This window comes from Aethalodelphis obliquidens, unplaced genomic scaffold (assembly GCF_003676395.1).
Source record: "Aethalodelphis obliquidens isolate GAN/ISIS:26980383/991018 unplaced genomic scaffold, ASM367639v1 scaffold43, whole genome shotgun sequence".
NCBI lineage: Eukaryota > Metazoa > Chordata > Mammalia > Artiodactyla > Delphinidae > Aethalodelphis > Aethalodelphis obliquidens.
Window position 1 is genome coordinate 13,464,777 of NW_020837987.1, and position 137,482 is coordinate 13,602,258.

Below are 137,482 nucleotides of genomic sequence, written 5' to 3' on the forward strand. Positions count from 1 at the left end.
GGGCCTTCCACCCTGTCCCGTGGGGCCATGAGGCCCTAGTCAGGGTGCGGGGCAGTACCTGAGTGTGATGGCTGCGGGGCAGGCATCGGCAGGGAGACCTCAGCCAGAGGGAGAATGTAGACATCAGGCAGCGACTGTGAAGAGGAGGTCTCTTCGGCGGGGGGAGTGTACTCTCCGGAGCAATCCTCCCCTTCTGGGTTCTCAAACTCCTGGGGCCGGGAGGGGGGAGGGGGGGAGAACACAGGGCTGAGACATGCCATGATCCTTCTCATCAATGCTATCCCCATCTTTCTCATAACTGTCCCCCAATCCCAGTCCAATTCCCATCCCAAGGCTCTGGACCTTGCCATAACTTCAGGCCTGAAGGGCTCTCAGACTCGCTACGCCGCTCCCCCTCCTACCACCGGGATTGAGGGGGAAAGGACTTGCTGGCGTCTTCCTCCCGACCTTGAATCCCCTCATGCACCTCACCTTGAAGCCGACATCGCCCCGTTTGCAGCACAGACAGGTGAGGAGGAGGAAGATGAAGGCCAGCAGGCCAGAGCAGGAAATGAGGACCACGGCATAGGGAGGAGCCAGAGGGGCCCGGCCCAGGGCGAATCCATCTGTGGGCACAAGACTGGGCTGGGGTCCCGGCTTCAAGGCCCTGGTTCCCGGATTCCTTGCCCCTCCTCATCTAGCTAGTCTTCACTACAACTCCCATGATGCTCTGCAACCAGGGCCCCTTGGCAGAGGAGCCGGATGGCCCAGGGCATTGTGGGAGTTGTAGTTTGGGGCCTTCTCAAGTGGTTGGGTTGGGGGTGGGGTCCCTCCTCTCGCCCCAACCTGGGACTCCCCCCCATCACCTCACCCCCAGGCTTGGATGAATTTCAGTGAGGATTGAGGGAAGGAGGAGTAATAGTGGAGCCTGGAGCTCTCAGAATTTAAAATACGCTCCCACAACAGCCTTCTTACCCCCTGTTTGGGGAAGAGGATGAGCCCCCAATTGCAGGCTGGGAGAAGATTCTTGCCCCATGCCGGAACCTCCTAGTTACGGGGGTTGAGGCTTGTTTCTTTTAGGGACGCTTGGAGCACACACATGTCCTCTGTTCCCAACCCAAACCCCTGAGAAGGCAGCTCCGCAAGCCTTGGGTCTCCCCCAAAGCTAGAGACAGCCTCCAATGCTGTGTCCCCCTTAGAAACAGTATTCCTCCCCTCTGTCCCCAATTCTCCCAGAGGCCCTGTCCTTCCCCGGCTCCCTGCACACACCTGCACACATGCGTGTGCACACACACATGTTGCCCGAACGGACCCCCTCCCCACCCAGCCCCCAGCCTTCCTCCCACAGGCCCTGCTAACACAGGCACCGTCCCCGCGACTCCCCAGGCCCTGGCTCGCTGCGGGAAGACGCCACACAGGTGATGGAGCCAGAGCCCCGCAGACAGACCTCCAGGGCAGGCCGGGGTGGGGGTGGGGGCCGCTGGACAGCCGGATGGCCGGACAGACTTACCTGGGTGGGCCGGGGACGCCAGGCAGCCGGAGGTGGAGACGGCCGCGAGGAGGATGAGGGCGCCGGGGGCAGGCATCTTGTCGAGGATGGAAGGGAGGTGGAGGTGGTGGCGGCTGGGGAGGAGGGGGGGGCGGGCCCTCAGCCCCCAGCCATGGGGACCCGCGCGACCCTGGCCTCCCCCCAGCCCAGGAGAGGGGCAGGAGACTCAGGACAGGGGGAGGGAGGGGCTGCTTACTGGCTCAGGTACCCCCCTCCCCCTCTTTGAAGGGACAGACAGATGAAGGGATGGAGAGGCGGACAGAGGAGAGGAGCTGGGGAGCCGGGGTTGCTGGGGGGGAGAGGGTAGGATGGGGGGGAGAATGAGGGCCCCGCCCCCGAGGGCAGCCGGGATTGGGGGAGCAGAGAGCCTGTCAGAGGAAGGGTGGGAGGAGGGAGGATGGAGGGAGGATGGAGCGTCGTCATGGCAACTGGCTCCCCAGTAGCATTGGCTGCCAGGAGGGAGGGGAGGGGGAGGGACAGACAGGGACCAGCAGACCCTTGTGTGGGGGGGACACAGGGCCCACAGTGCCTGGCCTGGACACTGCTGTGACATGCTACCAGCAGGGACACGTGTGCTCCGCGCCACGATGCAGATGTCAGGCAGGCACACACAGCCCACACACGGCTGACACACGTCGCAGAGACCCTCATAGACAAGCACATCACATACAAAGGTGGACAGCTATCGGCAGACGGGGACACGTACACGTCACACACAAAGACGCAGGGATGATAGGCTGCACTAAGAACGCACAGGCAGGCCGGCCCCCTGCACAGATGCACCCGGCCACGCAGGAACGTCAAATGCATCACAAAGACCCACACATGCCACAGACAAAGTAAAGCCCCAAATCCACAGACACACACGCCACAGACAAAGATCCACACAGACACCACGGTGACGTGTCAAGGTACAAAGTCACGAACACAGACATTCCACAGACAAATGGGCAACAAAGAAGACCCACAGACATACGCATCACATACACAGATAAACACACACACATGCACATCATACAAATACGCAGACATCACTTGCACGGAGACATACACGTGACACACACTAACACAGACACAAGTATACCATGCACGAATATACACAGACACACAGCAGATACATGGAGAGACCCGCACATCACATATGCCACTACACACACACAACACACACACATATATAGATACAGATACATCAAAGACACACACGTCTCACACAGACCCATTTCACTCACATGAATACACAGAGACACATGTCACACACCCAGATACACATGTACAAGCACAACTCACACATGGATATAGACGCACGGCACATTCAAAGACTATACAAAGCTACAAAAGTCACCTACAAAAATACACATAAATATATTACACTGATACATACATATTACATACACATATACACAGTGACACACATTTTACATACAAGAAACACGCAGACACACACAACACAAGCACACACATTGAACACACAGATACACACATTGCGTACCTCAACATACCTGGGCACACACATCACAGATGTACACAAATTTCACACAAGGTTACAAAGACACAGTACCCCACCGTGGTCACATATCACATACACACAGGCATACAGAACACATACAAAGATACACACAGACACACGCATCACAAATACCCACATTTCCTATGAGGTTACATAGCCATTACACAACATAGGCACTTGCCTCATACAAAAGATACATGATCATAGTTTATTTATTTATTTTATGAGCATTTACTGCGAGCCAGGCATTGTTCTCAGCGCTTTACACATATTACTTTTAAATCCTGACATCTGCCTCCGAGACAGGTTCTTTTATCATTCCCATCGTACAGATGAGGAAACAGGCACAGCGAGGAGCAGACATCTGCCCCAAGGCAGCCGGGAAGTGGCAGATTGGGGACTGGAACTCGGTCCGTCAGGGACACAGACAAAACAGACAAGGACGCACACATCACGTGCCAGGCCGCCGCCGTCTCGGGGTCACCCTCCCCCACCCCCGCCCCCGCACAGCACCCCGAGCTGCAGACACACCGGAAGCACGGACGCCCACCCTGCGCGCGGACGTCTCTGTAGTCAGTGAGCCCCTGCGATGCGTCCCTCCCGGCTGAGGCTGGGCGGGAGCTGCGCATCTCAGGCGCAGTCTCACTACACACAGCGGAGGCGACCCAGACACCCCATCCCCAGAAGGCCCACCCCCGCCCCCCGCCCCCAGTAGGGGTCGAGGACCCACCGGGTCCAAAACGCGCAGCCGGCGCGCTCAGAACAGGTGACCCGAGGGGAGGGGGAGGGAGAGAGGTTCAGTGAGGCTCATTGGAGAAACTGAGGCAGGTTCATCAAGCCAGGAGGGGTGCTAGGGAGGGGGTGCCGGGACCAGGGCTGCAGGGTGGACTGACCATATGCAGGTAAAGAGTACGGAAGTGGGGGCTGGGGGATAAGGAAAGATGCAATTATCTGCCAGGGTGGCTGAAGGGCACAGACCCTGGAGAAAGCAGAGGCTCATGGGAAATGTAGTCCCAGCCCTAAGACTTGTGGGAAATGGAGTTCTGGTTCATCCAGAAGGGAGACTCGGGTTAATCGTCACCTTCCCCCGCCCGCGCCCCACCCAGAGGAAGCAGCGGGTAGGTGAAGGTAGCAGGAGGCGGGTCACAGCTGCCTGAGTCTTTGGAAATGACGTGGGCAGAACTCTTGAGTCCTAGGGAACGGCACAGGTGGGGTTGAAGTCCTAACTCTGTCCCTGGTTTGCTGTTTGTTCATTTATTCACTCAACAGACGTTCATTAAACCCACTGTGCTCAGCCAGACCCTATGCCAGAATTTGGGGGTGCAGCACGGAAGAAGTCAACCCCTTCCCTGCGTTGACTTTGGGTGTGGGTAGGTGCATGTCACAGGGACTTGTGGAAAGTCCTCTAGAGTTTTTCAGACTAAGAACAGTAAGCCATTACCGAGGGCTGGCATCAAGCTTTTGGGTTGTGACCAAAGTTTTTTGAAAAATAAGATAGAATAATCTAGAACATCTGGAGGAAATATATATATATTCCTCCTGCCCCCCTCCCCCCGCCCCTCCATTGGTCACAGGAAAAGAAACAAGAGAGTACACGATAATAGCTGAAATACCATCTGAGAGAAAGTGACATGAAACTGAGGCCCGTGGGAATGAGCCAGAGAAAAGGAGAGGGAACAGTGTGTTTGGGCAGAGGGAACTGCAAGTGCAAAGAGGAAGGTAGGAGATGGCTATTGGGGAGGGGGAGGAATGAGCACAAATATTTAGTTTGTTCTCATCGCAGGCCAGGCACTGATGCACACCCGCCCTCGCCGGCCCCTTCCTAAGATGGAGGCAGACCCAAACACACCAGCCTCCTATTCACTTCTTGAGGCCCGAAGGGCTGTCCAGCCTCAGAGCCACTCCCAGTGCTATTCCCTCTGCCCTAGTACTCTTTTTTTTTTTTTTTTTTTTGCCCTAGTACTCTTTGCCTTGCTCTCCTCCTACCTCTTTCCTTCCCCTCACAGCTCTGGGCTTTACTGTCACCTTTCAAGGAAAGCCTCCCCTGACTCCTCCACCAACCTAAATTACATCCCTCCCATCCTCTTTCTTATTGCATTTAGCACTGTTAGAAGTTGCATGTCTGTGTTTCAGTTCCAGGGAAGTCCAAGAACTATACAATTTAAATGGGTGAATTGCATGGTATGTGAATTTTGTCTCAATAAAGCTGTTGAAAATTGCTTCAGAGGGCTTCCCTGGTGGCGCAGTGGTTGAGAATCTGCCTGCTAATTCAGGGGACACGGGTTCGAGCCCTGGTCTGGGAAGATCCCACGTGCCACGGAGCAACTAGGCCCGTGAGCCACAACTACTGAGCCTGCGCGTCTGGAGCCTGTGCTCCTCAGCAAAAGAGGCCGCGATAGTGAGAGGCCCGCGCACCGCGATGAAGAGTGGACCCCGCTTGCCACAACTAGAGAAAGCCCTCGCACAGAAACGAAGACCCAACACAGCAAACATTCTTGGGGGCCGTCTTGGAGGCTGCCTGCTGCAATCTGGGACCTATATCACATGGGGTGCAAATGACTGAATATTATCCAGCCCTGTTTGTCTGTGACACTCAGCTTTCAGACCTATGGCTGAAATGTTCCCAGTGGCCAGTGACACTCCTGACAACCCCCGGGGGACCTGCTCTTTTCCCGTGACCTTGATGCCCTTTCTACATCCATCTGGCTGTCCCCATGTCATCTGGCTTTGAGCTTGTGTGTCTTCACGTCTGCTATTAATTTAAATGAGGCAGAGTCTACCCTCTGAATGCAGAGAATGAGAAGTTGTGGGTTTTGGGGCTTCCCTGGTGGTGCAGTGGTTGGGAGTCCGCCTGCCGATGTAGGGGACGCGGGTTCGTGCCCCCGTCCGGGAAGATCCCACATGCTGCGGAGCGGCTGGGCCCGTGAGCCATGGCCGCTGAGCCTGCGCGTCCGGAGCCTGTGCTCCAAAACGGAAGAGGCCACAACAGTGAGAGGCCCGCGTACCGCCAAAAAAAAAAAAAAAAAAAAAAAAAGGTGTGGGTTTTATCGAACCTTTAGTATAAAGGGAAAAGAGTGCCTGCCTACAATGCTCCATTGGTTTGACAAAGGTACCTCAAGTATGCCTTTCAGGAATTCAGAGCTGGCAGTCAAAACATGATTAGCAGCAGATAGGAGAATTCAGGGGCATGATTACATTGCTGGGTGGGGCTGCAGGGCAAAAGGGCCCCGGTTTTGTTTTGTTCTGTTTAAATCTGGTGCTGGATAATTGGTGTGTGTACTTAGAATTAATTCATGAAACTGTTCACTTCTGAAATGTGTTCTGTTACATATGTACTTGGTAGTCCAAACTTTATAAAAAACTTTATTGCCAGGGAAGCAACTTATCAGATAAGATAACTCATTAGTGTCTCAAGTTTTTTAGAAACAGAAGTGCCTGGTGGTTATGTGAGGCAATTATACTCCAATAAAGATTTTTTTTTTTTTAAAAGAAGGGCCTGGTGGTTAAGAGCCTGGGCTGTCTGCTTTTGAATCCCTGCTGTGCCACCAAGGCTGTGTGGCTTTGGGTAAGTTACTTAACCTCTCTGACCCTTAATTTGTATATCTATAAAATGAAGGTAATGCCTTTCGGGCAAAATTGCCTGAGATAAAGAGAGGAAAGCATTTAGTAGAATTGCTGTCACAGAGCAGATGTTGAATACACATACCACTGTTTTGTTTGTCATAGTTGTGATAAACGGGTAAAGAGATGGAAAATGCAGAACCACTATGCCAATAAAAAATGGTCAAAGGACATGAACGGAAAAGTCACAAGGCAGAAATACAGTGGATTACAAGGCTGTGGGAAAGCATTTACCGTCAGTATTAATTGTCTTAATGGTACGTATTGCTTTCTGAAATGCCCTATCCACTTAGTTATTTACTTATTTACTGTTCATTCATCTCCCCTCCCTTCATCCACTAGAATGAGTCTGTTTTGTTCATTGCTGCCTCTCCAATGCCCAGAACTGTGCCAGCCTTGTAGCAAGTGGTCAATAAATATTTACTGACTCAATGAATGAATATAGAAATGAAAGCAAGACTGAACTTTCTCTGACCAATAGTCAAGTTCTAATAAAATTATAACATTCAATAGGGAAGATGTGGTGACGCAAACTCTGCCTTACTGTGCTTATTGTAAACAAGTGGAAATTATTTTAATCTTTCTAGAAACTGAGTTGGCACTCGTACCCAGTAATTCCGTTTCTGGGACTCTGCGGGAAGGAAATAATGTAAGATCTGCACAAGAGTTTGTGCACAAAGATTTTCTCTGTTGCATTATTTGTATCAGTAAAAAAAAATAGATACAAAAGATATTTATAATACATTTATATATTTATAATAATAAGCTTTAGAGGAAAGGCTCTGTAAGTCATGGAATAGCAATGTTATGGAATATTATGCAATCATTTTAAATGAAAGGGAAACATGTTTTTGTGATATATTAAGTAAAAATAAGCAGAAAGTGGAAGTGCTGTGTAATGTATTCTCAACAAGAAATGGAAGAAAACGTTTCAATTTTAAATTATTGGAAGTCCCCATAGCCAGTAATGGGGTCAGAATCACCAGTGGTTTTGCTTTTCCATCTTTTGCTTATCTGTAGTTTCCAAATTTTCTACACAAACATGGATGTGATGTTTTTGGTAACCACAAAGAAAGAAAATCATTTTCAGAGAGAAGTCTTTACTTCCTCTGACCAGTCAGGGATTCAGTTCTGGTGATGGTGGAAGGAATCCAAAATGCAGAAACAGTGCTGGGCACAAACATAATTATCCCAGAGAAAACTTGGCAATGAACCAAATGTCCAACAAGAGGGAATTGAGGAAGTAAGTCATAATCCACCCAGGGAAACCTAGGGAGGCATTAAAAGTTATGCTTATGAAGAGCCTGAAGCACCATGGCAAATATTTGTGTTGAAAACCGTGTGTAAAACAGCAAGATATAAAATGACACATGCAAAAAAGAAAAAAGAAAAAAATGACATATGTAGTATCATCCCCTCTGTGTATATTTGTATATACACTTATGTGTGTGTGTGTGTGTATATATATATATATACACACATACCCACACACACGTATACATACATAGTGTTTTTTATATACATACACACATACATAACATAGAGGCACAGAGGGGATTTTATATACACACATACAGAGGGGAATGAACATATATATATAATGTATATATATATATATAATGTAAACATAAATGTATATACATTTTTATATTATAATTTTATATTATATTATCATACAAATTTATATTATAAATTTATATTAAATGTTTGTAGATTTATATTAAAAATTATATTATAAATTTTATATTTATATAAAATATTCATATGTATATATGAAATTAGGAGACAAAAACATGATGTTAACAATATAATTTTACAAAGATAAAAGCTTTAAAAAAAATATGTCAGAAAATGACTCCTGGTTATTTTTTGGTGGAGGACCCCTGGGGGTTAATCTTGCCTGTTCAACTTTATAGAGAAAGTCCCTTGGCCACTCCACGTCTCTCCTCGGGGACCAACTCTTTTTTTTTTTTGAATAAATTTATTTATTTTTGGCTGCGTTGGGTCTTCGTTGCTGCCCCCGGGCTTTCTCTAGTTGCGGAGAGCGGGGGCTACTCTCCACTGTGGTGTGCGGGCTTCTCATTGCGGCGGTTTCTCATTGCGGCGGCTTCTCATTGCGGCGGCTTCTCATTGCGGCGGCTTCTCATTGCGGCGGCTTCTCTTGTCGCGGAGCATGGGCTCTAGGCGCACAAGCTTCAGTAGTTGTGGCGCACAGGCTTGGTTGCTCCGCGGCACGTGGGATCTTCCCGGACCAGGGCTTGGACCCGTGTCCTCTGCATTGGCAGGCGGATTCTTAACCCCTGCGCCACCAGGGAAGTCCCTCCAGGGGGACCTATTCTTGTCTGTAGGATCAACCGTCCCCTCACGGTTTTTTTTCCCCTAGGTATTTCCCACATATTTAAATCTTCATAAATATACATTTTTGTAGGGTTTTTTCCACCTAAACATTGTATGGCGTCCTGGATGAATTGTCCTGCAACTTGCTTTTATCACTTAATAATCCTCAGAGAACTTAATCTATCACCAGCACCATCTTGCGATTTTAACCTGCTGCATTGCATTTCATAGAAGGGCGAGTATCAGTTTATTTGATTATTCCCTTATTGGCAGCACCTAGGTGGTTTCAAATGCTTTTGCTGTGACCAACAACAGCGCAGTTAACATACTTGCACATCCTGCCGTGGGTTAATGTTCAAGTACGTCTCTAGGGAGATTCCAAGAAATGAAAATGCAGGTTGGAGGGGCATGAAACATGAAAAGGTTCAGGGGCCATACCAGCGGCCCTCCAGGAACACTGCCCTTTCCTCTTCCTCCTTTTTTGTAATTGTCCGATTTTCCATTTTAAGCCTGTGTTTTCATGAAAACAAAAATAAGGTGTGATTTGGAAGAATGCAATTTGCACTCCATTTTCTGGGAACCAGTCGAGGCTATCCCTAGACTGATGGACAAAGTTCCTCTATCCCCCTCTGGTGACTTCCCAGTGTGTTGAGTGTGATCTGGTCCTGTCTCAGGTCTGAGGAGGGGGAATCAGGTCCCAGACACATTGCCCCAACTCCACCCACAGAGAGGCTCAGAGCAGAGTCTCAGGAAACTGAGATGCGGCTGGGGCTGTGTCTCTCCTTAGGTTCCAGGACTGGAGTCCCTCAACCACATTGCAGAGGGGCAGTAGGTGAGGGGGCAGGACCCTTGATTCCAGAGTCTGGGAATATCATAATTAAGCTTGGTCTCCCCAACCCATCGCTGGTTCCCTGCTTCTCACTCAATCTTGAAAAAGACCAGCTGTATTAGTTTCCTATTCCTGCTGTAACAAATCGTCTCACACTAAGTGACTTAAAACAACACACATCTATTCTCTTAAGAGTTCTGGAGGCCAGAACCTGAGGAGAGGGTCATGGGAACCCCCGATTTATAGCTGGCTGGTTGGAAGTACAGGGGACTTGTGATTGGTGTCTGAAGTCAGGCCAGTCTTCTGGGACTGAGCCCTTAACCTGTGGGGTCTGTGCTGACTCTGGGTAGCTGGTGTCAGAATTTAATTGAATTGTTGAACACCCAGTTGGTGTCTGTAGAATTGGTTGGTGTGGGGGTGGGGGTAGGAATATATATTTGGTTCAGAAGTATGAGTAGAGAACGTTTTCCTTTACCCCTTTTTTACTCACATTAATATAAAATATTTCAAACTCAGAAAAATCAAAAGGATTATACACTGAACATTCCATACCCACCCTTTATATTCATTGTAGAATTTTCACTCCATTTGCTTTATGGCTTATGTTTCCACCCACCTTTTTTTTTTTTTAATTTATTTTTGGCTGCATTGGGTTCTTTGTTGCTGTGCGCGGGCTTTCTCTAGTTGCAGAGAGCGGGGGCTACTCTTTGCTGCAGTGCATGGGCTTCTCATTGTGGTGGCTTCTCTTGTTGTGGAGCATGGGCTCTATGCACGTGGGCTTCAGTAGTTGTGGCTCACGGGCTCAGGAGTTGTAGCTCTTGGGCTCTAGAGCTCAGGCTCAGTAGTTGTGGAGCATGGGCTTTGTTGCTCTGTAGCATGTGGGACCTTCCCAGACCAGGGCTCGAAACTGTGTCGACTGCATTGGCAGGCGGATTCTTAACCACTACAACACCAGGAAAGTCCCTCCATCCACTTTTTAAAAAATTAATTAGTTTGTTTATTTATTTATTTATTTATTTTTGGCTGTGTTGGGTTGTTCATTGCTGTGCGCGGGCTTTCTCTAGCTGTGGCGAGCGGGGGCTACTCTTGGTTGTGGTACACCGGCTTCTCATTGTCGTGGCTTCTCTTGTTGCGGAACACGGGCTCTAGGCATGCAGGCTTCAGTAGTTGTGGCACGCAGGCTCACTAGTTGTGGCTTGCGGGCTCTAGAGCTCAGGCTCAGTAGCTGTGGTGCACGGGCTTAGTTGCTCCGTGGCATGTGGGATCTTCCCAGGCCAGGGCTCAAGCCCATGTCCCCTGCATGGGCAGGTGGATTCTTTTTTTTTTTTTGCGGTATGTGGGCCTCTCACTGTTGTGGCCTCTCGCGTTGCAGAGCACAGGCTCCGGATGCGCAGGTTCAGTGGCCATGGCTCACGGGCCTAGCCACTCCGCGGCATGTGGGATCTTCCTGGACCGGGGCACGAACCCATGTCCCCTGCATCAGCAGGCGGATTCTTAACCACCGCGCCACCAGGGAAGCCCCCTCCATCCACTTTTTAAACTGAGATATAATTGACATATAACATTGTGTAAGTTAGGGTGTACAATATGATGATTTGATACATTTCTGTGTTGCAATATGATTACCACTGTATCGCTAACTAACATCTCTATCATGTCACTTGATTATCATTTCTTTTTTGTGGTGGGAACAATTAAAATCCAGTTCCTTAGCAGCTTTGAAGCTGATAATCCGGTATCTTGTCTGTAATCACCCTGCTCTACGTTAGAGCTCCAGGACTTATTTATCTACTAGTTGCAATCATTTGTTTCAAGTCAGATTTATTGAGGTATAATTTACGTAATAATCATACAATTCCATACAATAAAACACACCCTCTTAAATTACATGGTTAAACATTTAAAGTATACAGTTGAATGAGTTTGTTTCCATTTATTTACTTACAGCTTAATTGATGTATAATTAACATACAATAAACTGCCCATATTTGAACGTGCACAATTTGGTAAGTTTTGACATGTGTGTACCCCTGCGAAGCCATCACCACAGGCAAGATAGTGAACACATCATCACCCCAAAAGTTTCCTGTGCCCCTTTGTAATTCCTCCTTCCTACCCGACTCCCCCATCCCCAGGCACCCATTGACCCGCTTCCTGTCACTCTAGATTGGTCTGCGTTTTCTAGACTTCTATATAAATGGAATCATACAGAATGTTCTATTTTTTGTCTGTCTTTTTTCACTCAGCAGAGTTATTTTGAGGTCTGTCCACGTTTTTGTGTGCTTCGGAGGTTCATTCCTTTTTATTGTTGAGCAGCGTTCCACGGTCTGGCTCTGCTACGCTTTGCTCGTTCATTTGCCTGTTGATGAACATTTGGATTGCTTCTCGTATTCGCTTATAATAAATAAAGCTGCTATGACCATTTACGTCTGGGTCTTCCTAGGGACGTGTGCTTTTATTTCTCTTGGGTAAAGACCTAAGAGTGTAATTGCTGGGTCATATGATAAATGTAACTTAATAAGAGTAGGGAGGAAAAAAATTTCCTCCATCCTAGGTTCTTTTGGCTGGTCCAATCATTACATTCAATGAACACAAATCAACAGGAGAAAAACCAATTTAATTCTGTGTGTACGGGAGCCTCACATAGACGTGACGGGCTCAAAGGCAGTCAGGCAATCAAGGCTTATGTGCCATCCTGAGCTAAGGAGAAGCGGGTAGGGGCCTGAGGCTTCAAAGGGAAAGAAGGTAATTCATGGGAGGATGGGAGATGTTTGGTTAACATGTTTGGAAAGACAATGGGATACAGAAAGGAATTTGAACAAACAGGCCCTGGCCGGCTCCCCCCAGCTTCCACACTTACTCTTACCCTTTGTAGTTATCTCTGGGGATAGCTTTCTTCCTGGACCAGGCTCCCTATCTGAATTCTTTTAGACAGTTAAGGAAGAGGTAAAAAGCATTTCTTGGGTCTGTTGGGCCTCGATTTTCTTCAGCTTAAAATAATCTACATACCAAAGTGGCACATTCTGGGGCAGCCTGCCCTGAAACTTCTTTGGAAATTTCACATACAAAAAGCTGAACCGGTAGAACATTCCATTATTTCATTGAATGAATCTTTTAGTCTTGAAAATAGGTCAGTTCGGTTAAACAGTTGTATCTCGTTTTTAGGAGGTGGTGGTACAGCTGGGCTCCCAAAGTCAGGCCTCTACTGCATGAGAAATTGGGTATTTAATAAGGCGTTTCTATGGAAACAAAAGAAAAACCATGGTTAATGATTGGAGAAGATTATAATCCCTGTTTCTGAGTTCTGAAGTCAGACAATTGAGAAGATTTCTACTTGTTGGGCTCAAAGCATCTTCAGATGGAGTGGGGACAGGCCGTGGCAATCTGACAGGTTTTCTGGTTTGTAGCTTGAATGTCTCTGGTGATCTTTCTGTGTGGTCACATTGCTACAGGCCTGAAGAGTGTCCATATGTGAGCTGTTGTGGTTTTTATATTAAGTTGTCCAACTTTAGTTGGCATGGCTTTGGGAAAAGGACAGTTTTAGTCTTCAGTGATTCCAAGTCAGAAGGGTAGGAAGAAAATTGGAAATGTTAGTGTGGAGAGTAGTCAAATATTGGAGGAAACTAGATGAGTTCAGGCTCTAGTTCAGTGTACAGGTAGAAAACAAAATATCAAAGACAATTAACAGAACTAGAATCTAATATCCACACTTGTGTATTATAGTGTCTACTGAAATATAATTTTTCTCTCTACAATCACTCTCATTTCTATCAAAGATAACCATAGTGAGGGCTTCCCTGGTGGTCCAATGGCTAAGACTCCATGCTCCCAATGCAGGGGACCCAGGTTCAATCCCTGGTCAGGGAATTAGATCCGACCTGCTGCAACTAAGAGTTTGCATGCCACAACTAAATGATCCCTCACGCAGCGACTAAAGATCCCGTATGCCGCAACTAAGACCCAGTGCAGCCAAATAAATAAATAAATAAACAAATAAATAAATAAATATTTACAAAAAAAGATAACCATAGTGAGACAAATTAAGTCTAGTTTAAAAAAACTTGGATCATTTACATAAGTGCAGCAAGAACAGCGATTGACCATGTAGAATCTTTTAATCTGCTTTGCTTGAACTTTTTATAAGGAATCTCATATTGGACTTTTTTTATTTTATTATTTTATTTAATTAATTAATTAATTTTTTTTTGCAGTACGCGGGACTCTCATTGTTGGGGCCTCTCCTGTTGCAGAGCACAGGCTCCGGATGCGCAGGCTCAGCGGCCATGGCTCACGGGCCCAGCCGCTCCGCGGCATGTGGGATCTTCCCGGACCGGGGCACGAACCCGTGTCCCCTGCATCGGCAGGCGGACTCTCAACCACTGCGCCACCAGGGAAGCCCTCATATTGGACTTTTAAAAGCCTCTCAAGGCTAGGAAGTCAAGCCAAAGACTTACCATCAGACTTTGCCTGCCAAACTTATAGATTTGGGTCAATTCCTCTCTTCTCAGGGTCCCCAGAATAGCCTGAGGTTCCTGCCCTTGCCAGGAAGTGACCTTCCTTACTCAAGGCAATACCAACTAGAGGTAGAAAATGCCACACTTCTGCAACACATATATATAGACACACATGACCATGCAGACAGATGCAGAGACCTCATAGCTTCTATTTTAAACTTTCAATCATGAGATGGATATTTGTGGAGAAGATATTTAAGGTTTTGTTACCAAACCAGGTTTGTTTGCCTGACACAGAGCAAGACAAAATGTTGAGATGCTGAGGTTTCCATCAGAGAAAGAATTTATTCATGAGGCAGCCAAGCGAGGAGACAGGAGAACAGGTCTCAGACCCACCTCCCCAAAGGTGAGGGGCTTGAGATATTTATGGAATAAAGGAGCAGGGTGGTCTTGGGAGTGGGGAAGTTTACTGGAGATAGAGAAAAGTGAGATAACTGGTGTTCCGTGCAGGCATATCTGAGTCACATGCTTCTTCATGGGATGTATGTTAAAAAATGGAAGTGCTTAGCGTGATCTGAGGGTGGAGTTTTTGGCTTGCTGATGTCAAAAAGTCATTCATCAGACACCTGCATAGGCCCAGTTTTAGGGTCAATGGTCCCAACCAGCTGGCTCCAGGTTGAACTAGACACAGCTGACTCCAAGTTCCTGGAAAACAGCTCCAACAAACATCTTATTGTTTAAGCTATGTGAAGCTTAGAGGGTATGTAATTTATAACAAAATAATTAAGGCAAGCTTGCTCAGTGAAGGTGGGCTACAAGCAAAGGGGTTTTCAGCAAGCTGTAAGAAAATCTCAGGAATGTCTGCTAACACCTAACTGTGTTAGCACACATGTTCAGGATGGATTATTTAACTCTATGGGGCATGGGTTTAGTTTGTTTTTTTGTTTGCTTGTTTTTGTTTTGAATTCTAGATAAAAATTCCTGGAGAAGTCTAGGTAAAACATTTACATCTCAAAGGCACAGAGGAAGAATGCAAGCACTTCCTAGAAGGGCTCTTGTTCCCTTAAGCCCAGAATTTTTACAATATTTATAAGCCTATTGAGATAAGTGGGGAGACTTGGGGAGTGATAAAATGGGTAAGTGCTCTTTGAGTTGTGTTTGGAGCCTCACCTCTGATACCGTAAAGACTAGATTTGTAAAACATGGACAGTTTTTTAAAATCCCTTGAAGAATTCTGTTGCTGCCAAAATGACATCAAAGAACTGATAAACCCATTCACCTATGTTGGAATGTTTTTCTTTCTCTCTGGAAACATTTAGCTTAGGGGAAATGGCCAAAAAGATTCTATCAGTTTCTGAATGTCAGCTTCCAATTTGGCCAAATTTCTGATCATAGAGTTATGAAATCCTCGTCAGGTTTCATCTGGGACAAACAGTAAATATTTGTGGCAGTATTTTTAAAATTTTATTTATTTAATTTATTTATTTTTGTCTGCACTGGGTCTTTGTTGCTGTGCGCGGGCTTTCTGTAGTTGCGGTGAGTGGGGGCTGCTCTTCGCTGCGGTGCGCGGGCTTCTCATTGCAGTGGCTTCTCTTGTTGCAGAGCTTGGGCTGTAGGCGCAGGCTCAGGAGTTGTGGGGCATGGGGCTAGGTGCTCCACGGCATGTGGGATCTTTCCGGACCGGGGCTCAAACCCGTGTCCCCTGCATTGGCAGGCGGATTCTTAACCACTGTGGCACCCAGGAAGCCCCTTTGTGGCAGTATTGAAACTGTGCAACTCAGGTGGGACTTGAACCCACGGTCCGCGACTCGAATCCAGCCAAAACCCAGATTGGGACTTGAACCCATGGTTTTCTTAATTGAAGTCACACACCTGGTCTCAAGACTTAAAAGGAAGCTCAGGTTCTTGATGTCTCCTTGTGGAAAGAATTCAGTGAGAGACAAAGTGATAGGTAAGAAGTGGATTTATTTAAAGAGATACACATTTCATAGACAGAATGTGGTCCATCTCTAAAGGCGAGAGGCCCCGAAATATGGGGTGGTTAGTTCTTACATGCTGGGTGATTTCACAGGCTAATGAGTGGCAGGATTATTTCAGCTATTTCAGGGAAGGGGTGGGTGGCCACCCATTTTTTGGCCTTTTATGATTGACCTCTGAACTGTCTTGGTGCTGGTGGGTGTGTCATTTAGCATATGCTAATGTATTACAATGAGCATAGAATGAGGCTCAAGGTCTACTGGAAGTTGAATCTTCCTCCATCTTGGACCTAGTTGGTTCTAACCAGTTTACGGCATGTCCTATGGCTACGTCATTCATTTAAAGGTTGTGCCCTGCCCCCTTCCCTCCTGTTTCACTATTAAACAACCCATGGACTCAAGAGGCATCCTCGAAGAGCATGTACAAGATGATACCTTCACAAGTTCTAGAGTCAATCCCAAAGATAGCCAAGAGGAAGAACTGACAATGTGTATGTTCCAGGCAGGCAGAAAGCCAAGCTAATTTCCTAGGACACAAAACAAGACAACCAAGAAGGCAGTAAATATCCCTGGGAGAGAAAAGAACAGTAACCAATGGGTCCGGATTTGGAAAGAAAGTGGCAATATGAAATTCTATTTTCCTCTCTTGACTGGGCACTACAAGTAGAGATTCAGGACGATCTTGGGTGGCCTCAGCCTGCAGTGGTTGGAAGCAGGAGTTTAGTTCCCTGGCCAGAGACTGAAGTCAGGCCCCGGCAGTGAGAGTGCTGAATCCTAGCTACTAGACCACGAGGGCCAACAGCCAGTGACAAGGCTCTGGCCCACCAGCTTTGTAGAAACGAATTTCCACAAAGAGATGGAAATTAGTGAAACAAGTAAAGTGTTTATTAGGAGGAAAAAGAGTACAGTATGTGTGAATAGGCACACACCAGCGGGCTCAGAGAGAGAGTCGAGCCCTCGTGGTAGTTTGAATCATTTATATGGGGCATTTCTTCTGGGTTTCCTTTGGGCAATCATCTTGCTTTGTCTGGCTCTGAGTCTGTATTTGGTGTATCTCAGGGTCCTCCCATGTGTGTGTGTACATCCCAGCCAAGATGGATTCTAGCAAAGAGGCCTATGGGTAGGTTGACATCACTTACTATGGGGTGGTGCCCTCTCCCTTTTTGACCTCCGAGGAGCCTTTCTATGCATGTGTAGTTGGGAAGGTCTCCTTGATCTTGAGAATGAGAAATATGTGGTCTCCTTATCTCTTCTCTGGGCAGGGCTCAGCTTGTCTCTCCTGTTATTATCTTCATCTTGGATTATCTGTCCACAGGGTACAGACTCCAGCTGCTCAGCCGGGGGCCCATCTATCTCCTGCCTCAAGGAGAACTAACTCTGGGAATTCCCTGGTGGTCCAGTGGTTAAAGACTCAGGCTTTCACTGCCATGGACCAGGTTTCTATCCCTGGTCGGGAAACTAAGATCCCACAAGCCATGTGGTGCAGCTAATAATAATAATAATAATAATAATAAAAAGCAAGTAAGGAGAGCTAACTCTCGTAAGAATTCTAAACCTTAGTTGTCTTCTGCTAGTTTTCCCAGAATCCCATCTGCAGGCTCCAGTAAGCTACCAGAAGTTGGCAAGGTTTTGTTAGGAGAACCACTGACAGAAACTGCCTGCCCTGGACAGCCATGATAATAATCACTTGCATGGGTTATCTTAAAACAGGAGGTCCTGGTAAGGAACGTGGAACTAACAAGCTACCACCAAGTGGAAGAATTCAGGAAAGGTCAGAACGAGAGAGGAGACGCCCGTCCCTATGTCCTACCAGCCTCCCAGAATCCTTTTCGCCGGAATCCATCTTGGCTGAGCGCAATGCACGCGCCACCAGGAAGGACCCTGAGTCGGAATGATTGGCCAGAGACAACCGGGAAACTAACCCCATTGCTGAAACTGTGCACCTCAGATTGAGACTTGAACCCACGTGGCTGGGACTCGAACCCGGCCAAAACCCTGACTGGGACTCAGAACCACAAGGCCAGGACTCGAACCCGGCCAAAACTCAGATTGGGACTCGAACCCACGTGGCCGGGACCTGGCCCAAACCCACGGTCTTCCAACTGAGATCACACACCTGGTTTCAGGACTTAACGAAGCTCAGGTTCTCAACCTCTCATCGCAGAAAGAATTCAGTGAGAGACAAAGTGATAGGCAAGAAGTGGATTTATTTAGAGAGAAACACACTCTACAGACAGAGCCTGGGCCATCTCAGAAGGTGAGCAAGGCACCAGGGTATGGGGGTTGTCCGTTTTTATAGGCTAATTAGCGGGCGGAGTATTCCAGCTATTTCAGGAAGGGGTGGGGATATCCAGTACTTGGGCCACCGCCCACTTTTTGATCCTTCTGGTTGGACTTGGAACTGTCATGGCACCTGAGGTGTGTCATTTAGCTTGCTGATGTGTTACAGTGAGCATATACTGAGGCTCAAGGTCTAGTGGAAGTCGACTTGTCTGCCAGGTTGGACCCATTTGGTTCTAATCACTTTATGTCATGTCCTCCGGCTATGTCATTCTTTCAAATGTTGTGCCCTGCCCCCTTCCCTCCTGTTTCATAACCTTAAAACCTGAGACTGTGATCCACGTGGCGGAGCCGTTCTCCTGGGTTCCCTTACTATGCTGCTGTCTGGCCAGGCACCCCTTTCCAATAAAGTCTCTTGCTTTGTCAGCAAAGAGACTTTGTGTGTCCTTGGACAATTCATTTCTGAGTGTTAGACAAGAGCCCACTCTCAGGCCCTGGAAGGGGGTCCCCCTTCCTGCAACAGTTTTCCATTAATTTTAATTTTAGTCTCCCCTTGGCTGTTTAAGGGAATAGCAGAGTAGTTCACCAGAAAATACCTCAGAGTCCCATCAACTCTGGGAGGCGCCCATACGGGGACCGTCTTTTGAGGGTAGATACGGGAGCATCTGTAAGGCAACGAGCTTGACAGACTTTTGTTTAGTGTCTCGTTGTCTCTTTAGAGTGGACAGACAATTCAGACAGAGGATTAGTAGAAATGAAACCGAGCTGAGCTCTGAGGGGCCCTCCTGGGTACAAAAGTCCCTCTGTGTCCCCCAGTCCTTGTTTGTAAAAAGAAAAAAAAAAAAAAAAGCGGGCTTTAGACTCCTAGGCCTTCCCTTTGTTCCAATGAGCAGACCAGCAGTTACTGATTAGGGAAGTGACGGAATGCAGAAACGAAGGAAAAACAGTCAAGAAACAATAGTTCAGTGATAAAACAGAGCCCTAGTTCCTCCTCAAGGGATATACATAACAATCTGATACGTATCTTTGGGTCCTGCAGGAAGTAAGGTCCCCACCCAGGTAGAGGATGGTAAGTATTGAGACCCCAGACTGGTTGGAACCAGAAGGTTGATGACAGTAATGCAATGAGTCTTCTGCCCCACTAACAGAGCAATGAAGGTTGAGATGACAAAAACCCCTTATGCACTGGGACCCCTTATGATAAATCCCCCAAGAGCCGGCATAACCAAACAAAGAGCGTGCTGCTTGTGACTTTGTGTCTCAGAACCCCAGTATATTCGACCAGCCACCAAGATGCTTGCCATACATGCACTTTCCGGGTGGTGGACACCAGAGAGAATATTCTCACTGGTCACAAAGCTAAGTACTCAAGACGTAGAACGAGACAAAAGGAAAACCTCATCGGATTTTCTTTTTTTTTAATTAATTATTTATTTATTTGGTTGTGCCGGGTCTTCAATGCGGCAGGTGGGCTCCTTAGTTGCAGCACATGGGCTCCATAGTTGCGGTATGCGGTCTCCTTAGTTGTGGCATGTGAACTCTTAGTCGCGGCATGGATGTGGGATCTAGTTCCCTGACCAGGGATCGAACCTGGGCCCCCTGCACTGGGAGTGTGGAGTCTTAACACTGCACCACCAGGGAAGTCCCTGATTTTCTTCTATGTACATAAACAGGTTTAGCTAAACCTTGGGTTTAATACCTGAGAGGGATGTGCCACTGGGCTGGGGATTGTGTGGCATTTTAAGGTCGGATCTTAACAAAGGGCACCGCGAAACAGAGGAAAGCTTCAAGTGAGCTTTATTAGGGAGCGCTCCCGGGCGAGGTTCACTGGTCCGAGAGAAAGGGGCCAGAGAAGTCGTGCCCCGGGTGAGGGTTGGGCAAGATTTTATAGGGGAAGAAGGGAAAGGGGTGTGGTGAATCTGGGAGGGCGCAGGGTATTCCTTATTTGGTGGTCTTTTCGGGTATCCTGGGGGACCGTTAGTCCCGCCCCTAGAAAGGCGCAAGGCTGGGCTGGTTTCAAAGTCCCCAGGTCAGTTCCTGGAACTGGGTGGTCCGGAATGTCTCCAGGGCAGTTTCTGGAACTGGGTGGTCTGGAATGTCGCCAGGGCAGTTTCTGGAACTGGGTGGTCCAGAGAATTTCATTCTGATGCACCCTGTGAATCTGATTGTGTTCCCCTGCCTCAGGCCAGTTGGCCTTACACATAGCTCACTGCACGGAAATTTTCTTGAGGTTGATGGGTGACCTAGTGTTAATCTAACCCATTCTGTGACCAACTTACCCTAACACAGGAGTCTTTGAGTTAGGTGACGAGTATTCTAGTAGCTTTTTTTGGCTGCGTTGGGTCTTTGTTGTTGCACGTGGGCTTTCTCTAGTTGCAGTGAGCGGAGGCTACTCTTCCTTGCAGTGCACAGGCTTCTCATTGCCGTGGCTTCTCTTGTTGGGGAGCACGGGCTCTAGGTGCATGGGCTTCAGTAGTTGTGGCTCACGGGCTCAGTAGTTGTGGCTCGTGGGTTCTAGAGCGCAGGCCCAGTAGCCGTGGTGCACGGGCTTAGTTGCTCCACGGCATGTGGGATATTCCCAGACCAGGGCTCGAACCCGTGTCCCCTGCACTGGCAGGCGGATTCTTAACCGCTGCGCCACCAGGGAAGCCCTCTAGTAGCTTTTAAGTGCTCAACCCATACCCACCAATTTCACAGCTTTAGCTTGCAAGATGTTCCTTAGCAACAGCCTTTATCTCATGTGTGCATTAACCCAGAACTAAGTTTGCCTAAAGAGACACTGGTCTGGTGAGAAATGTGACCTCACCAGTCTGTGAGGCTGGCTCAAACGGCGGGCTTATCGGGCTTATGCCCAGGTTTTCCTCCTTATGACAAATGACACAACAGACAGAGGCAAAGAAAAACAGTGACTGTGGTGCTCCAAGGACATGGTGCTTCAAGGACAACCCTGCCTAAAAATGTTACACCCACTACCGGACTCTTAATCGCCCTCCCCATCATGTTGTAAAGGCTACGAAATTCCTGAGCCCACTTGGGCGATGCCCACCTGGGCAACGGGACCTATCCCCAGTAAGGAAAGGCATCTGGCCTGTCCCACTCTCAACCTATAGAAGGAAGGTATATGTGCCTCGAGCAATCAGTAAACAAAATTTTCACCTCGGACCATTCTTTTGTTTTCTGGCTATAAAACCTGATCAATAGCACACGTTTGTGCTCGACTCTCCCAGGTTCCTAGAAAGTAGGCCCGCTGTTCTGGCAGCGACCCTTCCCTCTAATAAAGTCTATCTCCTTTACATTCGGCCTGGTGTCTGGAAATTCTTTTCCAACCCGCATTCGGACCATGACAGTGACCATTTCTGGGAGGAAAAGGATAAATAAAAACCAAGAGTAAGTGTAACAAATCTTCACCAGTCTCTATACCCAAGAAACTAGTTCCACAAATATTTTCTCCTGCTAATCGAAATTTAGAAATTAAAAAAAAGGAAAAAAAAAAAGATCCTCACTGGACCTTCAGGCAGAGATCTGGGAGACTGACATGGTAAGAATTCTTACCTTCTGCTGGATTTCTTTCATTCTTTCTTAATTCTTTCTTAATTCTTTCTTTCTTTCTTTCTTTCTTTCTTTCTTTCTTTCTTTCTCTTTCTTTCTTTCTTTCTTTCTTTCTTTCTCTTTCTTTCTCTTTCTTTCTTTCTTTCTTTCTTTCTTTCCTTCTTTCTTTCTTTTTTAATATTTATTTATTTAGGCTGCTCTGGGTCTCCAGGTTTTAGTTGTGGTGTGCGGAATCTTTTAGCTGTGCCATGCGGGCTTCTTAGTTGCGGCGCGCACGCAGGATCTAGTTACCCGACCAGGGATTGCGAGAGTGGAGTCTTACCCACTGGACCACCAGGGAAGTCCCTTTTTTATTTTATATATATATATATCCACTAGTTTGTTGTGTTTTTTAGATTTCACATATAAGAGATATCATAAAGTATTTGTCTTTCTCTGTCTGACTTACTTCACTTAGCGTAATGCCCTCCAAGTCTACCCATGTTGCTGCAAATGGCAAAATTGCATCGCTTTTATGGCTGAGTAGTATTCCATAAACCACATCTTCTTTATCCATTCACCTGTCGATGGACACTTCAGTTGCTTCCATGTCTTGGCTATGGTAAATAATACCCTTCTGCCAGCCTTCTGTGCAAGGTCCCAGGACCTCTCAGCTATAGGAGCCTCAGGGCAAGCAGGAGCCAGTCAGTGAGGTTTGTCCCTTCATGATCACCAATTATAGGGAAGGAAAAAAATCTCTTCTACCCTTCTGGGTTCTTTTGGCTGGTCCAATAATTTAATTGAATTAAGATAGATCAACAGGAGAAAAACAAATTTAATTTTGTGTGTACGGGAGTCTCGCATAGACAAGAGAGGCTCAAAGACGGGCAATTGAGGCTTAGATGCCATCCTGAGCTAAGGAGAAGCGGGTAGGAGCCTGGGGCTTCAAAGGGAAGGAAGATAATTCACAGAAAGATGGGAGATGTTTGGTTCACAAAAGTTTGCCATGCCACGGAAAGCCAGTGGGACACAGAGGAATTTGAACAAACAGACCCAAGCTAGTTCCCCCCAGCTGCCATACCTACCCATACTCTGGTCATAGTTCTTTTCCTGGACCAGGCTCCCTATCTGAATTCTTTTTTTTTTTTCTTTAATTTTCAAGTACTTGGGCCTCTCACTGTTGTGGCCTCTCCCGTTGCGGAGCACAGGCTCCGGACGCGCAGGCTCAGCGGCCATGGCTCACGGGCCCAGCCGCTCCGTGGCATGTGGGATCTTCCCGGACCGGGGCACGAACCCATGTCCCCCGCATCGGCAAGCGGACTCTCAACCACTGCGCCACCGGGGAAGTCCCCTATCTGAATTCTTTTAGGCAGTTAAGGGGGAGATGAAAAGGTCTTGTTGGGCCTTAATTATCTTCAGCCTAAAATAATCCATGTGACAAAAAGCAGCACATTGTGGGTCGGCCTACCCTGAACCCCATCCCTGACAAACTGTTTTCCGAACTGGCTGGAATATTTTGTACCGCCTCTAGCAGTATAGGAGAGCTTCAATTACTCCACATCCTGGCCAGCTCTTGGTCTTTTAAATCTTAGCCATTCTAGTGGTTATATAATAGTCTACCACCAGTTCCAATTCCAATGTGTGGGTTCCCCCGCACCCCACCAAGCAATTCTCAGACACTAACTGGGTGTTCTACAATTCAGCTCAGTTCTGACACTGTCTACCTGGTGATAGTGTCAGATGCCACAAGTTAAGGATTCAGTGCTACAAGATCACCCCCCATGCCCACTTCAGACACCAGTTGAAAGCCTAGACTGCCACCTGTGCTTCAACTAGCTGATCAGAGGTTCCAGTGACCCTTCCTTGGGTTCGATTAATTTGCTAGAGCAGCTCACAGAACTCAGAGAAACATTTTACTGACTAGATCACTAGTTTATTATAAAAAAATGTAACTAGGGCTTCCCTGGTGGCGCAGTGGTTGAGAGTCCGCCTGCCGATGCAGGGGACACGGGTTCGTGCCCCGGTCCGGGAAGATCCCACATGCCGCGGAGCGGCTGGGCCCGTGAGCCATGGCCGCTGAGCCTGCGCGTCCGGAGCCTGTGCTCCGCAACGGGAGAGGCCGCAACAGGGAGAGGCCCGCGTACCGCAAAAAAAAAAAAGAATGTAACTCAGGAAGAGCCACATGGAAGAGATGTATAAGGCAAGGTATGGGAAAAGGGCATGACGCTTCCAAACTCTCTGTGAGTACATCACTCTTCACAAACTTCCATGTATTCACCAACCCGGAAGTTCTCCAAAGCCCATCCTTTTGGGTTTTTATGGAGGCTTCTTTACATAGGGGTGATGGATTCAACCATTGGCCACTGGTCATTGAACTCAACCTCCAGCCGCTGTCTCCTCCCACAAGGTCAGGGCTTGGATGAAAGTTCCAACCTTTCAATCACATGATTGGTTGCCCTGGCAACCAGCCTCCATCCTTAAGTGCTTTCCAAAAGTCACCTTATTAACATAAACTCTGGTGTGGTAGAAAGAGGTTTATTATGAGTATTAAGACAACTTTATCATTCTTATCACTTAGGAGATTCCAAGGGTTTTAGGAGCTCAGTGCTGGGAACAGGGACAAAGTGCATATTTCTTATTATAAATCACAATATCAAGGTATATGATAATCTTTTGATGCATTTCAGAGTTGCAGAAAAGAGTACACTCACATCTAACCCTTCAACAAGTATATCATTAACTAGGGCTCAGTGTTCACAGTTGTATTTGTCAGAACAGGGTGAAATTTACATAATGTAAAATGCACAAAACTTAACTGGAGTTTCAAGAAAAATCTGACTTGTGTGACTCTTCCCTTTTGCTGTTCGCAATCTGAGGCACTGAAGAGCCTGGCATATTGTCCTGTTTGGGACGTCCCACCTCCCGGAGTTATCTCTCTCCTTGTAGATTTCTTTAGCTTGGACCCTCCCACTACCGCCACCAGTTTTGGGGGGAAACTGGAAGTTGTGTCTGGAGTAGGGCTTCTCACCCTTCCCCAGTTGTGACAACTAAAAATATCTCCAGACGTTGCCAAACGTTGCCAAGCACCGCCGGGCTCAACATTTGTGTTGTGAATTCTTCCTAGTTTGTTCTGAGAAGAGCTGTGGGTTCCTGGTGGTGAGGGCGGTGGACAGGATCCCTCCTGCAGGGACCACCAACCAACCAACAGGAGAGACAGACAGTTACACTAGGATTCTGGATCTTCTGACTTAGCCTGGGGAGTGGCTTTTAAAAAGTGTCCAGAGGATTTTGATGGGCAGCCAGGAGGAGAACTGGTGACCCCGAGCTACTATTGATTAAGCGTTGATTGTGGGCCAGGAAATGTGCAAAAACGTTTTTCTCCTCCAGCCCCGTTCACGCCTTAAGGTAACAGCACGGGCTGCCAGATTCGAATCCAAGCTGGACAAGTGATGTTAGCCCTCTGTGTCTCGGTTTCCTCATCTGTAAAATGGGCTTAATAATAGTGCCGGCCGGGGGACTTCCCTGGTGGTCCAGTGGGTAAGACTCTGCACTCCCAATGCAGGGGACCCAGGTTCGATCCCTGGTCAGGTAACTAGATCCCACATGCATGCCACAACTAAGGGTCCACATGCTGCAACGAAGATCCTGCATGCTGCAACTAAGACCCCGTACAGCCTAAACAAATAAGTAAATAAAGAAATATTGCCTTGGCCAAAACGTTTGTTCGGGTTTTTCTGTAACGTCTTATGGAAAAACCCAAACAAGTGTCTTGGCCAACCCAATAAATAAAAGTGCCGGCCACCTAAAGTCATCACAAGGATCAAACGAGGATCTGTGTAGATCTCCTGGCTCTACCCCAGGCACTAAGTGCTACATAAGGGTTTGACAGATACATTAAAACTATGATTGTGTATCTTGGTATCACAAAAGGGTGTCCTTGTGCCTTGGCAAGGCGTGTCGGTTTCCCTGAGCTGGGAGAGAACCTGCCACACCACAGGGGACCCAGCTCCCTCCATCTCTCCATTCTGCTTGAGAGGCACTGTCCCACCTCCGAAGCTTTGCCCTTGCTGTCCTCTTCGTCGTTTCTTCCCTTTTCTCTTCTAAGTGCTTGCTCAGATGTCACCATTTGGGTTTGAAATTGCAATTCAACTCAATTCCCAACCCACGGTCTCCTAGTCCCCCCCACCCCCGCTTTCGTTTCTTCCATAGCACTCTACTGACATGTTTATTGGACAGCTCTCCTTGCAGGGCAACCACATACCGTTATTAAGACTGTTCAGTAATATATTAATATTTTAAAAATTTCATTTGAGAAAGGGAGATGTGTCTTTTTCTAATTGACACAAATAGATACTAGATGCAGGGGACACAGGTTCGAGCCCTGGTCCGGGCAAATCCCACATGCCGCAGAGCAACTAAGCCCGTGTGCCACAACTACTGAGCCTGTGCTCTAGAGCCCGTGAGCCACAACTACTGAGCCCGCGCGCCACAACTATTGAAGCCGGCACGCCTCGAGCCCGTGCTCCGCAACAAGAGAAGCCATCGCAATGAGAAGCCCGCGCACTGCAACAAAGAGTAGCCCCGCTCGCCACAACTAGAGAAAGCTCCCACGCAGCAACGAAGACCCAACACAGCCAAAAATAAATAATAAATGTATTTTTAAAAATGGGTCTTCCTAAGCTAAAATCAAGGTTGTTTTTTTCTGGAGGTCCTAGAGGAGAATACGTTCCTTTGCCTTTTCCAAATTCCAGAGGCCGCCTGCATTGCTTGGCTTGTGGCCCCTTCCTCCATCTCCAATGCCAGAAGCATAGTGACTTCAGTCTTTCTCTAACTCTGACCCTCCTGCCTCCCTCTGTCACTTGTAAAGACCCTGGTGATTACACTGGGCCCACGCAAATTACCCAGGGCCGTCTCCCCATCTCAAGACCCTTAACTTGATCACACCTGCAAGTGCCTTTTGCTGTCTGAGGTCACATATTTTGGGTTTTGTTTTGTTTTGTTGTGTTTTGTTTTGGCCATGCTGGGTGGCTTGGGCTTGTGGGATCTTAGTTCCCTGACCAGGGATGGAACCCAGGCCCCCAGCAGTGAAACCGTCGAGTCCTAACCACGGGACCACCAGGGAATTCCCGACATATTCTGGGATTAGGAGGTAGGGTCACTGTTCCGTTTTTGTTCCCACTGTATCCCCAGTGCCTGGAACAGCACGTGGCACAGAATAGGCCCTCTGTAGGAACTGCTGAATGAATGAACGGGACAGAAAGAGCAGGAAGGGCAGGATGGATGTTTGGTGGAGCGGGTTGTGTGAGGACTGAGGGTCAAGGAGGAAGTGCTAACCTCAGAAGGGAGTAGGGGCAGTGCCTGTTGCCCAGGACAGGATGAGGGAAGGAGCAGGGATGAGCTGGACAAGCAGGGCAGGCAGGGCAGGAAGGAGGCGGAGAAATGAAGCAGCCATTGGGGCGTCTTGTTCTCCAGGACGTGAGCCTGCCTTCCATCCACCTACTCACCATCCTCTCCCTGGAGCTGGGCCCAGGCCTCCCTGGGGCCGTCTTAGGGAAGGGAGAGAATGTGGGGAGTAGGTCACGGGGATGCCCAACTGGCACAGCTGGTTTGGCCGGTCCTGGCATCTCAGCAGAAGAGAGCCCTGGGGACAGGGGAGGATGCTGCTAGGAGCTCCACCAAAAGTCGCGGGGGAGGGGCCGCTCCTTTGTTCTTCGATCCATCCCTGTAGACCCCAGACTCCCATACCTAACACCCCCACCCCGGGAGGCTCACTTGGCACTGTCCGTCCCAGCCTCAGGAACCAGGAACCTAACCTCTCCATCCCTAACCTCCTCCCCACTCAGACCCAGGATCCAGGCCCCAGGCCCCTCCTCCCTCAGACCCAGGATCCAGACCCCCGGCCCCTCCCCCCTCAGACCCAGGATCCAGACCCCCGGTCCCTCCCCCCTCAGACCCAGGATCCAGGCCCCCGGCCCCTCCCCCCTCAGACCCAGGATCCAGATCCCCGGCCCCTCCCCCCTCAGACCCAGGAGTCCAGACCCCAGCCCGAGCATCCCTCCCCAGTCTCTGTCCACCTCCAGGACCCCAGAGTCAGGATCCCCAACCGTCCACTCCCCGGAGGAGCCGAGGTGTGGCTCCGCCCCCGCCAGTCCGGGCTCCTGGAGCAGGGTGGGCGGGGCGCCTGCGTGCGTGCGTGGGGTGGAGCTGGGTCTACGGTATCTGCCCTGGGGCAGGCTCCTCCATGGGGATGGAGTAATCGGGGTGCGGAGCAGAGAAGGAGGTTTCTGCAACGCTGCACACCCCGAGATGGACCCACTGATTAGAGGGCTGGGGGGAGGGAGCCGTGCCGGCTTGAGGTGTCAGCTGCCCTCTTCCCACCCCACCCAGCATGATTCTTCGTTTCCTTCCCAGAGAGGCCCTTGGTAGCCCTGGGGACAAGGGCACCCTCCGCCATCCATGACCCACCCCTTTCCCAGGTCCAGATGTCTAGGTGTCCCAGTTTCCTCTCCGTCTGGGTCACAGGAATCCCAGCCCCCATCCCTTCCTCCTCCAGGACCCAGGAGTCCAGGCCCTCAGCCCCTGTACTGTCTTCCTTCCTCATCCCATTCAAAGTCCTTGTTCCCAGCTCCAGGATTTGGGAGCCCTACCTCCAGCCTCTGCCCTCTGGGGAACCCAGCCTATAAGCGCCCTCGCTGGCTTTTCAAGGAAAGGTCGGGCTCTGGAGGTGACAATGGCCCCGACTCTGTGGAAACATGACCTCGTGACCCAGTGACCTTGCTTTGCCCATGTCTGAGCTCCAGGAGCAAAACGACACATCTTGGGGCTTCCTGGAGCCCAAGTGGGGAGCCTGGGGGGGAGGCCAGGGAATTGGCATGGGGGGCCCAGGACTGGGGTGGTGGTGGCACACTTGAGAGCTCCCCATCTCTGCCCTCTGGCCCTCAGCCCCAGCGGGGGGAGACCAGTTTCTGCTACCCTTTCATATTCAGTCCCTGAGGCTGCGGCAGAAGGGGGCACTACGTGTTCAGTGACACATGCGGATGACGTGTTCATCTTCCTGGGGGCTCCCAGGAGCGGAGGGCATGTCCTGACCAGCCCAGCCCAGCCCTACCTGGCGTTGCTCCCTGCGCCCTTAAGCCCCCAGGGATGGGTGTGAGTTCCCACCCATGGACCCAGGAATGCGCCCTATCCCCGGATGTCCCCTCTTTGGACTAGAAGGAATACCTCCCATCTGTCTGCCCAGCCTCTATGCCTTTGCCCCACCAGGCTCTCCATCTGGATGCTTTCTTCACTCAGGTCACTCACCTGGTGTGTTCCCCTACTGGGGCAGCCTTGCCCCTGGCAAACCATCCTCTTCCTCCCCAAGAGACCCGTATCTACCGGCAGGTTACCAAGCAGACAATGTCTCCCAGGCCAGCAGAATCAATTCAACTATTATGCTAGCCACGTGTGTCATTTTAAACTTTCTAGTAACCTCATTTAAAAAAAAAAAGTGAGATTAATTTTAGAAATGTGTTTCATTCGATCCAATATATCCAAAATATCATCATTTCAACGTCATCAATACAGAGATTACCTGCGAGATATCTTACATGCTTCTTCTCAATTCCGATGCTCCGTTTCCCAGGGTTAAGTGAAATACAGTCTTTCCAAAGCATTCATGTTGTATTTAAGAGGAATTACATTGCTTCTGTTTTTAAAGTTAAATTTAAGTTGATTAAAATGAAATGAGGGCTTCCCTGGTGGCGCAGTGGTTGAGAGTCCGCCTGCCGATGCAGGGGACATGGGTTCATCTCCCGGTCCGGGAAGATCCCACACGCCGTGGAGCGGCTGGGCCTATCAGCCATGGCCGCTGAGCCTGGGCGTCTGGAGCCTGTGCTCCGCTGCGGGAGAGGCCACAACAGTGAGAGGCCCGCGTACCGCAAAAAAAAAAAAAAAAGAAAAAAAAGAAATGAAATTGGAAATGTTCATTTCCTCGGTTCCAGGTGTCACATTTCTAGTGCTCAATGGTACATGTGGCCAGTGGCTTCTGTGTTGGACAGCACAGCTCTATAAGCTGTTTCTACATACCTGTCTCATTTGTGGATGCAGTGCCAGGTCCTGATCTAGAGGAGGCTTCCCCAGATATTAGTCAGAGGGGTGGATGGATGGATGTTTGGAGGACAGACAGACAAATGGATGCTGAATGGAGGGAGAGATGGATGGAAGGAAGGACAGCTGGATGAATGGATAGATGGAGGGATGATGAATGGATAGAGGGTGGATGGTCAGATGGATGGATGGATGGACAGTTGGATGGATGGATGGGTGGATGAGTGGATTGATAGGTGGACAGCTGGATAGATAGATGGATAGATAGACAGAGGAATGGATGATTATACAATCCCTGCTCCTCCCAGAACCTACCCACCCCCGTGGCGGCTGGCACTGGGTTTCCCACTCTCTCCTTCCCAACCCTTCCAATTCTCTTCCCTGTCCCCAGATGCCTAGGTTCCCCCCGCCAGATCCGTTTCTGTGGGGTTAGTGGTCTCCATTACTGTCCCTCCCCTCCTGTCTCTGGGTAAGATGGTAAGATGCTCCTCTGGTACCTTCTGGTTCCTCTTGCCACCTCCTTAGGAGTCTGGGCCCCTCTCCATCTATAATCAGGCTTTTCATCTCCCCATGCCCACGCCCATGTTCCGAAGAGACTCAGCCAACTCCTCCATCACCGATGCAACCCGTCACTCATTCCCCATCACCTGTGACAATTCACGCATTCCGTCAGCAGTGTTTATGGAACATCTGCCACATTCCAGGAGCTCCGCCAGGCACTTCCCTTGGGATACAATGGGAGACAAACAGATAACAAGCCCTGTCTTCATGGGGTTGACAGTCTGATGAGGAGACAGTCAACAAGACCAAAGATTAAAACATTGAGAATGTCAGATGTTGATGTGCGCTCCTGGAAAAAACAAAACAGGAAAGGTGGGAGGAGAGGTTGGTGGGCAAGCTCGGAGGAGGTGAGACAGGGCAGACTTGGATAAAGGGAGACAGTGAAGCTCGCCGGTGTCTGGGGAACAGCATGTCAGACAGGGGAGCAGCAAGTGCAAAGGCCCTGGGGCGGGAGCATTGTGTATCTGGGCCCCCTTATTTTCTGGTCCCTTGCCCACTCTGGCACAGCCTCCAGGCCTGCCTTCTCCCTTAAACATCTTCCTTGAAATTCTCATTGGGTCTCCCTGGATCTCCTTGTTCCCCAGGGCTGCGCCCCCAAGTTCCCCCCGCCCAGTCTCCCTCAAGGATCTAGGCATTCTGTACCCCCTAGACTCTCCCTCTCCTCTGGAACTTGAGACTTCTGGCTGGCACACATGCTCTTCCCTTCTGGTTCTGTGGGGCCCCTGGAGACGGGGTTCAGGAGAGGTTCCCACAGGAGGGACAGGGCAAGGTTGTCACCGCCTCAGAGCTAGGAACAAAGGATCACTGAAGGCAGAACAAAGGTCAGGCAGTCCAGGACGGAAGGCCAGGCGGGATGTCTCGCTCAAACTCCCACAACCCCAACGTGGGAAACCCACTCAGCCCCAGACAGAGAGAGCTGGCACTCTTGATTTTCCCCCCTCCCTGTGAGGGGAGCCCTTTTCACAGATGGGAACATCAAGGCTAATACTGTAAGTGGCTGAGGCATGGGAACTCCCTGGCGGTCCAGCGGTTAGGACTCTGAGCTTTCACTGCCAAGGGCATGGGTTCCGTACCTGGTGGAGAACTAAGATCGCACAAGTCATGCAGTGTGGCCTACCCCCAACCCCGCCAAAAAAAGTGGATAAGGCAGAATTCGAACTCAGTTGTGGTGGTGTGAGGTAGGGGGAGGCTCCTCATATCACAACATCCTAGAGATGGGCCTTTGGGCAGATAAACTGAGGGGGCGTGAAGCCCCAGGACATTTGTCTTCTACCTGTTTTCGGAGTGAGGGTGGGCAATGCTCTGTGACCTTGGGCGAGTCACTCTACGTCTCTGAGCCCCCTTCTACATTGATTACATGAGTCTGACATGCCCCACCCCCCTCACCTACACAACATGGCAAACTGTTAATTGGTCAGTAAATAAGAGTTGGTTTTTTTTCTTTTTAAACAAACTTTTAATTTTAGAGTAGTTTTGTTTGTTTGTTTGTTTTTGTTTAAGCCCATTTATATGAAGATCAAAAGCTGGCAAAACTAATTTGTGGTTATAAAGGTATTAGCTTTGGGGAAATATTGATTAGAAGGGCATAACGGAGCGTCCTAAATAGAGGTGTTTTTTAAAATTTTATTTTATTTATTGTTTATAAGCAGGTTCTTATTAGTTATCTATTTTATACATATTAGTGTACACATGTCAATCCCAATCTCCCAATTCACACCACCACCACCACCCCCCGCCACTTCCCCTCCCTTTTGGTGTCCATACGTTTGTCCTCTACATCTGTGTCTCTACTAAATAGAGTTTTAAATGATGATATTTTTGTATTTATTTATCCAACTGAAATTTCTCTGGCACATAGTAGAAAGATGAGAAGTTTCTAGAAAGAGTCTGTCAAAACGTTGTTTATCTCTGTGGGTAGAAGGCGGGTCCCAGGTATGCTTATTTTCTTTCTGGACTTATCGGCTCAGATAATTTTTTTTTTTAAAACAAGGTACACACATTCTTTGTCCTATAAAAAGCAGTCATGGTTGAGAGTGGTTGAGAGTCTGCCTAACGATGCAGGGGACACGGGTTCGTGCCCCGGTCTGGGAAGATCCCACATGCCGCGGAGCGGCTGCGCCCGTGAGCCATGGCCGCTGAGCCTGCGCGTCCGGAGCCTGTGCTCCGCAACGGGAGAGGCCACAACAGTGAGAGGCCCGCGTACCGCAAAAAAAAAAAAAAGCAGTCATTTCTGGTGAGATTAGGTTTGGGGACCAGATGCCAAGTGTCTGAAGGGTCAGGAGACCAGCAGGTGGAGAGGAGATGGGTTTGGGTGGGGGACAGAGCAGAAGGGGACGTGGGCTTTGCGGAGCCTCCTGTGTGTCAGATTCTCCGCCAAGCATCTGAGAAACGTCTCATCCGGTCCTCACAACAGCCCGATGACGTGGGTACCATTTATGGGAGGAACTGAGGCCCGGGGGCTGATGGGACTAGTTTCAGGCCGCACAGCTGGGAGGCGCTGGAGCTGGGACTCAGACCAGGCACTGTGAGTTTCAAAGTCCCACACCAACCAGCCCTGGCCCTTATCTGTTGCATCTCTGTATCTCTTTGTGTCTCTCAATGTCTCTCACTATTTCTGACCCTCAGTGTTTCTCGCATTCCCTCAGCTTCTCCCTGTCTCTGTCGCTCTGCATGTTTCTCTGTCTCTTCCTCGTTCTCTCTGTGTCTCTTGCTGTCTCTGACCCTCTCTCAGTGGCCCCCTCTCTCCTGTTTGTGCCCCTGTGATCCTGGCTGCGTCTGTCCCTGTCTTTCAATCTGTTTTGACATGTGCCCCTTACAAGTGTCAGCCCGCCAGGGCAGTTTCTGTCGGTCTGGTTCCCAGCAGTGTTCCAACCCTTAGAACAGCGCCTGGCAGACAGGAGGCGCTCAATCAGTATTTCTTGAATGGATAAAGGCATGAATGAATGAATGAACTCTCTGAGATGAGACTAGCTCTTTGATCAGATGAGCAAACTGAGGCTCCAGATGGGCACAGACATGCCCACAGCCACCAGCACGGAATGTTCCGGTGTGGGATTGTCTCTGACCCCCTGGACTCTGTCCCCAGCCACTGGCAAGATGCCCAGGAGGTGCCCATCACCCCTCCTCTACACCCTCAGAGAAGGGTGGCTCCCTCCTGGCCTCTCCCCACTGTCGGAGGCGTGGGTAGCAGCTGGGAGAACCGGCTGGATGCTGCCCCTCCCCTTGGGCGTGGAGGTAGGCACCTGGCGGGCTCCCTGCGTGGTAGACGCCACCGCCACACACACCTGCTCCCTGTGCCATCTGCTCCCAGCGCGTCCTCCTCTCCCCACCCTCGCCCTCCTGCCATGGAAGAGCCTGCCGAGCCCGGGAACCAGGCTGCGTGGGACCCCTATGAGAAAAACATCTCGGAGATCAGGTGAGGCCCAGACCTGGGCACGTGCCGGCAGCGCCCCCGGAGGAGGTGGCCTGGGGGAAGAGCCAGGGGCCTCTGCAAAGGTGGCCCCCGGCCTCCTGGAGCCTCAGAAGCGTCTGGGCTGGGCTGGCTCGTCCACGCTGGAGTGCGGATCCTTCCTGCGAAGGGATTCGAGGACCCGGGCTGTGCTGAGTCACCAGTTGGGATTCTTGGGGTGTCTTGTCCGTCTCAGGGCCTTAGTGTCTCTGTCTGTCAAAGGGGTCCAGAAGCAGTTTGTCTGCCTGAGGTAGGACTGAATGAGAGAAGGGGCTTGGTGCATGGCGGTTGCCCGGGAAACAGGAGGGCATTTTGTACCCGCTTTCCTCCCAGACGCGACCAAAAGCCCTTCAGATGGGGGTGCTTGCCCTCAAGGGACTTCTGTTCTGTTTGGGGGGGGGAGGATGGGAGAGCAGAGGTGGACTGGGTTTGGGATACAGCTGAGTCTCAGAGTCAGAGTCTGTGGCCCTGGAGGACTTGGGGACCCAAAGGATGGGTCTCCAAGACAGAGCTTTCCCTACCTCAGAAGTGTGACTCCTTTGTTCCTAGGAATGAGTCAGACACTTTTATAGTACCCACTTTCCAGATGGGGAAACTGAGGCTGAGAGGGAAAGTGATGGGGCCATGATTACACAGCCAGAAGCAAATCTGAACCCTGTCCACCTGACCCCAAAGTCTGTGTTTTCCCCTCTCTTCCACAGCCTCAGTGATACCCCCTCCCCACGGCTCCATTTCTCAGAGGAGAAAGTGGAGGCTCAGAGAGGGCAGGCAGCCTGCCCAAGGTCACACAGTGAGCTGTTTAGATGATCCCAGCCCTCCATATCTTGCATTCTGCCAGGCAAGTCTCTCCTGGCCTCCCGAGCTCCTCCAGCCACCCCTGACTGTACTGTTCCAGGCTCGCCACTCCCCTCCCTCACCCTCATGCCCCAGACTCCAGAGACGAGCAGTTAAATTCTGAGTGTTGTGTGACATAGACAAGCCTCCTGGGTCTCTGGGCCTCTCAGGATGAGAGTGGCTACCAGGCTGGTCCCAGCTCTGTTTGAAGAAACTCCCAGCATTCTCTCTTCAGCATTCTTTTCTTTGGGCCTCTGGGTTCTGCCATTTCTCCCTCCTGAGATAAACTGGTTCCCTTCCTGGGTTCCCACATCTAGGAAGCCTTTTCTTCCCACCAGGCCCTGGGAGCCAACCTCTTCTTTGCTCCCGCACAGTCAGTTGGCCATAAAATCCCCAGCCCTTGCTCAGTGTGTGACCTTGATTCAGTCATTTGGCCTCTCCCAGCCTCAATTTCCTCATCTGAAAAATGGGAGTGAATAACCCTCACCTATAAGACACTTCTGGACCGAAATTCTGCAGCCCCCTGGGAGGTGGCTTAAAATCTTCTTTTCCATGAGCTTCTGGAATCCCCTGGACCCAGAAGGATGCCTCTCATGAGGGCCCTTAACATCCCTTTTGGACTCTCTGCTGCAGGCCCCTCAGACACATAACGTCCCCAGCATTGTGTGGGAACTCAGTGGCTCCCCAGAATTATTCCTCCTCCCAGGTTGCCATCTCAGGGATGGCCCCATCGGTCACCAGGTCAGAACCGCCCCCCCGTCAACTGTCTTTGTCCCTTCCTTCCTCTCCCTCCCACGGCCTGTCACTCCCCAACCCCACTCTCCTGACCCCTGACTCTCTCCATTCTCATGGTCTCTGCTCAGGCTTCATCTTTGCCCTTGGAGCCTCTCCCTGGCCTCCATGCCTCCAGTCTTTCCCAGAGCTGCCCCTCCCCTCCTCCCAGTCCAGAGGCCCTCCAGGCCTTGGCACCCTGGCTTCTCCAGGTCAATCCCCTCCCTCACCTGCATTCCATCTACCCCAGCACTTCAAATTCCCTGGTTATACCTCACTATTCCCTGCCCCAGTGCCTTTGCATACATGGTTTCCTCTGAAGGGATTCCCAGAGAAGTCTTTTCCAAATCTTTAAATCTATCCTTGGCCACCCCCCTGCTCAAGTCCCTTCCATGGCTCCCCAGCGCCCACAGTGATGGTTTCCAAAACCTTTTTAAGATACAGATTCCTTTGTCCAGGAGAAATCTTACATCCAAACAGAAATACATAATAGAGATCAAAACAGAGCTGCTCTGGTTTAAAATGGGGGAGTGGGGCTAGGGTCCTGCTGCTGGCCTTTCTCCCTCTGTGGGAGCGCCTCTCTGCCCCCCAAGCCCCCTCCCCACCTTCCTTGCTCCATGGGCCCCACCTGGCTGCTTCCACGTCCCCTCCAGCCCAGATCTCACACCTTGAAGCCTTTGCACCTGGAATGACCTCTCTCCTTCACCTGGCGAACTCCTTCTCACACAATTTAAGATTCTTGGCCACCACAGGTAGGTCCCTGATCACACTTCTGGCTTCAAACCTGTGCCGTGGTACCAAAAGGCGGAACCGTTCACAGACAGGGACAGAGTTGGGACCACCTCTGCAGTCCTCTGCTTGGGGACCCTGTGAAGGCTCTGAGAATGATGTCAAGGAATGAATGGAGGAGAGATTAGGCAAGCTTTGAGCTGGAACTTGCAGGATGAGTCAGGGCTGGAAGACAAGTGAGGAGGGGCAGGGCATGCAGGGGAGGAGACAATAGAGGAAAAGGACAGCGGCTGCTGGAAGTGACATGAATGAGTCCTAATGTCAAGGGCAAGAAGCGATTCCCAGGACACTAACTGCAGCCCGACTCCATTTTTAAGCTCCCCGCCTCCCCCAAAACAAGAAAAGCTAAGCAATATATCATTTTAAAAATACAAGCATAGGGATCTCCCTGGCGGTCCAGTGGTTAAGACTTCGCCTTCCAATGCAGGGGGTGCAGGTGAGCTAAGATCCCACACGCCTCAGGGCCAAAAAACCAAAAAAAAAGCAATGTTGTAACAAGTTCAATAAAGATTTTAAAAATGGTCCACATCAAAAAAAAAAAATCTTTTACAAAATTAATAAAAAAACAAACTGTCTTTTAAAAAAACAAGTGACCGACAGGGATTTAATTCGGATGGTGGGGAGGGGGAGAGGCCAGTGGGACAAGAAGGAGCTCAGAGGCACCTGGGAGACATATCACTTGGAACGTTCTAGTTCATTAGTTCATAATTCGTTACAAATTATGGTTTCGATATGTTAACTGTGTTCCATGGAGACTTGTATGTATCCAAAGGACTAAAAAGGGATCTTAAGGGCAAAACCAAAAATTTAAGAGGAAAAAGTTAGAAGCAGGAGGTAAGCAGGACCCAGGCAGTTATACTAAGTTTCAGGAGGCAGAGGTGACACAGAGACAAACCCAGAAGATGTTAATCCCTAGAGAATCTTTTTAATGCTCACCTTGCTTAGCGTCTTCCACCTATTACCTCATTTAATCCTCACAACAACTGTTCGAGATTAAGCCACGAGAATGATTAACTATTATCATTCTATTTATGACGAAAGCCACTGAGGCCCAGAGAGGTTGAGTGACTTGTCCAAAGTCACACAGCTGTCAAGTGAGCTGTAGTCAGGATGTGAACCAGGACAGCCTGACTCTATCACAGCCTGGAAAGGGTGGGCAGATGTGGAAGGAATTTGGGGATAAGCAAGATGAGGGGGTAGGAGGGTCAGGAGGGAACCCTGCCCAGACAGGAGGCTTAGTAGGTATCTTGTGCTCTGCTACATCTCCTGGAATACCCCGTGCACTGGGCTGCACCTTGACCAGCCCTTTCTGGAGAAGGTCAAGGCCAGGAGAAGCCGAGCCAGCATTTGGACCTGTGGTTGCTGCTCCTCCCCTACCTCTGATCTTGGAGAACCCCAAACAAGGTCTTTTCAAATCTCACCGTTTTTATGGCTGAAGTCACCAACACTGGTTTTACAGCCCTGGCTCCTCCTTCCCTGGGGAGGCCAAGCTACTTGGATGATTTTATGGCTATAGTCCTTCCAGTCACAGAGCTGCTTTTCCCAAGGGGAAGGGTGCCGCTAATAAAAAGGCAATAAACAAATAATTCCACCTGCGTGGAATCTGGGCAGGCAGAGAGGAAGTGGGGTTCTGGACCTCCACTAATAAATCAGGCGCCCTGGTGAGGATTAGAAAAAGATGCTCACAGCCCCACCTTCCCTTCTCCCCACCATTGGTCTCCCTGCAAGGGACCCAGGCTTGGAGAGTGAAGGGAAGGATGTGTTTCAGTTCCCTTGCTCTCTAGAGGCCGGGGAGGGGGCGGTAGGATGTGCGCCCACATCCCACTTATGCCTGCGGTCCTGCATAGGGAGCAGGAAGTGGGAACATCCAGGACACACTTGGAAAGAACCAGAGCAGCCCAGTTTGCCGAAGGCAGGCTCTGGGGGATGCAGAGCGGGACCCAGTGGGCCATCAGTGGCATCGAATGCTGAGGCAAGAAGGGAGACCCTGGTCTCACTGGGAGGCCTGAATCAGACACCCCAAGAGTGGCGTGGCCGGCTACTCACAGGGGCACCTGGACCAGGGACCCCGAGGTCTCTGCCACTGCAGACAAGAATGCCCGCGTCACGAGTCAAGCTACCCGCAGGAAGTCAACCCTGTGTTCAAATCCCGCCCATGTCACCCACCGGCTGGGACCCGCCGGGCAGACAGGGTCCGGCAGATAGCTGTGCATCAGTGAAATGGGTGTGGTGGGTGATGCTCCGGGACATGTCAGACTTGCCGTTCTCTGCTGAGTCAGGGATCACACGGTTTTCCTTCCTCCTTCTCTAATTCCCGTTCCTGAGCCAGGAACCCAGGTGCCAGGAAGGGTGGGGATGGGGTGAAAGATGGTAATAATTACAACTTTCCTGAGCGTTGGCCACACACCAGGCTTGTGCTCAGAACTTTGTGTGGCTGAACCCCTTCCGTTTCCACAACAGTCCTGTGAGGGCGATGATGTTAGGATTCCCATTTTACAGATGGGAAAGCTGAGGCCCAGAGAGGACTCGTACATCTGGGATTTGCTCCGGAGACCCCTCTCTTTACCTCCATGCTAGAGAAAGGGATCAGACAGGGGCCTGAAACTACAGGGAGGGGCTGCCCCTCTGTGGCCCCGTCACCTTCATGGGGTGGGGGTGGACGCTGGTCACCCCAGATGGGATCAATGAGTCTGTGGTCTGTCCACCCTCCAGACCAACACTGCCCCATAGATACATAACCCGAGCCCCCTAGGTAAACATTTTCTTAGTCCCATTAAACAAAAAGTAAAAGAAACAGTTGAAATTAATTTTAATTAGAAGTTTTATTTAACCTGTTATATCTGAAATATTCTTTCAACCTATAATCGATAGAAAAAAATATTAATAAGATACTTTAGTCTTTTCATAGTAAGCCTCTGAACAGTGTGCACCTTCTCAAATCAGGTGCTAACCTTACATCAGAAAGATCTGATTTGCATTCAGTTCTCATCACCATTACAGCTGACAAAAGTCGATTCTCAGGCCTGAGCTTTTCCAAACCTGCATAAAAAAGTATTCTAATAATTGGGCTTCCCTGGTGGCGCCGTGGTTGAGAGTCCGCCTGCCGATGCAGGGGACGCGGGTTCGTGCCCTGGTCCGGGAAGATCCCACGTGCCGCGGAGCGGCTGGGCCCGTGAGCCATGGCCGCTGAGCCTGCGCGTCCGGAGTCTGTGCTCCGCAACGGGAGAGGCCACAACAGTGAGAGGCCCACGTGCCACACACACACACACACACACAAAAGTATTCTAATAATTGAATTGAGTGTCAGTGTTTCAGTTGAAATCAATAATAATTCAATAAAATTAAAAGTTGTGCCCCCCTCCGGGTTGCATGGGCCACATTTCAAGGGCTCAGTAGCTACACGAGGCCAGCGGCTGCCATGGTACAGAACAGTACGTTTCCATCGTCAGAGGAAGTTCTATCGGATGGCATGGCTCCAGGCTGCAAAGGCCTCAAGGGTGGGGAGAGGTACATAGTAGGGGCTTAATAAATATACGTTGGAAGGGAGAGAGAGAGAGAGAGCATAAGGGAAGAGAGAAAAGTCGAGAAGAGCCTTCAGGCTAAAGGCACAGCACATGCAGAGTTCCAACGGTGTGGTGGAGCATGGCGTATGCAGGGAACAAGTTGAACTTGACAGTGGGAACAGAACAACACTGGCTGTGCTAGCATGGGGATCGAGGGGAGGTGGGGCAGTGCAAGCTACCGGGCCCACAAAGAATCTGCTGGGCTTTGAGGGACAGAGCCAGGGATGCAGGACAAAGAACCCTGAGAATTTGAAGAAAGTGATTCATTTCTTTAGCTAGATTGTTCTCTATCACCATCATCATCATCATCATCATCAAAGTAATAAATCAAAAAATCATTTAAAAGTGTGTATAGATTTTAAATGTGCAGGAATAGCCAGGGAAGAAAAAAAAAAAAAAGAATGGGGAGGGAGAATTGACCCTATCAGAACTTAAAATCTATAAAGTTACTCTAATCCAAACAGTATGACATTCCACCCTATGACCCTGCAATTCCAATGCTACTTATTTGCCCAAGAGAAATGAGCATGTAGTTTCCACACGAAGACAAGTATGGTCACAGTGGCTTTATGCATATTAGCGGCACCCGGAAACAGCCATGAACAGGAGAATGGGTCAACACACCGTAATCTATTGATACAGTCGAACTCTACTCAGCCATGAAAAGGAACAAACTCTATAATGCACACACAAACATGGGTGCATGTCAAGAGTATTATGCTAAGCAAACGAAGCCAGATGCCAAGAGTACTTTCTATAAGTTGACAGCCCTAGAAGGCCCGAGACTAGCCAAGTCAATTTATGTGGAAAAACTCAGAAGAGTGGTAGCCTCAGGGTGGAGGTGTGAGCTAATTGGGAAGAAGCACCAGGAAGTGTTCTGGGGTGATCGACTATTGTATATTATGAGAGGGGTTTGGATTGCATGGAGGGATTATGCATTGGTCAAAATTCACTTAAAAGTAGGAGGCTTTGCGAGACAAAGTTCTGGCTGGCTGTCCACCCATCTCTACATCATGGTCATTTCTATGTGGGGGAATTGCAGGCGACATTCATTTTCTTCTCTATTATTTTTTGTATCTTCCAAATATTCTATATGTAATTTTCATAAGCAGAAAAATAATGATTCCAAAACTTTAGGTGATAATAATTTCCATCTGTTATTAAAATAATGGAAAACACGAAAAAAAAAATAGGACGTTTCCTCAACAGGAAAGTAATGTTCAAGATGGAAATGGGATATCTCGCAGCTATTAAAAACATTTTTTTATTGAATGAAAGATTCTTTAAATTCTATAGTGCTTTAAAATTTTCAAAAGTTTCACACACATGATTTCATATAATCCCATAATAATAACCCTTTTTAAAAAATCCCCTACCCCTGTGTTGTTCCTCCCCCCTTCCCTCTCCCCCATGGTAACCACTAGTTTGTTCTCTATATCTGTGAGTCTGCTTCGTTTTTGTTTTATTCACTAGTTTGTTGTGTTTTGGGGATTACACATATAAGAGATATCATGCAGTATTGGTCTTTCTCTGTCTGACTTATTTCACTTAGCATAATGCCCTCCAAGTCCATCCATGTTGCTGCAAGTGGAAAAATTTCCTTCCTTTTTTATGACTGAGTAATATTATATTATATATATATATATATATATGTATATACATATCACTTTTTTTTTTTTTAAGTTGCGGCATGCGGGATCTTTTAGTTGCAGCATGCGGACTTCTTAGTTGCGGCATGCAGGCGGGATCTAGTTCCCCGAGCAGGGATCGAACCCCAGCCCCCTGCATTGCGAGTGCAGAGTTTTACCCGCTGGACCACCACGGAAGTCCTTATCACATCTCCTTTAGCCATTCATCTGTTAATGGACACTTAGGTTTCTTCCATACCACGGCAATTGTCAATAATGCTCTGGAAGCTATTTTTAAAAACAAGGATTGTAGATCAGCTATACCCCAATAAAAATTAATTTAAAAAATAAATAAGATAAAAACAAGGAGATAGCTGCGGAAAGATAGCTGCAGATTTGAAAAGACTGCCATAGTAGAGTAACTAAAAAATAAGCAAGATGCAGAGTAAGGTCTGATATCAATATTGCTTAGAAGGAGGACGGGGACTTCCCTGGCGGTCCAGTGGGTAAGACTCCCTGCTCCCAATGCAGGGGACCCGGGCTCCATTCCTGGTCGGGGAACTAGATCCCACATGCCTGTCACAACTAACCTGGAGCAGCCTAAATAAATAAATAATTAATAATTAAAAAAAAAAAAAGTCGGACAAGCAGGAACAGAGAAGGAAGCTGAGTGTCCACACTGTGCTCGCATGTACTTCTACAAGTGCGGTTAAGGTACGCACCAAGCTGGTGGTATGGGCATCCCCAGAGGCTGGTATGGCCGTGCTGGGGGAGACCATTAACTTGTTAACAAGCCCAGATGATAATAAATACATATAACTTATTAATAAACCCAGATGATCAATAGATACAGAGAGACAATCCAATAATTTGTGATTTTCCCTTTTTTTTTTTTTTAATTTTTTTTTTTGGTCCTGCCGTGCAGCTTGTGGGATCTTAGTTCCCCAACCAGGGATTGAACCCGGGCCACGGCAGTGAAAGCACTGAGTCCTAACCACTGGACCTCCAGGGAATTCCTGTTATTTTCCTAATTAGATCTTCTAAAAAGAAGGAAAGGTACACATGTGCCGTATTAAGGCAGTCTAGCAGGTGTTAAAAACATCCCCCCACTTCTGGATCTTAAGTCGGTAGAAGTTCATTTCAAACTCACATCCCAGCCCCACGTGGGCTCTCCTGGTGATGTGATGCCAGGCCCGGCTCTGCCATCCTCCACCCGTGACTCCCAAGTCCCCAGAGAAACCTCTCTGGTCCCACCAGCAACGGAGGCAGAGGGCTAGCACGTGGCAGTCACTGCCACTGTGTTCACCATTCAGAATTCAAGATGTGCAGAAGGGCATAAAATGGAAAATTCTGGTCCTCACAAACACCCCAGACCCATCCCCAGAGTAACCACTTCTAAGGCTTGCCTGCCAGAAAATTTTTCTCTATGTGTGTATCTTGTTTTTACTTGCTTTTTTGTTTGTTTGTTTTTGTTTTTGTTTTTGTTTCTTGCGGTACGCGGGCCTCTCACTGTTGTGGCCTACTCCCGTTGCGGAGCACAGGCTCCGGACGCGCAGGCTCAGCGGCCATGGCCCATAGGCCCAGCCGCTCCACGGCATGTGGGATCTTCCCGGACCGGGGCACGAACCCGTGTCCCCTGCATCGGCAGGTGGACTCTCAACCGCTGCGCCGCCAGGGAAGCCCTACTTACTTATTTTTTAAACATAAGTAAGATACTACTTTATATCTGGCTCTGCCCCTTGTCTTTTCACTCTCTGTAATATCTCAGACATCTTCCCAAATAAATGCTACCTCCTTACCCCTCCGATCTTTTGGAATTTTCATAATGAAAATTCCAAGACATAGAAAAACATTGGAGGAATTATTCAGCACGCACCCTCTCTATACCCACTACTCCTAAAATTTTATTATACTTGTTTTATCATATATCTGTACATCTTTCTATCCATCCAGCAATCTGTACTGGTGATGCATTTCAAAGGAGTGATTTGCAACCATCAGAACATTTCACCTTAAACATTCCAGGCTGCATATTATGAAATAGACTTCAATACTTGTTTATGGGCTTTTTTTTTTTTAATAGATGATGTTTATGTACAGGGCACTGCACAAACTTATGAAGTGTGCCATTTTGAGAAATACATGTGTAACCCCAATCCCTATCAAAACATAAATGCCTCCTTTTGAATGGCTGGATTCCAAGGTTTGCAGGCGGTGATTTATTCATCCAGTCCTGATTTATTTATCCAGTTCTCTGTTGTTCAGGTCCCTCTTACAATGTTGCAATTAGCATGGTGGTCCATATATCACCGGGCACTTCCTCAAGGTCACCCATCCCATAAATTTCTGGAGGTCACGTTCATTTGTGCATCCAACAGATATAATGGAGCGCTGCCTGCCTGTCTGATGCTGGTTCTTGGAGGTGGGACATGGGAGAAGCAGAATTTCTGTTCCCTTGTAGTTACTACTAGTGGGGAAGATTGATTTCAAGAAGTCAATAGACAAAGAAAATAGTTACTAAGTATTAAAAGGGCTATGAAAGAAAAGAACAGAGTGCTGAGAGGGGTAAAAATGCGCATGGACCGGGTGTGCTCTGCTTGAGTGGAGGTGGCCTGTATAACTTAAAATGTTGCCAAGTGATCTCCCAAAGAGGTTATTCTAATGTCTCCTCAGCGGCCGCAGATGAGAGCAGGAGAGTGAAAGAGCCCGGTTCTCTGCGCTCTGGCCAAGGCGTGAGTCATTCCACTGAGGTGGAGGTGGCCAGAGGAGATGGGGACGCTTGAGGAGATGGGGACGCTCGCCCAGATGGGCTCCAGGCAGCGGAATTTCGGGAGGTGAGGGAAGGCACTCCTGCAGGCGAGAGCAGCTCAGGCAAAGGAGGGCGGCCGCCACTGCACAAGGTGCCCTGGGAATAAGGCGCACTGAACCCAGCTCAGGCTTGAGGAGCCTTGAAAACGCTCTCCCGAGAAAGGCAGGCGAGTTGACCACAGGCACCTGCTGTGAGTCAGCAGGACAGCGGGGCTGCGGAAAACCTCCTCATGCGGCCGGATCGCATGCATGGACGGGCGGGGCCCTCTCAGAGGAGTGGGGGTCAGTTTCAGTCCCACAAGACCCCTGAATGCCAGCAGCCTGCCCTCTCCCCGCCTTTGTACACACTATTCCCTCTGGTACACACACTCACAGCTCTTCCCTCACCTCCTTCAGGTCTGCTCAAATGTCACCTCCTCGGAGGGCCCTCCCCTGATCCCATCGATCTCAAATTGCAAACCCTCCCAACCCCAGACGCTTCCTGTCCCCAACCAGCTTCATTTTTTCCATCACCATCCGATACACTACATTTTGAACATTCTGTGTTAATTTTATTGTTCATTCAAACATAAACTGCAATAGGGATTTTTGTTTTGTTCTGATGTTTTTTGGTTTTGTTGTGTGTTTTGTCAGTTGTACTCACTTTCCTATACCCCAGGGCCTGGCACATAGTAGGTGCTCAATAAATATCTGTGGGCCAAATGAATGAATTTGCCCCATCTCAGGCAAGATGGCCTAAAGCTCCTGGAATGGGGAGCTCTCTTTGAACATCAGACTGGGAGGTCCCTGGAAAAGAGGTCCCTGGTCCCTGCCCACCCATCACTGCTCGTTCATCAAATGAGACCAGAGAGGTTTTGAGAGTGACCTCGGGTTACACGGCAAATCGAAGGCAGGTCTGTAATACAGGCAAGGGTTGCTTCTCTGCACAACCCTGGGTAGCCAAGAGGGACGCTGGCCAACGGGATGTCTTGTTATAATAATGGTTAATGGGCGTTAAGTATTGACATTTATATGAGGTTTTTAAAAAAAAAAAATCAATCAGTAAAATTGATTTGTGTGTAGGGGTGTGTGTATAGCTTTATGAATTCTAACACATGTATAGATTTGTGTAACCATCACCACAATCAGAATACAAAACTGCACCATCAGCCCTTTGTAGTCACACCCTCCCCCATCCCTAGCTGCCCTCTCCCCTCCCACCCCTCATCCCCACAGCTACTGATCTATTCCCCGTCCATATACTTTTGTCTTTTGTCAGAAATGACATATTAGTTTCCTATTGCTGCTGCAGTAAATGACCACAAATGCAACACAGATCTGTGCTCATACATTTCTGGAGGTCAGAAGTCTGAAATCAGTGTTGCTGGGCTAAAATCAAAGTGTTATCAGGGTGGCACTCCTCCCGTTCCCTTCTGTGCCTTTTCCAGCTCCTAGAGGCCCTGCATCCTTTGGCCCGTGGCCCCTTCCTCTGTCTCTTCAAAGCCAGCTGCGTAGCCTCTTCCGATCTCTCTCCTCTCTGACGTCTGCTTCCATTATTATATCTTCTCTCTCTGATTCTAACCCTCCTGTCTCCCTTTTACAAGGACCCTTGTGATTACATTTAGGGCCCACTGAATTCTCTCCCCATCTCAAAACCTGAACATAATCACAGCAGCAAAATCCCTTTTCTGGTGCAATGGATCATGTTCGCAGTTTCTGGAGACTGAGACATGGACCTCTTTGGGGGGTGGTCATCATTCCACCCACCACAGACATTACATGGAATTGTACAGACGGCGATCTCCTGAGTCTGTTTTCCTTCACTCCACCCAATGCCTTTGGGACCCATCTGTGCGGTGGTGAGTATCAAAGGTTTGCTTCTTGTCCTTGCTGAGTAGTACCGTGTGGTGTACATGTACCACTGTTTATCCACTCACCTGCTGACGGACGTTTGCGCTGCTCCCAGTTTCTGGCGATTATGAATAGGGCAGCTATAAACATGCGAGTACAGACGTTGGTGTGAAAAAGAGTTTTTGTTTCTCTTGGGTGAACTCCCAGGAGAAGGAGAAACTCTGCTTTAAAATCTATGCTTATCTTAAGATATTTCATTGAGGTCTATGGATATACAATATCGAATAGAATACAATATAATGATAATAATTATAACATACACCTAGGAGTTAAATATTCCTGTGACCAAGGGGAAGGAGGTGGACACTGAGACTCAGAGAGGTCATGTAAGCTGCCTGAGGTCAAACCTAGGTCTTCCTGACCGCCCCCCACCCCCAAGACCCCAGAGCCCCTGCCCAGAATGAGCACACCTGAGGACAACTGTATGACGATTGGCGAGGCGCTACCCCATGGCACTGGGTGGGTTCAAAGCCTGGCTCTGCCGTCTGCCGCTGTGTGATGTTAGCCAAGTGACTTTGCCTCTCTGTGCCTCTACTTCCTCATTTGTAACGCGGGGATAGAAATACTATAGCGGGTAGCCTCCTAGAGTTGTTGAGGAAATAAACGAACTAAGGCACATAATGTAGTGAGGAGTGCCGGGCCAGGGGGCACTGTGAGTGTTATTTGTATTTCTTCATAAATATTGATGGAGGCCCTCCGTGTTTTGATATGTTGGCAATCCAGACAGAACGCCCCCCCGCCCAGGCTACGGAGGGCCTTGAGCTCTGGGCCACGTGGGGGATGAACAGGAAGGAGAAACTGGAGGCCAAGAGACTCTGGAGGAGGCTGCGTTGAGGGTCCAGGGGGGCGAGGAGGAGACCTGAGCTGGACAGGGGTAGTGGGGACAGAGAAGAAGAGCTAAGGCCTGGTGGACTGGGGGGCGGGGGGATGGGAGGAAGGAGGATCGCCAGGTTGGGCCATTCTTAGAGTTTCATGTCCTGGGGTCTCCCTAGCAGGGCAGGCCAGGCCCCTTCGAGGAGGCTAAGTATGTCCTTGGCCCACTGCCCGTCATGTGGGCTGTAGCTCTGTCCGCTGTTCCTCCTGCGGCTGGTCTCTGCCCCAGCCCAGCTGTCACCTTCATTCCTCTGCTCCAACCAAGCAATAGCTGCATGCCAGGCCCTGGACCTGGCATGGGAAAAGAACAGGCTCGGAGCCCAAGGAGAGGAAAGGTCACCCCAGGGCCAGATTTAATTTACAAGGTGGGGAGAGAAGACACACAGCACCTGTTTGGGGACACACAGTAAGATTCAGTCAAGCAGGAAGCCAGGTGGGGTCCCCCCTCTCCAGCCGCCTGGCAGGAGGAACAGCTGATGCAAGGCCAGAGGCTGGAATAGTGCTTGGTGCACTGGGGGGCTTTGACTGGAGTAGGGGGATGTGGGGAAGGAGGGCCTGGAACAGAACTGTCTACGGGGCTGAGGTTCAAATCTCAGCTCTGCTCGGTACTTGCCGCATGGCCTTGGCCAAATCGATTCCCCTCCCTCAACCTCCATTTTCTCACCTGTCGCCTCATAACATGCAGGGAGATCCCAGCTCTCCCCCAGTCACGTCTCGATTATTTATTAAACGTTGATGCTCAGTCATTTACTGAGCAATAGTTGTTCTCGGCCCAGAGGGCACATGGTAAGGTCTGAATGAGGCCAGGCTTTGGAAGTTTCTAAAGTCCCCAGAGGGGATTCTAAAATGCCCAGGGCTGAGAACCACAGAGGCAGGTGTTAGGAGGTAACAAGTGCTCTTTGAGTTTCCTTAACTTTTTTCCTGGTAACCCCCTTCATTCATTCACCCATTTATTCATTCAAACGTTCATTCATCACACATTCATTTATTCACACATTCGTTCAATCACACATTCATTCATTCGCACATTCATTCATTCACACGTTCATTCATTCAGTCAAATACTGGTTGGACACCAACAATGTGCCGGCACTGTGGATTCCACCCTGGCCTCCACCCTGGACCCGCAATTTGGAGATTGTAAGTGCTGAGGGGGGTGGCGGGACACCCTCATATTTATTCATGTATGCATTCAGTGACTATTTCAAGGACTCCTGAAGGGCACACTATCTTCTCCTGGTTGGCAACCCCATTTTCCTTTCCGGTAAGCTGGGGAGAACACTTCTCCTTCAAGGAGCTGTTGGTGAGATCAAAGACAAAAATAGCGCTGCACGCTAAAGGGCCCTTCAGTGTCCTGAGCATTTATTAGGAGCCAGGGGCTTAATGTATATTATCCCTTTTAATCTTTAGGTAGGATTAAAACCTTGAGGTTGAGATTACTGTTATCTTCATGTGTCAGAAGAGGAAACTGAGGCTCAAAGAGGTGAGATCTGCTGCCCAGGGCACAGAGAGAGCACATGTGACCCACCAGAGCCAAGACCCAGGCACTCAGCAGCTAATCTGCCTAGTGACTGATGGCCTCACAGCCCCGCCCACTGGCCTAAATCCGCCTGGCAACTAGTGACATCACTAATTCTGCTGCCTGCGCTCAACCTATGACATCACTGAACAATAAAGTAATTACAATAAGCTGAGGGCCTACTGTGTGCCAAAGGCGGTGCCAAGCAGCCCCTCCTCTGGGCTCACACGATGCCCGGTGTTGCCGCTATTACTAAGTATAATAATAACAATAGTTTTAGCCTGGATTTATCGAATGCAGACCACAAGCCAGGCTCTATTTTAATCATTTTTATTTCTATGGGTGCATTAAACACTCCCACTATCTCTATTTTTTAAAAATTAAGAAACATTTATATAGTGTATATTCCTATGTCAGGCCCAGTTCTAAGCACTTTTTACATGCTCACGAACATCCTATGAGGTAATGTTTACTTATTATCCCCATTTTATGGATGGAAGGACTGAAGCACGGAGAGGATGAATGACTTGCCCACAGCCACATGACTGGAGAGAGGTAGGATTCAGACTCAGGTATTCCGGCTCCAGGGTTTATGCCGTTAACCAAGACACCATGCTACTTCTCCTACCCCTATTTTACAGTTGAGGAAACTGAGGCCTAGAGAGATTAAGCCCCAGGCCTCAGCTCTGCTAGAGAGTGCCAAAGCCAGACTCTGAGCCTGCAATGTCCAGCTCCAGAAACACAATATTCCTCACATCTGTCTTACTTAGGTTACTTAGAAACAGGGCCTGCAAAGCCCCTGCCACCACCCCTCTGAGGTGACCAGCCCTTCCTTCCTGGTCCCCTGGGGAACATCCCCCAGCCAGGAACAAAGGGGGCCTTTTCCAACAGACCCTAGACCACATGCCAGCTTCCTCCGTAGCCTCCCCACGGCCCCGCCTTGGGACACTGCCCTTTGGAAACCCTGGCTGGGCTGAGCCTTACCTGGGCTCCCCAGAGCCCTCCTTTGACCCCAGGCAGAGGAAACAATTCTCTAGCTTTTGTCCTTCTCCTGCAAGCCTGAGCCTGGTGCCAAGCCTTGCAGAAATTCCCCATCCCTCAAATCTCTGAAGCTGGTGGAGGCCTTCAGGAAAGACACTGGGAGATCCCTGGGCAAGTCACAGCCTTCAATGGGCCTCAGTTTCCTCATCTGTCAACTGGGCGCACAAGGGAAAACTAACAGAAAAGGCCTGTGCAAGACAGCTGGGGTTTCACCTTCACTGGGCCCAGCACCTCGTCTCCATTTTTTTTTTCCCTTGCCTCATTTTTATTAAAAACAGTTGTTTTAGTGGGAAGCATAATTTTTTCCCTTTAATGTTTTATTCATTCATTGCAAGTTTTTTTTTTAACATCTTTCCTGGAGTATAATTGCTTTACAATGGTGTTTTAGTTTATGCTTTATAACAAAGTGAATCAGCTATACATATACATATATCCCCATATCTCTTCCCTCTTGCGTCTCTCTCCCTCCCACCCTCCCTATCCCACCCCTCTAGGTGGTCACAAAGCACTGAGCCGATCTCCCTGTGCTTCCCACTAGCTATCTACTTTACATTTGGTAGTGTATATATGTCCATGCCACTCTCTCACTTTGTCCCAGCTTACCCTTCCCCCTCCCTGTGTCCTCAAGTCCATTCTCTACTAGGTCTGCGTCTTTATTCCCTTCCTGCCCCTAGGTTCTTCATGACCTTTTTATTTTATTTTTTTTAGATTCCATATATATGTGTTAGCATACAGTATTTGTTTTTCTCTTTCTGACTTACTTCACTCTGTATGACAGACTCTAGGTCCATCCACCTCACTACAAATAACTCAATTTCGTTTCTTTTTATGGCTGAGTAATATTCCATTGTATATATGTGCCACATCTTCTTTATCCATTCATCTGTCGATGGACACTTAGGTTGTTTCCATGTCCTGGCTATTGTAAATAGAGCTGCAGTGAACACTGTGGTACATGACTCTTTTTGAATTATGGTTTTCTCAGGGTGTATGCCCAGTAGTGGGATTGCTGGGACCTATGGTAGTTCTATTTTTAGTTTTTTAAGGAACCTCCATACTGTTCTCCATAATGGCTGTATCAATTTACATTCCCACCAACAGTGCAAGAGTGTTCCCTTTTCTCCACACCCTCTCCAGCATTTATTGTTTGTAGATTTTTTGATGATGGCCATTCTGACTGGTGTGAGATGATATCTCATTGTAGTTTTGATTTGCATTTCTCTAACGATTAATGATGTTGAGCATTCTTTCATGTGTTTGTTGGCAATCTGTATATCTTCTCTGGAGAAATGTCTATTTAGGTCTTCTGCCCATTTTTGGATTGGGTTGTTTGTTTTTCTGATATTAAGCTGCATGAACTGCTTGTAAATTTTGGAGATTAATCCTTTGTCAGTTGCTTCATTTGCAAATATTTTCTCCCATTCTGAGGGCCGTCTTTTCGTCTTGTTTCTGGTTTCCTTTGCTGTGCAAAAGCTTTGAAGTTTCATTAGGTCCCATTTGTTTATTTTTGTTTTTATTTCCATTTCTCTAGGAGGAGGGTCAAAAAGGATCTCGCTGTGATTTATGTCATAGAGTGTTCTTCCTATGTTTTCCTCTAAGAGTTTTATAGTGTCCAGTCTTACTTTTAGGTCTCTAATCCATTTAGAGTTTATTTTTGTGTATGGTGTTAGGGAGTGTTCTAATTTCATTCTTTTACATGTAGCTAGCTGTCCAGTTTTCCCAGCACGACTTATTGAAGAGGCTGTCTTTTCTCCATTGTATATTCTTGCCTCCTTTATCAAAGATAAGGTGACCATAGGTGCATTGCAAGTTTTATTAAAGTAAAACACAAGTGCTGTGAACAGAGCTTCAGTCAATTGCCCAAGGAATTTTGCAGAGGGCGCGCCTTGTAACCAGCTCCGCCCCCATCTGCCCCCACTTCCCAGGGGTAAGCATCTTCCTGCCTTCTAACATCTTAGGTGGTTTGTCCCTGTGTTTGAACTTCCCCTAATTCGAATCATATCATCTAGACTCTCTTGTGTCCTTCATCCCCCGTTCAACATTTTGTTTCTGAGTTTTACCTGTGTGGTGGGACCCTGGCCCTCTTTATAGATCCTCACAATATCTATAAATCCTCTTCACTACCCCGAAATGAAATCCACAGACAGTATAATCCACTTACACGCATAATTTTTCCCCCAGTTCGATGTATTGTCCTAAGTGTACCAGAAAGGACCGCAAATGGAAATTAGCACCGAGTAACGGCTAAGAATGGGCAAATCCGTGTTTCATGGGGCCTGAAGCTTATACTGTTTTGAGGGGATTCCCCTTAAGAAAAAGAATCAGGGGCATTCCTTGGCGGTCCAGTGGTTAGGACTCTGCGCTTTCACTGCAGGGGGCCCGTGTTCAATCCCTGGTCTGGGAACTAGGATCCCACAAGCCACCTGGCGCGGCCAGAAAAATAAATAAATAATTTTTTTTAAAAAAGAAAGAATCAGTACGTGTGACTGCAACATTAGGAAGAAGGAATGTTTGTTTAGAACGAGAAAAGAAATTACAGTGACTTGTCTCATTCTGAAAGCTGGCAAACACTCCAAATATTCCAGAAAAATAACACACCGGCTTCTGGCTTCAAACCTGAGTCTCCTCCTCCACCCCATACTTTTGGTGCCAAGCGCCCCTGGCCATGTGATAGCGTGATCCGACTTCCGTGTCCCCAGCCTTCCTGTCATTACTTGCGCCCAACTAGTGTCCCGGAAGCAAATCCTGCACCCAGCCAGCTCGCCATCCCATAACTACACACAGACATGACCGCAAACCTTGTAAATATCCCAGGAAAGTCCAATGAAATGTATCCCCAACTCAGCTTTACCTTAGCCAGGTCCCCAAAACACCTATCGCTCTCCCGCGCCAGGGTCAGGAGATCTCGAGGGAGGCTGCAAAGGCAAGAGTGATCGAATTAAACGGATTGTTCTCAATACATCTCACTTTGGAAAACTGTACTTCCTTGTATGGTTATGTGAACACATTGCAGCGTTTTGGGAAAAGCAGCTTGAGTGAGGGGTTTGAAGCTTAAGACTGCCCCAGCTTCCCAGGGACTCGACATCTAGTTTTCGCAGGTGGCCCTGCCGCTCTGTGGCCGCTTAGGAATGGGCAGGGCACCTGACTCTTTGGCCTATGTTTGTAAAATGGGGGGTGGTGCCTTTCTGGAGGGTTGGGGTGAAGAGTAAACGTGTGGAAAGCGCTTAGTCCCACTTTGCAGAGGTGAAGCGCTGCTTGTCCCGCCAGCTGTGTGGCTTTGCGCAAGTCACTCAACCTCTCTGTGCCTCGCTTCCTTCATCCAGAAAATGGGGATAATAATCATTGTCAACTCATAGGATTGTTATGGGGTGTTAGTAAATCATCCTCACTTTGCAGATGAGGAAAAGGGCGCAGAGAAAATTCCTTGCCAGTGTTCCACCAGCGAGCGGGGTGCACCTCGCCCATCTCCTTGCTCGCCCTCCGTCACCTGCCCCGAGATCCCTCCGCCACTTTCTGCCGCCATCTGTCCTGGAGGCCTCAGCTGTAAAGCTGGACCCTTGTGCGGGCTCCTGGGACCTCGAAGGACACTCAAATGCAGGCCCCGTGGGACTTCCCTGGCGGTCCAGTGGTTAAGACTCCGCGCTTCCACTGCAGGAGGCACGGGATCGATCCCTGGTCGGAGAACTAAGATCCCACCTGCAGCCGACCTTAAAAAAAAAAAAAGCAGGCCCCTGGCCCCCCACTCTCCCAGAGGTGACACCTGTCCTCGCCTCCTTCCCGGTCCTTACGGTGTCTCTCCCCCACCCTCCTACAGCCAGAATTTGTCAGGCGAATACTTCAGGTATAAAGGCATCCTCTTCCCCGTCGGCATCTACTCACCTGAGAGCATCAGCATCGCAGAGAACTCGGAAGTGCAGGACGATGACATCTTCATCATCACCTACCCCAAGTCAGGTACCCGCTGGGCCGGGGCAGGGGTGCTACGGAGAGTGCTGTGGGTGATGAGAAGGGTACACTAAGGAGAATGGAAGAGGAAAGAGGGAGGGGGTGGGGCGGATGGGGGACGCCTTGGTCCGTTCAGAACCGAGGTGAGCTTGGCCTTTGCACTGGCAGGTCCCTCCGCCAGGGGGCACCCTTCCCACCAGATCCCTGTGTGCCTCGCTCCCTCCCTTCCACCGGGCTGGCTCTCACACCCACTGGGAGGCCTTCCCGGACCTCCCTGGCTAAAATAGCGTCCCCATCCTGTCCCTCTCTATCCCTAACGCCCCTCATATTTTTCTTCACTGACGGCCACTATATCATATTTTCATTTGTTGATTTAGTCTGGCTTCCTCACTAGAACATGGCTCAGTGAGTACAGATATTCCGGTTTGTCTTGATCGCGGCTGTGTTCTTTGAACCTAAAACAGTGCCTGGAACTTATTCAATAAATATTTCAGGAAGGAAGGAAGGAGGGAAGGAAGGAAGGAAAGAAAGATCTTAATTTTCTCCATTCGGTTACTGAAATGCTCCTTACTGTTTGTCTACCACGTGCAGAGACACAGCTCTGAACAAAGGAGACATTTGTTGGGAGATACAGGCTTCATTTAAACATGCAGTCGCCTATATTACTATCTAATTAGGGTTAGGGTGGGTCCCCTCCCCCCCAAGGAAAGGTGAAGAGAGCATTAAGTGTAGGTAATAAGAAGGTCTGCGGGATAAGGGCAGGCTTCCTGGGGAGAAGATGTTCATGCAGAGAGTTGGAATCTGCAGAGCAGTTTGAGTGGGAAAGGGTATCCTAGACAGAGGGACAGCATGTGCAAAGGCCCTGAGGTGGGAGGTGGCTCGGTGAGTTTGAGGAAGCAAGAGAAGGTCAGTGGGACTGCGGTGGAGGGAGTGACAGGAGAGGCCCGGTGGCAGGGGGTGGGGGAGTTCTTCTCTAAAATGTTGGAACTGCCTTCTTAATGTTTTTCAAAATATTTTTGAAATTTTTCAAAATATTATATTCACCTTTTCCAGCATAGAGTTCGATGAGGCTTTTTTTGCTTTTTGGTAACATTAAAAAAAATAATTCACATACCATACAATTCACCCATTTGAAAGTGTAAAAATCTATGGCTATAGTATATTCACCAAGTTGTGCAACCATCACTACAGTCAACTTTAGAACATTTTCATCACCCCTAACAAGAAACTCCGTACCCATTAGCCATCACCTCCCAATCCCCACATCCACATCCCTAAGCCTTAGGTATCTGCTTTCTCACTATACGGATCTGCCCGTTCTGGACGTTTCAGGTAAATGGAATGATACAATATACGGTCTTCTGTGTCTGGTATCTTTCACTTAGAGTAATGTTTTTGAGGTTCATCCAAGTTGTTGTCAGTGCTTCCTCCCTTTTTATGGCCGAATAATATTCCATGATATGGTTATACTATATCCTGCTTATTCATTTATCAGTTGATAAACAATCAGTTGGTTTGTATTCACTCTTTGACTCTTATGAATAATGCTTGTAGTAACATTGATATACAAATCTGTCTGTGGATGTGTTTTCATTCCTCTTGGAGTTCTATGAGTTTTGAGAGACATATACAAGATACACCACAATCAAGATATAGAGCAGTTCAGGGACTTCCCTGGTGGTCCAGTGGTTAGGACTTGGCACTTCCACTTCAGGAGGCCTGGGTTCAATCCCTGGTGGGGGAACTAGGATCCTCCAAGCCTGTGGCATGGCCAAAAAAAAAGATATAGAACATTTCCATCACCCACCTAAAACAAACAAAAAAACCCTTCACACCCCTTTGTGGTCAGCTCCTTCCTCAACCCAGCCCCGGGCAACCATTGATCTGTTTGCGGCCCCAATAGTTTTGGCTTTTCCAAAATGTCATATACATGGAATCGTACCCTATGTAGCTTTTGAGACTGACTTCTTTCACTCAGCATAATGCATTTTAGATCCATCCAAGTTGTATATTTTTATTGCTGAGGAGTATTCCATCAGCTGGATGGACCACGGTGGGTTTATCTATTCATCTGTTGAAGGACACCTGGGTATTTTTCCAGTTTGGGATGAGTATGAATACAGCTGCTATGAAGCTTTGTGTACAAGTGTCTGCATGGAAATACGTTTTCGTTTATCTTGGGTAAATACTTAGAAGTGGGATTGCTGAGTTTATGGGAATTATGTATGCTTAACTTTATGAGAAACTGTCAAACTGGTTTCCACAGTGGAAACCATCTTGCACTTTTTGGCAAGCTGGTTTACCCTCTTGCATTCTCTCCAGCAACATCGGTGGGCTCCAGATGCTCTGCTTCCTTGTCAGCACTTGATATTGTCAAGTTTTTAAAAAAGTCATTCTAACAGATGTGTTCTAGTATCTCACTGTGGTTCGAATTTGCATGTCTCTAGTGGCTAATGATGTTGAGCATCTTTTCAGGGGCTTACTAGCCATCATTATCTTTCTTGGTAATGTGTCTGTTCCACTTTTCTTTTTTTTTTTTTTCCTCTTTTTAACTGGGTTGTTTGTTTTCTAATTATTGAGTTTTGAGAGTTCTTTATATAATCTGAGTACACATCCTTTATCAGATATGCCTTTTGCAAATATTTTCTCCGAGTCTGTGGCTTGTCTTTTCATTTTCTTTTCAGTGTCTTCTCAGAGCAAAAGTTTAAATTTTGATGAGCTCCAATTGTCAATTTTTTCTTTAATGGATCAGACTTTTGATGTCACAGCTATGAAATCTTTTCCTAAACCAAAGGCATAAAGATGGCCTTTATATTTTCTTCTAGAAGCTTTACAGTTTTAGATTTTACACTAAAGTCTATGATCTATTTTAAGATAATTTTTATGTGTGGTATGAGGTATAGATCAAGGTTCTTTGTTTGCATATGGTTGTCCAGTTACTCTAGCTATTTTTTAAAGTTTAAAATATCTTAATTTCTCTCTTAGAAAGTAATGCATTCATCATTCAAAATTCAAGAGGTACAAAAAGGTTTACACTGTAACATCTCTCTTCTCCCACAGTCACCAGTAGTCTCTGTGTATCTTTCCAGAATTTTCATGTACAAAAAAAAGTGTACATAATTTTTTTTAACTTTTTTCCCACAAAAGTTAACATGATACACGCCATTTTGCCTCATGTTTTTGTTTTGTTTTGTTTTATGGTTGTGCTTCTTTTTCCTTGTATTTTGATATCATCCTATCTTAGAACTGTAAACAAAAGCTTCCTGGTTTTTGTTTTTTCTTACAGTTCCATAGTATTGCATAACATTAGATGTACAAGAATTCTTGTTTAATTAGTTCCTCACTGATTAGCTTTTCCTGGTTTCCAATCTTCTGCATTTATTTATTTTTTTAAATTTATTTATTTATTTTTGGCTGCGTTGGGGGTCTTCCTTGCTGCACGTGGGCTGGGCTTTCTCTAGTTGGGGTGAGCGGGGGCTACTCTTCACTGCAGTGCACGTGCTTCTCATTGTGGTGGCTTCTCTTGTTGCAGAACAGGGGCTCTAGGCACACGGGCTTCAGTAGCTGTGGGGGCTTAGTCGCTCCGCGGCATGTGGGATCTTCCCGGACCAGGGCTCGAACTCATGTCCCCTGCATTGGCAGGCGGATTCTTAACCACTGCACTACCGGGGAAGTCCCCAGTCTTTTGCATTTATACACCATATAAACTTTACACACAATGCCACATCTTGTGCAAGTGTCATTTGCACACGTATGCGTTTATCTGTAGAACAAATTCCTAGATATGGAATTGCTTGGTCAGAGCCTCTGTGCGTTTGCAATTTTGATGAATATAGCCAAATTTCCCTCCACAGGGAAATTTGTTCCCCAAACAGCAGGCTTTGTTTGAAATAGCTTTGGTGATAGACGGTAGTAGTGATGTTTGCACAACAGTGTGAATGTACTTAATGCCTCAGAACCGTACTCTTAAAAATGGTTAAATTGGTAAATTTCATGTTAGGTATCTTTTGCCACATACCCACAAAAAAAGAATTATTAAGTGGTAACAGGGGATTAAAACACCAAGGGGTAAAGAGAACCCTAAACAATACAGGAAGAGCCAATACGGGGCGAAGCCCCTCCCTCTAGGACTGAAGCAGAGAGCACCCAAGGAAATTTGCTTTGGGATGCGGGGCGGGGTGAGGGGGAGTAAGTGTCACTGGGTCTACTGCACTGCTGGCCGCTGTCCATCACAAGAGCTGGCTGGGAGGAGCCCAGGAGAACCAGGAAGAGAAACCCCATCCTTCTGCAGGGTTCCTCTGCGCCCTCTACTGACAAAGCTTCACATTGCGCTAGGTGGCAAAGGAGATCCGTTTACACAGCTCCAAGGGCACAAAGCAGGGCAACCAAGAGTGGATTTGGAGCTGAGAGGCGATACACTGGGAACTGGCACGGGGTAGTTCTTAGAATCCAGGACAATATAATACTAATGCCAGGTGATTGTTCACATTACGATGATTTCTCATCTGACCTACCTGTAATCTCCTGGAATCCAGACCTGTGAACTGGGTCATGGATGAGATCCCTTCCTACTATGTGACGTTTATGGCTCCCTCAAGAAATCAAGGGCTTACCCCCATGAAAGGGCAGTGAAAAGAGCTGAGATTTCAAGTCTAGCCACCTGAATTCAGTTCCAGCTTCCTCTATGTATTAACGGAGTGCTTCAGAATCTCAGAAGCTGGACCCAATAGCAATTTATTTCTTGGGAATTCCCTGGCAGTCCAGTGGTTAGGACTCCATGCTTTCACTGCCGAGGGCCCGGGCTCAATACCTGGTTGGGGAATTAAGATCCCACAAGCTGCGTGGCGCCGCCAAAAAAAAAAAAAAGAAATTTATTTCTCATTCCTGTAAATTCCAGCTAGTGCTGGATAGATGGGGGGAAGTGGGGGGGGGGAAATCCATGCAGTCTCCAGCATCCTGGCTCCTTCCATCTTATGGCTCTGCCATCCCCAGGAGCCCCAGTTTCCACTGGCATCTCTGCACTCAGCCAGCAGGGGGAGGGGGTGGGGGTGGGGGGGTGGAGAGGAGGTGTCACGTGGCCGGTGTTTATGGGCCAAGTCTGGAAATGGCTGCACATGGCTGCCACCGCACTTCCTTGGCCAGAACTCAGTCCCACGGTCCCACATGTAGCTTCAGGGGAGGCTGGAAAAATGTCGTCCTGTCATATTCCCGGTAGAGAAACGAAATGGGGTTGGGTGGACAGTTGCCACTTCCAAGCTTTGCCGCCTTAGTTAGCAACTTTGTTTCTTTGAGCTTCAATTTCCTGCTTTGAAAATAAAGATAACCAACCCTAAGTGGGAAGAGGGAGGGATAAATTAGGAGTTTGGGATTAACAGATACACACTACTATATATAAAAGAGATAAACAGCAAGGACCTACTGTGTAGCACAGGGAACTATATTCAATATCTTGTAATAACCTACAATGGAAAAGAATCTGAAAAAGATATATATATAAAATATCTGAATCACTTTGTTGTACACCTGAAACTAACACAAGATTGTAAATCAACTATACTTCAATTTTAAAAAAACATAACCAATCCTAACTTCTGTGCTGTGTGAGGAATCCATGCATTAAACATATGTAGCAAATTGTACAATAATGCAGCCATTATGAATTTGATTGTATCCCCCCTTCACCCCTCCCCACTTCTGATTAATTTGCCCAATTCTTCCAACAGGCACAAACTGGATGATTGAGATCCTCAGCTTAATCCTAAAGGACGGGGACCCCTCCTGGATCCGCTCAGTGCCCATTTGGAAGCGGTCGCCCTGGTGTGAGGCCATCATGGGTGCCTTCAACCTCCCCGACCAGCCCAGCCCTCGCCTCATGAGTTCTCACCTCCCCATCCAGCTCTTCACCAAGGCCTTCTTCAACTCCAAGGCCAAGGTGCGGGAGGATGGAGGGGAGTGTGTGTTGGTGGGGCAAAGTATAACTAACTGATGAACTCAGCACCTATTTATTGAGGACCTACTGTGTGCCCGGCCCTGATCTAGAACAGCAGCAAATACACACCCAAGGAACACCTGCCTTATGAGCCCACATTCTAAAGGGGACAGACAAAGAATAGATGGAGTAAATAAGGAAAAGATCGAATACATCCAAGGTGATCAGTTCACATCGAGAAGGAGGGGAACGTGGGGGTTAGAGTTAGGGGTACGGGTTGCAATTATAAATAGGGTGGTCAAAGGAGGCCTCAGTAAGAAGGCGTGGATTGAGTAAAGACCTGGGAGGTGAGGGAAGGAAGCCAAAGGGGGTGTCTGGGGGAAGAACATTCCCAGCAGAGGCACGAACAGGTGCAAAGGCCCTGGGGTCGATGTGGCATGCCTGAGGTCCAGCAAGGAGGACTGTGTGGTTGCATCTAAGTGAGCAAGGGAGAGAGGAAGAGAGATGAGGTCAGAGAGGTAACAGGGACCAAAATGTGCAGGGCTGTGGGGAGTTTTCTTGTCGCTGATTGAGACAGGAGCCAGGGGAGGGCTCAGAGCCAAGGAGAAACAGGATCCAACTTAGGTTTTCACAGGCGCCCTCTGGCTGCAAGTCAGGGAACAGACCATCAGGGTGAGGGCAGAAGCCAGGTACCAGGGAGGAGGTGACAATGGAGGCAAACAGGGTGGTGGCCACAGGGAGGTGAAGAAAAATGGCTGGGTTTGGAGTGTATTTGGAAGATGGAACCAGGAAGAGTGGCTGGCAGGTTGGATGTGGGTGTGAGAGAAACAGATGAGTCAAGGGTGACTGCAGGGGGTTTGGTTTAAGCAACTGGGAGGATGGAGCTGCCATGAACTGAGACGAAGAGGTTGCGGAGGAGAGGTTTGGGAGGAAGATGGCTCTGCTGTGACCCATCGACACCCAGGTGGAGGATGCCAATGGGCAGTGAGATAGACAAATCTGGATTTGACAGGAGAGATGTGGGCTGGACACATCTATTTGCAACCTATTGAGATGTGTATATATATATATATATATATATATATATATATATATATATGGAGAGAGACAGAGACAGAGAGAAACAGAGACAGACAGAGAGACAGAGACAGAGAAATTAAAGCCAGGAGACTGGTGGGATCACCAAGGAAGGAAGTGAGTATAGACAGAGAAGAGATCAGATTGCAATCTAGGGGTCCCCAAGACCACCTTCAGGTTCAGTGATTCACTAGAAGGACTCCAGAACTCAGCAAAGCTGTTATACTCACGATTATAGCTTATCACGGAGGAAGGATAGAGATTAAGGTCAATGAAAGGAAGAGGTGGGAATTCCCTGGCGGTCCAGTGGTTAGGACTTTGTGCTCACACTGCCGAGGGCCCAGGTTCAATCCCCAGTCAGGGAACTAAAATCCCACAAGCCGTGTGGCGAGGCAAAAAAAAAAAAAAAGATGAAGGGAAGAGGTGCCTGGGGGAGGATGAGACCAGCCACCAGCTTCAAGTTATCTCTCTCCCAGTGGAGCTGCATGGACAGTGCTCAGTCCTCCAGCAATGACATGTGACAACACACACGGAGTATCACCAAGGAAGCTCACCCGAACCTCGGCATGCAGGGTTTTTGTTGGAGGTTGGCCACATAGCCATGGCTGACCACCTGGGTGGCTGACCTTGGTCCTGGGGAAGGACAGATCTGATGCGGCTGGAGTGGGGTTAGTTGTGGACTATCAAGACGGTAAACAGATTGGAACCAGGTGATCAGGGCCTTGAATGCCAGACCCAGGGTCTGGGACTCCACTCTGGGGCGCTGGAGAGCCAAGGAGGGCATGGTCAGCTCTGGGTACAGAAAGACCCTATGGGGCTGTGTGGAGGCTGGGAGGCAGGGGAGGAGGTTGGGGCCTCCTCTGCAGGAATGGGAAGGAAAGGTGACTGTCCTTCTCTTGGTCAACACCCCTCACCATGATCTCCCTTACCCTGAATCCCAGGCCTTCCTCTTCCACTCTTTATTTCCTGAAGCCAAATTGTCCCTCCACCTGGTCTTGAAACAGTCCCTCTCTTTTCCTAGAATGTGGTTGGAGGGAGCTCTCCCCTCCTGTGGATTGAGGTGAACTGATCTGAACTCCCATTAGCTAGGAAGTCCCTTGAGAAGTCTACCCTGAGTCCGTCCTGCTGCAGGATCAGAAGAGAGAGGTCTTGAGGGCACAAAACCTCGGGGTCTGACATCTTCTCCCCTCTTCCCAACACCCACACACAGGTGATCTACATGGGCCGGAACCCCCGGGACGTGGTGGTCTCGCTCTATCACTACTCCAAGATCGCCAGGCAGTTGAAGGACCCTGGCACGCCTGACCAGTTCCTGAAGAACTTCCTCAAAGGCGAAGGTGAGGACTGGGGCAGAGTGAGGTGGGGGGAGCCCCTAGTGGACAGAGAAGGGATAAGAAGGAGCTGGGGAGAGGCAGGGATGGGGAGCTTGGAGGGAGGCCTCCAGCTCTAAGGAGCAAAAGCCTGGGGCCATGTGGGGCTAGTTGGGCCCCTCTGAGCCCCAGCGGGGGGTGGCCCAGCTGCCCATCCCTCACCCTGCCTGTCTCTCTGCCCTCAGTGCAGTTCGGCTCCTGGTTCGACCACATTAAGGGCTGGATTCGGATGCAGGGCAAAGAGAACTTCTTGTTTATCACCTACGAGGAGCTGCAGCAGGTGATTCCCCCTCCCGCACCTCCACCCAGCGCCCCCTCACTCCTCCCTTCTTCACGCCCTCCAGCTCCCCTTCCCAGATGGCAGAGAGCTAAGGAGAAAAGGCAAGTGGGGAAGGAGGATTCGGAATGTGTGTGGGCACGATTTTCAGAATGGTGGTCAGGGGAGAGCCATGGAGCTATCTGGGGAAAAGTGTTTTGGGCAGAGGGAAGAGCCAGTGCAAAGGCCCTGAGGTGAGAGTGTGATTGATGTGTTCCAAGGAGAGCAAAGAGGCTGGAGTGGCCAGAGCTGAGAGGGGGTAGGGTGGGAAATGAAGGCACAGAGGGGATGGGACCCACAGTGAGGATTTTGGCTTTTCTCTGAGTAGGTGGGAGCTACAGGTGGCCTCTGAGCAGGGGACGTGATAGGTTAAATGAGACGATACAAAACTGTGACCCATGGGAAGTGATGATGGTTTCACTACGGTTGTGACCTGAAAGGCAGAGGGAAGCAGTGGAAGGAGACAGCCTTTGGAGGCAGACGGGGAGCCTGTCTGGACCCCGTCAAACATCCCTGGGGCAGGCACCTGGGAGAGAGAGGCCTTCTGGCTGGGGCAATCAGGAAGGGCTGCCTGGAAGAAGGGACCATGCAGAATGACTATGACTTTGCCCGGCTGTAAGGAGGACGCTGGGCTTCCAGATGGACCAATCCACAGTGAACGTGTCCAACTCTTCTGTGTTCTTAACAAAGATCTGTTCTGAGAGGCTGGGAATCTAAGCGGTTCCCAATACGTGTTCCTTCACCAACGGCCCCAGACAGGTTCTCTTCCTGTGTGTGCATTTCATGTATTTTTCGTATCCTCCTTTTTGTTGGTACTTTGTGTAGCAGAAAGAGCCTGGATTTTGGTGTTCAAAAAGCCATTAAAACCCTCTTTAAAATCTCAGAGCCTCAGAGGTCTCATTCTTAAAATGGGTGGAAAATGCTGGCTCAGAGGGTTCTTAAGGACCACAGTACCTGGCTTTGGCATATTGTAACCGTCTGACAAGGTACAGCAAAGTGTTAGTATAGTGTGCCAAAGTAAGAGTAATTAGGTTCTGAGCAAGGGCCTATCTGATTAATAATAACCATAATAGCCAACGTTTCCGCCTCTCAAACTGCAAAATATGGTAATTTTTAAATGGTTCACCCCAATATTATTATCGCCCCCATTTTATAGAGGAGGAAAGTGGGGGCTTATAACCTCGAGAGAGTTGAGAAGCTGCCTGAGGCGCACAGCTCTTCACTGCAGACCCCATGGGTTTGTTTTTTTTTTTTTTCCACCCTGGTAAATCTCTTTTGATGGAAAGATCTAGAAAAGATTTCGGCATCACCCCTCCCCTCTGTTTTCCATCAAGCTTTGTTCTCTGAACCAAAAACTGGGCCACGCAGCCTGACCGAGCTTCTGGGCTGCCCCTGAGTGTGAGGAGCTGCCAACATGTTAGAATTTCTGGGACACGTCAGTGGTTCAAGAGGATAAAGGGATGGAGGCTTATGAAACCAAGAATGACCTGGAAAATCTGGGCCGTGGGGTCGGTGGAACTGACCAGAAGGCTGACTGTGCCGGGCGCTGCGTATCAGGGAAGTCAGGGAGATAGAAGAGAGGATTGTGGGCTTTGGAGACTCAAATCTGAGCTCCTCCTTGGCTGTGTGACCCTGGAAAGTGTCTTCCCCTCTCTGGGCCTCCATTTACTGATGGGGGTAATGACAGCCCTCTGCCAGGCTATTGGGAGGATTGGCAAAATACACATGAGGGGCTTGGACTAGAGATCGGTACACAGTAGGTGCTTAATCCACAGTGACTGGAACCGTCAGTCATGAGGGAGGTGATACTTGAGCTGCATCTGGACGGGTAAGTTCGTCAGGTGGAGAAGGGTGGTGCAGGGCACTCCTGGCAGCCCCATGCCAAGGCCTGCAGGGAGGAAAGCACAGGGAAGGAGAGGAAAGACCAGGCCATGCCTGTCCTTAAAAGTGAGGCCTGGGGACTGGGGCCCTGGGAAGCCACAGGAGGGCTGGGAACAGGGGAGGGGCAGGGTGAGCTCTGGGTGTGAGGGACTGGAGGCAGGGAGGCCGGGGAGGAGGGTGAGGCGAGGGTCCAGAGGGAGAGGACAAGGCCTGGCCAGTGCTAGGGGCTGTGGGGACACAAAGGGGGGGATATGGCAGAGAGTTGAAGCAGGAGAGACTGGGCTGTTGACTGACAGGGGCAAGAGGGGGAAGGGGCAAGGGGAGGTTAGGCCGGGCCAGGAGTCTGGCTGTTCTGGGATGGGGACCTGGGGTGGGGGGCAGTTTGGGGCGCAGACCAGTCGACACCCGTTTCAAACCTGAAAGAGGGTGACTCTCCATAAGATGCTGGACTGACCTCTGCCCCCTGCTGTGACCTCTGACCCAGGCCCACCCCTTCCCTCCCACCCACAGAACCCTCCAAAACCCCACACTGTCAAAAACCTTCAGAGGCCATAGCCCAACCCTTCGGCTTGGAGGTGAGGAAACTGAGGCAAAGAGGCAGAATCACCCAGATTCCAGGTCTGGGTTGGGAGTCAGGCAAATGAACTCTGGGACTGATGCTCCTTCCTGGTCTGGGCTCCCCTCCCTCCGCTGACTCATCCCCTGACCCCTCTCCCCTGCCCCCAGGATCTCCACAGTTCCGTGCAGCGCATCTGTCAGTTCCTGGGCCGGCCGCTGGGCGAGGAAGCGCTGGAGTCCGTCGTGGCGCACTCGGCCTTCAAAGCCATGAAAGCCAACACCATGTCCAACTTCTCCCTGCTGCCCCCCAGCCTGCTGGACCAGAGCCATGGTGCCTTCCTCCGGAAAGGTGAGGGGACTCTGGAGTTCCAAGCCCCGTTAGGCCACTGCCTGGCTGTGTGTCTTGGGCCAGTTATTTAACCTCTCTGGGCCTGTCTCCCCAGCTGTTACATGGGGATGCTCCAACAGGGCTGCCTTCATGGGGTCACTGTGGACCCATGAATCCACACACAGGGCTTAGCACGGGGCCTGGCACACAGCTGGTGCTGCGGATGTGCCTGCCGTCTCAGACCCACCACTCCCAGAGAGCTCCCCGTGGGAAGAAGACGCATCAGGGCGTTGCCATAGCCAGCTCTGAACGCTGTGAGGCTATCTGGAGTCCTTGGGAATCCTTCTTAGCATTAAAGTTCACCCCAGAAATATTCAAGTGTTGGGTTACAGGCTGAGGGTGGGAGTGTATTAGTTTTCTATTTCTGCTGGAACCAAATACCACAAACTGTGTGCCTTAAAAAACCACACACATTCAGGGCATTTCCTGGCAGTCCAGTGGTTAGGACTCACTGCCGTGGCCCCGGGGTTGGGGAACTAAGATCTCGCACGGTGCAGCCAAAAAAAGAAAAAAAAAAAGAAAAGATTAAAAAGAAAACCACACACATTCACTCCCTTACCATTCTGGATGTCAGAGGTCCAAAATCAGCCTCACTGGGCTAAAATTAAAGTGTCAGTACCGTGTTCTTTCTGGAGACTCTAGGGGAGAATTGGTTCCCGGCCTTTACAGTTTCCAGACCCGCCTGCATCCCTTGGCTCGTGGCCCCTTCCTCCACCTTCAAAAACATCTTCTACTCTCTGACGCTGACCCTCCTGCATCCTCTTATAAGGATGTTTGCCATTAAGCGTCAAGATCTTTAACTTAATCACATCTGCGAAGTCCCTTTTGCCGTGTCAGGTCACATATTCATAGGTTCTAAGGGTTAGGTCGTGGACATCTTGGTGGGAGCTCATTATTCAGCCCACCACAGGGAGCCCCCCAGACCTCACTAGGGGTGTCATGTAATGTGGTATATTTGTTAAAATTCAAAATACTGTGATCCACGGGGAGGGGGAAGGGTAAGCTGGGATGAAGTGAGAGAGTGACATGGACATATATACACTACCAAATGTAAAATAGCTAGTGGGAAGCAGCTGCGTTGCACAGGGAGATCAGTTCCGTGCTTAGTGACCACCTAGAGGGGTGGGATAGGGAGGGTGAGAGGGAGGGGATATGGGCATACATGTATACATATAGCTGATTCACTTTGTTATACAGCAGAAACCAACACAACATTGTAAAGCATTTATACTCCAATAAAGATGTTAAAAAAAAAAATACTGTGATCCAAATGACTTTGGCCCCAGGATTCCAGGTAAAGGCTAGTGGCCCTGGTTATCCCATGCGATAAGAAACTTGAGGGATCTGAGTGCTCACCTCGGGGCACAGAGAACTAGCAAAGTCATGCCCCTTACCTTCTCGGTTGCTGTGAGGGGCTAAGGAGTGAATCCTGGCAAACCGCCAGCATGCACTTTCCCCACTAAGTGCAGGGAAAGCACTGGTTCCCAGTGTCAGAGCAATACTGAAGGTAGTGGAGGCGTTGGAACACTGGAGCGAGGAAGCCCTGTTCTAGCAAGGGAGGTGAGGGACAGGGCACAGGGGAGGTGATACAGGGGCTGGGAAGGATGTGCAGGAATGCTAGGTGAGGAGGCGGATGTTCTGGGTAGAGATTTAAGAGGTCGGTGGAGGAAGGTAGGAGGTCTGCTGGAGGGAGGAGTAGGGCAGGAGGAAGCTGAGGGAGGGAGGGGGCAAGAATGGCGCCCAGGGGTCTGGCCAGGCGACTGGTTGCCAGTGTAAGTAAGTGTCAGCCATCATCGCAGGAGGGAAAGGGGTTAAAAATGGAGATGGAGGGGGCCGGGGGAAGGCCAGCGCTTCTTGCAAAGGGAACGCCATAGGCAAAGGACAGGAGGTGGGAAAGAAGGTGCTGGGATCTTGGGGGCGGGGGACGATGCTCTGGATACTCCTCACCTCGGCCGTCCCTCCCTTCCCTCCAGGGATCTGCGGTGACTGGAAGAACCACTTCACGGTGGCGCAGAGCGAAGCCTTCGACCGAGTCTACCGCGAGCGGATGCGGGGGCTGCCGACCTTCCCCTGGGACATGGACCCCGAGGACGCCGGTCCGGACCCCGACCCCAGTCCCGACCCGAGTCCCAGCCCAGACCAGGCCTCCGAGCCACCCCATCCGTGACCCTGAGAATAAACGCATCGCTACTGCCCCGGCTCCTCGATGCGCCTTGGAGGTGGCGTGCCGCAGGCGGGCGGCAGGGGGCGCGCGAGGGCGGACGGGGCGCCTCTGCCGGCCACCGAGGCCGGGGTGGGGACACGAGCAGGGCACCCAAGGCCTGGGGAGGGCGAGGTCCGCTAACCCACCTGGCACGCCAGTGGGGTCGGTGATTCAGAAGCCTCTCCCAGAGGCAAAGGTGGGGGAAGGGAGGCCAGCACTGGGCACCTGACCCCCCTAGGGTCAGGGTGCTGCAGCCCAGACCCCTGGATCCTTGGGAAGCAGAGTGATGCCGACCAGGGCCCCTGGCTCCTTGGGGAGGAGGGTGTTGGCGCCCCGGACTTCTGGGTCTGAGGGAGTAGGGGGGTCAGGTCTGGACTCCTGGGTCTCCAATGAGACTGTGGAAATGCAAGTTTCTGGCACGAAGCAGCTTTATTCTGAGCAGGGGTAAAAGGCAGCCCTAACAGCTCCCCCCTTAGCGCCCACAAAACAGTTCCAGCACCTGCTGGGTCCCTCTCCATGGCCCTGACCTGTTCCCCAACAGGCGTATCCTCACCAATTTCCGGTCCCTCATGATTCAGCTCGGCTCCCCTGGTCGGGTTCTCTCCTCTCCCCGGCCAAGCTCAGTTTACCCACAGCTCCCGAGCATGGCAGGTGCAGGAAGCCTCCCCTCAGCCCCAGGGACGCCCCATCTTCACTCCACACAATTCCAGCATGGGGGCCACTCAGCCAGGCCTCTCCTCAGAGAAGTTCTGACCTGGCCGGAACACGATGTGTGCTGTTCTAGGATGCCAGCTAGTGGAGACCTTATGCCCATTTTCTAGGCTGTGACAATGAGGTCTAGAGTGAGCACCGGGCTTGTCCAAGTTCTAGAACAAGTGAAAAGAAAAGAAAAAACAAAAAAAATCCCTTCCACTTCCCAGACACTGAGGTCAGAGCCTTGTTCAAGGTACAACAGTGAGGCAGGGGGGCTTTGAGCAACAGTTGTCCGACTGTCTTGGGACGGGGCCAGCCCCATTTGGCTTCGGCTCCTGTCAGCGCCGCCCCCTGAGTCCTGGCTGGGCGGCCCGGTCTGGCTGCCGGATGCCTCTGGGTTCTGGGAGTTTGGAGGCAGCATCTTCACCAAACCGCCTTCGGGTCGGGGACGGATGGTGGAGGCGGCGGGCAGGGATGAGAGGCAAGGGGCCACCCCAGGGCTGGGACGGGGCCAGCGGACCGGAGTCCGCCTCACCACCGGGGGCCCCTCCAGCGCCCCGCTGCCTCATCAGAGCCTTGGCTGGGGTGTCCTTGGAGCCCCAGAACTTCTTGAGCTGTGGAGGGAAAGAGAGGGAGGTGAGAGGAGGCACTTGGGGGCCCAGAGGAGGAAGGAGGTGAGACCGGAGGGAGGTGATGACGGAGGGGAGGGTGTGAAACTCCGAGGGGTCTCCAGAACCAGGAAGGAAGTGAGTGGGGAGGCCAGGGACGCCCAGACCTACAGAAGGGGCAAGGAGCTGCGTCCCCATGCGCAGCTTTGCAGTGGGGAGGAACAGGAAGCAGCCGGCAGCTTCATGGGGGGAGCAAATATTTGCCAAGGGAGTTGATGCTGGATGAGGGCGGCTCAGGATGGGGGAGAAGTGAGGACCTGGCCCTTGCCCATCCCTCTTCTCCCCTTGACCCGGGTGGAGGGAGATGATTCCTGGGACTTTCTCCCTCACTCTCCAGAGAGTCCTTGAGCTCCCACTTAGCAGATGGGGAAACTGAGGCTCAGAGGGGGCACAGCTCGCAGAGGAACTGACCCCAGGTCTGTCTGGATCCAAGGAGAATCCACCGGTTTCTCCCACGTGGCTCTGCTCTTACCCTCTCCATAGCCCACTTCACAGTTGAGGACACTGAGGGCCCGCCCAGGGTTCCCCAGAGAACTGGGGCAGGCTCTGCTGGAACCCCAGTGTCTAAGCAGCTGGGGGAAGGGAGGGGAAACCCCCCTGACCTTCCCTAATCCCCTCCCCAATACCCCTAGCACACTCGAATCTAGGAAGCCAGCAAGCAGAGCATTTAAAAGTCTTGCCTGGGAGGCAACCAGGGCTAAGGTCCAATTCCTCCCTGGTGCCTCAGTTTCCCCATCTGTGAAATGGGTGGGTGGAGAGCTGTAATCACATCCACCTCATAGGGTTACATTTAACCACCTCTGCGAAAGCGCTTGGCACGGGGCCTGGCACGTGGCAAGGTGCCCGCAAAAGATCGTTGCTTTGACTTGGGCAAGTTAAACACAACCTCTCTGAGCCTCAGCTTTCCCATCCATAAAAGTGAGTGTAATAAGAGTATCGCTTCATTGCCCTGGGAAGATATCAGGAAATCAAAATAAATTCCACTTTGGGAATTTATTGTAATGATGGTGATTATTCTATTTCTTTCGATTTCATTGACTCCTCCTCCCAAGCAAACTGAGGATGGGGACACTAGCTCAGCCCATTTCCTTGATGAGAACACTGAGGTTCAGAGAAGGCATTTCTCCCCCTCCCACGCCCGGAGCTCTCACAGTTGGTGTATCTTGCCAGGTTTCACACCCAGGGCTCTCGGGGTCTCTGCCCAGTGTTACCAGGCGCTCCCCTGCCCAGCACACAGTAGGGATACAGGAAGTGGACGATGCGATTATGAACGCAGGGGAGCAGTTTTGTTTTTCCCCGCCCCACCCCACCCCCGGGGCCAGGCATATCGCAGGCGCTCACATGCCTCTATCCTCTTCCAGCTATTCTCTCTCAGGCCAGCCACCAGGTCTCACCTCATTGTCACCGTCACTAGAGCCTGACAGCTGGGACAGGCGGCTCAGGTCCCATAGGGAGCGGCTGTGCTGGGCGAGGGGGCCACTGGGGGTCCAGGCTCGCTGTACACTCCTCAGGATGTCGCTAAGAGCTGGCCCTGGCTTGGCCAGGGTCTCCTGCCTGTCCCCCTCGAAGACTCGGCAGGCGGCCAGGCGTTGGGCCAGCGAGCCATCAGGCAGTGGTGGCGGCAACAGGGGGGCCACGGAGCAGCGGCGGGCCACGTGATGCGGGCTGTAGGCCAGCTGCAACCCCCCCAGGGCTCTGACAAAGGGACCCGGGGTGGGCGCGGGCGGGAGCGGCCAGGAGGCCGCATAGAGTGTCCGGAACTCTCGGCTGAAGGCATCGGCGATCTCACCGGTCAGCAGGGTCACCAGGCCACGGTGCAGGCGTGAGTCACTCCATGTGAAGCTGGGGGGCACAGAGGTGGGGGTCAGGATCTCCAAGCATCCCCAGAAGCCTGGTCTGGCCCCCATCACCAGGCCCCAACCTGGTCCCAGGGCGGGCTCTGTGACCTCCGCCAAGTCCTGCCATCCCTCTGGCCTCAACATGCACCTCTGTAGAATGGGAACAATGAAGTACCTACCCCAGAGGGTTGATGTGAAGACCACATCAGTTAACATACTTAAATGATCATCTGGAATCAGACTTGAGTTTAAACCTGGCCTCTGCCTTGTCCCCATGGAGGGATGCCTCAGTTTCCCCCTCTGGAGAGAGATGGGATTCTGACACCCTCAGGGACTGAAGACTCAGCTGCTTCCTACAGTGATTGCCATTTATTAAGTGCTTGCTGTGTGCCAGGCTCTAGGTGTGCCTGCTCCCTGCCTCAGTTTGTTCATCTGTAATATGGAGCTAAAACGTAGGAAGATTAGAATCAGAGAACATGGGTCAGGCCTCCGGCCCGGGGCCTGGTAGGTGCCCAGCATTAAAAGCCTGCGAGCTGTGGTGAGCTGTGCCCTTACTATCGCTGTGACCACAGTGGCTGTGACTTAAAGCATTGAGCACAGGGCTTGGTACACAGCAGGTGCTCAGTAAATGCTCTCTTGAATTAAATGAACCTGGACCCTTGTCCTGGCTCAGGGGACCTTGGACATATCAATTTTCCTTCCTGAGCTTCACTCGGTTTGCCCATCAGAAAAACAGGCTCGCCCCGGGCTGTGTATCTTGCACGTGGCGGGACAGCACCCAGCGCCCGGCAGAGCGGATGAGTTCGCAGCCGAGATGATGAAAGTTGGTCTGAGCTTCCTTACCTAGGTGGAGCGGCAGTGTCCTTGCTCCCGGGCAGGTCGGCCGGCCAGCCTGCCCCTCAGATTGTGACACCCCTCCCCCACCTATGACCTCACCCCCAGAGCAGTCAGTGGGAACCCTGGGTGGGGTCTGTGAGGTCACCCCATTCCGCTCCACAAAGTCTCTTGTCAGGCAGCGGCCACTGGCTCATCTCCATCCCGGTGGAGTTTCTGAGACCCAAGGACCGGAGAGCCGTGGTCACAACAGAGCTTCCGAGAGGGATGCAGAGCACTGGGAACCGAGGACACGCCAGGTGCTGATCCTGGGAGACCAGAACCAGGGGTACAAGCCTTGCGGGCGTGAGGAGTGCCATTCAGCAGTTCCGGGAGGCCCAGGAAGCCTACTGCCTGGCTTGGGCACCGTCACCGCCGCCAGGCCACCATGGTCCTCGGCTGGCTGCTGCTTCTGGTGATGGCTCTGCCCCCAGGCACGACGGGCAACAAGGACTGCGTCTTCTGTGAGCTGACCGACTCCACGATCTGTCCCAGCATGCACATGCGCTGTGGTGATGACGAGGACTGCTTCACGGGCCATGGGGTGGCCCCCGGCGTCAGCCCCATCACCAACAAAGGCTGCGTGCCGGCCACCTCGTGTGGCCGCGAGGAGCCCGTCAGCTACATGGGCGTCACCTACAGCCTCACCACCAACTGCTGCACCGGCCACCTGTGTAACAGGGCCCCCCACCCCACAGGCGGCCGGATGGCACGGGCCACCACCGGCCTGGCGCTGGGCGCGCTGCAATTGCTCCGACATTTGCTGTGACCAACCTGGAGGGCAGGGCCCAGGACTGGTCTCCCGCCTGCGCTGCCCCCCCATGCCCCCTGCCTCCATCCCCTTCCCCTGTCAAATGGCCAGAGGCCCTGGACAACCCCTTGTGGCCCTGGCCTCATCGTTCTAGGGCTGTCACCAGAGCCCAGCGCCCGGCGAAGCATCCTCAAGCCTGATTTAGTGGTGGGGAACCAGGCCCTATGGGTTTGACTGTGCTGTTGTATTTCATTGGTTCTAAGATGCGTATCATTTCACATTCTGATCAGGATGTTTCTTTGCTTTGGTGGTACCTTAGAGTCTATGAAATATGGTAAAAAACAAATAATAAACGACAGCTGACGTTTATGGAGCACTTCTTATGTTCCATGCCAGGCATCGTTATCTCATTGAATCCCCAAGTGAAGCTGGGAACGCGGATTCTCTTCAAAACCTCCCAGTCTTGGGAATTCCCTGGCGGTCCAGTGGTTGGGAATCTGCGCTTTCGTTGCCAAGGGCCCGGGGTTCAATCCCTGGTTGGGGAACTAAGATCCCGCAAGCTGCGTGTTGCAGACAAAAAAAAAAGAAAAAAAGGGCTTCCCTGGTGGCGCACTGGTTGAGAATCTGCCTGCTGATGCAGGGGACACGGGTTCGAGCCCTGGTCTGGGAAGATCCCACATGCCGCGGAGCAACTAGGCCCGTGAGCCACAACTACTGAGCCTGCGCGTCTGGAGCCTGTGCTCCGCAACAAGAGAGGCCGCGATGAAGAGGGGCCCCCGCTCGCCGCAACTAGAGAAAGCCCTCGCACAGCAACGAAGACCCAACACAGCCAAAAATAAATAAATAAATAGATAGATAGATAGATAAAAGAGCCAAGCATTTGAAGCCCTTTAAAAAAAAAAAAAAAAAAACAACCCCCCAGTCTCGGTGCTAGCGGTTCTCAAAGTGTGGTCCCTGGGCTAGCAGCATCAGTATCATCGACCGGGAACTTGCTAGAAATGCCAATTCTCGGGCCCCATCCCAGCCCGGCTGAAAAGGAGCAGGGCTCAGAAATCTGTTTGCTTTTTTTTTTTAACAAGTCGTCCAGGTGATTCTGATGCCTGCTCAAGGTTCAAAGCCAGCAGCCTAGAGCAAAGGTCATCAAGTGGGCACTTCCGCCCCTCAGGGGGCACCGGGCAAAGTCTGGAGACGGTTTGCGTAGTTGTACTTGGGGAAGGGGGAACGCTACCAGCATCTCCTGGGTAGAGGGCAGTTCAGCCCAGGAAAGCCCCCCCACAGCACAGAGTCCTCCGGTTCCGAATGTGAGTAGTGCCTCCGTTGAGAAACCTTGCTGTAGACGCACTCACTGAACCATCCCATTGTCTAGAGGGCGAAACTGGGGCACAAAGAGGGGAAGTCAGTTATGCAAAGTCACACAGCCAGTAACTGTCCGAGCTAGGATTTGACCCCAGGCCATCTGACCCGGAGTCCACGTGCCCCCTGACATGCTGTTCCCAGGAAGTAAATGCTGCTATTTTCACACTTTCCAGATGGGAAAACTGAGGTTCAGAGTGGGGAAGGCCCAATGTCACAGAACTAAGAAGTCACGGAGCCAGGTTCCAGGGTCAATCAGACCCCAAAGGGAGCAGAGGAGGGACATGAGATGGTCTGAGGGCTGGGCCATTTGCATACCAGCTCTGATTTTTTTTTTTTTTTTTTTTGAGGTACGCGGGCCTCTCACTGTCGTGGCCTCTCCCGTCGCGGAGCACAGGCTCCGGACGCGCAGGCTCAGCGGCCATGGCTCACGGGCCCAGCCGCTCCGCGGCATGTGGGATCTTCCCGGACCGGGGCACAAACCTGTGTCCCCTGCATTGGCAGGCGGACGCTCAACCACTGCACCACCAGGGAAGCCCCCGCTCTGATTTTTGTACAGATGCTCAGAGAGGTGGAGTTGCTCACCCAAGGCAGAGCTCAGACTTCAATCCAGGTTCCCCTGGCTTGGAAACTCCCACACACCAAGTGAGAGCCCAGTTTTCCAGATGAGGAAACACAGGGGTCACAGAGATGAAGACTTACCCCCAAGCCACTAAACAGCCCAGCAGCAGGGCCAGTGCCAGCCTGTTCTGCTACAGGACGCCTCCTCTCCCGAGCAGGAGGTTTAGACCCATTTTACAGATGAGGAAAGAGAGTCTGGGAAAGGGGTTGCCAACTGCTGTCTGAAACCACTGAGGGACAGTTGGGGACAGGAGACCGGGCAGTGTGGTGGTGGTGGGGGTAGCCGCACCTGTAGGATCCTGAGATGACCCTCTCGCCGTCCAGCAGCACAAACTTTTCCCGGACATTGCCGCTCACCTGCCGACACCAACGGCTCTGGAAACTGCAGCCCCGCACGACTCGGATGTCCAGGTTCTGGGGTGGGGGAGGCACGCCTTTGCTCAGGCCGACCCCCCAGACCTCCACCCAGTGCCGAGGGCTCAGGATCCCTACAGGCTGGTCTTAGCTAAGTGGCCCATGACTCTCTGGAAGGTTCTGTCCCAGCTTCCCCAGGGCCTCAGGGGTCTGCTGCAGATATTCCTGACTCAGAGGGACCCCATGAGAAGGCTGACCCCAGTTTCACCCCTGTCATGGGCATCACATCTCAGGGGACCCTCTCAGCTGGCATCCACCTCGATGACCCAGGGTCCCATGGAAGGGTCTTCGTCTGATGCTCCCAGTGCCAGGGCACTGGGGACTCAGGGGTCCCTCCTGCCAGGCCCCTACCTCAGTGGCCCAGGGGTTCACCCCCAGTTGCTGGGCCAGAATCAGGAAGGCAGGCAGCTGCTGGTGGTCTAGGAGCAGGTAGACGGGCACCCAGCGGCGTGTGGCAGCATCCACCAGGTCCGAAAGCAGGTCTGGATCAGTGAAGACATCCATGACCACGGCCACCAGCTGAGGGTGGGGAGAGGGGCTGTGGGTGGAGCCTAGGGCTTAGGGGGACATGCAGAGGGTGAGGTGCTCTGGAGAGTTTAAGGGCCCAGTCTCCATGGGATGTTCAGGGAGCCTGAGGGGGAGACCCCCCAGACATGCACCATGTTCATGCAGCGCCTATGTGTGAATGAGAAGAAAACAGCCCTTCCTCGAGACCCACACCTCTAACTGCTTGAAAACTGTTATCATAAATCACATGTCTGCAACTGTATCCCTTGAGCTGTGACACTGCTACATGGCTGCCCTGCTCCAGAGGACAGTGGGCTGGAGGCCCTCGCAGGGCACTGTGGGCAGCTGCCCACCTGGGTCCTCGGGAGGGATGACCTGCCAGGCCACCAAGGCGAGCTCTGGGGACTGGGGGGTGCTGAAGGCCTGGATCTTGCAGGCGGAAAAAGGTAGTGGTGATGAACCCTGACTCACTGGCCAGACAGCCTTGGTTCAGATGCCCACTCGGCCACGCACAGGCAAGAGACAATCTGCAATGCCTCAGTTTCCCTATCTCCTCAATGGGCACATTAAGTCTCAACCTCACAGGGTCCTCCTGAGGATTAGGCAGGTTAACTCATATAAAGCACTTAGCATGGGAGCAGTAACAGGAAAATTGTTAAAGAATCGGGGGGACTTCCCTGGTGGCGCAGTGGTTAAGAATCCGCCTGCCAATGCAGGGGACATGGGTTCGAGCCCCGGTCTGGGAAGAGCCCACATGCCGCAGAACAACTAAGCCTGTGCACCACAACTACTGAGCCTGCGCTCTAGAGCCCGCGAGCCACAACTGCTGAGCTCACGTGCCGCAACTACTGAAGCCCGCGCGCCTAGAGCCCGTGCGCCACAACAAGAGAAGCCACCGCAATGAGAAGCCCGCGCACCGCAACAAAGAGAAGCCCCCGCTCACCGCAACTAGAGAAAGCCCGCGCGCAGCAACGAAGACCCAACGCAGTTGAAAATAAAATTAAATAAATAAATAAAATATGTAACTAAATAAACTGTTAAAAAAAAAAGTGCTGTCCAGGGGGTGCTGCAGGGGAGACATCTGGGCCCTCCCCGAAAGGAGGATGGAGACCTCCACCCTGGTGGTGGAAGTGGTAGAGGAGATGACTGAGACCAGGGGGGTCATAAGTAGGTCCAAGGGCCATGGATGCCTAAGGCACCCAGGTCCTGGGGAGAAGATGGGACCCCCCCCATATGTAAGAGGGAGAGGATGAGATCTGGGGGGTGTGGATGCCCAAGTCCTGGGGGCTGGGAGGTGTGGATTCCCGGGTTCCAGGGATGTGGACACACAAGTTCCAGGAGGGCACAGCTCAGAATGCCTGGCTCCCAAGTGATGTGTACTCACTCCCACATCTGGGGGCTGGCATGTGAGGATGACCGGGTCTGAGGAAGGGACACTAGGCCCTTGAGGCCCCCACCTTGTGGGCGGCCTGGATTTCCTGGTGCACCAGCTCCTTGAGGGACGGTTGGCCCTCGCCAGGTGGCTGCGTGTACAGCTGTGCCCGGGTGATACCCTTCCAGGCTGAGTCCTCCGGCCAGCCCAGCCGCAGCATGGGCACCGGCTCCTCTGACTGTCCAGGCCAGTAGGTCAGGCTGCCCAAGCCCCCATCGGTGGCGGTGGCTCCCTCTGCTGCCCTGCTAGGCTCCTGCTTCGCTGCCGTCCAGTCCTCAGCCGTCGCCACCAGGCCCCGGAGCTCATCTCCACTCAGGAAGGGCCGCAGCCCCTCGCGCTGCACGCAGGCCTCAAACGCCTCCGCACCCTGGCTCAGCAGAGCCTCCAGCGCCAGCCTCTGGCCCTCGGAATACAGGAAGCTGGGAGTGGCCTCGGTCAGGGGCAGCTGCCCGGCCCCTGACTCTGTTCCTCCCAGTGCTGCCAGCTGGGAGGCTGCCATCAGGCCGTTCAGGTGGGAGGACGGAGAGGCTGGATGTCCAAGGGCTTGGCCGTCTCTGGGCACTGAGCATCTGGGGGTCTCCCGACAGAGTCTGTGTGGCCGTGCAAGGCAGGACAGCCCTAAGTCCAAATGGCTCCCTGCACTGTCCCTGGCTTGCCGTCCTGATAATCAGACTGCCCAAGTGACTAACCACCGGGTGCGTGGCTCTGCTCAGACCAACAGCCCACCGGCCATCTGAGCTTCCTGCCAGCCTCTGATGGTCTGGCTGAGCCTATGACTGGCCCTGCGTGTTGGTCAGGCTGACCACCTGACACTGTCTCCAACTGTGCGATCCATCAGCTGCCCATCTCTGCTCCCCGACACACCAGCCACCTCCAGCCTGCTGGCTACATGATGCCCCAACTGACCCTTCGGCTGGCTCAGGCTGACTTCCCCATCTTCAGGCAACAGGCTGTCTGCCCGTCTCTGAGCACCCAAGTGTCCCTAACTAAAGGCAGGGCGAGATGCCTGTTTCTCCCTGGCAGTCAGCACATCTAACTGACCCTCTCTGGCTGTCTCTTTGTCTGGAAGACACCGATTGCTTCCAACTGACACTCTCAGTATCTGACCGCCGAGTGGGGCACCCAGCTGGCTCCGTTAGAACCGGTTTCTCCCGACAACCAGCTGGCTGGCTCACCAGCGCTCACGGGCTGACCATCCCGGAAGACTTCTCTTTGAATCTCCCCTCTCAGCCTCGGAAGAATGCACTCCAGCCCTAAACCTCGGTATCACCTTCCCCAGCTGGGGAACTAGGTCTGTCTCCTCTGCCGGTTGAGGACTCTGCTCCCTGAGCGTTCACACCCACTCAGGCTGCTGCAGTGGTGGACGCCCTCTACAGGGGGTTTGATTATCATGGAACCAGCCCATCTAGATTGAGGGGCCGACTAACTAGCCACAGTTCCTCAGACGGCTGCCCCTGCCTGTCTCCTGGGCCACCAGGTTGTTTCTGGCTGTCCTCTAATCAATGCTGACTCCAGCCTGGATTTCTGCCTCAATCCCACTATCTCCTGCTATCGGACCATCCACTTATTCCTAAACAAGGAACACCCTGCGTCTCTCCCTCCCAAGACGCCCCTTTGAGGATCCTGACCCTGCCTCTGGTGGGTGGACCCCTGATCCCTGCCAACAAGCAGCCCTCCTTCCAATCCCAGCACCCCGTCTGCTCCCTTCCTCCAGACCGCAGCGACCAGCCCTGCAAAGAGAAGGACGGGGAATAAAGCCAGGCCACTCCCTCTCCCTCCTGCCCTCCCCAGACGCCCCCATTGCGTCCAGGCCTCCAACCCCTACCCCTCCTTCTCTTGCCTTTTCAGAGAACAGTCAGATCAAGGGCCTGGAGACCTCCTTTCATTTCTGCGGCTCTTCCGGCCGCCTCGCCTTATTCACCGGGTTTCTTCCCGGGATCCGGGGACCACGGCCCCTTGTGCAAACACAGGGGTAGGGCCCTCTGGAGACAGAGGACAGTAAGGTCCCAGCTCCAGGAACACACTCAACAGGCTTCGCCCAGAGACTGACGGCCCGCCTGACTCAAGCTTCGGGGGAGGGGGAGCGCATCACCTATTCTTACGTGCCCCCTCCGCCACGGCGGCCCGCCCCATTTATACTTCCTGGTCCAAGCCCCGCCAGCCATCCCGAGCAGAGATCCGGGAGGGGAGTGCGGTTCCTTTAAGAGTAGGCGCGGCTAACTGGAGAAAACAGCAGGTGCTTCACCACACACCTGGGAAAGAGGTGGGGCTTCGGCCTTAGATGGCTGCCAGGTCCCAACGGTGCAGCGAGGTCCAAGGGGGCCAACAGGCTTAGGGCAGTGACCACACACACCTGGGACGGTAGGCTCCGTCCCCCAGCACAGGTCCCCCAGCACAGCGGAAGGGGTTCACCCCAAAGGCTGGTCTCCCCAGAAAGGGGCGTGGCAACCATTCCCCCAAACAAAGGCGTTCTCACCGCTGGTTCTGATCCTCTCCCTCCCCCAACCCCGTTCCCCAATAATACACAAAAGGCCATTAGCATCCAAAATCTTTTTAATAACAAGGTAGGATCTGGGGTTAGTTCTTGTAGCCACGGCTGGCCCGTCGGCCTCTGGCGCGCTCGAACTTCCGGCCCTTGGAGCGTACATAGGGTCTGCAGAGAGAGAAGGGAGGGTGAGAAGAGGCACACATTACAGACAAGTGAGGGACGCCCCCGCCACCTGTCTGGCTGGGAGCTCAGAAGAGAGCTGCTTGCTCTAACAGAGAAGCACAGGGACACCAGAAGGGGGCTTCGCTCAACCCAAGCAGCCTGAGTGGTGACACCAAGTCCGCTGCTGGAAGAGCCTGGCAGCGCAGGAAGCAACACTGGCAGGAGTGGCTGCTGAAGCGCCTGCACTGGGCCCTGGGGCCATCCACCTGGGCGCCCCAGCGCTGGACAGAATGCAGGCCCCACCACAAAGACGGGGACAGCCCTGGGAGGCCTGCATCTGTGATGCTGGCTGTGCAGGGAGCTCGACACCCGAGGAACAGAACTTTAGGCAGTCTTGAAGGAAAAGCGGGTAAGAGGGTGGGGGACTTCTAGAGAGGCCTGAGGCTGGACTAGTGGGAGAAACAGGAGCAGCTGGAAGCGTGGCAACGCCTAGACCTGCAGGCTGGGGTCCAGGGCTAGGTATACTCACTTGGTGTGGCTATGCGGGGTTCCTGGGGCTTTGCCGAAATGCCGGTACACCTCTCGGCCCTTGCGAGGACCTGGGGAAGGGAAGGAAGCGGTGGCTCAGGCTGATCTGGGGGGGGGTGGGAGTGTCATTGACCGCCCAGGCCTGGCAAGGTAAAGGCTGCTAGTAGTCCCACAGCTCTTTACAGACCCCCTCAAGCCACTAAGCAGCACTCACCAGACAGGAGGACAGTGCCACAGCCCTTGGGCGAGTCCAGCGCCAACTGGTCGAAGGTGAGGATCTTGCCCCCCGCCTTGAGGATGCGGCTCCGGGCGCGGCTGCTCACTCGAAGAGCACACACCTGGGGACACAGAGGACAGGTGTGGCCAGAGCCCCCTGGAGGGCGACCCAGGGGCTGCTGGGACTTCCTGTCCACTGCCCAGGCCCAGCAGGAGTCCCAGCTGCTTCCTCGGCCCGATCACCAACACCACCAACTACTGGAGGCAGCTTCCTGAGCTCACGACAGCCATTCTTACCACTTTACTCCTAGAAACCCCTTTAACACCGCAACCTGAAGCTATTATGTATAAGGAAACTGAGGCACAAAGAAATCCAGGACTTTGTCCAGAGATTACAAAGTGGCAGAGAAATCCAGGTCTGAACTCTGGCTGTCTGGGTCCAGAGCGAGTACCATCAGCTGGGCCCCAGAAGGGGCTTGTCCAGGGATACCTGCTATCAACAATGTGAGGGACAACCCACCCCCCACCCTTCAACCCAGGCACGACGCCTGCCTTACCCAGAGGTGAGATGAGCCTGCCGGCGGCACGAGAAATTGAGCCGGGTCCACAGGAGCTCACCGTGACCCACCCAACACGCTCCTGAGCCCCCTCCCCGCTCACCTTCAGTTTGGGCACCTCCTGGACACGCACGTCGTCCGTTATAGTCCCCACCACCACAGCCGTTTTGCCTTCTCGGCCAGGAAGCTTCATCTTCCGAATCTGGGGCGGTGGGGATGAAATGCACATTAAACAAGTCCCTTGTGGTGGTTAAATCCAATCCCACCCATTCAGGCATCCCAAGAACCAACAGTTGTGTCCCGTTTGGGCTAAACCTACCCATGCCACACCTCTCAAGCTAGCACAAGCCTAATCTCAGGTCCAGTCTGGGAAAATCTCCAAAGAAAATACAAACAGATTCCTCCACGGTTCTCTCCTACAGAAAGCTTCTGACACAGAAGATGCTCTATAACTTGAAACCTCAGGAAGATCTCATAAAGCCACTGTAACCCACCCCCAGACACACACGATGAGAAGGAAAATGAGACCAAGAGGCCAAGCCAGTCCCATGCCCCCACTATTCAGCTACAATCAGAGGGTCAGAGCTCTGCACCCACCACTGGATGAGGTTAAGCCAGCTGATAGCCAAGCCGCTACCAGAGAGCTCCAAGCCCGCCCTTCCACCCGAAGTCCAGCTCCAGACACGATCCAGTCGCTCCCCAGGCTGGCTATGCCCTCCGCCTCAGCCCCTCACCATCCGGGAAAGGGACAGAGGTGGCCGGTTGCTGCGACTCATGAACAACCTCTTCAGCACAACTTGATTGAAGGTGGAGTTGGTTCGCCTGGCCAGAAACCTGTACAGCTGGAGGGGAAGGAAAACGAGCATTAAACCCGGGGCAGCCCACCCGCCAGCCCACCCGCCCCCCTCCCTCCCTCTCAGCTTTCTAACGAAGGGGCAAAGAAGTGACTTAGGGCTTTGCCCCATCCCGTTAAGCCCACGGGAAAGAGCTGGCCTAGGTCCCTCCTGGCCAGGGACCCAGAAAATCCCCCTCCCCACTGGTAAACCAGCCCAGAGGCTGAAAACACTGGAATCTCCAGAAGCTAAGGGAAAGCAGCAGAGATCTGAGCCTGCCCTGAAGGCCCCTGCAAGGAGCCCAGGACCAATACCAGCATGGAGGCTCTAGAACTTGTATTGATATCTCCAGGGTGGCCTTGCCTAGAGGGCTTAGGCCCCAACCTCACCTTGACCAACAGCCTTAAGTAGATGTCCTGGCTCTTGGGCTCCTTGCGTCGAACCTTTCGGTCCTTGTTGTGGCGGATGTCAACTCCCTGCAGGGGTGAAGGGAAGACCATGAACCCAACTCTGATCCGGCAGATTCCTCACCCCATAAACAGTTATTCCTCACCTCTAAGGAACAGCTACAGCCCCAGTCTCTGGAGACAACAAATCCCAGATCACCACTGGGAACCCTCTGGGAAAATACTTAAAACTCCCCGGGCCTCAAGTGACTTTGTTTAAAAAAAAAAAAGGAGGGGGACGCCTAATTCTACACAAAAAGCCTTCAACACACGGCACACAGCACCGTGAAAGACCTTAACACAGCAGCCGCGTTAACCCAAGTTTTTACTTTTTTAGAAACTATATTTTTCAACAACGTAAGTATTATTTAAGCTCCCAAACCTTGCTCCCATGCGTGGAGCGTTATCAAAAACATTTAAACCAAGGGCAGACTCCAAGTTCTTATAAAGGAAACGACCCTTTTTTCTAGAACTTACTCTGCATAGACCAACCCTAGAACGACCTCCTTATGAAGTATAGTTTCCCACAGTAGTGCTAAAACTGAAGGGAGCCCACGATTTCCACTACACCCCCTGCCTGCTTTCCTCCAAGTTTTTCAGGCTGTGTCATGAGTTATAAAGAACTACCTAATTATTAATTGTTCTCATTTATCCAGCACTTAATGTATGCAGGGACCCGTGGTGAGCACCTCCTTTGACTTATTTCTTCTCGAACTCACATCTTTGAGGCATAATTACTGGGTCTCCAATTAACAGATGCTTTCTGCGCACAGGAATGCTGATACGGTGGGTAGGGAACTGAGACTCGAACGGAAGCCTGCCTGGCCCCCACACTAGGGCACCGGACGCTTGACACCCCCCCACCCCGCCCCAGAACCCAGCTTTTCAGGCTGGGGAGTGACGGATCCAGGGACAGCACAGGCAAGAGTGGCTGTGGGAGCAGCGCCTGGGTCCGAATCCTGGCTCCGCCACTTACTGGCACTGTGACCCCGGTCATATTACTTAACCTCCTTGCCCCTCGATTTGATCATCTATTCGATAGGACCTATAATACAGAATTATGGGAGGGGCGGGAGGTTGAGAACGCCCATTCCTGGTCTTCGGGCTCCCAAAATAGCTCCCCACAGCGGGAGTCGCCTCCTTCGAACACCCCGGAACCCCTGCCTCACTCTGGAACGTCCCCAGCGCGAGACCGCGGCGGATGGCAGCGGATGATCAAGCCCCGAACGCCGCAAAACGCGCTCACCATGATGGCGCCTCCTCCTTAGCCAGGTCCGGAAAGAGAGAACAGAACTAGGATGGGCGGGGAAAGCCTTCAGCGAGTGGCGCCTACGTGACGTCACACGGGCGCGACGCGGCGCTCTACCTTGACTCATGTCTCTCTATGGTGAATCGGAGGACCAGCTAGATGGGCGATTCCGGAATTGGGTGGAGGAACATCTAAAGGGGAACAAGCGCTACGCCAAGGAGGGAAGGGCCAGCACGTCGGAGGCCTCTCTGGCCCTATCCAGTCCCTGTTCTTGATAGTCTTCCGGCAGAAGGGGATCTCGGAGCCAGAGAGATGTCGCGCGGAGCTAGGAAGACGTGTCGTGCGGTGACGCTCTGGCCCGACGCCGAAGGCCTCTCTGTGGCTCCCGGAGGACCTAGAGGGCCGAGTATTGGAGGTGAGGAGGCGGGGCTGGCGGGGCTAGTCGGGACCTCGGGAAACCTCTGACCTCAGGCTTTGGGCGTTTCCCTATCAGGCTCACATCTGCCTTATCTCGTGCTGCGCTTCCCAGCTTCGGCCGCAGCTCGGGAAGTCTTACTTGAGGTCTAATCCGAGATCTTGCTGCAGCCCAGTCTATGGCATTCTGTATTTCCACCTTTTAGGTTCAGCTTCTCCCTCTGCCCCCAGATGGCCCTTCCCTGAACCCTACTCAGCCCCTGCTACCTGGAGGCTGCTTTTCCCAGCCGAGAGATTCAAGTGGCCCAGCGGGTTCGGTTTGAGGGACGTGCAAGGTACTGGAGCACAGAGGAGGCAAACTGAGGCCCCCGGGGCTTGGGGGATGGGGTGGAGAGAGGGATGAGTAAAAAACTCCTGAAAGAGAGGGGAGGAGAGACTCAGGGAGACAGAGATTCAAAGAGGAGGAGGAATGGAGACCCAGAAGGGGAGTGGAAAGAGACCAAGGGTGGCGAAATGGTGACCCGGGGAGTTAGAAGACCTAGAAAGAGAGGGAAGGTAGAGATCCAAGGAGGAGAAGAGACAGAAAGATGGTGATACCATCTGTAACCGAATTCAATTCTTGGCTTTGCTACTTACTAATGGTGTGACCTTGGGCAACCTCTCTGTGATTTGGGGCAAGTCGTGTAACTTCTCTGTGCCTTACTTTCCTTATCTGCAAAAAGGGGCGTCTATTGCTGTTATTAGCCTTTACTGGATGGGACCAGATGGACTGGTTGGGGCAGTGATGAAGCTGACTTGTCCACTTGTTTTCGTGGAAGCCCTGCAGCACTGCTAGCTTGGCCTCCTTTCCTCTGCCCTTCATGCTCCTACAGGCCAGGCCTGCACCATGAGGCCTGACTCCTTGTCCATACCACCTTCCCATGGCCTCCGACCCAGGGCCAGGGTCTTACTGATGTGATAACACAGCAGAGGGCCTGCAGATGAATGGACACCTTGAAGCAGAGGAGCAGCAGGACCAGGTAAGTGTCCATCTGAAAGTCCAGATCACCATACGATGGAACACAGTTTCCTTCTCTCCTCCTTGACCCTGTTCCTTGGTCTTTGAGTCCCGGCCTCTTTGATTACTGTATCTGTCTTTCTTTCCCCTGGAGCCCTAAGCACACGCACTGTGTTTCCCTGTCTCTCCATCTTTCTGGGTTTCTGTCCCTCTCTCCGGGTTACTTTTTGGCACATGTTATCTGGTGCTGTTGTTGTTCTCAGTTGAACACTAGGTACATTGATTGGTCACCTGATATTATTCTTGCCATGATTTCTTTCAATTTCATCGTGTCTTTGCCTCTCTGTATCTCTGTCAACATCTTTGCTTTCTGTCTCTTGGCTTCAGTTCCTCTCAGCCTCTAATATTCTCTCTGTCCTTCACCCCTGACCTAGAGGTCTCTCTCAGATACTCCCAGTCTCTCTCCTGAGTCTCCGTCTTACCGTGTAACTGGGTCATTCACTGGGCAGATATTTATGTCATGCTGCCCCCACGCTAGCTTGTGCCCAAGGTAAATAGTTTGTGAATTAATGAGCCTCTCCTCCCTGGTTTTCATTCTGAAAGTGTCTGTCCCCATGTCTCGCTGTGTCCATCATTTTCTGGGTTTTCTTATGTCCTTACCTTGCACATTTTTTAAAATCTATTATTTATTTTATTTATTTATTATTTTTGGCTGCGTTGGGTCTTCGTTCCGTGGGCTTTCTCTAGTTGCCGCGAGGCATGTAGAACCCATGGCTCGAACCCATGTCCCCTGCATTGGCAGGCGGATTCTTAACCACTGCGCCACCAGGGAAGCCCACCTTGCACATTCTTAATTCCATTGTCTTTGTCTTTTTGTTTGTATCTCTGCTTTTCTTTATGTCTATCTCTCTGACTCTCTGTAACTGTCTGAAAAAGAGACAACACTCTCTCTTCAAGTCTCTTATTGCCTCTGACTCTGGTTCACTGTTCCCTTTTACTGTTTTTGCATATCTCTGGGTCTTTGTTAACTGTGTTAGGGTCATTCTCTATCTGCAGTTAAAGACCTTCTCCCCCTTGCCCCTTCTCTTTATAAAGTCAAAGGATGGGAGAGGCCCACTTGCCCTCAACAAAGATGGCGACAGGGGCTCTGGCCATGCTCCCGTGAAGCCGCCTCTGCTGCGCGTGTGCCCTCACCTACAATGGCGGCTGATCTCGCGAAGCGCGCTACCCCGCCCAGTTCTCCCGCTCTCCCGCGGCAGGCCCCTGCGCCAAGCTCGCGAGTCTGCTGGCCCCGCCCCCGCACGCTCTTATTGGTGCAACTTAGGCCGGCCGCGCGGCCATTGGCTGAGCGGATGCACACCCTCCCCCCCACCCCTGGGTCTGATGGGGGGCAGTTGGTGCTGACTTGAGTGGCCGCCTGGAGGAGGATCCGGCGTGTGAGGAGGGTCTGGGGTGTCGGGACAGGGACCCGAGTTAGGACGACTGAGGGAGCAAGAGGAACAGATACGCAGGCCCGGGACTTGGGTACTAGGGGTGTGGGATGGAGATGGAGAGCCAGAACCAGGACTGAGGGATCCAGGAATGAAAACCCAGGTCTGGAACTGGGGTGGGGATGGAGGGCCGGGACCCGGGGAACCGGAGACAGAGACTCAGGCTTATGGATTGGGGGGACCTATGGATGGAGACCCAGGCCCTGGTCTGGGGTACATGGAGGGTGGAGAGAATGGAGACCAGGCCAGAGACCTGGGGACCTAGGGACCAAGGCGCAGGCCCCAGAACTGGGGGAGATCTAGGGCTCTAAGTGGGGGGGGGAGTCAATGCAAGTTTAGGGGTGGGGCTTGAAGAGCTGCCCAGGGTAGGGGGCAGAGGTGGCTCCTGAGAGTGAGTCCACAGATGGGGGTGTGTCTGGGGCAGTTCTGCGCCTGGGGAAGGTGAGGGGCAGGACTGATAGGTGACTGGGTGGGCGGGGCAGTGGGGAACAAAGGTGAGCTGGAAGGAGGAGGCAGAAACTGGGCAGAGGGCAGGGGGAGGGGACCTCAGGCCCAGCTCCCACTCTCTCCCTGGAGAGCAGGCGGCCAGACACCCAGGTCAGTGCTTGAGGTCCAGCTCTTGGCTCCTGTCCCTTGCAGGTGCCTGCGTGTGGCTCCTCTACCTCTCTGACCCCTTAGTTGCTCCATGTCACACCCCTTTCTCAGTTTCCCCAGCTACTACATCCCCTACCTCTTGCCTCTCCTGTCTGCTCTTTCTCTCCTAACTCTGTTGTCTGACTCTCAGAGGGCCTCTGGAGCCCCTAAACTCTCACTCTGCTCCCTAAGTATCTTTCATTATATTAGGTTTCATCTCACTGAAGCTGTTTGTCTCCTCTCAGTGTTTCTCTGGCTCTCAGACCTTTTTCTTTGTGTCTCAGTGCCTCTTCCTTGTTACTTTCTCCATCTGGAGTTGACTGTGTGTAGGTGTGTGGGGGTGTTTGTGTGTGTGTGTGTTCTGTTGTGTTTTTCTCTACCTTTGTATGTCTATTTATATGTCTCCACCATCCTGATCTCTCTCCTTTGCATTATTTTTCTCCAAAGTCCTTAATTGTCATCCAACACGATATGTATTTTATGTCTATCTTGTTTTCCTGTCTTCCGATTGGAATATAAACTCCACGAAGGCAGGGATTTTTGTCTGTTTTATTCCCTGCTGTGTTTGCTGGGCCTGGCACCATGATTGGCACATACTACTGAATAAATATTTGGGGAATAAAGGAATGAATATTTGCATGCCTGGGTGTGGACCCTCCAGGATGCTGGCCTTCCTGGCCAGCTGACCTCTGCCCTGCGTCCTCAGTCTTCCCACACTTTGTCTGGGCCTGTCTGGTGCTCCCATCTTGCCTGTCAGCACCCCTCATTGTCTCCTCTTATCCACAGGCCCTGCCCCTGCTTCCCTCTGCCCACCATGGGGGTCCTGGACTCTGACTCCTACCCTCCTTCCTCCCCACAGAGGCCAGAGCAGGAGCTGACCTGGAGCTGGGGCCACAGGCCTAGGAGCGCCCTGGACAGGGTCAAGGCCATGGCCCCCCCACCGCCACTGCCATTGACCCCCAGCACCCCACTCCTGCATGGCGAGTTTGGCTCCTACCCAGCCCGAGGCCCACGCTTCGCCCTCACTCTCACACCACAAGCCCTGCACATACAACGGCTGCGGCCAAAGCCTGAAGCCCGGCCCCGGGGTGGCCTGGTCCTGCTGGCTGAGGTCTCAGGCTGCTGCACCCTGCGGAGCCGAAGCCCCTCAGACTCAGCAGCCTACTTCTGCATCTACACCTACCCGAGGGGCCGGCGGGGGGGCCGGCGCAGAGCTGCACGCACCTTCCGGGCCGACGGGGCGGCCACCTACGAGGAGAACCGTGCTGAGGCCCAGCGCTGGGCCACTGCCCTCACGTGTCTGCTCCGCGGACTGCCACTACCTGGGGACGGGGGTGAGGCACTGGGCGGCCTCTCTGTCCTAAGGCCACCTTGGTGTCTCCGCAGATCTCCCTCTGCGGCATCTCTGTGGGCATCTCTGTCTCTACTTTTCTGTGTGTCTGTCTGTGTGATGTGTCTCTCTGGGTTCATACTGCAAGAGTGATGCACAGACAGGGATGGGCACAGAAGGCAAAATCCCAGGCAGAGAAGGATTTGGGTCTGCTGCTCTCATGAGATTTCTGTCTCTGTCCCCTCCCCCCTTTCATGGGTCCTGACCACAGATGAGTCAGAGGCTCCCGGGCTGGTGAGAGCAGCCAAGTGAGATATGCTCAGTCACCACCCTGGATGACAGGCACTCGCAGAGGTCCCCTGGGGCGTCTCAGGAGCCCAGAGGTGGCATCTAATCCAGCTGTGGGGATTCAGAGGAGGCTTTCAGGCAGAGGCCCCCACCTAGGGTACTCAGTTGGCACAGGAAGGTAAAGGTTCCAGGGTCCCCAGCCGGCAGGCCTTCCTTGGTCCTGGCTGGCTGGGGGTGAGGCCCTCACAGTGGAGTAACCTGTTCCTGGGTTCCAGGTGTTTGGGGGTGTGGAAGGTGGAAACCACAGCTCCCCCCCCCCCCCCCCCCGTGAGTCCAAAGGGCTCTGGGATTAGACACCGGATCCCTGCCTTTGTCTCAGCACCTGGGAGGGGGGCGGGCTGTACACCTGGGCCTGAGCTGGTGAGGCCGGGGAAAAAATAACTTTCAACTCCCAGCAGGTTTTGATGCCAGCCCTCCACCACCTCCACTGGAGGCTATTTGCAGTTACTGGTTCTGAGGTGAGGGGCTTGGTGCCCTGACCTCTGTAGACTCCTTCTCCTCTCTCTGCAGAAATCACCCCCGACCTTCTGCCAAGGCCTCCCCGATTGCTCCTATTGGTCAATCCCTTTGGGGGGCGGGGCCTGGCCTGGCAGTGGTGTAAGAACCATGTGCTGCCCATGATCTCTGAAGCGGGGCTGTCCTTCAACCTCATCCAGACAGGTAAGGGCAGTGTCATGATAGAGGCGGGAGCTGGGGGCTAGGACTCCTGAGTCCTGGGGAGTGGTGGTTGGTCAGGGATGGAACAGCCTGCCTCACTTCCTGGTTCCCCACCTTAGAACGACATAACCATGCCCGGGAGCTGGTCCAGGGGTTGAGCCTGAGCGAGTGGGATGGCATCGTCACCGTCTCCGGAGATGGGCTGCTGTATGAGGTAGGGTAGGACCACCCTGCCCCAAGCCTGAGCCCTGCGGGACTGCGGAGGCCAGGGCCAACATGCAGGTGTCTGGTCTCCCACCCTTCAGGTACTGAATGGACTCCTAGAACGCCCTGACTGGGAAGAGGCCGTGAAGACCCCCGTGGGCATCCTCCCCTGTGGCTCGGGCAACGCACTGGCAGGAGCCGTGAACCAGCATGGGGGGTAGGTGGGAGGAGCCCTCCTGGGATAACAGGGACCTGGTACATCTGCACCACATCTTCCCCTCAGCCAGGTCAGTCTGGCTGAGGGATGCTCCCCACACCCCCCAGACATTTTTGCCTGTCTTGTTCTTAGCTGTCTCCCTAGTGCCTAGAACTGTGCCTGGCACACAGGAGGCACTCAGTGAATGCTTATGGAATGAAAGAACTGACAGGGAACCTGGCTCAGTAAGAAGAGTCCGTCTGGAGGTGGCCAAATGGCTGCGGGCAGGCCCCAGGACATGCCCGGCCTCCTCTCCCCATTGTCTGCTGCCCCACCCGTCTGTGTGTTTCTCCTCCCCGCCTGGCACTGTGTATCTCACCCAGCCTGTTTGCTCTTTCCCACCGTATCCGTCCATGTCTGACTGTGAAGGTTTGAGCCGGCCCTGGGCATTGACCTGCTGCTCAACTGCTCCTTGCTGCTCTGCCGGGGTGGCAGCCACCCGCTGGACCTGCTCTCCGTCACTCTGGCCTCCGGCTCCCGCTGTTTCTCCTTCCTGTCTGTGGCCTGGGGCTTTGTGTCAGATGTGGACATCCAGAGCGAGCGTTTCAGGGCCCTGGGCAGTGCTCGCTTCACGCTGGGCACAGTCCTGGGCCTCGCCACACTGCACACCTACCGCGGCCGCCTCTCCTACCTCCCTGCCACGGTGGAGCCCGCCTCACCCGCCCCTGCCCATGGCCTGCCACGTGCCAAGTCAGAGCTGACCCTAGCCCCCGGCCCAGCTCCACCCGTGGCCCACTCACCCCTGCACCGCTCAGTGTCTGACCTGCCCCTGCCCCTGCCTCAGCCTGCCCTGACCTCCCCTGGCTCACCTGAACCCCTGCCCATCCTGTCCCTCAACGGTGGGGGCCCAGAGCTGGCTGGGGACTGGGGTGGGGCCGGGGATGCTCCACTGTCCCCAGACCCACTGCTGCCCTCGCCGCCTGGCTCCCCCAAGGCAGCTCAACTCTCACCCATCACCGAGGGGGCCTCAGAAATGCCAGCATCCTCTGGGCTCCCACCTCCCACCCCTGATGCCCGGGTAGCCATCTCTGCTGGGGGCCCACCTGACCACCTGCTCCCTCCTCTAGGCGCTCCACTACCCCCAGGCTGGGTGACAATGGAGGGGGACTTTGTGCTTATTTTGGCCATCTCACCCAGTCACCTGGGGGCTGACCTAGTGGCAGCGCCCCACGCGCGCTTTGACGACGGCCTGGTGCACCTGTGCTGGGTGCGTGGTGGCATCTCACGGGCGGCGCTCCTGCGCCTGTTTCTGGCCATGGAGCGCGGTAGCCACTTCAGCCTGGGCTGTCCGCAGCTGGGCTACGCTGCGGCTCGTGCCTTCCGCCTTGAGCCGCTCACGCCCCGCGGCGTGCTCACGGTGGACGGGGAGCAGGTGGAGTATGGGCCATTGCAGGCGCAGGTGCATCCCGGCCTCGGTACTCTGCTCACGGGTCCTTCAGGCTGCCCTGGGCGGGAGCCTTAACTCCAACCAAGCTTGGAACTCTCCCGGAGCGGGGCTTACATTCCTGAGGGGGCGGAGCCTGAGCTAGGGGTCGTGGTGTGGCTGCTAGAGTCAGGGCGGAGGCTACAGTGGTCCTGCCTGGTCTCAGGATTGCGCCCTACCCTAGGGGACCAGAGGTGATGCTGGAGGATGTCCCGAATTCCGGGGGTTGGGGTCCTGACGGTCACGGAGAAATGGGCTCGCCCCAAGGGTAGTGCCTGATCAACGAGGGCGGGTTCTCCAGACCCTCGAGAACGGCTCGTAGAAAGCCAGGTCGGCTGAGGGCGGAGCCTGTCTTAACGCGTAGTCCAGTGACGTGACCTGGAATGTACGGGCTGGGGAGGCCTTAGATAACCGGCCCCGTCTACTCCGGTGTCTCCACCAAGCTGGCCAATCAGCCCAGGAGGGGCAAGTTCCCCGGGCGGCGCTCCGATTTGCACTAATGTCCCTCCCCCCGTGGGTGGGGGCGGGGAAGTTCGTTTCCTCCGTCTTCTGTGCGTCCCCCAGCCCCAATCTTCAAAGCAATTGAAAAGGTCTATGCAATAAAGGTAGTGGCTTCATTCCTCTCAGGCCCTCGCCCCTTCCTCCATCCAGCAACCCGTGGGAGGGAACAGACTCTAGGCACTTCCAGCAGCTCCTGCCTTTTATGGACCGAAGCCCAGACCTGCCCGTGGACTGCGGCCAGCGTGACCCGCTGGCCTTGAACTGGGGCCAGGGAGCTGCCTCCTCCCCCACGACAGCTGGCTCTGGGGTTCTCAAGATTTATTCAGGATCGTGTTAACGGAGGCGGTGGGAGGATGGGGTCCCCGACGTGCCGGGGGGCACACACTGAGGACCTTCCCCGCCCCCGCGAGGGAGCGGGGAGGCTCACTTTTTCTTAAAAATATAAATGTATTTATCTGCATCATCACATCCCTGGGGCACCCAGCTGGCCGGCCCGTGGGCCACAGGGCGGGGAGGGAAGAGGGCGTCAGGGCGCAAGTCTGAGTGAGGCGGAGGAGAGCTCCACCTGTTGGGGTGGGGGCGGCCTCACAGGGCTCCGTGCTGGGCCTGGTAGCGGGACAGCACGGCGCGGTAGTGGGACAGCTCCTGGCGCACGGCCACCACCTCCTGCCGTAGCAGGGCGTTCTCCTTCTCCAGGAAGGCCGCCCGCACCGATATCTGGTTCTCCTTGAGCCTCCGGGCGTCGCGGGACCGCTTGGCTGCCTCGTTATTCTTGTACCGCCGGCTCCAATACTTCTCATCCTGGATGGGTGGGAAAGCACTGAGGTCCAGAGGGGCCCCGGCCCAGCGAGAGAAGGGAGGAGGAGCTTTGCTTCTGACTTCAAGGACCAGAGTGCACCTAAGAAACCTACCCCCCACCCCCACCCTGGGCTGCTGCTCACCCAGCAGTGGGGCCTAGAGGATACCCGATCTCCCCTGAATGGGTACCCAAGGATCTGGCCTTCTAGGGCCCCGGCTGCTATGGACAGCAGGCCCCTAGCAACAGCTAAGGCATGAGATAGCCTCCCACCCCAAGCAACTGAGCTTCAAGTCTCCACTGTGCAGAGGAGGCCCAGCTCTTCTCACTTGACAAAAGGCCTGCAGTTAGCTCCCGGTTTGCTAAGGATTCTTGTTCCCTAGCAACAAGACCTTCAGGGTCTGAAGACTTCTCCCATTGAAAAGCACTGCCCTATACATCACCTTTACAGATCCTGGTTGCTAAGGAAAGCCTAGGTTCCCTAGTGATGGGGTTTGGTGTCCCATAAAATCCTCTCAGAGCTGGGCCCTTCTGACCTTGCTGCCAAGGCAACCTCACCCCTCATTAGCAAACAAAAGTGAGGTATAAGTGGTCCCAGTGACCACAGCCAGTCTCTGACCCACTGGCTTTGAATAGAGGCCAGGGAGCTGCCTCCTCCCCAACAGTCCCTGGTTGCAAATGGGCCTATCCTGAGACCTCCCCACACCATTATGTTTAGAGTTCTCCAGTCCTGGAATTGGGCTGTGGAGGAGGACCACTCCTTAGTACAAGGACGACCCAGAGCTCTGAAAGATACCCCTCCATCCCCATTTCATTAAAGCCTAGTCCCTGCTAGCTAGGGTAAACCCACTCCCTAGCAACAAGGCCTCATGGCAAGAGAAACCACTGGTCTAGATTTGGTTTACAGGCCAGTACTCACTGCTTCAAGTAGTTGTGTCTTACACAAGGACACGCCAAAGTCTGTGAGACAAGCCCAAGTACTTCTTGTTAGGGAAGAACCCAGGACTGACAAAGACAGAATGCTAGAGAGATGCAGTCACTGCCCAAAGCACCCCAAATCAGAATGTGGCCCTGGCCGCTAATGAGAACCTGAGGCCTCTTAACAGTGAGTCCAGAAAACAAGGCCTAGAGGGGCTGGCAAAGCTTCATCCTAGGCAGATGCAGTTGCCCTGAAGGATGCCCCAGCTCAGAGATTCAAGGACCAACCCCTGCCTAGCTGGCTGCTCAGAAGAAACAAGCTGATATCACATTCCTAAAGGATGCTATCCTTAGCAACTGGGCCTGGTAGAGCCCGAAGCCTGCCCCAATGAGGGTGTTGGGTCCAACCGACAGGAGAAGCTCCAAGCCTGTAAAACTGTCCCAGCAGTGCTGGCTGAGTCCGAATCCCACAACGATACGGTTTGCACAAATCTCAAGCCCAAACCTCTGTCCCTGTGCAGCCCCTGGCCAAGGAGGACTGGTCCTTAGCTGTAGGTTAGGAGAATGTGAGCTAATCCCAAGTGAGAAACCCAGGTCTGACTAAAGAAAGGGCCACCGCTGGCTCTGGAGCCAGCACCCACGAAGCCTGCGTCCTACACCCAGCAATGCTCACCTTCTGCTCCTCTGGCACCTGGATCTTCCGTGCCTTCTTCATGATTGGCTGGGGCTTAAGTTCCTCCTCTGAGAAGCGATGTCTCCGAGGGTCAAAGGTCTCATGGCCGGGAATACTTGACAGGGCTAAATCAGCTGGGTCAGGTTCAAAGGTCATCAGCACCTCCACCGTGTCTGGGTCCACAGGGCTGGGTGTGTCCCGAGAGGTCAGGCCTTGGGGAAATAGAATGTGCCACCTGAGTGTGTATTTATTTTGGGGAGGGGGTTCCCAGAGGCTACCCCCTGCTCAGGTATCATATCCACCACAAGGAAGGCCCTTATGGGGTTTAACATAAAGCCTGCCAGGGATCAACCTCCCTAATATAAAATATGAAGGTTCCTTAAGCCACAAAGATGCTTAGAAATCATGAAACCAGCTCCACTTTTACACACAGGAACACTGAGGCCCAATCATATGTGACTTGCCCTAAGTAACACAGGAACCTCAATTATTGCTTCTAAAACCTCAGGACTTCAGAGTTACAGCGTTAGCTTCCTTCCCTATAGTCCTACCCTTCTTAACTGAATCCCCAAACAAAGTCTAGACCCCCCGCTGTTCAGAGAAAAGGAATTTAATGCACCGAAAAGACCTCAGGTTAGCTCTTTAAAGAGCTGCTAAGTCCAAACAGTTAGGGACAAGAAGCATAAAGGGCTCTGAGGTTCCAGGTTGGTTCAAGCGTAGGAGAGGCCTGTACCTTTAAGAGAGAGCCAGCTGGGGCCAACCGAGGACACAGGTTCAAGGCCGAGTCACGTGCTGGCGCCTGCTTTCCCGCCCCGCCCCCCTGCCGCCACGGGCGCCCTCCTGTTCCCCAGTCCCGCCCCCTCCCGCGTGACCGCGCGTGCGCGAAGCACGAAGCACGGAGGAGGGAGGAGAGGACTCACGTGGCGCGGGAATGTGCGACTGGGAAGGGGAGGGCCCTGGTCCTGCCCGGAGGTCGGACCAGGAGCAGGTGTGTACAGGAATCCCCAACCTGCAGTCCGCCCCTGGCTACCCCAAGGTGCCAGATGGAGCACACCTTTCCTCTTGCTCCCTGGGGTCTCCCAGCTCGAACCTTTCAACCGCCAAGGATCCAGACCCCTCTGCTCTCTAGGGAACACTCGAGAACCGACCCCCTCGATATTCTCAGGCCCCAAACGTCCTCGCCACTAGGATATACACGATTCTGGGACCCCAAGCCCCTACCCCAGGAATATAGAAAGCTCGGTCCTTGCCCCAATGGAAGACCCAGGATGAAGGTCCCTTCTGAAGGACTCCGGGACCCGGGGCGCCAGCCCCTCTCCACTGGGATGGGGGGGCCGAGGAGGCAGGGCTGCCAGTCCCTTTTGTCCTGGGGAAACAGAAGTCTGTGTCCGGCCCTCGTCTTCCTCCCTCGTAGAGGCCTAGGATTTCCGGTCCTACCCCAGTTCCACCGCTTCCGGGTCCAAATTCTGGGGTGCAGTCCACTCCCCAGTAAATAACTCCACTGTCCTGGGACCCCAATCCCTACTCCTCGAGTATCCAGAGCCTTTGTCCCTCATGTCCCACGTAAAATTCACACGACCTCACCACTGGGCAGGCTTCCTGGAACTTGGGGTCCCAAGTCCCTCATCTCCTATAGGTCCAGGATACGCAGTTCCTGATCCATTAGGGGACACAGAATCCGGACTCCTCTCCCGACATCTCCCAATTAGGGGACCCGGAATTCGGGCATGCAGCCCCAGTCCCACCTTCCTGACCCCCAGATTCTCACACCCCCGCCCTCTGGAGTCCAAGCCCCGCCCAACCAGGGCCCTGCCCCGCCCTAGCCGTCGCACCTGCGCGGTGGCCGCCGGCGGCCCCGAGGGCAGCCCGGGCGGGGGCGTGCCCGGGCGAGGAGCGAGGGGAAGCCGAGCCGCAGGAGCCGGGCCCTGGGGAGGGTGCAGGTGTGCGCACGGGCGAGGGCGCTGGCGACGGGCCGCCGGGGGGCGGCGGGCTGGGAGGGAGCCCATGCTCCAGCAGGAAGGCGTCCAGGTCCACGTACTCCACGTCGCCGAACGGCAGCGTCCGCTCCCACAGTAGCGGCGCCAACAGACCCGGGCCGGGCGCAGCCCCAGGGCGTCCCCGTGGGGACCCGCCGCCCACTACCGCCCCAGCTGAGGCATCCGCAGGTCCCGCTGGCTCCAGGCCCGGCCCGGGGACCGTGGCTGCCGGCGGGGCCGCCTTGCGCTCCTTTTCCTTCAGCAGACCTGCGGGCCAGGGAAAGCGGGCAGGGTGGGGAGGAGGAGAAAGACGGAGATGAAGAAGCGACTCCGAGAGGAGAGAGACACGAGGAACGAGGAGATGGAGCCCCACACCGCAGAGATCCAGAGAGAGGGGGGGCAGGAGGGAAGTGGGGGAGAGACCCGGGAGGGAGGGCAAAGACCCAGAGAGAGGAGGGGACAGAGGCTCAGAGAGGGAGAGAGACCCAGAGAGAAAAGACAAGAGACGGGGGTGGCGGACCGAGAAAGGGATAGAGAGGAAGGGAGACTCAAAAAGAGGGGAGGACAGGGACGCAAAGAGAGAGATGGGGACAGAGACCCAGGAAGGGATAGACACACAGAAGGGGGATGGAAGTTCAGACAGAGGTAGGTGGAGGGTTGGGCAGGAGAGATTTTAAAAATGACAGCTCTGTTAATTCCTCTGTAATCTACAACCCCCCCCCACTCTCTGCGCACTGTACCCCCTCTTCCCTGCCCCCACACTCTAAGGGGCAGGAAGGGGCTCTATTCCTGGGGCACATTCCTCATCCCTAGACTCCATGTGACCCCAGGAGGCCCCGCCCAAGCCCGTGTAACAACCGTGTGAGCATCCGACACACCCCCCTCCCTTCTCCCTGGACCCCAGGGGTCCAGACTCTCGGAACCAAAAGGAAGAGGGGGCTGGGGCCTAGAGTCTTGAATCCTGGGAGTGGACAGGCATGAGAACCGGTACTTTTGGGTCCTGGGTGCTGAGGGATCTAGGGGCCTAAACACCTAAGTATAATATTTGGGTAGATAAAGGTTGGGAGGATGGACTCTTGGCACGTAGGAGGTAGCTGTGGACCCTCCCGGCACTAAGGGAGTAGGGTGTCTGAGTTGGGCGAGATGGGGGCTAGAACTCACAGCTGGCTGGCTCTTTGGGCTTGCTGGTCCCCTGCAGAAGGCTCCGCAGCCCAAGCAGCGCTCCCCCGCCAGGGGGGGCCCCGGTCGGGCTGCCCAGCAGCAGGGGGGCCGGAGTCCTGTCGCTCACGGGCCGCGCCATCGCCCGGCACCTGCCCGCAGGCTCACGGGTTCATGGAGAGGCGAACAGCTGGCTTGCCAGTCAGCAGCACACTCCTGTGGTTCGGGCGAGTGTCTGCCCAGGGGCGGGCGAGCGTAGCTTGCAAGCCTCCAGTATCCAGAACACTGCAAATCCTAGGAGCGACGGGGATTTGCAGTCCTCGGTGCAGAAACGTGCAACTCAAGAGGGTCCCAGGAGACCATACAGTCTGGGTGAGGGGCTGATCAAATCAGGCGGCCGGCTCTTTGCAACCGAGGGTTCAAGGGGACACAAGGCGCTCCTTCTACAAGGTGGGTGAGCCTGGCTCTTGCAAAATCTGCAGCCCTCTCCTAGGAAGGAGGTTTGCAATCTGCACCAAGAGGTGTGCGCGGAGGGCCGGGGAGAGGGCAGGAGGAGGCGGCTGCCTTGAGGCGTGGCCAAAGCAAACTTCTTTCGCGGAAAAAAAAAAAAAAAGCCAAACCAAAACACCCGACGCCACAGAGCGCACCCCTCCTCTCGGCCCCCGCCAGACTCCGGCCTTGCACCCCAGCCGCGTGCCTCCCTCCGGCTGAAAGCGCGGGCCAATGGCGTCTTGACCCCTCTAGACGCACAGCCAATGGGACCCCTGGATCCGCCAAGTCCTGGGAGTGCGAGAGAGGGTCTCAGTGCGTGAAGTTACCTTGCCTTTTGGAGGGAGGCGGGACCCTGACCTACATTCACCCAATGGGAGACGGCGTTGGGGGCGGGACCGTGACCCAGTTTGGGCCAATGAGGCAGACGGGAGGGGGAAGCACATGGCTTTGCGCGTGCTGCCTGACGGGGAGGGTGGGTAAAGGGGTGGGAGGGGAGAAGAGCCGCTTAAAGGAGCCGCGAATCCAAATGACGGGAAACGGGAAGCCAAAAAACCGAGTAGTGGGGTTTAGGAAGACGGAGCTTGGTTTCTAGAAGAAGGCTGCTATTCTTTAATACCCAAATATTTCCCCGCCGCCCCTAGAATCAGACCACTGAGATACAGGAAGTATTCTGTCCCTTTAATAGCTTTGTTTTGGGGGTGACTCCCCCCCTTGTGGGGAGGCTTGGGAAAGGCAGGCGCAATCCTCGATGGGGAGTCTCAGCGACCATGGGGGGTACCATCCACTGTAAGATGACACGGGTGGGGGGCGTTAGTTTAGGGCACGATAGGATGGACCCTGAAGGGAGCATGCAGGGGGCGGGGATGGGGGTGGGTGGGTGGGCCGCCCGGGGCTCTACCACAGGGAGGGCTGCGAAGGGGGAACCGGAATGTACCAGGTTGAGAAGCTGGGGGAAATGGTTTTACTGCACTGGGCTGAACCATAGGGAGGCAGCAGGAGGGTGGAATAGGGACATCCGGTTTCAGCCTTAGTGGAACTACGTGAAGGTATTCATGGGTGGGGGGTATGGGCTGTACCATGTTGAGAAGCCAGAGAGGTAGACGTTAGATCACTGGGCTGAACCACGAGGAAGCAGTGGGGGGGAAAGGGGATTGTACCATGCTGTTTCTCAGTAAGGGAGGTGGGTTGTACCACATGAAAACAGGGAAAAGGATTCGGGCTGTACCATTTCGGAAAGCCATAGTAATAGGCACCACGGACCAGTACTTGATCGTACCACAAGGAAACCAGGGGGCTCGGGTTATACACCAAGTTGCAAGCAGCGAAGAAGACAAATCATGGACCAGCAATGGTCTATGACCGGGAGGTGGGTTGTACCACTTTGACACAAAGGGGGAAGGGAGAAAGAGCGAGTGAGAGCTCAAGAGGCTGGATCATACAGAGCAGCAGAGGGGGGTAGGACTGTATCATATTGAGACACCAAGGGGAGACACATAGGCGGGTTAGACCAAGACGTGGAGGGGGTGCAGACTGGATCATACCATGCAGACGGTAGTTGGGGCCTCGGCAGCGCCTCTCGGGGTGCCGGGGGTCCCTGTTGCCCCTCAAGGCCCTGTGGGCCAAGGGCTGCAGGGGCCGGCCGTTACCGCTGAGGCTCTGGAAGATCTGGGACGGAGGATTCTGGCTCAGGAGTCTCAGGGAGTGCATCTGCCGTGGAAGCGGGGTGGGAAACTGGGAGTGAATAATGAATGGTTCTGGTGACGTCACGCAGGAAGCCCTGCCCCCGAGAGCGGGTGGGCGGGGTCTTGCGCAGCCCCCACCAGATGCTCCAGGGTTGTCAGACTCTCGAATCCCCTCCAGTTCCCTCTCAACCGGGGGTAGGAGGGTAGGTGAGGCAAGGGGACACCCAGGCCAAGGAACGGGTTGGGGGTGGCAGGGAGGGCGCAATGGGCTGCCAGGGTCACCTGGAGGGAGGTGATATTTAGGGCCCTGTCAATGAGGATCCAGGTAACAGTCTCCGAGCAGGGTGGGGTGCTGAGAGAGCCCTGATAGGTGATGAAGCCAAAGGATTCGGGGAACAGGAGCTCCAGGCTCAGGTCTTGAAGAAAGTAGGCATCATCTGCGGGAATATCAGGTCAGAGTGAAGAGGGGTGCCCCTGCTGAACTCCCCTTTGTGCACACCCCAGCCCCACCCTCTCCACCCTCCAATGCCCAGGGACTTACTCTTGTAGGAGATGCGGGTGATGGTGTCCCGGTTAAGGAGGCGGCTAAGGAATGGGTTTGAGCTACCAGCCACCTGTGGGGAGGTATGAGGTGAGGAGATAGGAACCCGGAAGTCCAAGCCCCCAACTCCTTCCTCCCCTAGGACCCCGGAGTCTGGGGCCTTCCAGCCTCCCTCTTCTCAGACCCCAGGTTCCAGCCCCTCCCTCCCGAATCTTGCCTGGGCTTACATTGACAAAGAGGCTGAGAATGGCCAGGCCATTGGGGCCCCGGGAGGCGGCGCTGAGGTTCCCGTAGAGTTCTTGGTTGAAGTGGATGAGCTGCACCTGCGAGGGGAGCACAGAGAGTGGGGTCCCCTGGCAGACAGGGGGGACAGAATGGGCAATGGGTGCAGCTCTGGGCCTTTGGGGTCCCAAGTCAGGTTAAGGATTAGTGTTCAGGGTTGCGGGGGTAGTTCTGTGGAGGAGGATGGGATGAGGCATTAAGAGGAGGGTGAGGTGGGAGGAATTGGGTCGACTCAGGGTGAAGGTCGAGGGTCAGAGGTTATCAGGCATCACCTCAGCAGAGAAACCCTGGTGGTTGATCTGGTGTTCAGAGCCAGCTCCATCACGCGCTCCAAATAGCAGCCGCAGTTCACTGAGTCGGTGGCTATAAAGGAGGGGCCCCCCAGACACATTGACCACAGGCCGGGGTGCAGGCAGGAAGGAGACATGGCGACCGGTGTTGTACAGGGTTCCCCGGAGCTGTGGGAGAGGTGGAGGCCTTCACAGGGATGCAGAGAGAAGACCTTTTCCCTACTGTTTTCCATTCGTACATTTCCCTCTGCCAACAAACATTTAATCATTCAGCATAGTCTGAACACTAATGTCTTTCCAGACTCTGGGCTGGTCCATGGTAGGTGCTCAATACTGGTGAATTTAATTAACAAATATTTATTGAGCTGCTACTATGTGCCATGGATGCCAGGAAGAGAGCAATGAGCAAGTAGACAAAAATTCTGGGCCTCATGGAGCTTCTGCTCCAGTGGAGGAGAGACAGACAATAAATTCTGAATCATATAAGTAAATGCTTAGTTAATTACATCCTATGCTCACACTGGGGAGAACTGGGAGTTCTGATAAAGTATAATAGGACACCCAGGGAATTCCTTGGCAGTCTAGTGGTTAGGACTCTGCGCTTTCACTGCCAGGGTTTGGGTTCAATCCCTGCTCGGGGAACTGAGATCCTGTAAGCAGCACAGCCAAAAAAAGGGGGGGACGACCCATAGATTGGGATGGGGGTGGGGTGTCAAGAAAGGCTTCCATGAGGAAGTGACATTTGAATGGAGACCTGAAGGATAAGGAGGGGTTAGTTGCAAGGAGCAGGGAGAAGGGCATTCCAGAAGGGAGAACAGTCAGTGCAAAGCCCTGAGATGGCCTATTTTAGTGACAGTGAAGAAGCCAGTGGGACCAGAGCCCAGTGAGCAAAGGAGAGAGTGGTGATGGGAGCCAGATGGTGCACAGCCTTGTGGGCAATGATGGGGTATTTTGTATTTTTATTTAAATAATTGAATATATGTAACACACTTGGCACAGTGCCAGGCACATGCTACGTACTGTGTAAGTGTGTGCTGTTATTACTTGTCCTAATAGAAGGATTTTGAGTAGGAGAGAGTGGTATGATCTGGTTTGTGTTTTTAAACATCTCTCTAGCTGTGGGATGGAGAATGGATTGCAGGAGGCAGAGAAGCAGGCCAGCAAGGAGGCAATGGCACCAGTCCAGGTGCAAGATGATGGTGGGAACAGTGGAGGGACAAGAAGTGAAATGCTGTTTAGCAAGGAGACTAGAAAGGACATGGATGGGAAATGGGAGTGAGGGAGGAAATGAGATGGGGAATAGCTCTGAGACTTTTGGCTGAGTGAACGGTAGTGCCACCTCTTATGAGAAATGGTATTGCGGGACTTCCCTGGTGGTCCAGTGGTTAAGACTCTGCGCTTCCAGTGCAGGGGGTGCAGGTTCGATCCCTGGTGGGGGAAGCAAGATCCTACATGCCGCGGGGCGCGGCCAAAAAAAAAAACCACAAATGGTATTGCAAAGCGGGCAAACGCATGGATTCTGGGACCACACTGCCTAGCTTTGAATCCCAGCCCTGGCACTCTCTAGGTGTTTGACCTCGGGTAAGTAACTTAACCTCTCCGTGCCTCAGTTTCTGCATCCATAAAATAAGGATAATAATTGTACCTATTTCATGGGGTTGTTGTGAAAATTAGAGGATTTATCAAGTTTGAAAACAGCGCCTGGCACACTGAGTCTGTTTTACCACTGATTCTAAGAGATGGGAAGACGAGGAGCCATGTTTGAGGAGGGAACAATTGGTGGTCCACTGTGGAGTGTAAGTAGCCTCCTCTCCACCCGTTGTGTTGTAGGCCTCCTTCCCCAAGGCTAGCCTCCCAACTGAAAGCCCTTCCCCCCCACCTCCACTCAGGCCCAGCCCCAGTGGATTCGGTAACCCCGCCCTCCAGGGCCCCTTACCTTCTCTCCCCCTGTGCTGAGTCTCAGCGGGGGCAGAAAGGGGTCATAAAGGACCCTCTTCAGCTCCACATCCACGGGGCTCTGTCGCTTCCCCACAGCACACAGACTCCAGGCTGCGTTCACCAGGCCCCAGAAGGGAGGCCCTGGGAGCAGGTGTGGGGCAGGGAGGAAAGGGAGTCAGAAATATGGACTGGATCCCAAGGCTGGGATCTGCTGGGAAGGCTGTGGTCTGGACTCCTTGGATCCCAGGAGATGAAGGGCTGGGAATCTGGACTCCTGGCTTTGAGGGAGGAGGGGGCTGGGATCCAGAATCCTAGGTCCTAGAAGAATCTTGGAGGAGTTTCCTAAGGACCGCCCCGCCCCCCCCCAACACCTCCAAGTCTCTTTGATCAAACCTATCTTAAATTGTCATTGGGGAAGGAACTACAACTCCCAGCAGCCCCTAGACTGCCAGCCTACCCATCCAGTGCCTGCCTGCCCCAGAGCCCATGGGAGTTGTAGTTCTTTTCATCTCACTTGTACCACAGCCGGATAATGAATGTAGTGGGGAGAAGGAATTGCAAGAGAGGGCTGGACGAGGTGGGCAACGGGGCCACTGAACCTCTGGTTCTCAGTAGGAGCCAGGACCTACCTGCCTCTTTCCCAGGAAACACACACACACTTTTCCAGCCCCACACTCCCTTACCTTCCACTCCCTCCCACTCACTACTTGAAATGCTAATGTATAATGTCCCATGCTGAGCCCCTCGGGTTCAGAAGCTGGGCCTCCTGAGGGAGGAAGGAAGGGGATGGGACTCCTGCGTCCTGCGGGGGTCGGGGGCGGGAAGGAGAGAACTCCTGGGTCTCAGGAAGAAAGCGCCCGGCAGCCCAGACTCCTGGGTCCCCGCCCTGGCTGCACCTGGCACGAAGTTTCCCTGGAGATTATCCTTGTAGCTCCACCAGTCCTCGGGGTCAGGTGCGGGTCCGATGTGAGCTGGGGAGAGAGCAGCCTGAACCCCTCTCCTTGGCACCCTTCCCCCACCCCAGTCAGGGGCTCCTGCCCCAACCCCCAGGCCTTACCTGCCGCCCCCAGTGCGGCCCAGAGTAGCAGCGCTCGAGGGGCGTTCAGACGAGCTGCACCCCCCATCCCCGGGAGGCCTCGGGGCGACCCCTTCCCAATGCCCTGGCCCGCCCTCTCTCAGCTTCTTCCTCTCTTTGTGGAACCCCGACCCCTCCGGACTTCCAGCCTTCCTCTCCTACCCACAGGGAGTGCCAGTTCCCCAGTTACTGAGGCAGCCGGGGACTGAGACGCCCCCACGCCCCTACTCCGCTCTCCTCTCCTCCCTCTCTATGCCTCCCCTTCCTCTCCTCTTTTCCCGAACCCTCCTTCTCCCTCTACCTCCCGATCTTCCTACTCTCTCTGCCTTATGCTTCTCCCTCGGGTTACCTCTGGGTCTCTAATCCACACCCCCCTCTTCGTTCTCTTTTCATTACGCTCTCGCAAGCCACCTAACTCCATACCTCCATCCCGCTTCTCTCCCCTTCTCCTCCTCCTCCCTCGCTCCCGCTCGGCCTCCAGCTCCTCTCCCTCTCCCCACCTCCTCCTCTCCTGCCTCCTCGGTTTCTCCGTCTCTCTCTTCTCTCTCCTCCCTTCCTCCGTCCTCCCCCTCCCTCTCTTTTCTCTCTTGCTGTTATTTAATTTTTCTATCGTTGTTTGGGGGTGGGGGGAGCTCTCACAGCAGAAAACCCTCCTCCTTGGGCTGGCGTGGGTGTGTGTGTGGGATGCCCCAGGGGCAGGATGGAGGGGTCGTTGGGGGGATGGTCCCCAGCTCCCAGCCGCGCTGGGGCCATGGGGGCGGGGGTGGCCCGGACACCTGGGGCCCAAGAGCTGGCAGTTTCCATCCTCCGCAGAAGGGGGAAGGGGGGCGCTTAAGGTGGAGCTGGAAGAGTCCTCGGATGTCTTCCCTCTCAGGGCCGCTGGCCCCGGAGGATCCGGCGTCTCCCAGCTCGCGGGGACCCAGGTTGGAGCCTGCATCAGTGCCTGCAGCCCCCCGCCCAATGCATCACTCGGGCCTCCGCCAGGGGCTCCCTTAACCCGGCGGCGGGATCCCCTGGGAGACTGGCGCGCGATGTGGGCGGCTGACCAGGAGGGGGAGGCAGAGACTTGGAGAGGGAGAGAGAGAGGCTGGAGGAGCCGGGAAGGCAGAGAAGAGAGAGCAGAGGTGAGGTCAGGGAACAGTGGAGGCTTGGGAAGGGAAGGGGAGCCTGAGATGGATACGGAGAGGAGAGCCGTGGTGGAGGGAGATGCAGGGTAGAGATGAGAGGGCAGGCTGGGGCAGTTGGGGGGCTGCTGGGGGAGGTGGTGGCAGCAGGAGAGAGAGAGACAGAGAGACTTACATACATTGAATGAAGGAGATACAGAAACAAATACACACCGAGAAGAGAGAGAGATACAGAGAGAGGGAGACCCCCCAGGATGACAGGGAAAAAATACAAAAGGAGACAGATGCAGATGGAGGCAGAGAAGGAGATACAGAGACCCACAGAGAGACAGATGTAGACACACAAACTTGGAGATAGAAGCAGAGAGACCTAGACAGAGAGAGAGAGAGGAGAGAGAGAGTCCCACGTACCAGGTTAAAGATGGAAGAGCAAGATGCCAGGCAGGAGGTGTGTGGGGAGAGACAGAAACAGAAAAAGAGATCTAAAGACAGAGCGACAGAGAAACACTCACCCAGAGCAAGGGGCAGAGAGAGGAGGAGACAGAGAACGAGGCAGACACACGTGCACATCTATAAAGAGACGCACTCATGCAGAGAAAGAGGTATGAACAGAGACCAACAGATGGACAGAGACAGAGAGACCCAGATAGGGGGAGAGAGTCCCAGAAACAGGTCAGCTGACATGAAGGATGAGACTAAAGAGAATTCAGAAACACAGAGTGATTCAGGGATAGAGAATTGGAGATGGACATTCAAGGACCTGTGATGGAGGGAGATGGAGACACCCAGGAGAGTCAGAAATGGAGAGACAGAGAAAACACGAGAAAGAAAGGTATATTCATTATCCCTTGTCACACAACAAATTATCTTAAAACTCAGTGGCTTAAAGCTACAAATATTTTTTATGTCATGGTTTCTGAGGGGTAGGAATTTTGGAGCAGTTTAGTTGGGTGGCTCTGGCTCAGATAACAACAGAGAACTCAGAGTCTCTCGTGAAGGTGCAGTAAGCTGTTGGCCAGGGCTGCAGTCATCTGAAGGCTTGACTGGGGCTGGAAGGTTACTTCCAAGCTCACCTACATGGTGCTTGGCAAGAGGCCTCAGCTGCTCACTAGGTGAGCCCCTCCATAGGGCTGCTTGAGTGTCCTCACAACATGGCCGCTGACTTCCCCCTCAGAGCGAGTGATTGGAGAGAGAGAGAGAGGGAGGGAGAGAGAGAGAGAGAGAGAGAGAGCGAGCAGTGTCTTATATGACCTATGTCCAAAGTCACACATCATCCCCCTTTTTTTTTTTTGGCTGCATTGCATAGCCTGCAGGATCCCAGTTCCCTGACCAGGGATTGAACCCAGGCCCCAGCAGAAAGCACCGAGTCCTAACCACTGGACTGCCAGGGAATTCCTGACACCACCACTTCTTTATTCTATTCATTGGAGGTGAAACAGTAAGTCTAGCCCACATTCAAAGGGAAAGAGATTAAGCTCCTCCTCTTGAACAGAGGGGTATCAAAGAATGTGGGCTTATTTTAAAACCATCACAGGTGGGGAGAGGAAGAGAGAGAGGAATGGAGACGGACTCTTAAAGGCCCGTGAGGCTTAGAGGTTGGTGAGACACTTATTCAGAAAGGCAGGAATGTGTCAAGAGAGACTCTTGAAGACAGAGGGAGCTGCGGAGACAGGGAAAAGAGTCAAGACAAAGGAAACCAAAGCAGTAGTAGTAATAATAATAATTACAGTAATAGCAGCCAGCACATGAAGTACCTACTACATACCAGGCAAAGTTCTGAGCACTTTCTATGAACTGACTCATGTAATCATCACAGCCTCTCTATGAAAGAGAAGATGTTATTATCCCATTTTACAGATGAGTAAGCCAAGTCTCAAAGGGCTTGCCCAGAGTTATACAGGAAGGAAGCAAAGAAGGATGGAGAAAATATGATGGAGACATATGTGCAGAGACTATGGGGAAGTGGCAGGAAAAGACTGGCAGAAGAACCCAGCTCTGACAGACACATAAATCAATAAGAAATGGAAGCCAGGGACTTCCCTGGTGGTGCAGCGGTTAAGACTCGCGCTCCCAATACAGGGGGCCTGGGTTCGATCCCTGGTCAGGGAACTAGATCCACATGCATGCCACAACTAAAGAGCCTGCGAGCTGCAACTAAGGAGCCTGCCTGCCGCAACTAAGACCCGGCGCAACCAAATAAATAAATGGAAGCCACTCTGATTGAGAGTTTTCTAGACACTGGGGCTGTACCACGCACTCTTTAGGTTTTGTTAACCCTCAAAGTTGCCCCATCAGGTGGGGGTTAGTATTAGCCCCATTATACAGATAGAACCCCGAGGCTCAGAGAAGGAAGTAACTCACTACATGTCATGGGTTGACTGATGCCTCCCTCCCCCCAAAAAGAGACATGCCCACTCAGAACCTGTGAATAGGACCTTATTTGGCAAAAGGGTCTTTGGAGATGTAATTAAGATAATGATCTTGACATCAGATCATCCCACATTGTCTGGGTGAACCTTAAATCCAGTGATAAGTTCTTATAAAATAAAGGCATAGGGCTTCCCTGGTGGCGCAGTGGTTGAGAGTCCGCCTGCCGATGCAGGGGACACGGGTTCGTGCCCCGGTCCGGGAAGATCCCACATGCCGCAGAGCGGCTGGGCCCGTGAGCCATGGCCGCTGAGCCTGCGCGTCCGGAGCCTGTTGCTCCGCAACGGGAGAGGCCACAACAGTGAGAGGCCCGCGTACCGCAAAAAAATACACACACAAAAAAAATAAATAAATAAAGGCATAGATAAACAACGGGGATTTACTGTATAGCACAGGGAACTACATTCAATATCTTCTAATAAACTATAATGGAAAAGAATCAGGAGAAAAGAATATAGACATATATCTACATAGATATATACATATGTATATATATAACTGAATCATTTTGTGCACATCTGAAACTAACAGAATATTGTAAATCAACTATACTTCAACTTAAAAAAAAGAAAAAGGGAAAAGAAAGGCGGGGGAGATTTGAGACAGAGGAGAAGGTGATGTGAAGACAGAGCAGAGATTGGGGTGATGCAACCACAAGCCAGGGAACACGAGGAGCCACCAGAAGCTGGAAGAGGCAAGGATGGATCCTCCCCTAGAGCCTTCGGAGGGACTGTGGCCCTGCCCACACCTTGATGTCAGACTTCTGGCCTCCAGAACCGTGGGAGAATAAATTTCTCTTATTTTTAGCTGTGCAGTTTGTGTAATTTTTTATAGCCGCCTACCCCAGGGGTTGGGAGACATCATGAGAAAGACATGGAACTCATCACAGGGAGAGCCAATGAAGGAACCAGAGATACACGGAGGGAGAGAAGACAGACTGACATGACAGGAAGAGTAGGCTCTCCCCACACTTTGACTCTCCTCCTCCAGGAAGCCCTCCCTGACCTTCAGGCTAGGTCTGTGTCTTCTGTGGACCTTCTCAATGTCCTGGGTACCTCCATTAGAGCACAGATCTCATTAGGAGAGGGACTGTGTCCCTGTGTGCCCTTCCTCCAGGGCCCAGGCCTGACCCATCTCTGGGTCCCCGGCATCACCCTACATAAAGGACATGGGCGTCCTCAGGAGAGAAGTCGGGCGTGATTGAATGAGACGATGCTCCTGATGTCTCTCCCTAGAGATTCTCACCCCTCCCATCAGCCTGGGAGTCACTTGGGTTTCCTTCAAGGCCCAGGGAGGGCCTCACCTCCTCCAAGAAGTCTTCCCTGACCTCTCAGCCTGGGCCCTGTGCTGCCCCCATTATTACACATCACACCAATGTGACTGTACCCAGGTCTCTCTCCTACCTCACCCTCCCAGACTGGGAGCTCCTCCAGGGCAAATCCGGGGACTGACTCAGGTCCTGGTCCCAGCATTTCCCAGGGAGAATTTGGGAGAATATGTTGAATGAATGAATAAGTGAGTGAATGAAATGAAATATAGGGACTGTGGCATTGCATTCAGAAATGGCTAAGAAAAAGATTTTCTTACATGGGGGTAAGAGGAAGTCTTCCAGTGTAGGTAACATTTTCCTGACCCTCTTTCTGTCCCCATAACATCCCAGCCCTGGCTCAGAACTCATCTTCTCCCACCAGGATCCTCCCTCCAGCCCCTCCCCCACCGCAGTCTCCCTCCCCCTCCAGTCTACCCTCCAGGGACCCCGGAGGGGTCTTCTACATTCAGAGTTGACCTCACTTCTCCCCTAGTTATAGCCTTCCCATAGCTCCCCAGCACCTCTGGACAAAGTCCCCACCTCTCCACCTTTCTTGTCATGTCCAAATCCTTCCTCTGTCCTTCAAGACCTACCTCAGACATCACATCCTCTGAGAGAAGTTTCCTGACTTGCAGGCTGTATTCAAGGCCTTCTTGGGGCTGGCCCAGTGAACGGAGCCACCTCTGTGATGGTCCATATCACGTTTGTTTCTCATACAGGGCTGATCCTCTGGTCATAGACCACCTAGGGTTCCCCAGAGGCACTGGGGAAAAACTCAGGCCCTCAGCCTGGTCTTAGAGGCCCCACATGCCCTGACTACCCCCTATCCCCAGCCTCATTTCTCCTCTCTTACCACACCGGGCCCTCTGGCCTCTGGACCTTTGCACAAACTGTAACTTCTAACTTGGCCTTTCTTTCTGCCTCCTCTGCTGGGCAAATTCGTGCTCAGCTCATATGCATTTCAGGAGTCTGCTCTTTCAGGAAGCCATCAGTGATGCTGCGGTGGGCAGGGGCCTCTTCTGAATTCTGGAAGCCACCTGTGCTGCTTCCATTATAGCAGCAAGACAGACTGGGCTCAATGCCCAGAGGCGGGAGGGAATGGCCAGGCCGGAGGTGGGTCCCAGATGTGAATTTCATGCCTATTCGTCTCAGGCACTGGGAACAAAGTTTGGGTCAAAAAGAACATATGCGGCTTGCCCCGCTCCTCACTTTTGTCTCCTACGTCCCCAACCCCTGCGTAGGAGGGAGCAAGGCCAGGACTCTCCGGGCCCGGGTGGTTCCCACAGCCCCTCTTGGCCTCCTCGCCCCTCCTTCCCTGCTCTTAACTCTCTGGGGGAGCCTGGGAAAAATCCTCCCGATCTGTGTTCTCACCTCCTGGGTTCGCCTCTCCTGGGGGATGTGTGGCCACCAGTGTTTAAATAATAAAAACAAACTCCAATGGCTCTTACTCTGTGCCAGACACTGTTCTAAGCCCATTACCTACACATGTTAATTCATTTAATCCTCATAATATGCCCTGTGGGTTACTTCCCATTATCATCATCATCACCACCCCCATTTCACAGATGAGAAAACTGAGGAACAGAGAGGGATTTGAACCCAGGCAGTCTGGCTCCAGAGGCCATGCACTTCATGAAAATCGTCTCTAGAGCAGTGCCGTCCAATAGAAGTTTCTGCGATGATGGAAATATTCTTTATCTGCTCTGTCGGATATGTTATCCACCCACCACCAATGTGGCAGTGGCTACTGATTGGATAAGCTCAGCTCTGAAGAACTAAGTTTGAAGGCCGGCTACTTGCCAGCTACTTGTGTGATGGATGCTAAGTCTCCTTGCCTCTATCCTTGCTTCTTTCTTTCTTTTTGTTTTTTTTAAGATTTAGATTTGTGGGCTTCCCTGGTGGCGCAGTGGTTGAGAGTCCGCCTGCCGATGCAGGGGACGCGGGTTCGTGGCCCGGTTCAGAAAGATCCCACGTGCCGAGGAGCGGCTGGGCCCGTGAGCCATGGCCGCTGAGCCTGCGTGTCCGGAGCCTGTGCTCCGCAGCAGGAGAGGCCACAACAGTGAGAGGCCCGCGTACCGCAAAACAATAAAAAATAAAAAAAGAGAGGAAAAAGAAGAAGGAGGAAGAGGAGGAGGAGAAAGAGAAGAAGAGGCAGGAGAAATCTTAAGTGTGAAAGGGACTCGACTTACCATTATTGGCTTTGAAGATAGAGGAAGGGGCCATGAGCCAACGAATGCAGGTGGCATCTAGGCGCAGGGAATGGAAAGGAAACATTCTTCCCTAGAGGTTCCAGAAGGAATGCAGCTTTGTTGACACCTTGATTTCAGCCCAGTAAAATCCATGTTGGGCTTTGGACCTCTAGAATTGTCAGAGAATAACTCTGTGTTGTTTTAGCAGCTGAATTTGTGTTACTTTGTTATGGCAGCAATAGAAAACTAATACACTGGTTCTTCTCTCTTTCTGGGCACATAGGAGAATTCTGCTTTCCTGCCTTTGTGCAACTGTAATCCTGACTAATGAGCTGTGAGTGGAAGGGCTAGAGTCATTCCTGGGCTAAAGCATCTATTTCTTTTTCATTTTTAAAATTTATTTATTTATTTATTTATTTTTGCCTGTGTTGGGTCTTCGTTTCTGTGCGAGGGCTTTCTCTAGTTGCGGCGAGCGGGGGCCACTCTTCATCACGGTGCGCGGGCCTCTCACTGTTGCGGCCTCTCTTGTTGCGGAGCACAGGCTCCAGACGCGCAGGCTCAGTAATTGTGGCTCACGGGCCCAGTTGCTCCACGGCATGTGGGATCTTCCCAGACCAGGGCTCGAACCTGTGTCCCCCACATTGGCAGGCAGATTCTCAACCACTGTGCTACCAGGGAAGCCCAAAAGCATCTATTTCTTGTGTGGGACCATTCAATACCCTCTGTCTGTCTGTCTGTCTCTCTCTCCCCCCTCCTCAGTGATCAAGGATACCATGGGTTGCAGCTGATGCAGTGACAAGACGGTGGATGCCTCTCAGCCTGGGTGCTTCAATGATTGTGTGGAAAATCGCCCCTTGCTGACTTGCATGGGACAGGTACATGAGAAAGAAATCAACTCTCGTTGTGTCAAGCCAACAGGGCTAGCCTAACCTGACTAATGGAAGTCCTTAATGAAGTACGGGAACTAGCTTGCTGCTATACAAGGCAGTGTGTTCCAGGAAGAGAGAAGGGCAAGTGCAAAGGCCCTGAAGCGGAGTGTTCTTGGTTTTTAAAGGAACAGGAAGGAGACCAGTGTAGCTGCAGAGGGGTGAGTGAGGGAAAGTTGTAAGAGGTGAGGTCAGGTATGGGGTGGGAGTGGATCAAGTAAGGTTTTGTAGAGCAGGGCAAGGACTTTGGATCTTATTCTGAGAAAGATGGGAAGACAAGACTTTTGAGCATAGTAACAGCACGGTCCACTGGGGCCTAGGTTAGGGGTCTGACTTAGGTTTTAAATCATTATCCTAGCTTCTGTGTGAAGAAGACTCTAAGAGGGTAGTGGGGAGACCAGTATGGGGACTACCTGTAATCCAGGCAAAGAGTGGTGATGGCTTGGATCAAGGTGGTAGCAGTGGACATGGTAAAAAAAAAGAAAAAAGGCTGAATTATGAACATATTTACTATGTGTAACTGAAGAAACCTCAGGTAGAGTTGGAGTTGGGACAGGCCTGTAGGGGGCGCTCTCAGATCCCGCCAGGAGACCTCAATTAACAGGAGAGAAGTAAACCTACATCTGTGATAGGAAGTTACCTCTAGGTTACTATCAGAAAGAAGAAGATAACTTCTCTCCAACCAGGGCAGCTCAGCCAGTCAGGCTGTAGCAGGCCAACCAATGTGAAGCCTCCATACTTTGGACTCCCAGTTTCCTCCAATGGACTCTGGTTATTATAGCCCTTCCCAACTCTCCTCTTTTCCCTATAAAAGCATGTTCCCCTTGCTTGTTCTCTGTATTTGCTTATGGTCACCCATCCTTGCATATCGCTGATTGTGATTTCTCTGCTAGTCCCTAATAAACTCAGTTTTGTTGGTAAAATAGCTGGCCAATATATTTTTAAAATTTTATTTATTTATTTTTGGCAGCATTGGGTCTTCATCGTGTGCAGGCTTTCTCTAGTTGCAGCGAGAGGGGGCTACTCTTCGTTGCGGTGCGTGTGCTTCTCATTGCGTTGGCTTCTCTTGTTGCAGAGCACAGGCTCTGGGCATGCGTGGGCTTCAGTAGTTGTGGCACGAGGGCTCAGTAGTTGTGGCTCACGGGCTCTAGAGCACAGGCTCAGTAGTTGTGGCGCACGGGCTCTGCGGCATGTGGGATCTTCCCGGACCAGGGCTCGAACCCGTGTCCCCTGCATTGGCAGGTGGATTCTTAACCACTGCACCACCAGGGAAGTCCCTGGCCAATATATTATTAAAGTTGTAAGTAGATGTGAGGGTTAAGTAGTGGGGTAAGTGCCCAATTGAACTGATTTTGAGAAAGGATGGAAAGAGCAAGATAAAGAAATCTAGAACTTTTCTGAAACACAGAACTCTTCTTAGAAAACCCCTTAAAGACTCCTAACTCCTGCTTCAGATATGCCCGCACTGAAGCCAAAGGCAAGCCTCCCTATATATAGGATAGTATTGGTAGCTTGGGGGTCAGCCACCTCCTGAAGGCTATTTCCTGCCTTTCTTAGTGTCCTCAGGAGCATACCCAGAACATTGGCGGGAGGGTCTGTTCTCTCTGCCTAGCACCCAATGACATCATGGCCCAGCCTGACTCCCCACTGGCTAAGAGGCCTGCTTTTCTTTCAGGGAAAGAATAGGTTGCTCTCTAGGCACCAGTGGACCTTAAGTCATATCATTTTGTCTGAGATTCCTTCAAAGTACTAGCTCACTTTCTCTCCTGCCAAGGTCACCCAACTTTGAAATTTTTTTGATTGTGGGGGCAGAGGCCAGGGTGACAAGGAAGATCATAGGCCCTGACGGCCTTCCATTCCATAGTACCTAAGCTTCCTGCCTTTTTAACCCCATCCCTCTGGCCTGTAGGTATCCAGCTGTTGGGTGGAATCGAATTCTGCTTAGAACTAAGTGACGTCACACCACTCTGTGGCTCCCAATTGGCTATTCCCTCAGGAAAGGGTTTAGGCTGTGCTTCAAGACCAGGTGAACCCATGAGAACCCTCTTCAGATAGTCACTCAAAGTTCCATTATTCTTTTCTCAGAGACCATCCTGGGGCCATCAGAAACCAAGTGTTTCTCAATCTGGAACTTTCTGGAAATCTGACACTGCTGTGCTTTCCTCAGGTGTATTTCCCGCCTTTTCTAGCCACCTCCCCTCCCACCGGCTTTAACTAATCGTCAGGCAATATAAATCTGACTAGCACCCAGTGACGTCATACCAGCTTTTTCATTGGATTGGCTATTCTGTCAGAGAGCTGTAGCCATATTCGGCTCCACAGATTTCCTCGTGGCCTTCTTCATTTGCCCCTCAGATACCCTCCCAGCACAGGTCAGGGGTCTGTAGCCGACTTTCCCCAAGAGTTGAGACTTTATTGAGGGGACTAGCTGCGTAGGTCACAGGTCGAGTGTCCTAGCCAGAGACCAAGAGGTTTGCCGCCTTTATTTAAAAGTCCCTCATGCCTCCTCGGTGCTGGCACATGCAAGTGACGTCAGGGGCTCTGCGGCGTCTGATTGGCTTGCTGGGGGACGCACCGTCGAGGTAGAAGACTCCTCTGGCGGTTGCTTCCAGTCCCTCTCTTGGAGTTTGAGGCCGCCTGGCTCCGGCTCTAGATCCTGGGTTCGGGGCTCGGGGTCGAGGGCCGCAGGCCGTGGCAGCCCCCAGCGTGCTCCTCCTGCTGCAGCCGCCGCAGCGGCCGGGCCCAGTGCGGCCTCCAGGGCAGCGCGAGGCCATGGCGGTCGAGGACGAGGCGCGCGGGGTCGGGGCCGGCGGCCGCGCTGCCCAGCAGCAGGTAGTGGGTGGCGGGCCGCAGGCGCAAGCAGCCACAGGCCAGGTCGGCGCGGGGCACCCAGGCGTCCTGGCCGCCGCGGCGCACAGGCCACGCCGGCTGCTTGTATACAGCCAGGACGCGCACGGCCAGCCGCTGCCACGCCGGGCCCGCCGCCTCGGACGCCAGCACCTGCGCACGGAGCACTGCGGGGAGGGGAGATGTCAGGCCTGGGCGGTGGGGAGGCTCCGGGTCCCGTGGGGTCAGTCCTGGTGGGGAGGGGCCCGGGGCCCGGGACCCGAGAGTGGGCTTCCGGGATCGCATCAGTAGGGAGAGACCTTGAACCTTTGAGGGTGAGAGGTCTGGGGGTCTGGCTGTGTGCTGTGAGGAGTGAGATCTTTCTGGGGAGATGGGTCAAAGCAAGGAGAGTGGGGCTTATGGAGCGATAGGTTGGGTCACAGGATTGTGATTGGGAAGGCGGGGGAGGTGGGGGTTACTCTGGAGAGGGAGGCCAGACAGGGCGAGGAACCCAGGGGCCTACCAGGAATATGCCAGATGGGGTGCTTTGGGGGTCATATTAGAAGCAGTGGGTACAGGGATTACTTAAAGGGTTAGAGGTCCCAGGAGGACCCTGCAGTGGGTGGGGCTGGGAACAAGGCCCAAGAGGCAAGTCCAGATCTCTAATGCCAAGGGGTCAGAAGGTATTAGGAGCAGACAGAGCCCTTGGAAAACAGGGGTATTGCCATGGGAGGGATCTGCATTTAGGATTAATTTGGGGGCCAGAAGGAGATCAGTCCTTGGAAGCTGAGGGTCGAGGTCATACTAGTGGTGATTCAGAGACGTGTCCTCTCTGAGGGGGTGAGGTGAGACGTGTTGGGAGCAGGACTCTGGCAGACAAGCTGGGTCTTTGGGGCAGAAGATCCCTGTGGGAGGTGGGGGGAGAAGCCTCCACCTTTGAAGTTCAAGGACACTAGTGGGCAGATGCTGAGCCTCAGGGAGGAGAGGTCTGGGATCCTATACCATTGAGGGAAGTAACTGGGACTGGGCTGAACTCATTGTCCAAGAGAGCCTGCAGCCACAGGCCCTGGGGTCGGGGGCTGGTGTGGACTGGTGGATTAGGGAACTGTGGGGTGAGTCTGTGGGAGTGGGGCTCCGATATCTCAGACCCTGATAGGAGGCAGGGGGTCTGAGACAGACAAGACGGTGCAAGGATCCCTTCCATTCAACCAGTTGCCCTTTCTCCTTCCATCCTCAGGAGGCCACCTCCCTCCCTCAGAGACGTCAGGCTGAAGGAGATCGTGAAACTCTGCAAGGCCAATAACATGGGGAGAGAGGAGACCTAGGACGGTAGGGAGCGCCCCCTCCCCACCGCCCCTTCTGCCCATTGTCTGCTGTCCTGTTAGGTTCTAGATCAGGAAAGGCCCTGTAGAGTCCAACACCCCTTCCCATTTAAGCTGAGGAAACTGAAGGCCAGAGAAGGGGGTGGCTTGCAGCAGATCAGAGCCCCTGCTGGCCCTTTTCCTCCCCAGCACTCACCGTACTCCTGCTGGCAGTACCTCCGAAGGCTCATGTGTACCCTGGTGTCCGAGATATTGCAGTAGTTTTGACACTGAGGGTCTGGGAAGGGTCAGGCTGCAGTGGGCTCCTGAGGCCTGGACTACAGCGTTCTGCCCCTGCCCATCCCCTGCATTTCATCTTGACGGACAGCTGGGGTGCCTGAACCCTTGGGGACTGGGCTCGGTGGAACACCCCTGGATCCCCACCTGGAGGCCCAGTCAGCCCATCCCTGATCCCTCTTGCTGCCAGGGGTTTCTAGGCCAGCCAGTCTTACCCGAGCTGTAAGCATGAGGGGTTGTAGCAAGGGTGGTGGTTGCCTCTGGAATTCCTGTGAAAGAGCAGAGGAGAGACAGGGCCTTAGTGCCTCCCACGCGCAGCCTGCTCCCCCCGAGGAAGCAGGCTTCCAGACCCCAAATGTCTATTCCCCTGAGGCCCAAGAGTGGAAGCACACTTCGCCTTTCTCCCCCAGGACCTGGAGTCCTGGTCCCTGGCCACTTTCTTAAGACTCAGAAGCCCAGGTCCCCAGCCCCTTCCTCCCTCAGACCCAGGTATCCAGGCTCCCACCCTCTTCGTCCCCAAGATGGAGGAGACTGGACTTTCAGTCTTCACCTCCCTAAGGACTCAGAGTCCGGCCTCCACTCTCTAGCTTCCGTCTCCTACGGAGCAGGTCCTCACAACACCTGCCCCCTGGAGATCTGGGATGTCTCCTTCCCACCCCCCTTCAGACTTGGGCCCTGTCCCTCAGGACTCACGCTGGCAGGGCATCCTTGGGGAGCGGCTCTGCTGGTAGCCAGGACCGCAGCGGCTGCATGTCAGGCCAGTGACCCCTAACTTGCAGGAGCACTGCCCACTGGTCTGGTTGCAGGTACCACCTGTTGCCCCGATAGGATGGCACTGGCAGGCTACATGAGGAGAGGAGCTGGGGATGTGCAGTGCAGGCTCCCAGCCTCTTCCTCCCCAAGGACTGAGGAGACTGGAATTCCCTGGCCACTCCTCCTCAGACCCAGGATCCAGGCCCCCAGCCCCCCCCCCCCCAGACCCAGGATCCAGGCCCCCGGCCCCTCCCCCCTCAGACCCAGGATCCAGGCCCCCGGCCCCTCCCCCCTCAGACCTGCCTGCCTCCTTTCCCTCTAGGCTGGGCTTCAGGCTGCACTCACCCCTGCAGGCCTTGCGGCTGTTGATAGGCTGGCTAGGGTCCCTCCAGAACCCCGGCTGGCAGTAGTGGCAGTGCCGCCCGGCTGTGTGGTGGCGGCACCGCTCACAAACACCCCCACTCCGGCCGCCCGACAGCCTGAACAGCTCAGAGTTGAACCTACAGCGTCGGGCGTGCTGGTTGCAGGAACAGGCTAGGAACAGGATGGAGTAAGGGCACATCAGGCCCGGCTCTCTGTTCCCCTTTCCCAGCTTTCTCCCCACTGCCCTCAGGAAAGAGACTGCCTGGGGGTCCCTAGGTAAGTGTGGGTCCTAGAAGCTCTTCGTTGTCATCCTTAAAATGGGTGCACTGGACTGGAGCTGCATGAGCCCGAGAGGAGTGGTGAATGTGCTGGATGTCTGTGTAAAACCAGGGGGTGTAAAGAAGAGTGGCGGCTCTGGGCCTAGGCTGTGGAATCAGACCCCCGCGTGTAAGTGTCTCACTGTTTCCGTGGGCAAGTGACGACTCCTTTCTGTAGCTCAGTCTCCTTTGCTGTAAAATGGCATTTATAGTGTCTACTTCATGATGTTGAAATGCAACCACCTACGTAAACGGTGCTTACTTAACTCCGTACCCGACACAGAGCACGCCCTTGCCCCTTTAGCACGTCCACGTGCCAGGCGCCGTGTGCTGAGTGCTTGGCATGTTTCCTTCTCACAGCAGCTCTGTGAGACTGGGGCTGTCATCATCCCTATTTTATGGATGTGAGCACTGAGGCAGAGAGGCGAGGTCATCTGCCCAAAGAAACTCAGCTGAGGGGTGGTCAGAGGCAGGATTGCAGCCCAGGCGCCCTCCAGTGCTTCTCATACAGCTCACATGAGGCCCACTTACCATGTACATCTTGCTGGGGAGTGTTGATCGGATTTTCAAAAGCAGCGGCTCTCAAACCTTACCGCTTATCCAGATTACGGGGGAAATGTTTCAAAAGAGCAACACAGATGCCAGGGCCCATCCCAGGGCTTCTGTGGGTCCAGGGGCCTGTATGTCTAGCAAGCATCCCAAAGTGAGATGCCGATGCAGGGAGTTCATGGACCACTCTTTGGAGAGATGAAAGGAGTTTTTGACTCCAAGAGGTTTGAGAGGCCTGTGAGATGCCGATGCGGGGAGTTCATGGACCACTCTTTGGAGATATGTAAGGAGTTTTTGACCCCAAGAGGTTTGAGAGGCCTGGACTGGCAGGGCCCCAAGGAGTAGCGGGAAGGTCAGGGAGCTGGGACAGCTGTGTGTTCTTGGGAAAATGACTCCCCCTCTCTGAGCCTCAGTGTCCTCCCATCCAGTGGGGATCTCAGTTCCTCTCTCAAGGGATTTTGTAGGCATTAGGGATGGCAGCACTCTTGAGATTATCAATCAGTAGAGTTGGGCTTTGGATTCTATAAAGCCCACAGCTCCGCCACAGGAGTTAGTCTCATCCTGTCTGCCCAGACCCTTCTCCATCACAACACTGTTGGTCTGTTACCCAGGTTCGGAGGGTCGGCTGCCCAGCTCAGCCTGAGGGGATGTGGTGATCCACAGAAGGACAGCCTCCCCAGCTCCCAGGCCCTGTCCTCCCCCAGGATGGACCCCACCCCACCCTTAGGCCACGTGATTCTCCCCTCCCTCACTCCCCTGTAGGGGCATCAGATCTTACTGGTAGGAATGGGCCAACTGGACAGAGGCCTGGGATGATGAGAACAGTGGGTCAAAGGGGACCCAAGTGTGATGAGAACAGAGTGGGGAGCAGAGGACAGCTGGGATGGTCTGTAAGTTAGTCCACTCGACATTGCAGGAAGACGTAGAGGGGGAGAGGGGCAAAGGATGTGCGAGGTGGAGACCAGGAGCGAGAGAATGGAGGGTGTGTGTGTGTGTGTGTGTGTGTGTGTGTGTGTGTGTGTGTGTGTGGTGTGTATCTATCCATGGAGTGGAGTTAGCAAGGCCATGTAACACACTCAGACTCTAGCAAGGCTGCAGGCTGGAGGTGGGATGAGGAGGGCTGTCTCTGAGGAGGGCTGTCTCTGAGGAGAGCCGCTGGAGGGATGGGGAAGCGCCCAGACTCAGGCCCAGTCTGGAAGCCCTGAGGATGGGGGAGGGCATTGAGTGGGGCCTGGGGAGCTCTGGTCCAGCTGGAAGGCTGGTGGATGGCCCAGCCTCTCGGAAGACTTCTCTGAGTCCAGTCCCAGCACTGCCCCTTGCTGACAGTGAGACGTAGAGCAAGTGACACGTCCCCTTGGGCCTCACCCTCCTCGTATGGGCAATGGTAACATTGGCGGAATCAGGTAACTCTTCCTCCGTGCCAGGTCCTGTATCAGGCTTTATTCTAAGGACTTTATTTTAATGTATTGAATTTTCACTACAGCCTGTAAAGGAAGGGCTGTTGCTACCCTCACATTACAGGTGAGCCAATGGAGGCAAAGAGAGGTTTGGTCATTTGTTGGGGGTCACACAGCCAGGAAGCAGAGAAGCTGGGATTTGAGCCCAGGCAGTCTGGCTGGCTGCTGAGGCCATGCCCGTGTCTGCTGCCCGAGAACATCTAGTGTGACAGCACATAAAGGTGGCTGGCAAGGACAAGCTAAGACCCTTGGGCTTCTGCTCCTGAGCTCAGATCCCAGCCATGTCATTGCGCAAGGGACTTCCCAGCTCTAGCCTCAGTCTCCTCATCTGTAAAATGGGCCTGATGCAATACCTGCCCTGCACATAGTAGTTGCTGGATAAATATGTGTCTAATGAATAAATCCTTACCCCCTGTGGTTGATTTGATGATTCCGAAAATGTCCAGTTGCCCTGTTTTCCTACAGCCACTCAGTAAATACCACCTGAGCACCTGCGCCAAGCCAGGCCCTGGGCTGGGAGCTCAGGAAATGTTATCCATGTCACCATCACCGTGATCAAGTGTCAGGGAGACGCTGGAGCCCCCTAATGGGCATGTAAGCAGCTGGAAGTCTGGGGACAGCACAGGTGGTGGGGAGGGAGTGGGCGGAAGCGAAGAGGGGGACTGGCTGGAGGACAGTATGGGGAGAAGCAAGGGGCATGCAGCTCTGGGGAGGGGGAGAACATCCTGCCCCTCAGGGAGAAGGGCCCAGCTGCTGGAGCCCTGTGGCCAGCTGGTGGGTCAGGGTGGGCCCAGGACTCACGCAGGCAAGGGTGAGGGTGCCGGGGCGTGGCAGGCCGCCAGGGCCAGTCGCGGTGGGATGGGCGGCAGCTCTCACACCCTGGGCCGGTGGTGTGGTGGCGGCAGCGGCAGCGGGGCGGCCGGTCACGGGCAGCACAGTGGGCTGCGTGGCCATGGCACTGGCAGCGGCCTCTCACTCCTGCTGCTGCCAGCCCTGCCTGGCCCCCGAGCTCCACACGGAGGTGACTGGCCACCACCCTGGCCTTAGGGCCTAGTGGGGCTTGGAAGGTCACCGTCTCGGGGCCTCCCAAGGCCCCCGGCCAGGCGGGTCTGCGCCACAGTGATCTCCAGGGCCCTCCGGTGGCCCAGGCGGCAGACAGGACCAGGGCTGGGGGTCCTGGGGTGCAGAAGCGCAGGCTGACGGACGTCAGGAGGAAGGGGCCACCCAAAGCCAGGGTCAGACTGCCATTGCAGGTGGCCCGGGGGCCGAGATCCGCCCCCGGGGAGGGGATGCAAGCCTGGGGACAGGAGGCAGCCATGCTGGCCAGCTGGGTCACTGGTGGGAGACAGAAGCGGGGGCGGCCCCCTGGATGGTAGCATGGGTCTGCGCTGGCCTGGCTCAGGAGGAGCAAGAGGGCAAAGGTCACTGGCATGGTTCTGGCGGAGGCAAGTACCTGGAGAGGAGACGAGTGTCTGGGCAGGGGGCCTCAGGCCGCCCTCGGGGGTCAGCCTCCAGCCCGCTCCCCAGGCTCCCTGAGGAACCCCAGCATTCCACCCCCAGCCCTGCCCCAGACCCCTCCCGGCTGCTTCTGAGCGAGGAAAATAGTTCCATCTGGGGAGAATTACTGTTTACATAACCCAAAGGGGAAAGAACGCAAGCAAAATCGAGCATTTTGCCTGAACTAATCCGTAGCTTAACACCCCAGAGCTATCCGTCAGTGTCGAGGGGCAGGGGGCCCTGGGGAGAGGGCAGGGAGCGGGGACAGATGGGGAAACCCAAAGAGGGGGCAAGGGGGAGAAAGGAGGAGCCGGGTGGGCAGGGGAGGGGGAGTTAGAGAAAGATGAAGACTTAGTGGCAAAGAAATGGAGAAAGGGGCCGACAGAGGCACAGACGGCAAAGACAGAGTCGCGGGGGCAGAGGTGAGTGAAGGGCAAGGGCCAGGCAGGGAGAAGGAACTGCGAGGAGAGAGGACGGACACAAGGGGAGACCAGGAGGCAACCAGAGTCCACAGGGTGGGGGGCAACGGGTCCCAGGGAGCCTGGGGGCTGAGACAGACAGGTGGGCAGGGGGCTCAGAGACACCTGGGAAGCAGGAGGAGCACAGGCAGGCCCGCAGGCCTGACGGGGGAGGCGGAAGGGGGCGGGGAGCAGAAGCAGGAGGCCAGGCCCATGGGGATTGGGATCAGAGTGGAGGCCCTTTCCCACGTGGGGCCCTAACCGTGTTCTCCACGCCCAGGGCACGGAGGGGGATTATCACCAAACAACCCAAACAACCAGGCCTCCCTGCCACCCAGCCCTAGCCTCCACCCGCTCTTAACCCTTTCTCACCCAGGTTCAAAGCCCCAAGAGCTGTGCTGAGGAACCCGATGGGGACGGGGATGCCTGGGGGCTGGAAGCCTGGGCTGGGAGGGCAGACCCCTGGTTTCACCTTGGGGCTCGCGATGGGAGGACCCTGTGCTTGCATTTCTGATAACCTCTGCCCTCCCCACCCTCCACTGCCATCCTAGGCCTCAGGGTCCGGCAATCAGAGCCCCCGCATTCCCCTCCAGTCCTAAGGTCCCCAGAGCAGAAGGGGGAACAGATGTCGGGGGTGGCGGGTACTAAAGGAGGAGAGGAGACAGGGCAGGGCCAGATGCTAGGGCGTCCGCAGGGACCAGCAGTCCAGAGCCGGGGGTGGCAGGATCGAGGATGGACCCGGAGCGGAAATGCGCGCCCACCCCCCCCCCCGCCCCCCCCCCCACCCCGGGCTGGCAGCCCCTGATGAGGAGCCCACTCGGGTCTGGGGGCCTTGGAGCCCTTCTGGGCCCCACTGTCCAGGCCCCTGGCTCTGAATCTGGACCCGGGTTTGTGCCCCAGCTGGGAGTTGAAGAGGTAGCAGTGGGTGCGGGTGGGTCCCGTTCTCCCAGCCTGATTTCACAGCCCGCAGCGTTCCCACCGCAGTCGCCTGGTGCGGAGGCCGCCTCCCCCGCCCCAGACGACGGGCGTGGCCCTCCGCACCTCCCGAGGAGGAGCCTGGCGCCATTTTGAGCTCTTGTGCCGGGCGTTTGCCCCCGATCCCCGGCACCGGCCTTGTTAAGGGGCTTGCCCCATCTCCCACCTCCTCTCTTGCCTGGGCGGTTCACGGGGTACCGCTTTCTGGCCCCTAGTACCCCGGGCAACCGGCTGCGTCCCACGGTGTTCCTGGGGGATCCAGACGCCACCGCCTGCCACTGGGGAGCCCAGATGTCCGGCCCCCAGTCCCTGCCCCTCTGGAGACTGTAGCCCACCCTGGCCCCCACTTTAAGGAGCAGAATCTAGCCGTGTACCCACCAGGTCCAGGGTCAGGCCTCTTGCCTGGGCAGTGTGGGGTTCCACCTGGGACCCAGGCCCTTTCCCCGGCTTCTTTTGCACACACCCCACCCTTCACCCCTGTCGTTGTCCAAACCTGTGCCCTGGAAGAGACTGTCCTCTGCAGTCAGCCGCTCACGGCCCTTCCCTCCCGCAGGAGCTTGGCGGCCAGCGTGGGCTCTCGGGAGTGAGTGCAGAGTGGCTGTTCTCAGCCCCCGGGCTAGTAGGGGTTCTGGGCGGGAGCTCAGAGCAGAGCCTAAGAATCCAACACCACCCCGCCCCAGTCCCCTCGCCAAGGCAGCCACGCTCTCCCCGCAGGGACCCCGGGCAGCCACGCCACCCGGCGCTGTGTGGGACATGAGCGCCGTTGTCCCCCAGAGGCCCGCAGCTGGACAGCCCCGAGCAGGCTGGCCCAGAGGGCTCAAGGCAGGTAGGAGGGGACGGCGGCCAGACGGCCTTCCGGGGCCTGGGGTGCGTGCTCCCCGCACACCCCGCCCCTGCCCCGCGGCTCCTGACTCCTCGGTGCAGGCAGGCTCGGGCTCAGCCCCAGCACGTGGCGGCTGTGATCAGGAAGGGGCTGGCCTGCTGGGGAGCGCGCCGCCGTCAGGGCCGCTGACGCTGAGGCGGGACGTGGGCCTCTGGCTGTGTGACCCCAAGCCAGCCCCTCCTGCCCTCTGGAACCTTCTGTCCGCTGTGGGTCAACTGAGCATGAAGGTCAGTCGCTTTCAAGCCTTAAAAAGTCAGTGCTCTTTGAAGGGTCGCACCACCCACCTGGAAACCCAAAGACTTGGGCTGCTTTCTAAGGTGGTGGGGAAGGAGGAGGGGGAGATATGAATGCCTGGGACCTTGGTGGTCCTAGCGGCTGGAGGGAGAAGTCAGGGACCCCCGGGGGGAACTGAGCTCAAAGCGGATCCCTCCATGGCCAGGTTACTGTGAGGCCTCAACACTTCACTCATGACCCTTTCATGCAGATGTTGCCCTCAACTCCATTACATATCCGAATGGTGTTTTTTTTTTTTTTTTTTTATCCGAATGGTTTTGACTAGAAAAATAACATTTTTCTTCACTTCCCCCTGAGGAAAGCAAGGGCCTCAGGAGGATGGGGCGCCACATTAGCTGCTGTGGCCTAGAGTGCATTGATTGTGGCATAGCGTGGGCCCGACCCCGGCAGGGATTTGGGGACCCAGTGTCTGGGGCGGGAGGGCACAGCCAAGGCTCCCCTTGATTCTGGTTCTGGGTGACCCTCACAGCCGGCAGTGGAGAGGCAGCCCCGGGGGCAGGAGGCAGGGTGGGGACATGGGAAAGCCTCGGCGAGGAGGAGGAGTTAGCTGCAGGAGAAGGAGACGCCACCAAGCCAGAGGGGGACATGTGAGATCGCGGGCGGGCGGCCTGATGGACAGAGTAACTAGTGCAGTACTCGCCGCGCTGATCCATTCAGCTGGTGTTCACTGACTTCCTACTGTGTGTCTGACGCTCTGCTGACCGCACGAACACGTGCAGCAGCCCGTCCTTGCCAGGCTTACAGTCCAGAAAGCAAGATTTCTTACTTACTTACTTACTACAAAAAAGTAGTAAGTCATTATGTTCTAGAGAAAGATGGAAGGTGACAAATGCTTTGGAGCAAAAGCAAGTAGGGAAGTAGTTTGGGGGGCGGGGGGCAGGGGGACATTTGGGCTGAGACCTGGAGGAGGTGAGGGCAAGATGCCCACGTGGGCATCAGGGCAGGAGGACCCAGGCACAGGGAGTGGCCAGTGCAAAGGCTAATTTTGCTGTCAGAGAAAACTCAGGAAGAAGGTTTAGGTCTCACTGTATCCACCACCACCCCCTCCCCCCGCCCCAGGGACTAGAAGTTTCTTAAGCTAACATTCCCTGGAGGGAAGCTAGCTGTCTCACTTTTGCTTTTAATAGTCTGAGCTGCCTGAGGCGATTATCACCCCTGAAGGGGCCTGGGGTGGGGGGTAGAAGCAGAGAGCAGAGAGGAAACAACTCCCCGAGTTGGGGAGGAGACTTTGGGGGGAAGGGGCAGTTCCTCAAGTATGGGGCACCTTTACCCTCACAGCGCCCCAGAGGCAGGACCTCCCAGGGCCACAGCTCTGAGGTGGGCTCAGCAGGGTGGGACCCACACCTCTGGGCTTCCAGAGACATCTTTCATCCCTATCTCGGTGACGGTGACGCAGCAATCACAGAGGCCCCAGGAGGCAGGGCGTGTCAGAGCCCCTGAATAACTGCACTGGGAGTGTGCAGCTGAGTATCCCTTCCTCAGGACGTAGTGGAAAAATCCAGGATCGTAATTATGAGCACAGATTCCCGAACCACACCGGTTTCAAATCCAGGCCCCACGTCTTTCCTAGCTGCGTGACCCAAAGCAAGTTTCTTAACCTGTCTGTGTCATAGTTTCCTCTTCTGTTAAATTGGCATTAAAAAGTACCTTCCTCATGGGAGATCACAAAGACCAAATGAGTGAAGATAGGCCTACAGTCTAATATCTGAAACTCTGTGGACCAGACATGCCGCAGAACCGGTGTTTTGACACCATCGTGGGGTGCACAGGTTATATTTTATATTTTACAACTCCCCCGGCGGGGTCTGGGCAGCATCCCATAATCAAACATTATTGTTTCTGCAAGCAGAACACATGGGTGTTTGCTCCAAAATAAATGAAGTCTATGAATAGCGGCATGTCGGTTCAGATTTTGTCCCCGAGTGAATTCAACTCAGGTTGGGGTTTGCCAGCAATCTTCATGAAAATGGTCAGTAAGGAATCGTGGACCAGGATATAAGCGCTGAAACCAGTGCCTGGCTTGAGTCGGGAACCACAGAAGCACCAGCTTTGGTTCATTACTTCCTGTGGCTTTTCAGTTGTGTAGGCTCATGAGAGGCCAGGAGAGGGAGCTCTTGAGGCTGGAGGACAGAGGTGGCAGCCAGACTGGGCTACCTGATGCGCAGAGCCCAGTGCAAAATGAAAACCCGGGCTGCGTTGCTCTCGCTTATGGAGACTTTCTAGACGGCTAGAGCAGAGCAGGGACCCTGTGCAACTGCACGAGTCGCACACCGTGGAGGTGACCCTGGGTGGGTACCTCTGTCCTCAGCTGGTTTCTCCTCCCCAGTAGCCCTGGCTCCAGTCCCTGCTCAGCTTGCCTGCGGGCTTTGAGACCAGCCTGGGGCTCTGGCTGAGCTGACCAGAGGCGGAAGCTTGAGTCCTCCTCTGCGCAGGACCCCAGGCAGGGCCTGAGCTGGACAGGCTGTGTGATAAGGATTGGCTCAGAGCTGTCACCAGCCCAGCGAGAAGAGGGGCTCAGGGGCAGATTTAGTTTGCTTTTTGGAGACTAAAGCAGCGAGCAAGGCATTTCTTGTACATCTCAGGGGAGGGAGCGTAATATATGCTTCATGTGGTAAGAGTCAGCTGACCTCACTGGGAACCCACGTTGAATGTGAGACCCTTGAGGAGGCCCCAAGAGTGTTCAGATTTCCCACAGGGGTCAGATTAATAAAGTGAGGAGCCCTGAAATATAGGAGGAAGAGGAGGCGGAGAGTGGAGGTGAGGCGCACAGAGCCCTGACATTTAAGGGGGCCAGTGGAGGGAGAGATGGGGAGCCTGAGGGGGTGAGATGGAAGCCAGATAAGGAAGGGCGGGGGGCCACACAATCCAGGGCTTCTGTAGGGGCCTTGGGGGTCTCCTGAGCTGCAGGCACTGGGACAGCCACAGGGAAACCACACAGCTACCTGGTCAGGGGAACGGAGGAGGGGAGAGGACACAACAGGTCAGGACACACTGGAGACCCAGCGTGAAAAGACCGTTTCTGGGAGCCCAGGGGAGAGCTGGAGGAGAGATGGACTGAAAAAGAAGCAACCCCTGAAGAAGGGATTCTCCACCCCATTACAAGGATGGGGAAACTGAGGTTCATGGAGCCCAGGCAGAGGCAGGAGCTGGAGGGAGTCTGGGTGGGTTCAAAAGTGTAGGCTTCACTGAGCTAGCATGGCACGCCCACTGCGATCAACAAGGCAGACAGTAGTGAGTGTTGGCGAGGATGTGGAGAAATCAGAGCCCTCATACGCTGCTGGTGGGAATGGAAGATGAGGCAGCTGCTTGGAAGCCAGTCTGCAGTTCCTGAAAGTGTTAAGCACAGTTAGTTATCACATGACGCAGCGATTCCACTCCTAGGTAAGTACCAGAAGGAAATGAAAACTTAGGTCCACACAGGGATTTGGACATGCGTGTTCACAGCAGCATGATTCATAATTCCCCAAAGTGGAAACAACCCAAATGTCTAACAACTGATGAACTGATAAATAAAACGAGGGCTATCCCTGCCGTGGAATATTAGTCGGCGGTAAAAAGAAATCAGTGACGTACTAACACACGCTGCAACGTGGATGAGCCTTGAAGATATGACACTGAGTGAAAGAAGCCAGTCACAAAGCTACTTACTATGTGATTCATTTATATGTAGCACGCAGAGTAGGTAAATCCACTGAGACAGAAAGTAGGTTAGCTGGAGGGAGGTGGCAGGGAGGATGGGAAGACTGGGGGTGGGGATGGCTAAGGGGCGCAGGGTTTCTTCTGGGGGTGATAAAACTTTTCTAAAATTAATTGTGATGGTTGCCCAACTCTGTGAATATACGAAAAGCTGTCGTACACTTTAAATGGGAGAATTGTATGCTATTTGAATATTATCTCAATAAAGTGGTTACCAACAAGAAAGAAGAAGAAGGGCTCATCGGAGACCTAACTATAAAAAAAGCTAAGTCTAGGCAGCTAGAGGTGGCAACGCAGAGAGCATGTTACAGAGGCAGGAGGTGGGAACTGGCGGACCCTTAAGTCCTGGTCCGGGAAATGGCACAGTGTCACTTCTGCCATATGTGATTGGCCAAGGCAGTCACAGGCCCACCAAGAGTCAGGGAAGGAGCGTCAAAGACTCTGCAGCAGCTTGAATCCACCACATCCACTGACGGTAGCGGGAGGCACTTAGCGCTTGCCATGGCAGGGGCCCTTCCGGGAGCCCGGCATGCAGGGGCTATGGTTAGCCCCATTTTCTGGAGAAGACTGAGCCCCAGGGAGTTAACTAACGTGCTCCGGGTTGGCCAGCAGGAGGCAGAGTCTGCACATGAACCTGGGCTTGTCTAGCCTCACAGTCTAGGTTCTGAACCTGTGTATATGCAGCCTTAATAGATTCGTGAGCTCCCAGGGATGCGTGTAGTAAACACTCTAGAAGTCTTTATTTTCCAAGGCTTACACAGAGTGCCTCCTGTATGCTAGGCACTGTTCTAAAAATGTTACAGATGAGCTAGTTCTGTTAGGTTGGACCATATGAAACGGCTGTTTGTGTAGGAAAAAATATGGTTGAATATTGGCACTCTCAAATGGTTCAACTCTGTCATCGCTTTTTTTTTTTTTTGCGGTACACGGGCCTCTCACTGTTGTGGCCTCTCCCGTTGCAGAGCACAGGCTCCGGACGTGCAGGCTCAGTGGCTATGGCTCACCGGCCCAGCCGCTCTACAGCATATGGGATCTTCCCGGACCGGGGCACGAACCCGTGTCCCCTGCATCGGCAGGAGGACTCTCAACCACTGCGCCACCAGGGAAGCCCTCAGTCATTGTTTTTTAATGGGCAAGGAAACTGCGATTCAGGAGTAACTTGACTAAAGTCACACAGCTGGTAAGGGGTGGAGCTGGGATTTAACCCAGGCCAGAGGGGTCCAGGGTCTGTGCTCTAAGACCTCCACGGTGGAGGCCACTAGACACGCCTGGATGGGCTGAGTGAGCCAATGAACAAGTGGTTTGGGGTGGGGTGAGCGAATGAACTCACGCCCCATCCCTCCTGAATCAAGTCGTCTCTCCTCCCCGCAGCCACCGTGAGATTCTGGGCTACTTGCCCTTCCTTGTCCACCATCTACTTCCTCTTTGTCATCTTTGCCGGGTCCACCATTTTCCACTGCCTCCAGCGCCTGGCCCGGGTGCCCACCCCCAGGCCTTACCGGGGTCACGTGGTCCTGTTCCCCAGACACCTGCCCTGGGGGGCATGTCCACCATCAACTCCAAAGGCCGTCTGGGGAACCAGATGGGGGAGTACGCTACCCTATTTGCCCTGGCCAAGATGAATGGGCAGCCGGCCTTCATCCCGCCCCAGATGCACAGCACGCTGGCCCCCATCTTCAGAATCACCCTCCCCGTCCTGCACGACACCACGGCCAGCAGGATCCCCTGGCAGAACTACCCCCTGAACGACTGGATGGAAGAGCGGTACCGACACATCCCAGGAGAGTACGTGCGCCTCACCGGCTACCCCTGCTCGTGGACCTTCTACCACCACCTCCGCGCCGAGATCCTCCAGGAGTTCACCCTGCACGACCGCGTGCGTGAGGAGGCCCAGAATTTTCTGCGGGGTCTGCAGGTGAATGGGAGCCGGCCAAGCACCTACGTAGGGGTCCACGTGCGCTGGGGGGACTACGTCCACGTTATGCCCAACGTGTGGAAGGGCGTGGTGGCCAACCGGGGCTACCTGCAGCAGGCCCTGGACTGGTTCTGGGCTCGCTACCGCAGCCCACTCTTCGTGGGCACCTCTGGGCTCTGGGCCACCTGCCTCACGGGTGGGAACACCGTCTACCTGCCCAACTCCCCCTTCCACGTGGTCTTTAAGCGCCAGGTGGCCTTCCTGCCGAAGTGGGTAGGTACCGCAGCCAACCTGGGGCAGGCTAGAGAGAATGGCCCCTAGCCCTGCTGTCCCTGCCTCACCCTTGGGCCCAACAGCAGTGTGTGGGGTGCAGCGCATGGGCTTTCACGCCTGAGTTTAAATCCAGGCTGCTCTGCTTCCTAGCTGGGTGACTTTGGATAAGTGACTTAACCTCTCTGTGCCTTAGTGTGCCACCTGAAAAAACGGACATAATGCAGCTCCTCGTGAGAATGCAACGAATTCATGTAGTGTCTTGGAAACAGGTGGTAAGTGTGGACCACTAACATTTATGTGGTTGGCATGCCCTGGACATTTGGACTGCTTTGAAATGGAAACGTATTTTTGCCCTCTGCTTCTTTATAGATCCGGGAGCATGGAGTCCAAATACTTGGTACTTGCCTCCTTGGAGGGTTTGGCGATGCAACTCTTCCTGCCTTCAAGTAAAGAGGAGCTGGGTATTTTTGGCAGCTAAGAATTCAGGCTTGGGTTTCCCTGGTGGCGCAGTGGTTGAGAGTCCGCCTGCCGATGCAGGGGACACGGGTTCGTGCCCCGGTCCGGGAAGATCCCACATGCTGCGGAGCAGCTGGGCCCGTGAGTCATGGCCGCTGAGCCTGTGCGTCCGGAACGGGAGAGGCCACAACAGTGAGAGGCCCGCGTACCGCAAAAACAACAACAACAAAAAAAAAGAATTCAGGCTTTGGGTTTAATGGGGCCTTATCATGAAAGAATGTGAGGGAAAAGAGGATTTGAGAGCATGAATCTCAGGGAGATACTTTGGCGGGGAGGGGGCGTCCCCAGAACTGAGGATGGGGCATGGGAGGGCCTCACAGTGAGGGCAGGACTCAGCACCGGGCCTTGGTCCGCAGCAGCAAAGATGCCCAGAGCCCACATGTCATCGAAGCAGCAGGCTGACCACAGAGGGGCAGGGGCCTCAGAGACCGTGCCGTGGCCATGTCAGCAGTCACGCGTGTGGACAGGTGCCCTCAGGACCCAATGCCGCTGTGAGAAACCCCAATATGGAGAAAAGATTAAGTGATTACAATACTCGTTTTCTTGTGTTTGGTATATTTTAAAGTATGGAGGTAACCAATATTTTTATTGACATACTACTCCTTTTTGTAAATTAAAAAAATTTTTAACACACAATTATTTATGTTCATTTAAATTTTACACCAAACATAGGTGCACTGGTTTAGAAAACATTTCAGTCACATCTCTTTCCTGTTTGCAAACCCTCTCCAAGTATCTTATTTATTTGAATTCCCATTTCTTGGCATACTTGTGAGGTTGAACACCTTTCCTTTCACATATTAGTAACATTGTACCTCCCCAGAGCCATTTTGGGCCCCAGTTTACTTCTTAAGTCCTAGATGGTGTCATCGTGGTGTGGGGTTAAGGGTAGGGGGAAGTTAAAGCAGGAGATTGGGACTTCCTTGGTGGTCCAGTGGTTAAGACTCCGCACTCCCAATGCAGGGGGCCCGGGGCCGATCCCCGGTCAGGGAACTAGATCCCACATGCATGCCGCAACTAAGAGTTCACATGCCACAACTGAAAGATCCTGCATGCCACAACGAAGATCCCGCACACAGCAACGAAGATCCTGTGTGCCACAGCTAAGACCTGGCACAGCCAGATAAAATAAATGTAAATAAATAATAAAATAAATATAATAAATAAAATAAATATTATAATAAAATAATAAATTATAAAATAGTATAATAAATATAAATAAATATTATAAAAATAAAATAGAATGAAAAAATAAAGAAACCAAGCAGGAGCAGGGTCTGAAGGGGAGGGGAGCTGGGGAGGGAGGTTCTGTGTTAGCTGTCTATTGCTGTGAAACAAATTACCCCAAAACTTATTAGCTTAAAGCAACAACAGGAATTTATCATCGCGTAGAGTTTCTGTGGGTTAGGAATTCAGGAGTGGCTTACCTGAGTGGTTCTGTTTGGGATATCCAGTGAGGTTGCTGTCAGGTGTCGGGTGAGGCCACAGTCGTCTGAAAGCTTTACTAGGGCTGGGGAGCCACTTCCACGGCTGGCAAATTGTTGCTGGCTCTTGGCTCTTGGTCACATCCTCTTGATGTGGATCTCTTTGGGGCTGCTTGAGTGTCCTTACAGCATGGCGGCTGGACTCCTCCAGAGAGAGAAACCCAAGAGACCAAGGTAGAAACTGCAATGCCCTTTACAACGGAGCCTTACCTTGTCACACAATGTCGCTTCTGTCATATCCTGTCCATCACACAGAGCAGCTTGATTGAATGTGGGAGGGGACTACACAAGGGTATGATACCAGGAGGTGAAGATTATTTCAGGCCATATTGGAAGCTGCCGTATTAGTTTGCTAGAGCTGCTGTAGCAAAGTACCACAGATGGAGTGGCTTAAACCACAGACATTTATTATCTCATAGTTCTAGAGGCTTGAAGTTTGAGATCAAGGTGTCGGCAGGGCTGGTTCCTTCTGAGTACTCTTAGGGGATGATCTGCTCCGAGCCTCTCTCCTTGGCTTGCAGATGACCACTTCTCTCTATGACTTTACGTCCTCCCTCTGTACGTGTATGTGTCCAGAATTCCTCTTCTTGTAAGGACACGAGTCATAATGAATTAGGGCCCACCTAATGATCTCATTTTAATTTAATTACATCTGTAAACATCCTGTCTCCAAATACAATCACATTCTGAGGTTCTGGGGGTTAGGACCTCAACATAGGAATTTTTGTGGAGACACAGTTCAGCCCATAACAGCTCCCAGCCTCCATTCCCAGCCCTACCCCCTAGAGTCAGACAGGTTTTACTCCCTTTCCCTTTTTTCCTCCATTCTCTCAGGACCAGCCCCTTCTCAGGATAATTTACCTTAGCCAAGATCTTTTTGCAAATTAACTCTTTGGGAGAGATTCAAGCCAGAAGGATAGAGGAACCTCAGACCTGACCCCTGGCTGTCTGTCGAGTGTAACAACACCATCCGGGACTTCCTTGGTGTCCAGTGGTTAAGACTCTGCGCTTCCAATGCAGCAGGTGCATTGGAACCAGGTTCAATCCCTGGTTGGGGAACTAAGATACCACATGCCACAGAGCATGGCCAAAAAAAGAAAAAAGAAAAAGTGTAACAACATCAGAGTATAGAAGTGGATGGCAACTGTATCTCACATTTCCATAAAATACTCATGTGCTAGGTCTCTTCCTGTTGCCCCTCCAAATCTCATCTCCAATGTTCTCCCCCTGTTCTGTGCCCTGGGAGGCTGTCTGATGTTATCTGCTGTGGCCTGAATATTTGTGTCCCCCACAAATTCATATGTTGAAGCCTTAATCTTCAATGTGTTGGTATTTGGAGCTGGGGCCTTTGGGAGGGATTAGGTTGTAACAGTGGGGCCTTCGTAAATGGGATTGGTGCCCTTATAAGAGACATGAAAGAGATGTCTTCTCTCTGCCAACGTTTTATTTTTATAAAGGCAAACGTGCAAGTTGACCAGCCACCAAAATAAATTGCACTAATTCATTTAACAAACATTTATTGATCTGCGAACCAGGAAGTGGGTTCTCATCAGGAACTGAATCAGCAGGTCTTGGGCTTCTCAGCCTTCAGAACTGGGAGGAAGAAATTTCTGTTGTTTAAGCCACCCAGGTGGGAGTATTTTTGTTACGGCAGCCCACACTGACCAACACAGTATCTGTGAGCTCCCCTGCCCTATGCCTTCCTGTTGGCTTGGGTCAGTGGGATCACAGACCAGAAATCGGAAGAGGAAGGAGAGTGAAGCTGGGACATTTATTGTCCCGGATCCATCCCGGCTGATCTAGAGGTGGTAACAGCTCCCCACAGTTGCTAGCCCCTGGGAGCTGTATTGTCTCTCATTGTTTTCCCTACACCCTACCCACATCTTGGTAAATTATCCTCTTTAACTCCTCTCATGTCACCTCTTATGAGTGTTCCATCTCCTGCTGGGAGTCTGAGTGAGTCCAGGATTTTGGTACTACACGCAGAAATTCCCACGTTGAATCTGAAATGTCCACATTGCTCTGACGTTGAAACCACTAGCTGAATTTCTGGCCAGCTTAGTGGAATGAGGACTTGTTCTCAGTCAAAATCAAATTGACTCACAGAAAATAATGAAGAGAGGTGACATTTCTCACAGACCTGACTTGGAGGATGAAGATGAAATCTGTGGAGCTGTCACAGCACCCACGGTGGGCAGCTGGGCGCTAGTTTCTTGCACATCTTTTCGTGCACATCCTGGGGACCTTTAGGTGCTGGGGGAAGATTCAGAAGACCCGTGCTCACAGCCACCCTCTCTTGTTACCTCCCAGGAGGTCTGCACCCAGAAAGGGCCCTGCCGGTGGGCAGAACAGGCACCAGCTGCCTCCAGGAGCTGAATGGAGTAGCTCAATATACCCTATTGAGCTCTGTTTAATCTAGAAGCTTGGGTGACCCAGCTCTGTTCCCTGTGTTTGAAGAGCCTTGGTGGACAAGGAAGTTTATATCTTTTATTTTATCAGGGCCAAAGCAGGAACTGGCCAGCCGCCAACAATAAATTACACTAATTCATTCAAGAAATATTTACTAAGCTCCTTCCTGGATTTGCAAGCCCAAACCAGAAGGTAGCAAGCCCTTCGACACCTTCCCCTTGTTCCTCACCAGAGGATACAAGGACGCCCAGAAGGACAGGGACTACTTAGGGTCTCTGAAGACAGAGCTCTCATAGCCCAGCGCTCCAGAGAGCGTCAGCACATCGTGTGCATTTGTTATGAGTTGAATTGTGAATTGTGTCCCCCTAAAAGAGATGGTGAAATCCTAATTCCCAGTACCTCAGGATGTGACATCTGGGAAAAGGGTCTTTACAGATGTAATTAGTTAAGATGAGGTCGCACTGGAATAGGGTGGGCCCTACTCCAGCACGACAGGTGGCACACAGAACGCCCATGATGACTGAGGCAGAGATTGGCGTCGGGCCTCCAGGAAGGTCAGAGAATAATCTCCTATTGTTTGAAGCCACCCAGTTTGCGGTACGCGGTTATAGCAGCCCCACAAAACGAATACAGCGTTTAATGTGTATTTACTCAACGGACTGAACAATCTCCGGGTCAGTGCTTCTGGCTTAGCACGCAAACAGGTTACAGCCAGCGTGGGCACAGATGCCTTGGCCCAGGATTTGTGTTCCTGGTCCGAGCCTGGAACCCAGGGGCCATTAAGAGGACAGTGGGGCTGAGTCAAGCAGGGTGGGGCCTGGTTGAACCTGGGAAGCTGGCAGAAGCTACACAGATTTGGCACAGGAGTGACCTTACAGCGACATCCTTGCTTTGAATTTATAAGTCCCTGAAACGCTCAGAGCCCATTAAGATCGCATGAGCGTTATCTTTCCAGAAGAGACTCAGGCTTGTCCAGCTATACGCCTGGACTGAACCAACCCAGATGGGGCTGGGTCCCTTGGGTCGCCTCTGTGTGTTTATTTCAGCCCAGCCAGAAATAGACGCCTGGATGGGACAACCCTCTCGGGCCGGGGAGGCTGGGTTTGCTAAGTAAGGTTCATTTCGCAGCTCAGCTAGAGCGCAGGAGATCCACAGTTTTATTGCTCACAGGCTCCAGGTAAGGCCCCTTCCTCATGGCCACTGAAAGAAAAGCCTCCGCATTCCCTCTTAAGTGCCGCAGCCCTTGGCAACCACCAATCTGCTTTCTGTCTCTATGGACTTGCCTTTTCTGGACATTTCCTACACTATGTGGTTCTCTGGCCAGGCGTTGTTTTAACCCTCAGAGAGGTGAAGTCACTTGCCCAGGATCACACAGCTACAGAGTGTGGGAAGCTGACATCAGCAGCCCGTGGCCAGAGGGTGTGTGCACTTACCCACAGAGTCATGTGTCCTCTGAGTCAGCGTGTGAAGTCCATTCCATCCAGGGCTGAGTGGATGGAGACCTTCCTTGCAGTGATCGCTTAACTGGGTGATGAACATGTTCTAAAATGAAAGTAGGGATGGGTGCAGAGCTCTGAATCCATTCCGATCTGGAAGTCACTGATCTCCAAGCCACTCAAAACCATTGAGCTGTGTACTTCATTTATTTTTCTTCCAGTTTTATTGGGAGATAATTGACATACAGCCCTGTATAAATTGTAGATGTACACCAGAGTGATTGGATTTATATATATCATGAAGTGATTGTCACGATAAGCTTAGCGAACATCCAGCATCTCATAGAGATACAAAATTAAAGAAATAGAAACAAAAATTTCTTTTTCCTATGATGAGAACTCTTAGGATTTACTCTCTTTGAACTGTTTATTTTATAAATGGGTGAATTTTATAGGATGCGAATTATAGCTCAGTAAAGCTGTTTTTTAAAAAACCTAGCTCCTGGCACACATACACATGTAGTGAGTATGAGCCATCATCACACACAAAGCAAAAGGTGCTGGGAATTCCCTGGCGGTCCAGTGGTTAGCACTCTGAGCTTCCACTGCAGGGGACACGGGTTCAATCCCTGGTCGGGGAACTAAGATCCTGCGTGCCACGTGGTGTGTCCAAAAAAAAAAAAAAAAAACCCAAAGCAAAGGGTGCTGTTATGTGTGGGCTCTGGGGCACAGACCAGTGGATTTTCACTTTTACATGAGGGTGTGTTGGTCGTGGTTCAAAGAAAAAACACAGCTTTAAGACTCTCCAGGAAATTATAATTTAGGCTGGGTATCATGTGACATTCAGAGATTACTGTTAATATTTAGATCTGGTAACAGCATGGGGTTTGTTATATATTTTTAAATATTCTCACCGGTCGGAGGAGCACCATGAAATGTTTACAGATTGAATGAGGAAGCCTGGGTGAGGTATAGATGCCCAAGACTGGTAGAGCGTTGCAAACAACAATGGGTATGTGGGCCTTTATTGTACTAGTCTGTCTACTTTTCTGCATGTTGTTAAATTTAAATTCCATAATACAGTTTTTAAAAATTTACCAAGGCTCCTTTTTTTGTGCCAGGGGACCAGCTTAAGAGTGGCCCGGCCTCAGTCCCCACCCCATAGGGCTCTCAGTCTGATGGCAGAGGCCACAGGTAACCTTGGTGATAGAGGCTGGAAGGATGTTGGAAGTGGTCCTTTAGTTTACGCTGAGTATCTCCTGCCCAATGCAGAGCCCGTGGATGGCGGGGTGTCCAGGGAGCTTCCAGCGTTTCACCCTCAGCTCTGGATACCCATGCACCTTCCCTGTGGTCACAAGGGAGCATCCTGTCCACATACCAATATGCAGCCTTGGGCTCCACGTGCAACCTCCAACTCCACGGTTAATAAGCAAAACATGTCCTGGGCTCAGCTACCTATAAACAAGTTTTACAGCTACGTGCGTGTCTGGCAAAATGTTCAAAAGTCACGGGGCTGCGGGAAATACTCCATCAAGAAACGTCTGGCATCCCAGGCCCTGGTTATGTAATGAGATAGTAGTATCTACAGGCAGACCTCATTTTATTGTGCTTTGCTTTCTTGCGCTTCAGCAGATGCTGCGATTTTTGCACGTGTGGCAACTCTGCATCCAGCAAGTCCATCAGCGCCATTTTTCCAATCGCCTCTGCTCGCTTCACGTCTCTGTGTCACATTTTGGTAGTTCGCGCCACATTTCAAACTTTTTCATTATTATTATGTTTGTTATGGTGATCTGTGATCACTGATCTTTGATGTTATTACTACAAAAAGATTATAACTCGCTGAAGGCTCAGAGGATGGTTAACATCGTTTAGCACTAACGTTTTTTCTTTTTTAATATTTATTTATTTATTTATTTTGACCGCGCCAGGTCTTAGTTGCGGCACGCGGGATCTTCTTTGCGGCATGCGGGACCTTTTTTAGCTGCAGCATATGGATTTCTTAGTTGCAGCATGTGGACTCTTAGTTGCGGCATGCATGCGGGATCTAGTTCCCTGACCACAGATCAAACCTGGGCCCCCTGCATTAGGAGCATGGAGTCTTGCCCACTGGACCACCAGGAAAGCCCCAGCACTAAAGTATTTTTAATTGAGCTATGTACATTTTTTAAGACGTAATGCTATTGCACACTTAATAAATAGACTACAGTATAGTGTAAACATGATTTTACATGCACTTGGAAACCAAAAAACTTGTGTGGCTCGACTTATTGCAATATTCACTTTACTTCAGTGGTCTCGAACCAAACCCTCCATATTTCCAAGGGGTGTCTGTATACATATGTACAGCCGCCACCTAAACACACGCTATAGATACATACATAGAGGCTGGTGGGTAGTTACTGGCTTCCCTTACATTTCATGGACATCAGTCCAGGACACGAAGTTCTGAAAATCCTTTCCTTCCTCCCTCCCTCCCTCCCTCCCTCCCTCCCTTCCTTCAACAAATGTGTATAGGGCACCTACTATCTACCAAGAAATGTCCTTGGCAGTGAGGACACAGTAGGG

At 52.6% G+C, this 137,482-nt stretch overlaps 10 protein-coding genes across 22 annotated transcripts in view; 4 read left to right on the forward strand and 6 right to left on the reverse strand.

The window, feature by feature from the left end:
* Positions 1–3,221, reverse strand: part of LMTK3 (lemur tail kinase 3) — a 21,394-nt gene extending 18,173 nt beyond the window's left edge. Inside the window, 4 exon segments of the mRNA XM_027080062.1 lie at positions 59–209; positions 472–605; positions 1,490–1,602; positions 3,172–3,221. Of these exon segments, the coding sequence (XP_026935863.1) occupies positions 59–209; positions 472–605; positions 1,490–1,602; positions 3,172–3,221 (448 nt within the window).
* A 30,732-nt stretch (positions 3,222–33,953) lies between these two features.
* SULT2B1 (sulfotransferase family 2B member 1) lies at positions 33,954–67,530 on the forward strand. Its single transcript, XM_027080073.1, has 7 exons — positions 33,954–34,124; positions 53,688–53,827; positions 59,542–59,750; positions 62,035–62,161; positions 62,380–62,474; positions 65,118–65,298; positions 67,311–67,530. Exons 1-7 carry the CDS (start codon positions 34,054–34,056, stop codon positions 67,502–67,504), a joined length of 1,017 nt encoding a protein of 338 aa, XP_026935874.1. The 5' UTR covers positions 33,954–34,053; the 3' UTR covers positions 67,505–67,530.
* Positions 67,531–68,205: 675 nt separating this feature from the next.
* SACK1E (scaffolding CK1 anchoring protein E) lies at positions 68,206–78,417 on the reverse strand. Its single transcript, XM_027080081.1, has 5 exons — positions 76,716–78,417; positions 75,103–75,270; positions 74,627–74,751; positions 70,296–70,743; positions 68,206–68,847 (listed from the first exon to the last, which is right to left on the reverse strand). Exons 1-5 carry the CDS (start codon positions 77,187–77,189, stop codon positions 68,572–68,574), a joined length of 1,491 nt encoding a protein of 496 aa, XP_026935882.1. The 5' UTR covers positions 77,190–78,417; the 3' UTR covers positions 68,206–68,571.
* On the forward strand, positions 71,832–72,851 carry SPACA4 (sperm acrosome associated 4). The gene has a single exon (XM_027080080.1). The coding sequence runs from the start codon at positions 72,001–72,003 to the stop codon at positions 72,379–72,381; it is 381 nt and encodes a 126-aa protein (XP_026935881.1). The 5' UTR covers positions 71,832–72,000; the 3' UTR covers positions 72,382–72,851.
* Positions 78,418–79,083: 666 nt separating the features above from the next.
* RPL18 (ribosomal protein L18) lies at positions 79,084–83,271 on the reverse strand. 4 transcript variants are annotated; one of them, XM_027080077.1, is made up of 7 exons: positions 83,167–83,271; positions 81,864–81,950; positions 81,376–81,483; positions 80,745–80,843; positions 80,083–80,206; positions 79,870–79,974; positions 79,084–79,343 (listed from the first exon to the last, which is right to left on the reverse strand). In XM_027080077.1, the coding sequence occupies exons 1-7, from the start codon at positions 83,167–83,169 to the stop codon at positions 79,099–79,101; spliced, it is 771 nt and encodes a 256-aa protein (XP_026935878.1). In that variant the 5' UTR covers positions 83,170–83,271; the 3' UTR covers positions 79,084–79,098. The 4 variants fall into 4 exon arrangements, with proteins under 4 accessions (XP_026935878.1, XP_026935877.1, XP_026935880.1 ...); XM_027080076.1 differs by lacking the exon at positions 83,167–83,271 and adding an exon at positions 82,897–82,932; XM_027080079.1 differs by having other exon boundaries at positions 79,226–79,343; positions 79,870–79,939; positions 83,167–83,252.
* Positions 83,272–83,371: 100 nt separating this feature from the next.
* SPHK2 (sphingosine kinase 2) lies at positions 83,372–91,547 on the forward strand. Of its 6 annotated transcripts, none has more exons than XM_027080068.1 (7): positions 83,473–83,584; positions 84,456–84,602; positions 87,563–88,037; positions 88,892–89,041; positions 89,158–89,252; positions 89,344–89,459; positions 89,868–91,547. In XM_027080068.1, the coding sequence occupies exons 2-7, from the start codon at positions 84,564–84,566 to the stop codon at positions 90,958–90,960; spliced, it is 1,968 nt and encodes a 655-aa protein (XP_026935869.1). In that variant the 5' UTR covers positions 83,473–83,584; positions 84,456–84,563; the 3' UTR covers positions 90,961–91,547. The 6 variants fall into 6 exon arrangements, with proteins under 6 accessions (XP_026935872.1, XP_026935869.1, XP_026935868.1 ...); XM_027080067.1 differs by lacking the exon at positions 83,473–83,584 and adding an exon at positions 83,805–83,918; XM_027080071.1 differs by lacking the exons at positions 84,456–84,602; positions 87,563–88,037 and adding an exon at positions 83,790–83,918 and having other exon boundaries at positions 83,372–83,584.
* Positions 91,548–91,723: 176 nt separating this feature from the next.
* On the reverse strand, positions 91,724–97,928 carry DBP (D-box binding PAR bZIP transcription factor). Its single transcript, XM_027080075.1, has 4 exons — positions 96,947–97,928; positions 95,642–96,052; positions 93,810–94,021; positions 91,724–92,223 (listed from the first exon to the last, which is right to left on the reverse strand). Exons 1-4 carry the CDS (start codon positions 97,083–97,085, stop codon positions 92,008–92,010), a joined length of 978 nt encoding a protein of 325 aa, XP_026935876.1. The 5' UTR covers positions 97,086–97,928; the 3' UTR covers positions 91,724–92,007.
* An 88-nt stretch (positions 97,929–98,016) lies between these two features.
* CA11 (carbonic anhydrase 11 (inactive)) lies at positions 98,017–103,749 on the reverse strand. The gene is made up of 9 exons (XM_027080074.1): positions 103,226–103,749; positions 103,065–103,139; positions 102,167–102,309; positions 100,213–100,398; positions 99,886–99,981; positions 99,659–99,731; positions 99,400–99,554; positions 98,977–99,142; positions 98,017–98,219 (listed from the first exon to the last, which is right to left on the reverse strand). The coding sequence occupies exons 1-9, from the start codon at positions 103,290–103,292 to the stop codon at positions 98,194–98,196; spliced, it is 987 nt and encodes a 328-aa protein (XP_026935875.1). The 5' UTR covers positions 103,293–103,749; the 3' UTR covers positions 98,017–98,193.
* A 9,856-nt stretch (positions 103,750–113,605) lies between these two features.
* On the reverse strand, positions 113,606–122,623 carry NTN5 (netrin 5). Of its 5 annotated transcripts, none has more exons than XM_027080084.1 (7): positions 122,190–122,623; positions 119,883–120,534; positions 116,741–116,929; positions 116,336–116,485; positions 115,858–115,911; positions 115,563–115,643; positions 113,606–114,232 (listed from the first exon to the last, which is right to left on the reverse strand). In XM_027080084.1, the coding sequence occupies exons 2-7, from the start codon at positions 120,511–120,513 to the stop codon at positions 113,868–113,870; spliced, it is 1,470 nt and encodes a 489-aa protein (XP_026935885.1). In that variant the 5' UTR covers positions 120,514–120,534; positions 122,190–122,623; the 3' UTR covers positions 113,606–113,867. The 5 variants fall into 5 exon arrangements, with proteins under 5 accessions (XP_026935885.1, XP_026935886.1, XP_026935883.1 ...); XM_027080085.1 differs by having other exon boundaries at positions 122,505–122,617; XM_027080082.1 differs by having other exon boundaries at positions 119,883–122,623.
* Positions 122,624–128,232: 5,609 nt separating this feature from the next.
* Positions 128,233–129,661, forward strand: LOC113606127 (galactoside 2-alpha-L-fucosyltransferase 2-like). Its single transcript, XM_027080090.1, has 2 exons — positions 128,233–129,344; positions 129,442–129,661. The coding sequence occupies exon 1, from the start codon at positions 128,428–128,430 to the stop codon at positions 129,118–129,120; it is 693 nt and encodes a 230-aa protein (XP_026935891.1). The 5' UTR covers positions 128,233–128,427; the 3' UTR covers positions 129,121–129,344; positions 129,442–129,661.
* Positions 129,662–137,482: the final 7,821 nt, after the last annotated feature.

Coding starts and splice junctions, on each gene's coding strand:
- SULT2B1 (XM_027080073.1), top strand. CDS start 34,054: ATGGAAGAGCCTGCCGAGCCCGGGAACCAGGCTGCGTGGGACCCCTAT. Junction 34,125..53,687: donor AAAAACATCTCGGAGATCAG/GTGAGGCCCAGA, acceptor ACCCTCCTACAG/CCAGAATTTGTCAGGCGAAT. Junction 62,475..65,117: donor CCTACGAGGAGCTGCAGCAG/GTGATTCCCCCT, acceptor CCCTGCCCCCAG/GATCTCCACAGTTCCGTGCA.
- SPACA4 (XM_027080080.1), top strand. CDS start 72,001: ATGGTCCTCGGCTGGCTGCTGCTTCTGGTGATGGCTCTGCCCCCAGGC.
- SACK1E (XM_027080081.1), bottom strand. CDS start 77,189: ATGGCAGCCTCCCAGCTGGCAGCACTGGGAGGAACAGAGTCAGGGGCC. Junction 74,752..75,102: donor TGAACCCCTGGGCCACTGAG/GTAGGGGCCTGG, acceptor CCCCCACCCCAG/AACCTGGACATCCGAGTCGT. Junction 68,848..70,295: donor CTAGTGACGGTGACAATGAG/GTGAGACCTGGT, acceptor TTCCCTCCACAG/CTCAAGAAGTTCTGGGGCTC.
- RPL18 (XM_027080076.1), bottom strand. CDS start 82,917: ATGACCGGGGTCACAGTGCCA. Junction 81,951..82,896: donor TGACCGGGGTCACAGTGCCA/GTAAGTGGCGGA, acceptor TCACCCCTGCAG/GGAGTTGACATCCGCCACAA. Junction 80,844..81,375: donor CTCTGTCCCTTTCCCGGATG/GTGAGGGGCTGA, acceptor CCACCGCCCCAG/ATTCGGAAGATGAAGCTTCC.
- SPHK2 (XM_027080068.1), top strand. CDS start 84,564: ATGAATGGACACCTTGAAGCAGAGGAGCAGCAGGACCAG. Junction 84,603..87,562: donor CAGAGGAGCAGCAGGACCAG/GTAAGTGTCCAT, acceptor TCCTCCCCACAG/AGGCCAGAGCAGGAGCTGAC. Junction 88,038..88,891: donor GCCACTACCTGGGGACGGGG/GTGAGGCACTGG, acceptor CTCTCTCTGCAG/AAATCACCCCCGACCTTCTG.
- DBP (XM_027080075.1), bottom strand. CDS start 97,085: ATGGCGCGGCCCGTGAGCGACAGGACTCCGGCCCCCCTGCTGCTGGGC. Junction 94,022..95,641: donor CGCCGGCGGCCACCGCGCAG/GTGCGACGGCTA, acceptor TATTTCCCCAAG/GCCTGACCTCTCGGGACACA. Junction 92,224..93,809: donor AGGTGCCAGAGGAGCAGAAG/GTGAGCATTGCT, acceptor CCACCCATCCAG/GATGAGAAGTATTGGAGCCG.
- CA11 (XM_027080074.1), bottom strand. CDS start 103,292: ATGGGGGGTGCAGCTCGTCTGAACGCCCCTCGAGCGCTGCTACTCTGG. Junction 103,140..103,225: donor GGCCGCACTGGGGGCGGCAG/GTAAGGCCTGGG, acceptor CTCTCTCCCCAG/CTCACATCGGACCCGCACCT. Junction 102,310..103,064: donor CCAGGGAAACTTCGTGCCAG/GTGCAGCCAGGG, acceptor ACCTGCTCCCAG/GGCCTCCCTTCTGGGGCCTG.
- NTN5 (XM_027080084.1), bottom strand. CDS start 120,513: ATGCCAGTGACCTTTGCCCTCTTGCTCCTCCTGAGCCAGGCCAGCGCA. Junction 116,930..119,882: donor GCACCCTCACCCTTGCCTGC/GTGAGTCCTGGG, acceptor TCCTGTTCCTAG/CCTGTTCCTGCAACCAGCAC. Junction 114,233..115,562: donor GTACTGCCAGCAGGAGTACG/GTGAGTGCTGGG, acceptor CCCTCCCCGCAG/TGCTCCGTGCGCAGGTGCTG.
- LOC113606127 (XM_027080090.1), top strand. CDS start 128,428: ATGTCCACCATCAACTCCAAAGGCCGTCTGGGGAACCAGATGGGGGAG.